Source organism: Taurulus bubalis (assembly GCF_910589615.1).
Source record: "Taurulus bubalis genome assembly, chromosome: 18".
NCBI classification, from domain to species: Eukaryota; Metazoa; Chordata; class Actinopteri; order Perciformes; family Cottidae; genus Taurulus; species Taurulus bubalis.
In genome coordinates, this window is record NC_136606.1 from 19,638,841 (window position 1) to 19,783,019 (window position 144,179).

Sequence of the window (144,179 nt, forward strand, 5' to 3'; positions counted from 1 at the left end):
TAACCAAGAATGGACAGACTCTTCAATTTTCATTCTTCCTATGGACAGTTTAAAATCAGCGTCTCATAATGTTCAGAGACCAAAGAGGTAATGTGATGCACCACGACGAGACAAAGCAGTAATCCCACTCAAATCCCAAATGAAGGCACAGAAAACAAACCTAAAAGCCCAATATGATCAGAATCTTAATACAGTTTTTCTTTTTAGAAGATGAGAAAAATGTAATATCATGGTTTTCTTGGGTAAACTGGATTAAAAGCCGAAAGGCAAGGACGATTCAGTTCAATAATTTGTTCTAATATTAAGAACTTTAATTTAAGATGCACATTTTTCAAAAGTTTTCTGTTATCTCATTTAATCTTAAATCTATCCCTTTATTTTACTTGAAATTACATAACATTTATGTATTTCAAGCGAACACGTTTACAGGTTGTTTATTGAGCAATGGAAAGAGAGGGTCGGGTCGTCGGGCCGGGGTCGAGGGATGAAGAGGTGGTTGTAGGTGCAGAAACGAGACGGGTAGAGTGGGTCGTGAAGAGAGGGTGGAAGGGGTGCGACGAAAGGCTGCTGCCGTCTGGTGGCTAGAGGAAACGGCCGGGGTGGAGTCGTGAGTGGGGGTTCTCTTCTGAAGCTCTGGCTATGCAGAGTCCCCTGTTGGTCCTCTAGTCCTGTGGGAGAGAGGGAGAAGAAGAGAAGAACAGGGTTGGGTGGGCGGGATGTCAGGATCGAGTCGAAGAGGGAGTAGACTGGTTCGATGAGTTTAAGTACGTACGGCTCGGCTGATTGGCCGAGTACGGGGCGTGGTCTTCGCTCCTGAACTACGTTTCATGAAACACCATTATTAGAGTATGTATTATTTATAATTCACCCAGACTAATTTGAAAACTGAAGTTCAATATTGTTTACATATTATTTAATAAAACTTTCTTCAATTGATTTGATAATCAGTAGTTGGCTACGTACAAACGTTAAGACAACTGTTAGGCTACTTCGATACATATGGGACTAAATCAGAGCGCAAATTAGACATTACTGTGACGTTCCGGACCTTTGCATGACCATATCCTCTCTAAATGGACCTCGCTGAACTTTAATTGAATACCCTGCACTCGAAGACGCCCTGTGTTCAGTACCAGACGCAGTGGTGAGAGAATGATCGGTATTTGACGCCTTGGGAATGAGAAGGGACTGAAATAAGACCCACGATTTCTGAAATACCTATTCAACTGGGCTAATTTAACCAATATCTAGGTTTATTATCATACGCATCCTTAACAGACAGATATACTGCATACTCAACAATTACAAGAAATTACAGTTATTTGTGATGTTTAAACACTTTCAATAGCTTTTATAAATGCAGCAGGAGTGTAGTGCAGCAGTGTCTCACCTCTCCAATCTCTTTGTCGTCACAGTGGATACTTCCTTAGAATACAATTTTATATTTAGTCAGAAATGTTTGATGAGAAGAAAAACAAACCAAACAGCACGTATGATTTTAGTTTAGAATATTCTATATCAGGAACAATGCGGTAAACCGTACATCACTGCATATAAAGAACACTTCCCACTGTTGTCCTTTTAAACGATGCTGGAGTTCACTTTAGGTCATCCAAATACTAGTACAGAGAATTGACATTTCCAAGCTATTTAGCATTCACATTCACAGCCACCCACATGAATGCACCCACCCCTAACACACAATCACACCATTATCATTTCTGGTTCTAATCATAATGCGGTGGAACAGAACCGTTGGTTCCCTCATTGGAGGCAGCAGCAGCACTCACCGCGAATTAAAACACACAATTCATCCCTGCTGTTTACTAAGTGCAGAGACTTACAGGAGATAAGAGAAAGCATAGATTGAAGCGTGTGGCGTTGGGACCACACTGCTCTCTACTGGCTGATCAGGGATCGGATCTGTCATACGCAGCATCATCATGTGTAAAAGACCATTCACAATTGCATGAAGTAAGTCCTCACAAATATTTCACTTTTGACAAAATGCAATTCTGTCTTACACATTTTCTTTGTACTTTATTTTCCCGCCTGATGTGCGACACCAACACCGGCAGTATTGCCTCTCCTCCTGAGTCTGTAATGGGTAACAGCCTCTGGTCCGCTGACATCCTGGAGTTATTAACATCTGGTTAGAGGTCTTACCTGGGGGACTCCAATGCTGGTCTGAGGAAAGGGTGAGAGCCTGCACACGAAGACGAAGGAGAAGATATATAAAGATATACGTATACAGTATTTCAAAGTTCACAGTTCAACAGGTGTACATGTGCAGCTGAGCTGTGTACCTACGTTACCTGGTAAACAGTGAGCTGTGTACCTACGTTACCTGGTAAACAGTGAGCTGTGTACCTACGTTACCTGGTAAACAGTGAGCTGTGTACCTACGTTACCTGGTAAACAGTGAGCTGTGTACCTACGTTACCTGGTAAACAGTGTCCGGGTCGTCATCAGTGATGTGAATCCTCTCTGTAAAATAAATGACTACTGGTCACTACTAAGTTCACTGAAAGAAAGTTACGATTGCACACTAAAACCCGTAACAGAGCTCTAGCAGGGACTATGATCAGAGCCTGAGCTAACTGTGCTAACGTAAACAACCTACATGTACCTGCGTTACGCCAGACTGGAGCAGAAAAGGACGAGCTAAATGTGCTCACTCTGCTAGCGTAAATATGCTATTGCAACACAAGGTTTAGTATCTAAATACACTTACCCATCTTCAAGTGGATCCCTTCTGTCTGCATCTTCCTCTTGGTCGCAGGAGTCAAAGCCTTCAGCGTCGTCCTCGTCGGCAAGATCGGTGCCACAGCTTCCTCTGTAGTAAAGTGTGTCCTTTGCCATAATCTTTCTCTTCTTCATGAGTGAACACACCGGCGTGTTTACAGAGCTCAGGTGTGTAGTTACATGCTGGTTCTTTGGGAGTTTCTTGAGTGTTTATTTTAGCCCGCGTCATATGACACGCCGATGCCCCTAACTCTTGCCTGAATGATAGTAAAATGTTGCAGGGCTCAGGCAGCGGAGGCAGGAAGTCTCCTCTTTCAGCCAGACGTCCAACCATATATTTAAAAAAAATAGAGTGTCAACACGCAGCCTCGGGGGAGCCGTTGACATAGAGTTAAAGGCTCTTCATCACTATGAAATCGTTGCTGGACCCTCTGTAATTTGTATACCAGCCTCATGTGGAGGTACCTGGTGTTTCATCACATGGTGGAGGAGTACAGGTACCTGGTGTCTCATCACATGGAGGAGTACAGGTACCTGGTGTCTCATCACATGGAGGAGTACAGGTACCTAGTGTCTCATCACATGGTGGAGGAGTACAGGTACCTAGTGTCTCATCACATGGTGGAGGAGTACAGGTACCTAGTGTTTCATCACATGGTGGAGGAGTACAGGTACCTGGTGTCTCATCACATGGAGGAGTACAGGTACCTGGTGTCTCATCACATGGTGGAGGAGTACAGGTACCTGGTGTCTCATCACATGGTGGAGGAGTACAGGTACCTGGTGTCTCATCACATGGTGGAGGAGTACAGGTACCTGGTGTCTCATCACATGGTGGAGGAGTACAGGTACCTGGCGTCTCATCACATGGAGGAGTACAGGTACCTAGTGTCTCATCACATGGTGGAGGAGTACAGGTACCTGGTGTCTCATCACATGGTGGAGGAGTACAGGTACCTGGTGTCTCATCACATGGAGGAGTACAGGTACCTGGTGTCTCATCACATGGAGGAGTACAGGTACCTGGTGTCTCATCACATGGAGGAGTACAGGTACCTAGTGTCTCATCACATGGTGGAGGAGTACAGGTACCTAGTGTCTCATCACATGGTGGAGGAGTACAGGTACCTAGTGTTTCATCACATGGTGGAGGAGTACAGGTACCTGGTGTCTCATCACATGGAGGAGTACAGGTACCTGGTGTCTCATCACATGGTGGAGGAGTACAGGTACCTGGTGTCTCATCACATGGTGGAGGAGTACAGGTACCTGGTGTCTCATCACATGGTGGAGGAGTACAGGTACCTGGTGTCTCATCACATGGAGGAGTACAGGTACCTAGTGTCTCATCACATGGTGGAGGAGTACAGGTACCTGGTGTTTCCATCACATGGAGGAGGAGTACAGGTACCTGGTGTCTCATAACATGGTGGAGGAGTACAGGTACCTGGTGTCTCATCACATGGAGGAGTACAGGTACCTGGTGTTTCATCACATGGAGGAGAAGGAGTACAGGTACCTGGTATCTCCATCACATGGAGGAGAAGGAGTACAGGTACCTGGTGTCTCATCACATGGAGGAGGAGTACAGGTACCTGGTGTTTCATCACATGGAGGAGAAGGAGTACAGGTACCTGGTATCTCCATCACATGGAGGAGAAGGAGTACAGGTACCTGGTGTCTCATCACATGGAGGAGAAGGAGTACAGGTACCTGGTGTCTCATAACATGGTGGAGGAGTACAGGTACCTGGTGTCTCATCATATGGAGGAGTACAGGTACCTGGTGTCTCATCACATAGTGGAGGAGTACAGGTACCTGGTGTCTCATCACATGGAGGAGGAGTACAGGTACCTGGTGTCTCATCACATGGTGGAGGAGTACAGGTACCTGGTGTCTCATCACGTGGTGGAGGAGTACAGGTACCTGGTGTCTCATCACATGATGGAGGAGTACAGGTACCTGGTGTCTCATCACATGGTGGAGGAGTACAAGTACCTGGTGTTTCTATCGACAGCCGACTGAACTGCAAGGCCAACATCAACTCTGTCTACAAAAGGGGATGAGTCAACTCTTTTTCCTGAGGAAGCTTGGATCCTTCAATGTGTGCAGCAAGATGCTGGAGATGTTCTACCAGTCGGTTGTGGCCAGCGCCCTGTACTTCTCCATTGTCTGCTGGGGAGCAGCATTGGAGCCGGTGACACCAACAGACTAAACAAGCTAGTTAAGAAGGCTCCATCATCGGCTGCAAGCAGGAGTTTCCGGAACAGGTGGTGGAGAGGAGGACGCTGAAGACATTATTGTCCATATTGGACAACCTGGACCACTCTCTCCACCTACTGCAGGGTCATTCATTCATTCATTCATTCATTCATTCATTCATTCATATATATATACACACACACATACACATACATACATGACCACCCTCTCCAGCTACTGCAGGGTCAGAGGAGCACGTTCTCCAAGAGGTTCCTCATGCTCCGTTGCAACAAGGACCGTTACAGGAAAACATTCCTGCCTACGACATTAAGAGTTTACAACAAGTCACCTCTTGCTAGATCCTCTGTGGATTAATTCATCACTGGACATGCGTATGCTATTACACTTCACATACATACTTTGCATTTTGCACTCTATTGTTTACATTTAATTTGCTTAATTAATGAATACACTGCAGTTGTACATATATTTCATTTCAGTTATTTGTATTCTATTTTATTATGTATATTTATATATATATTTTACTTTATTTTAATTTTGTATATATTTCATCCCTGTTGCTCCTTTTATATGTTATCTTGTGTGTTTATTTGTATCTTCAAGTTGTAAGGCGCTACCACGACAACAAACTTCTCCTTGGAGATTAATAAAGTATCTATCCATCCATCCATCCATCCATCCATCCATCCATCCCAGTATCTATCTATCCCAGTTGCAGTGACCTGAAGGGAAACATCTCCTACATATCAGCCACAGGTTGTGAGGCTGAGTGTCTTCTGTGTTCACAGCAGAATAAGTCTGGCTCTTTTGTTTGTCAAACTAAATGTACTTCCAACACACCTGGCAGTTCTGTTGCCCCACAGCTGTGACACCCTAGAAGTGACCTCTGGGCTTGCCTTCACCCTGCTGACTGTCTGTCTGCATCATGAATGCAGAGTGTTGCCTCTCAGGGGGCGGGGCTTCTACTGCCATTGAAGGAAATCAATGTGACTTCTCTTCTCAGAAGTATATTTTCCCTCAGCTTCCTGATTAGTGGCATTAAACCTTCTGAATTCAAGTACTGCATGTCTAAGTCGAGTTTCATTCATTATTTTTACGCTTTTAAGGTTTCTAAACGTAAAACATTGTTGATAAAAGTGACTGCTGCAATTTCCGTTCAACATTAGAATGCCTGCATATCTATAGAACAGGACCAGCTCAACTGTGCTAATCTGTAAAAAAATAAAAACAGCTTGGAAGCAATTAGAGAAACGTCAACATTATTTCGTAGAAGATTTAGATTTAATTATGTAAATGTTAATAATGGAAGCTATTTATTTCACCCAAATGGTTCCAGTAAGACTACATTACATGTTTTTCTTTAATTCAATGTCCTCTTTGTGGCTCTTTGTGACTAAACACATTTAGTTGTACATGTTTTTGAAGAAGACAGTGTGGTATTAAGAAAAACAATATATAAAAAATATTTAATATTTTAGACAACTATAATCTAACTATAATGAATATAAATGTGTGTAACAGAGCTTTTTAGTTAATTTCCCACTACTTGCCGCACAACCCTCTGATTTTGTGAATGAGTATGAATATTAGTTAGACCATCAGTGTATGAATAGGTGAATGATGACATGTAGTGTTAAATCACTTTGAGTGGTCACAATGATGATGTCATACAGTGTATAATACCACTGACACTTTAAGTACATTTTGCTTACAAGCACCAGTACAGAAGTATTAAGTTGATTTCTGAAAGCAGGACCTTCACTTGGAATGGAGTATTCTTTTTGTGTTTTGTTGTATTGGTACTTTAACTAAAGAAAAGGAACTCAGTACTTCCACCCCTGATCCCTTCTAGGAAGGAGAAACAAAATGTCTTGGATTATCAGTGTTCATTCCTTTCTCCTTTACGTGAGTTACTGTGAGACTAATAAGGATTATCTTATTAAAGAAGCAAAGTTCTCCCAATACACTAACAGGAACTCTAAGAGTAGTTGGTTCCCCCAGTGGTAGTAGTGGTGAAACAAAACTATGTTGCAGACTCTCTTAAATGGTAATGGTAAATGGACTGTACTTGTAGAGATCTTTTCTTCCAACAACTCAAATCTATTTCATAATACTTAAATGTCTTGCCCAAGGACACATCAACTAGGGCTAACAGAGCCAGGGATCGAACCGCCGATCCTCTGATTGAAGGATGACCCTGCTCACCACTGAGCAGTTGCCCCCGACACATTTCTTGTGGACCATATACAGAGAATGAAGTGACATGGTGATTTTCTTTTCCTTTGTAATATGAACCACGTTATACATAAAGACAGGCCTGGACTGGGACAAAAATTCAGCCCTGGACTTTTTGGTCCAGACTGACCCACCACAGTCCGCGCGCAGATACTGTGCCAACTCGGTCCGTTGATGTACTGTACATATAATCACACAAGCCCTTAATAACACTACTATACTGAAATGGGTCATTGTCTCCTTGTCTCTTATTTGATGTAATTTAATCTGAAAATTTCCATAAATAAGTGTTCAAAAAACAGGAGGAGGAGGATATGTCACTCTTAACTGTCTTAAAAACTTGAGAGCCCTGTGTTAGCTAGCACACTCACCTGCTATCACCACAACCAATCTCCTCCTCCCCTCTTGTATGTTGTAACTTGTTTTATTATATTATTTACTCTTATTGTGAAGAGCATGGAAACAGGAAGTGCTTTTACTTTGAAGGCAGCAAGTACAATGATACGTGCTTGTTGACGCTAACTAATGTTGATGTTACGCGTGGAAAATATATACATGTCGGGTGCAAGAACGCGTTCTCAATGCTTTAACAGTTGTAATACTGTAGTTCACCAGTAAAGTGAATCCGTTCATACCAGACGTGTCTTGACCTCATTAGAAGCTCCTCTTCATGTCACTGTGCCACCATGGCAGCGGGAGCCTCACTTTCACTGTCCGACGACACCTGAGAGGGACCCGCCGCGACCGGCGCAGCCAAAGCCCCGGAGCCGAAGGCTACGCCACCGCCGCCGGCCCCGCAGCAGCAAACATGTTTATTATATTTCTGCTCTTAGCAGCATCAGTTGCGAGAGCTTTTTTTTTCTTTTCCCTCAGTTTTTCTGCACCGCCTTTTCGTTTTTTCTCCATGTTTGCTTTCTCTTCTCTCTCACAGATTGCTAATGATGTGTCATTAGCTCATCATTAAAGGTAATTGGACGAGGGGGGTCTGGAAAATGCGTGGGCGGGACTACTGGGCCCATCATAGGGCCACTGGGCCTCTTATGCGTCTTTACATACAAAAAAAAAAAAGGTCAGCCACTGCCGGCCCATTACTGACCGGCCCACCGGGAAAACTCCGGTACTCCCTATACCCAATCCACCACTGCATAAAAAAAGAAAGACTTCGTATTAGTTCTAAGGTCCAGTGAATGGCCATAATAGCACTCTGCTGCCATCATGTGGCGAGAGCATCCGTTACATCTCCAACACTCCCTCTATTGTTGGGGTTTCCATGGCGACAGTCTTCTGTTACCTGGTGCAGGTGAGAATCAGCCGAGGCAAACAACAGAGCAGAGGATCTGCTAGGAGGACGACAGAACAAACATGAACAACCTCTTATCCAGGTATGAGTCCCTGCTTTTATGTTTCACATTATCCAAAGAGACGACAGCATTAACACAGTTTCAACAGCTCCTATATACGCCGGGGGGCTTTGGCTAGAACGCTACCAATGTGCTACAAGAAAAGATACAACGATCTCTCTTGATTTGTGCTAGCAGGGATATCCAGGTGAAAAGCATGGAGCAGACAGTGAAGCATGCTGAGCAGTACCTGGGTGGGATCTGCTCCCTGCTGGCCTCCTACACCAGGAAGACAGCCAAGCTCCGAGACAAGGCAGACCTGCTGGTGGCTCAGCTCTTTGACTTCTCCAGCAGAGAGGACCCCGAACTCCAGCTCGGACTGAAAAACATGGCTGAAGACCTGGCCATGGTGCAGGACTACAGGCAGGCTCAGGTAAGGGACACTGTAGTTATGTACATCAATGTTCTCTATTTTCTGCATCAAACAAATGTTGGACACCTTATCATTGCAGGTAGAAAGACTGGAGACGAGAGTTGTTGCTCCACTAAAGGCCTATGGAGACATAGTTAAAAATAAAAGGGTGAGTTTGGTTACACGTTCCCCCGACATTGATATCTGCAAGAAAATAATATCAGCTGATAACCATATTGATGTGAATAGACAAGTCTAATTATAAGATTCGATTCAAAATCACAAAATAACATCAACTGTGGATGTAATCGTATACTATGATAATACAAGCAGTAATGGTACAGGAGTATTGTGATCTCTTTTCTTAGTTTTTGTTAGTACACGAGCTGCAGCATTCTGGATCAACTGGAGAGACCCAAGAGACTTACCAGAGCTAGATTATTTATGGTGGTGCTGGATGCCAGAGCAATGCCATCTAGAGAAACTATATCATTAGATATAGGAGGTGGAGTAGCTGCAATCTTTGACTCAGGCCTATTAAGTCTAGCTACAGCTCTGTCAGTTAGACATCTGGTGTAGAATATTTTACCTAACGGCCTACACTCCGGTAGTATAAACTCAAAAGTTATTAGGCAATGGTCTGATAAAAGAGGGTTCTGAGGAAAGACTATTAAATGATCTATGCCATATTTCAAGAACAAGGTTGATGGTGTGGTTAAAGCTGTGAGTGGGTTTCTGTACTCTCTGACAGTGGCTCACTCTTTTCAACACTTGCTTTTTGGGAAAACATTGTTAAAGTGTCAACCCTTTTAGGCTAGTCTTGATAGGAACGTGTCTTGAACATTCACTAGTCTGACATTATCCTTGAAGCATTTTTTCTCTTAAAAAGTGTAATGGGAAATACTTCAGCAGAGCATACATCCCACATTAACATCCCACATTATCTATCCATCACATGCTCACGCACTTGACTATGGCTCTTGCAAGCAGTCAAAATGATTCTCTGACAGTTGTTTTTTACAGACAGTCTTACTTTTTGAGCTCCTCATCTATGACAGCTGTGTGTGTCTTGACAGCTTGACAGATGATTCAGTCATTGGTCCGTCTCTGCAACTCAAACCCAGAGTGTTGCATTATGGGATGTCAGCCTGTGTTAACTTACAAGAAGTACTGCCGGCTCATATATGGATGTTAGCTACTCCTGGTGGGCAGGTGCAGGTGGCTCCTTAGCGCCTCCCATCAGTGTATAAATGGGATAACAAGTAGTGTGAAAGCGCTTCGAGTGGTCGGAAGACTAGAAAAGCGCTATACAAGTACAGATCCATCATGGTAGGTTATAAGGTCAAGTCATACATTTGATCAAACAACCAGTGCTGTCTTTTGAGAACTGTGTGTTGTATGAGCTGACTGTGTCTACCATTCAGGCAGATCTTAAGAAGTTCAGCACTGATGTCAACAGAGAGCTGAAGGAGTTGCAGAAACTGAAAAAAATCAGACTGAGAAACCCAGCAGATCGCCAGAGCATTGTATCCTTCACATACTGACATTTGACTCTTTTCATCCCCACACATTCAGTGGAAACTTGTTCCTTGACTAATTAAACCTCAACGACCAACCACTGGGTCAGGCAGTACCAACGTATGCGGTGCTGCCAAACGAGGAACATGGCCACCACAAAAGGTTGTGTAAATTCTAGTTTACACAACCTTAAGTTTCCAGAGATAAATTTGACTAAAATGATACTTGAAACATCTTGAATATTTCCATTTAATTGAGCAACAGAAATCCTGCAGTCTTATATATAAATATTTAATTTAATATAAGGGATAAGGGACCTAACATGCAAGGTAGTTTGTTACACAGAACCATCTGAATATATCCCCACAGTGCTGTCATATTCCAAAGACTTCCAAATGTGGGCTCCTTTTCAAAACTCTGGAAAACACAGCAGGTATTTCCTTTGTGGTTTTTAGTGTCTTCATGTTCATCACACACTGGTCCCATATCAAGATTGAAGGGGTGGAAACTATGCTTTAGGCCTTTTCAGACCATATCTTTTGGAGAGGAAGTTCAGATTCAGCACAGAAATATTCACTTATCTTGAGAAAAACACCCCCATAAACCGCATCCTTAAGAGAAGCACATAAAGATAGAATTGCACATTGCTTACATCTGTGAAAGGCCAGTTTACTACATCATCAATCATCACATGTAATGTACATCAGAAGCAAGGAATTCTAAAGCATTTAATGACATTCCCTGCCCTATCTTTTTATCATTATACAGTTGTACAGCTCTCTTTGATTAAATTTTCTTGACAATGCCTTTCAGTCTCAGGTAATGTACATGATTTTATGATTATCTCATGAATGGCATCACATTACTGATCCTTGGAGCAGGTCTGACTGACTGAGATCAAGCTGTGTGTCCTGTATTGTGTGTTAATTGACAGGCAGAAGTAAATGCTCAGAAGGCTTCCAACAACGCCCAGCGCAGTATCAGACAACTAGAGGAGACAATGGAAGACTTCCAGAGACAGAAGCTGGAGGATATCAAAGTCAGTCTCATACTTACTATTCACAAACATCCTCCAGCCGTTAAAGCACTAATGTCCCACTGACAACAACCACTGCTTTGTTTTTTGGCAGAGGATTTTCACAGACTTCATTACAGTGGAAATGCTCTTCCATGCTAAAGCACTGGAGATCTATGCTCACACGTACCACAACCTGGAGGCAATTAACACTCAAAAGGATCTGGAGGTAACGGCACAGCTGATAACACATGAAACAACAATGTGGTACTGATGTAACTATCAAGATAAACCCACTGCTCTCAATCTGTTCAGCACCAAGCAGCAGTCAGAAACATTAGCAACTAGCTGGTGAACATAGAGGAGTGAATATTTGGTGAAGACCAAAACAGTGCTAAAGGAGAATGAATATTTTGACCTACATTAATCAGGCCAGAAACACAACTCTAAATGAATAGCAACATTTCTCTGTGTCTGCTGGATGAGGCCACATACAGCATATCAACTTTATTAGGTAACAATATGTCACATGACGGGTTTGCCCTGAAGGGACCAACACAACTTTAATGCAGCTTTAAAGATACTTCGATATTGATATGAATATAAATTAAACACATATAGGTCTATAGACATGTTGATGAGTAGATGATGGAGTTCTGACTCCAACCTTGTCATGGAGGTTCTTTGCATGTGATAAAGCAGCGGTTGAGTTGCACAGTGGTTCCTGCTTCTTGAGTGCTTGGGAAATCAGTATGACAACACCACGTATAGTAGTACCTTGATCTGTACAAATCACATGACAAATAACAGTTACTGATCCTCCTGGCCAATGAAGAGATCAACCAATGCACAAAATACTTTGCCGAGGTCTCTGCTGGAAAATAAAATGTGCTTGTCACTAAAACCAAGGCTTTACTTATTTTTACAACCAGGCTTTGAATGTTCCAGCAAATATGTCAATAAATACACCAAAACTATTAACTAATGTAACTATTTCAGGCCAATGTATTTGGTCCATTGTTGTGACTATGAAGAATATCGGATCAAATGTAATGACTGAATTATGTAAAAATGTAGGGGCATCGAAGGGGACAAGTGAGGAATGGCTTAAACCTCTTTCTTCTGGATGAAACGGCGTTAACGCCTTTCAGTGGTGAGCAAGCTGTCCTTCAATCAGAGGATCCGCTTGTCCACGTCGATGTGTCCTTGGGCGAGACTAGGCTGTTCCTGTGTTGTATGAAAAGAGCTATACAAATACAGTCCATTTACCATTCACTGTCTTTATGACTCCACAGCTGTTTAATGGACGGATCAAGATGTCTGACTCTCTGGCTGGACTTCTGGACACCCCTCTGACCAGCTACTCTTCTCCCCTCATGAGCCGTTACCCGAGTCCTCCTCTGGCCTCCCCCAAAAGCCAAAACCTCAGGTCAATGTTGGCCTCTACCACAGGCCAAATCCACAGGAAACAACACAGCCAGTACCCAGACACAGTCAGGAGGGTGAGCCTACGTTTGTGTTACCAGAGTGGAAGAATGAGAATGCTTGTTAAGGTAGACGGGTCCAGAACCTCAACTCTGTGAGCATCCTCCTTTGCAGACGTCATGTTGGAGACAGACGGTGAGAGGTTAGGGGTCGAGGACAGAGGCATCCTCACACATATAATGACATCACACGTTACTCTGCACTTATATATTTCCTTTATCTTAAACAGTCAAACCAGCAGTATTATTTGTGCTTTTACTCGTGTAGATAACTATAAGCACATTACAATTTAAAAAAGATAGAAACCAACGATAAAGAGTTGTCTGATTCTCCCTCTGAAAAAAGCTTCCCAAATTAAAGGTTGGAGCCAGTCCTGACTATAAACCTGAACCAGCCCTAACTATAGACCTGAACCAGTCCTAACTATAGACCTGAACAAGTCCTGACTATAAACCTGAACCAGTCCTAAACCTGAACCAGTCCTAACTATAAACCTGAACCAGTCCTAACTATAAACCTGAACTAGTCCTAACTATAGACCTGAACCAGCCCTAACTATAAACCTGAACCAGTCCTAACTATAGACCTGAACCAGTCCTAACTATAGACCTGAACTAGTCCTAACTATAGACCTGAACCAGTCCTAACTATAAACCTGAACCAGCCCTAACTATAAACCTGAACCAGTCCTAACTATAAACCTGAACCAGTCCTAACTATGAACCTGAACCAGCCCTAACTATAAACCTGAACCAGTCCTAACTATAAACCTGAACCAGTCCTAACTATAAACCTGAACCAGTCCTAACTATAGACCTGAACCAGCCCTAACTATAAACCTGAACCAGTCCTAACTATGAACCTGAACCAGCCCTAACTATAAACCTGAACCAGTCCTAACTATAAACCTGAACCAGTCCTAACTATAGACCTGAACCAGCCCTAACTATAAACCTGAACCAGTCCTAACTATGAACCTGAACCAGCCCTAACTATAAACCTGAACCAGTCCTAACTATAAACCTGAACCAGTCCTAACTATAGACCTGAACCAGCCCTAACTATAAACCTGAACCAGTCCTAACTGTAGACCTGAACCAGCCCTACCACTCTGCCTCCTCCAGTCACCTCATATCTCACCTCCACATAAGGTAAATGTGTAAATGATCACATAAAGCCAGTGACAGCTCTCTTATGATCACTCCATATCCTCATTATCAGTCCTAATCGTAATACTATCAGACAACACAAGTAAATCAATTAATTGTCTTCACTTATCAAATTTCCTTTTTGGTAAATGATCGCGATCATGTTGGAAGCGATCAGTCTATTTACTGTGACCATATTACCACACAGTGACACTGTTGTGTTGCATGATGGGTCCTCTGTACTCGTAGGAGTGAACGAGTGGTTTCCTCTCTGTGCTTCACCGTAGAAGAACCCTAAGATCATCTGTGCATCAACATCTATGAGGAGCTTTGCTTTGACATTCATGGCTGAATGTGAGCTGTAGAGGGCGGATGAGATGCTGAATGTGAGCTGTAGAGGGCGGATGAGATGCTGAATGTGAGCTGTAGAGGGCGGATGAGATGCTGAATGTGAGCTTTAGAGGGCGGATGAGATGCTGAATGTGAGCTGTAGAGGGCGGATGAGATGCTGAATGTGAGCTTTAGAGGGCGGATGAGAGGCTGAATGTGAGCTGTAGAGGGCGCATGAGAGGCTGAATGTGAGCTGTAGAGGGCGCATGAGAGGCTGATAATGTGAGCTGTAGAGGGCGCATGAGAGGCTGAATGTGAGCTGTAGAGGGTGCATGAGAGGCTGAATGTGAGCTGTAGAGGGCGCATGAGAGGCTGAACCAGCTGTGCTCACTTACAGGCTGGTTTGGGATTGATAAGGAAATATCTCCCTGGAAGCATACGCAAGGTTTTATTTAAAATACTTTTTGAATGTATGCAAACGGTCCTGTGCACAGTTTCATGAATGAGACGGAAATATTTTCCTACGCATAGTGCATCATACCCAAGCTGTCTCTTCTCTAGTTGATCCATCCCTAACAGCCTCCTCTAGGTAAATCAACCTAGGCTTCTCCATCTGGCTCTGAGCGTAAAGGCTGCTGTTTACAACATGTCCGATCCTTAAATAATGTGTTGCTCTGATGTATTCTTATAGATTTGTGTTGGTCAGTTTGACCTGCGTTGCTTTTAGTCTGTTTATGACTTTAACTTCTACGTGTTTGTCTAATAAGACCTAACCGGCTCGAAAGCTGTTTTGGGGGATTTGGCCCTCTGACAAAATATCCTGAGGGCAATTCTTCTTCTTCTTTTAATAAATGGTCCACAGAGATCAATCATCAAAAGATCTTTGCCAAAGAATGGTGAGCGACGTCAGGTTGTGGACTAAGAATACGACAGGAAGTTCAGTTATGCTCTGAACATGAAGGCATCACTCAGTGAGCCCAAGGGTGCTCACCCTATTTGTTTTGCAGCCTCACAGCACCTTACAACGCCAGAGAGGCATGGAGGAGGAAGAGGAAGAAGAAGAGGAAGAAGAAGAGGAGGAAGGAGAGGAGGAAGGAGAGGAGGAAGGAGAGGAGATTTCTGAATCCGAGGTAGAAGAAGGTCAGCACACCAGCAGGCGATCCTACGCGGCTCAATATGCCCAGAACCGCAAGAAGTAAACACAAAGCTGTACCTGTGTGGTTATGTCATTTTGATATGCTATAACCTGTAGAGTTGACTTCCAATCAGAACATCTTTTCATTATTGTTATCACCAAGGTGCAGTCTTTGTAATTCTGTTAAACACAATGTAGATATGTTAGATATGTAGATATGCTCTGTAGCTTTAGGAGTCCGCGGGGCAGAAGAAGCCTCCCCAAAGGAACCCAGATGATCAACTCACAAGATGCAATATTTCCTTTAAAATAAAACAAATCACTAATGCATATCTTGACTTTATATGGAAAGTCAGCAGTCATTGACTGACAGATCTCATGTAAGTGTTCTCAGGTCGGTCATACATGCACACAGGTATAGTCCATAGAGAAAGGCCTCCATCTTCCATCATCTCTTGCGGGATACGTTTGCATATGAGGCTGATTCTGACAGGAATGCTTTGTTATATTGTCATGTATACTATCAACATTTATATATACCCAAATGCTCAATGTATATTATATAGTTTTTATTGTCTTGTGATGCTTCATATTGTACATTTATTTTTTACACAGAGTTAAAGGATATATTTTGTCTAAACTTTAACTTAACTTAAATATTAAACCTAGAAGAGTTTTCTTAATATGTAGCTGATAATTAAGATTGTACGTCTGTAACATTTCAGAGATTAATTGGCAGAAATGAAATCTAATATTCATAACTATGTTTAAATTAGTCTCGTATAACACTTGACACAAATAATTGTTGTGTTTCTTTATCTTAGAAAAAGGCTTTTATATATACATAGGGAGGCCACCGCCTTGCACCGCCATGTTTAACACAGTCTCTCACATTGTGACGTCATCTGAACCCCGCTTCTAAATTATTAAAGATTGGACTATTGATAAGCAACCTTAGTGGTGTTTTGTATTAGTGCTTTCTAATGTTTTGGTATCATTTATTATCTGCTCTGCTCTCTTTGTCGGGTTGAGCTCCTCCAATTACACACACACACACACACACACACACACACACACACACACACGAAGCAAGAGCAGATTGGCTGCTGTGGTGAAACTACGCTTGTTACTATACATCTGATGTAAATATTCAAAGTTAAAAGCCAATACTTTATCAATACATCTGTTTAGCAAGAAGGAACATGTAAACAAAAGAAAAACCTAAATCGATTGGCTGCTCCTGCAGTCTCTCATGCAGCGCCGCTGTTCATGTTTGATGAACATTGATCTGCTTCCAGTGAGATATACACAGGTGTGTAGTGGCGTTAGAAACATTCTAATCAGCTGATTTATGCTTGCAAGAAGAGAAGAGTTGAAATCACGTGAAGGCTTCTTGCTTCCCCTGAAACGTCTGTTTGTCTTCCTGGTGTCCTTCAGCATGAATGTTACTTATGCTCTTGGTGTTGTGTAAGACCTCAGAAGAGAAGTCACATATAAAGTGCAACAGGAGGGAGGACCTAGAGCCTCTCCTCACGTAACCATGTGATCTGTGAGGTCACATGGTTATGTGAGGAGGACCTAGAGCCTCTGCTCACGTAACCATGTGATCTGTGAGGTCACATGTTTACATGAGGAGGACCTGGAGCCTCTCCTCACATAACCATGTGATCTGTGAGGTCACATGTTTACATGAGGAGGACCTGGAGCCTCTCCTCACGTAACCATGTGACCTGTGAGGTCAGTGCTGTGTGGCAATGCTGTCAAAGTTCAAAGTTAGTTTTATTTGTCACTTATTCCATTAGTGCAAACATACAGAAGACTTGAAATTGTGTTGCTCTTCTGTCTGACAAAGTGAGTAGTGCAAAACGGTTTAAAAAAATAGAACAACGTATAGAACATATAAACAACATATATGGAGCATATAAACCACATATATACAACATATAAACCACATATATACAACATATATGGAACATATATACACAACATATAAACAACATAAATAAACAACATAAATTAGGATTAGCCTCAGAGGACATGAGTCTAGATGTGGGAGTGGTGAGGTAGAGAGTTCAGCTTCCTGGCAGCCTGGTGAATGAAGCTGGTTGACAGCCTGGTGGTGGAGCCTGGAGGCTCCGGTATCTCCTCCCAGAAGGCAGGAGGCTGAGGAGACCGTGTGAGGGGTGGCAGGGGTCGCTCACAGTCATGGTCACTTTGCGAGTGAGGCGGGTGTTGTATATGTCCTGCAGGGAGGGGAGGAGGAGGAGTGAGGCACCAATGATTCTTCCAGCTGTGTTCACTATGTGCTGCAGGACTTTCCTGCTGTAGTCTGAGCAGCTTCCGCCCCACACAGTGATGCAGTTGGTCAGGATGCTCTCGATGGTGCCACGGTAGAAGGTGCACTGAGGAAGTCCAGCAGCGAGGTGTTGAGCCCCAGCTGGTCAAGTTTGCAGGATGTGGGATGATGGTGTTGAATGCTGAACTAAAGTCTAAGAACAGCATTCTCACATATGAGTCTTTTTTGTCCAGGTGGGTGAGGGCTGGGTGGAGAGCAGAGCAGATTGCATCCTCCGTGGACTGTTTGGCACGGTATGCAAACTGCAAAGGGTCCAGGTTGGGGGAGAGAATGGATTTGATATGTGACATGACTAGCCGTTCAAAGCACTTCATTATTATGGGGGTAAGTGTCACTGGACGATAGTCATTAAAGCAGGACGGAGTGGATTTCTTTGGCACAGGTATGATGGTGGTGGCCTTGAAGCATAGCGGAACAACAGCTTGTCTCAGAAGTATTAAAAACATCCGTGAAGATGTCCTTAAGCTCCTCTGGATGTTGTCTGGACCTGTTGCCTTGCGGGTGTTGATAGTGGAGAGAGTCCTCTTCACGCTGGCAGCAGACAGGCACAGAACCTGATCATGGGGAGGAGGCGGAGTCTTGTGTGGACGAGTCATGGCTGTTCTGTGCTTCAAATCGTGCAAAGAAGCTGTTGAGGTCGTTTAGCAGAGAGATGTTGCTGTCGCAGGTCTGTGGCGCGGGTTTGTAGTCTGTGATGGTCTGAATGCCCTGCCACAGGCTCCCTGTGTCTCTGCTGTTTTTAAAGTGACAGGTTATCTTGTTTGTGTAATCCTGTTTTGCTTTCCTGATGCCGTGGGACAGGTCGGCTCTCGCTCTTCTCAGGTCCGTTTCGTCCCCAGCTCTGAAGGCCTTGTTTCTGGCTCTCAGCAGCCGATAGACTTCCCCTGTCAGCCATGGCTTCTGGTTAGCCCGAGTGGTGATGGTCTTTAAGGACAGAGAGGGGCCGCTGCGTCTACACGCGCCACCATCTTGCAGCAGTAGTGGAGTTTGGAGACTTGATCCACTTCCTGAAAGTATATCTACTTTGCTCAGTTTGCTGCAGCAGTTGAGAAATCACTCTTCTTCTTCATCTGCAGCTTGATACTATTCAGCAAATGATGTGTGCTTAATCTGGAAGTATCTTTCAACATAAAATGTTTTGTTTGCTAATTTCTCGCCACATATCAAGTATACAGGTCAGCGGTTGGAGGTGAAATAAAATTAATACGTCCATGCAGAATTAAACTTGTGACTTTTCTTTATTTCTGCATATCACGATGAGCCACATGCAGGGAAAGGTCCTTGACAGCGACATAATAGGATGTGACGCACATTTGAGTTAAAACAATATTTAAACTTTTTATTTGTGAAACTGTTTGTTACAAATAGATCTACATGACGTGAACTCTGATCCAAACTCTTTGTTCTGTGGGTGTTTGATTACGTGAGTGAGTTCCTGTGGCATCTAACCGAGCACTCAGTGTATAGAGCATCAGGTTTTTAAAAGATTAGTCATCATTAATTTAGAAGAAGGAAATCAGCCACAACAAGTCTCAACTGAAGACTCAGGGAGGAGACTCAGAGTGATTTGGAGGGAGTGCTGAAACAAAATGCAATACTTTCAGAAAATCCCTCCCTCTTATACACACTCTCACACACACATCTGAGCAACATCCTTCCCCATCTGGCTGATTTATGGAGTAACTTGAACTCACTAACTCAGACAGCTCTGGCCCTCAGAGTCAAAGAACATGCAGAATCTTGAAGATTCCCTTCAACGTCTGCTTTTATTTACCGTGTTTCTCGCATGTAAAAAAAGCATTATTTTCTAGCTCTGCTCATTTGCATGCCTTCACATGCAGCATGTAATAGCTCTTACACACCTTTTCTAAAGGATTGATCATTTTATCTTTCAAATTCATACTGCATCGCGCTATGAATGTTTGAAACTGTATTTTTGTTTCTGACAGATTTTCCCGGCAACTGATGAGGATGGAACCTACCACATATGATTATGACGACATTAATTACAGCAATGAATCGAAGTCACCAGTCTCACCCGATAGTTCTGATGGAGTGAACTATCTAGGAGCTCAGCTAGGTATCCTCTACTACTTCGTGTGTTTCTTCAGTGTCGTTAGCAACGGGCTGGTCCTGGTCATCATCTATCGGTGAGTGAACACTTAAGAACTTACTGCAGAAGACATTTTTAAATGAATGGCAATTTGGTTTTGCGGTTTAATGAGTAGAGTCTACTGTCTGAGGCTACATGAACACATCTCGAGACTCAAACTTTGGAGTTCAATATAGCTATTTCCTTGAGACCAGTGCAGAGCTGGTACAAATTGAACTTGAAAAAGAATTGTAACAATTCCGCCCTCTGCCTTAAATTGAGGGGGAAAAGCACAACGCTAAATTAAAAAGGTCAGGCGGGTCTGTTGTCAATACACCCAGAAACAAACAGGTGGTTGAGCGACTCAGTGTTATTAACAAACAAAATGCAATGCCACAAGGCAAGACATATGACAAACAATTAACCCCTCCCCCAAAACACAACTTAATCCCCTAGCTCCCAACAGTCCCAAAGTCACCCGGAGTCCCGGAGGAAGCGTCCAGCGGCGAATGAACCCCCCCGCCCCCAAAGTCGGTATGCACCGCTCCGCGTCGGGCGGAGACGTGACGAGCGCGCCTCGCCGCGTCCACCTGCCCCGCGCTACCTTATGCCGCGCGTCCGGCAGCTGGGCTTTGTGCTTTGGCTGTCGGCGCAGTCCTCTGCTGTTACATCCACGCCCGCTGGGTCTGGAAAATCGCGCAGGGCAGGCGCCGTAATCCCATCCAATAGCACCCGAGTAACGTGTGCGCCGAAATCCGCTCGGGAAGACAAAAAAAAAACTTCCCCCCCAGCCCCCTTAAATACCCATGTCACAATAAAAGTAATAACAACAACAAATCATAAACGGTCCCGTTTAACCCCGTGTCCTTATTCAGGCCGCCGATAATATCATCGGTACAGCAATAACGTGTAAAAGAAAAAGAACAACCAAGGTGCTTCTTTTAGCAATGCCGTATCACAGGCGGACCTTTGCGATCTTTACAGAATCAGTAGAAAATTATAGTTTGGTCATTTTTTAAAAGCACTGTGGTTTGCAACAATTAAAACTGTAATGTGTTTCTTGTGGCTGTTTCACAATAAAGCCACCCAATATTTTGCCAATTGAATACGTTTAATGTATGTGAGGCAGCAACAGAACATATTTGCTTCATATTAGCAGTCAACTAATCCAGCTCTCAAACAATTGTGGGACAGTGAACAGTGAGGCTTATATCAAGGAGCTAAAATTACAGACAGTAATATTGGATTTCATGCTGCATCGTTTCCTGTGAATCCAGCAGGAAAATAGTGGATCTAGCAATGGAAACAAGTATAATAAATAAATAAACTGAATGGATGTTTGATATTATACAAATCTGATAAATAGTTTGAATTTAAAAATGTATGTTTTTTTATTGATGAGACCAATATGTTTTCTACATCCTTTTTGATGACTGTATTTTGAATTCAATTTGTATAGCCCAAAATCCCAATTTTGCCTCAGAGGGCTTTACAATCTGTACACACGACGGTGGTCAGTGATGTTGGAGCCCCACAGGGAACTGTTCTGTCTCCCTTCCTGTTCACCCTGTACACCACTGACTTCCAGTACAACACGGAGTCATGCCATCTGCAGAAGTTCTCTGATGACTCTGCAGTGGTCGGGTGTATTAGGGATGGACGGGAGGAGGAGTACAGGGCAGTGGTGAGTGACTTTGTGAAGTGGGCCGGTGAGCATCACCTGCTTCTGAACGTGGCTACAAGCAAAACTACAGAGCAAAATGACACTCTTTCTGATTGAACCAATCTATGAACTGTGGCCCCAAATGGAACCCCAAAAAGATTGCCACACATACCAATTCCCTAGTGGCTAAGCCCCTTTCCTTGAATCCTAGAAACGCCCCTGCGCGCCGTGTAGTGGGCAGCGCCGTATTGAGTGGGCCGGTCTGACCCGCCCCTGATGTAGACTATACGGCACTGAAGGCCAAGGTCGAAAACGCATGGCCCGCCACTGGTTTGATCCTATTCCTAATTCTACTTTGTGACACAGCTCATCTATGTATACAGGTGTGCTCACTCTCTCACCGACATGTAATGTCCATGCATTTTAAAAGAAATGGGAACCGGGGCGACTGTGGCTGAGTGGTCAGCATGCCCGTCTTTCAACCAGATGGTTGGTGGTTCGCAAGCAAGACACCTAATTGCTCCCCGTTGCTGTGTCTACGGTGTATAGAGCAAACATGTAAGTTGCTTTGGATAAAAGCGTCAGCTAAATGTAATGAAACAAATATTACATTTATTTTGGCCATTAGGATTTCTAAAGTATAAAAGAAACCGAGAGGGGTATTCATCTTTTCTTCTCAAGACGATTCAATGCACATCTCATTACATGATCTGCAATATAATACACAACTGTTACAGTTACCACATAACAATTCAATACGGTTTGATATAGCACTCAGATTCAGAGTTTTCTATTAATGTGGCTATATCTTAGACTGTTGTTTACATTTTTTAACACATATCGGTTATCGGTTGATAGCCATAGAAGCTCCCTCAAGTCAGTGTGAAACATCAGTTCCAAAAGTGCCTGTGTGACCATGAGGCATTTCTTCTTTGTCTCCATGTAACTGTTGAAATGACCACCTCCTAGGTTTGAAAAGCTGACCACTGTGACCAACATCCTGCTGCTGAACCTGGTGGTGTCCTCCTTGATCTTCATGAGCAGCCTCCCCTTCATGGGAGTCTACTCGCAGCTCTCCTACTGGATCTTCGGCAGGGCCATGTGCAAGATTGTTGGCACTGTCTACTATCTTGGCTTCTACAGCTCTGTCCTCTTTCTAACCCTTTTGACCTTTGACCGACACCTTGCAGTTGTGTACCCCTTGTGCTCGTTGACATTGAGGAGTCAAAGCTATGCTGCAGTCTCCTGCGCTGTGGTTTGGCTGGTGAGCGGCCTGGCATGCATCAGGATAATGATTCTTTACGACACTTTTACATACATGGTGAACACAACTTACTGTCAGGAGAATCCTGTTTATGAGAACGATGAATTTGATGTGAAGTTGCTGAGAAACTTTGGCTTTTACCTGCAGCTTATCCTTTTCTTGATCTTTCCTCATGTTGTTATCATCTACTGCTATGTTCGTATTGCTATCACTGTTATGTCATCCAAGATGAATGCCAAGTTCAAGACAGTCAGGTTAATATTTGTCATTGTCCTGCTATTTTTTATTTGCTGGACCCCATACCACATTGCAATGCTGATGTATGATAAAGCCACTATCAGTGAGGAAATGGAGAAGACAGGTTATGCTCTTGAAGTCACTCATGTAATTGCCTACCCATTTGTTGGGGAAAAGTTCCAGAACCATTTCAAACAGTTGCTGGTGAAACATTTCCCGGGGTTACAGAAGGACGTTTCTGTCAACAGAGCAGAACCTTGATGTGTACAAACAGTACACAGAATGAGCTCTAGGAATAGGAAGCCCTTTGGTTCTCTAGGCTGCCAGATGTTCAACAAACCATTGGTTCAGAATATATTGGTACACATTCCCCATTCTTAAAGCTCATGCTACCTCTTCATTTGACATCAGGATATATTCTCATACCACCTGTAACAGCCGAAAGACGCAGCAAGTCTTGAACTGATGCGTACAATTTATTTCCCTCCCCATCACTACCAACACCTCAAGCATGGTGATAACTACAGAAAGACATACAAAATTCATACGAAAAATGACATCAATACAAAATATCTTTTCACATTAGGATTAAATTGTGCAAACGTCTAATGGAAAAGTGCAAATTAATGAAGGTACATGCTGCTCCAAGGTATCCTAAAAAATGCCTCTAAAGCAAGCCTCAAGAAATTCAGAAATATATATAATATATAACATAAACATCTCCCACAAGATGACCCATCAACAAAAATAAACAAATTTGTAGAATGAAATAATTAATTGCAGCTCGAATTAGATGGCCGTGGAAACAAATGGAGCGTAGAAATGTTTTCATCATTTCTAATGGACAACTTGTACATATAGTACATAATTAATTCTGCTTACTGTTAGTCAAAGATTTTCACCTTTTCTCTCATTCTCCTCTCTTCAAGATTCAATATTGTCTACTGCAACCCTACTGCTTTTGCCATGGTAATGACACAATGCATTAATAATAAATATAGAGCTGATACAAACGTAATCGCAAAAGTAATTTGGAATCTCTGAAATCACACCAGCATAAGTCAGCGGTTTGTATGATGTCTCACAAAAAGGGTTTTTCCACTTTCTATTCGTCTTCCTTCAAATGTCCATCAACAATAGCAATCAGTATGCCTGTGCATCAGTTAGGTTTTGGAAAATATTGTGGTTTGGGTCAATGTTGTCTTCTAGGTTGCACGCGGGTCTCCTGGGTGAAGGTCAGAATGTAAAAGTAAGGAATGGTTAAGTTTATGTAACATAAAAACTCGGTTAAGGATAGGGAAAGATTGTAGTTACAATTAAATAACAAAACAAAATAATTGGTGTAACACGACGGAGCTTGCACTCCAGTAAGTGATGCTATTTACGCCCATACACCACAAAAGGTCACACCCTCACTCGTTGTATTGGCACTGAATGTGATCACCATTGATGTCGTTATTAGGGTTACTGGCCAAACACCTGTATCACAAGTGAAGGTGGATTTATAGTTCTGCCATAGCTATGTGGCATAGCTACTGTGCGCCGCCTCAAAAATGGAACAATACATTGCAACTACAGAGAAACCATGTGGAGAACTGTAAATGGTTAGCTGGAGCTTATAGTGTTTTCTCCTTCAAGTTTCCATTGCCAGTTGAGAGTTAATGTATTATTTGTATATATCGTCCAGTCATTTCCTACTTAAATAACACACAAATAATTGCTCATGGCTATAATTATTCAGATTTTGTCCACGTTTTAATCAAATATTGTTTCTTGTGTCATTTTTGTTGGTGTGTTGTGTTTATAATCAATCATGTTCTTTGTCAAACTGCTTATAAATGATGATTAAAGACTATGATGTTCTGTGATGATTTTTGTCCATTCAAGTTTTTGCCTATATGAAGTAAATTTGACATGGAAAAGAAAGCTGCATTAAAAAAGGGAGTAGAACCTTTCATGGTTGGTTGGCTTTTCTTTGGGTTTGCTCTTGCTTTTGTTTAAATCTAAGGTGTTTGATTAAACCAAACCTTTGAAACAGTGGACTACATGCTTCTGTTTTTTTGCATCCCTTTAACTTGTTTCTTGCCAACACTAATTTTAAACACCAAGGGCCGGTTTTTCAAAAGTAATCGGATCACGGGTATCGGATTGGATCAAATCTTGAAAATTTGGTTTTTCAAAAGAAAAACAGGATTCAGAAATTGGATTGGATCACGTAATCTAATCTTGTTGTTGATCCAGATCAAACCTTGAGTTTGGGTTTTTCAAAACTTTTTGGTTGGATTGGGATAATTTTGATCCCAAAAATCAGGATTAAACTGATCCCAACAGGAGGGTGGATTCATGGTGGATATTAGTAATAAAACTAAGTCACTAAAATTGGTTAGTTAAAAAATACAACATTTATATCATGTATTTTACAGTATTTATATTTATTCATCAATTTCACTTGAATTGTTCAACAGGAAGTACATAAAGTAGGTAGGCTATGTAGGCTAGCAACCTTTCAGTACAGCAAATTATAAATATTTCGGCCCCATAAATTAATCCCCCAAACTGCCTTTGTTCATTAAACATTAATCACACTGACACAATCATCAGTCATGGACTTATCAAAAATAGTGTCTAACAATTGCATCTCTTACTGGTCGTCCAGTCGGGCCCTCATTCTGACAGAATGCCCGGAGGTTGGTCAGTGTCTCCAATGGGCTCAGGTGCATCAGGGACGTCATCACAGAGAAGGACTTTGCGCCATGTTGTGTAGGACAATGAAAAGCATCCATAATGTATTTGTGAGTAAAGTATGTATTTATTTATTTGGTGTAGGTCTCAGATGAGCGGACTGCCTGTTTCCAAGAAATGGACAATGGAGGGGGATGTTTATATTGTTTGTTTGCTGTTCCGTTCAGTCCTATTTTCTGTTCAAATAAAGCATATTGGAGTGACCCCACACTATTCTACCTGTTGTTCTTTACGTAGCTATTGTGATAGTCCTATTTAGACCACAGGTAATCCAGATTTGGTAATCCTTAATAGTTTGAATCCGGAGCAGAGTAATCCAATCCCACATTGCTTTGAAAAACCGACATAAAAATAAAATGGATTACGTGATCCTGGATAGCAGAAAAAGAGATTTCCGAATCTGGATCAGTTTGATCCAGATTAAAACTTTTGAAAAACCGGCCCCAGGTGACACTCCATTAGTTCTGGATGTTCATGTTTAGAAGAGGAGGTTGCGATACTTTGTGGAATGTTTCCCCCCATTTAACCAAGGATTGGGCTTGAGTCATTGACATATCTTCATTTATTTTCAACAAACAAGCTGCTAACAATGTTTTCAGTTGCAAGTTTAAAGGCTCAGTTCACCCATTTCAAAAATACATGGAGCAGATAGCATCTGTTGTATTTGCCCACACTTTCAGATATTTATCTCTGATATTTTGGCTTCCACCTCATGAAAACATTGTATGTATTAGTTTAAGTAAAAAGCATCAAATTTAAAAGAGATGCTGAAACCGGAAAATTTAAAAAATAATAAGTATTGTAATGTCTTGAGAGTTTGGGACGACAAGCAGTGGGTTTCTTAACTCAAAAGTCTGTATTGAGCGAAAAGGTCAAACTTAAATCCAACCAAAAGGTCTTTGCACAAAACAAAAATACTCCAGTCTACTCCTGGTTCCTTGCTTCTTTAATGTATCTCCAACTCTCCTCCTCTACTCGTGTCCTTGGTTCTCCCTCACACCAGCTCTCTCAGGGTAATCAGCCTCGTCCCTTGCAGCTGGGCAGCAGCCCTGGGCCTGGCTGCACTGCTGACTGGGAATTGTAGTTTATACCTTTGATGTCATGCTGGTTGTAGTCCCTGCTGCAACCACTGGGAGGGGATGTACCTCCCATTAATGACCCTTCCTCTTATGACATCACATTTCCCCTTCACTGGCTTGAGGCTTCCAGAGGGCCAGAAATGGCCCACAGGACATCTCGTCGTGAGAGGGTATCTGCATTCCCATGGTTTCGGCCTGACTGTGAACAACACAGAAGTTAAAAGCTTGAAGGCTGAGAAACCACCTTGTTAACCGACTGTTGGTTTCCTTATTTCTTGCCATCCACTGCAAAGCCATTAGGTCTGTTAGAGGAGCATTATGTTCAGAAAAGTTAGGAACAAAGCGCCTGTAGTAGTTTGCCATCCCTATAAAAGATTTCACTTGTCTCTTTGTTACAGGACGTGGCCAGTCTTGGATGGCCCTCAGTTTGGCCTCTTGTGGTTTGACCAGGCCCCGCCCTATTGTGTATCGCCGACACTACACAAACATGTGCCTGTTACGCCCAGAAGGTCTGGGTAGTTCTGTGTTCTCTGTCTGTTTCTGTTGTGTTGTCTGTCACTCACCTTGTCTCTCGTTCCAGACTCCTCCCTCCTCGCGTACCGCCCTCCTGTGTGATTTCAAGCCCCGCCCTCATTGTTTCCACCTGTGTCTCGTTCCCCTGTGTATTTAGTCTGTGTCAACTCCCTGTCCTGTGCCAGTTTCTCTCTTGATGTCCGTGTGTTTGCCTAGTATACCTTGTTCTTTGAAAGCAGCTACCTCGCCGTGTGTCTAACGATGGCGAGATGAAGCTTCCTGAAGCATTGACGCTTTCCATCCAATTGGTTCTCTCGTGGGCCGAAGCTTCATGGGGCTTCATTTGCTCTACTGTGCCACCAGGTGGACAATAAATGTAAAACAGGCAGAGTGATCATAACGACATCATGGCTTTGGTGTGTGCAGCTTTGAATTGAATGAACGATGTTTGTTACGCCAATACATCAATTAGAAACTTATTAATATATTGTCTGTTTTTATGATATAATGGTGGGGTCAAAAGGGAAAGTGGAAACAAATTGAGAAGAGTATTGTGATGTGACTGTGGCTCAGTGGTTACCATACCTGTCTTTCAATCAGAGGATCGGTGGTTTGAGCCTCAGCTCTGCTAGTCCATGTTGATGTGTCCAATTAATTCATTTTTATAAAAACAAGAACTTTTTCACAGTGCTGGGCTTTTTGAGACCATTTCACCTGCTTTATAAAATACCCTTTCACAGACACAGAGGAAGCTGGGTACAGAGAGGAAGTGTCACAACCGTCACTAGACGGTAGTGCTTTTATTTTTGTTGTCTTGTCACTTCCTGTTTTACTTTGAAATCATCCTCCTGTGTCATGTCTGCTGTCTTTACTTCCTCATATGTGATTACCTCTCCCTGCCCTGATGTGTTTCACCTGTGTCTCGTTAACTCCCCTCCCAGTGTGTATATATACTCTGTGCTTCACTTGTCTCGTTGCCAGTTCGTTTTTCTTTACCTGTGAGTCAATTTACCAGCGTTTTTCCTGCCTTATATCCTGTTCTGATTCCGACGTCCCTTCGTTTCCGAGTAAGCCCGATCCCTGCCTGTACCTCTGCCGAGTTTGACTGCCTTCCTGTGAATGACCCTGGACTGTTTACGTTGGCGATTCTACTCTCCCCTGAGTGAGACAGCTGCTCTCACCACAGCGGGTCAGAGCCTTGCCGACCGGCCTCAGTCCCTCCCCAGTTACATCGGGAGAACCTTCGGCGGTCCTTCTCCAGAGACTCTATCCTGTTGCAATATTACCTTTATCAATAAAGGAATCCTTGTGAACTTTACTCTCTGCCTCAGGTCGTGCATTTGGGTTCTTTCATTAGTGCTACGGCGTGACAGGAAGGGGGAAATCCATTGAGTTTCGCTGCATCGAAGCCTTACAGTTATTGATTTCTTCAATGCATTTAGCCAGCCCTTGTATGGGACAATAGTCCCCTGGTGATATAGTTATGTAGAGTTGTGTGTCATCTGCATAATTATGATAACACACATTGTTGTTTTTCATAATCTGAGCCAGTGGAAGCATGTAGATGTTGAACAGAAGAGGCCCCAGTATTGAACCTTGGGGAACACCACATGTCATCCTAGTCAGCTCTGATGTGTAATTAGCTACTGACACAAAGTATTGTCGGTCCTTCAAGTAGGATTCAAACCAGTTAAGTGCTGCGCCAGAGAGTCCTACCCAGACTTTCAGTCTAGTAGTATGTCATGATCAACCGTGTCGAATGCAGCACTGAGATCCAGTAATACTAAGACTGAGGTTCTGCCACTGTCTGTTTGATGTTGTGGATGTTGTTGAAAACCTTAACAAGAGCAGTTTCAGTACTGTGGTGCTGACGAAAGCCGGACTGGAAGACAGCAAAACAGTTATTTTCAGCCAGGAAGTTGTTCAGCTGTTGAAAACCCACCTTTTCCATTATTTTACTTAAGAATGGGAGGTTTGATATTGGTCTATAGTTTTTCAATATTTCGGGGTCTAAACTAGCCTTCTTTAGAAGTGGTTTAATAACTGCAGTTTTTAGGGCTTGTGGGAAGACACCTGAGAGAAGGGATGTGTTTACAATTTGTAAAAGATCAGCAGTCATGCAGTGTGAAATATTTTTGAAAAAGTGTGTTGGTAGAATATCCAAGCAGCAGGAGGATGTGTTCAGATGTTGTATAATGTCTTCTAGGCTCCTTTGGTTAATTGAGTGAAATTGTGTCATTATATTTGAATGGATGCTATTTAAAGATGGGGACAACACATATCCTGTGGTTGGTGTGGAGCCACCGACTGCTTGTCTAATTCTCTGAATTTTATCAGCAAAATAGGAGGCAAATTGATTGCATGCCCAGGTGGATTGGAGCGTAGCCGTTACCGACACCGGAGGGTTTGTTAGCCTGTCGACGGTAGCAAATATGGCGCGTGTATTGTTTTTGGTTATGATGTCATAGAAGACCTGTCTTGCATTTCTAAGTTCCAAATTATAATTCTGAAGTCTCTCTTTATAGATACCACAGTGAACCTGGAGATTAGTTTTTCGCCACCGCATTCAGCTTTCTCTATTCTGACCAGCGTGGCGTTTCTCCAAGGGGATCTTTTCTTACCCGAGACATCCTTCACCTTAATGGGTGCAATGGCATCAATAACATTTTTAACTTTATAATTGAAGCCATCCACAAGCTCATTGACTGAGATGCAAGAGAGGGCTGGTGTGGAGCAGAACTTCTGAATAAATAGTTCACTGGTGTTTTCAGTGATGTAACGCTTTGTCATAACCTTGGTTTGGACATTTGTGTGCAGGGAGATTGCACTCTCAAAGAAAACACAGGAATGATCAGAGAGTGCAACATCAGTCACAGAAACCTTGGAAATGTCCAGACCTTCGGTGATGATTAGGTCTAGAGCAGGGGTGGGCAAACTTTTTGGCTCAGGGGCCACATTGAATAAAAAAAATTGACAGACGGGCCGGGCCAGTATCAGATGGATGGAGAGTGTTTGTGTGAACCTGCCACGGGAGGACAATGTTGCGGACCCAAATGCAGACCACATGAGAGTATGAGTATCTGGTAAAACAGATTATTGGAGCCAAAGGGAAGGTGGGGAGCCTGTGGTCCGCCACAGGGGGTGCTGGGCGGTGTGAGACCCGTGGCTCTACACTGGACGTTGGCGAGGCCAGCAGGGGGCGGTGTGAGAATATAACGTAAATGACTCAGCTTTTTTGTTCAACTCGCTGGTTAAGTCTTCATCAATTTGTTCTACACGCCGAGTCACTGTTCTGCGTGATAAACTAAATTTTTCAAATTTGTTTTTGCTCTCTGGACATAAGAGATCTGCTGTTTCTACCATACATTCTTTCAAAAACTCTCCTTCAGAGAAAGGCTTGCTGGCTTTTGCTAATTTGAATGCTAGCAAAAAACTTGCCTTGGTGCTTGATTCTTGTATAGCAGTTTGGCGGAGAAAAATATTTTGCTGACCCTTTAAATTGGCTGCCAACCTCTTAGCAGTAGCCGCCCGTTCTGTCGTTGACTGTTAGCTAGCATAGTTAGCATGCTTGGCGGAAAAGTGGCGGCTAATATTGTATTCTTTGAATACTGCAATGGTTTCTTGGCAAATAAGACATACTGCCTCTGATCGTACTTCGGTGAAAAAATACTTAGCAGTCCACTCATTAAAGACTCTGCACTCACTGTGGACTTGTCTTTTCTTGGGTCCACTCATTGTGACAGAAGGGATCAATGCAGGAGGCTGACAGACAGAACCCTATATGTCACGTGACATGAGCGTGCAGGGTGGCGCAGTTCTGTGGGTCAAATGTGGTTAGTTATGTTAGTTATACTGAGGAAAAATACTCTGCATGCAGCTGTCAGATTATTTTACAACTCTAAAACTGTTGTAGTACAAACCCTGTCTCCGGCGACAGAAAGTGATTCATATTACCGTAATTCTTCTAAAGTTAACGCTTTACGACATAATTAAAAAGGATTCTGACCGCTAAGAAGTGGAGCTTTTCAGTGTTTTGCGGTATATTACGGTAATAAAATAAAAAAGTGTCACCCTTGTCTGTGGGATCAGTGGGGGAGGGGTGGAATTGACCAGCGCAGCACAGCAAGTGTTGTGTGTCGCTCTAGTTCAGCAGAACACGGCAGGCAGCGGTCCGCACGGCGGTCTGTTCCCGACTTGATTTTCCCAAAGCACGATGACCACAACAGACCAGCGTTGATGTTTATTGCACAGCGCTCTTTTAGGCTTTTTGTGTGTGTGTTCTTCTGCAGCAGAGCCGTGTGCGCAGCAGAAGGCATTACAGCGGTCTTTCTGCTGCAGCAGAACACACACAGCCTAAAAGAGCGCTGTGCAATAAATAAGCATGAAGAAACATCAACGCTGGTCTGTTGTGGTCATCGTGCTTCGGGAAACTGAACTTGTGAACGGAGAAGCGCTACAGCGGTCTTTACTATAACTTTTTTTTTTTTTTTTTTTCTTTTAATGTTATAATAATTATAATACTCGGCGGGCCGGATTAAAATTTAAAAAAATTGAGCGAGTCAGCAGCACCAAGTTATTGATGTCCACTAGAGGTCATCACTGATGTCCACCCCCAGGAACTTGGTGCTGCTGACTCGCTCAATGTCAGCACCTTTGATAGTCAGTGGTGGGTGTTGGGTGTGGCCTTTCCGGAAGTCAACAAAAATCTCCTTGGTCTTGCTGTTGTTCAGCAGGAGGATGTTGTCTCTGCACCACGTGGTCAGAAGGTTTGGCACGGTATGCAAACTGGAAAGGGTCCAGGTTGGGGGGGAGAATGGATTTGATATGTGACATGACTAGCCGTTCAAAGCACTTCATTATTATGGGGTGCCACTGGACGATAGTCAATAAAGCAGGACGGAGTGGATTTCTTTGGCACAGGTATGATGGTGGTGGCCTTGAAGCATGATGGAACAACAGCTTGTTGCCTCACAGAGGGTTATGGTTCCATCCCGGTTGGGCGGTCCTTCTGTGTACGTTCTCTCCGTGGCAGCGTGGGTTCCCTCCGGGTTCTCCGGGTTCCTCCCACAGATGTAGATGAGTTTGATGTTTTTCTAAGCCAAATACATTTTAATTTGACAATAAATAATATTAGATGTAAATATTCATAAAACAGATCAACATTACACCTAAATATCTAAATGAAGGTAGAACTAGTATAACATTGCTTCTCAAACTCTGAACGGGGCAGACATCTTTTGGACTAAATTTAAAGGAAAAAACATCAACAGACTTAATGATATGAGCCACTGATTATACCTGGTCACATACAAGGCTTTCATTGATGTTTGGTTCATTGTTATGGAATGTTCTTCATCATAGTATTTCATTACTTTCTTTTAGTTTAGTTTATTGTTTATTCATTCGTTTTCTTTTTAGTAGTTTTGTTATGTAGTCAGTCCAATAAATATTCCATTTATAAACAACGTGATCATTGTATGTGTGTGTGTGGAAGAACAGGTCCCTGTACACCTTGAGAAGAACTCTGTAACAACCCTGATATTAAGATTGAATTGATAAATAAAAGTCTTACATTTAATTTATGTTAAATTCTGTTTGTTAAACTAATGGATTCTTATCGCAGAAACTGATTAAAACTGGACATAACTTGTGGGCGACAGAATCCTCCCTTATGGATGTAATTCCTCAGGATCCTGCTGCTACGCTGATGCAGTTTGAGCTCATTTGAACCGCGTGTCTTAGACATTGATGTCAGACAGGCTTTTATGATGAAGAAGGCAAACTGTTCCTTTTCGAACTTCAAGTAAAGCGCTTGCATCAGAGTTATGATTGAGCAGCATCTCCTTCCTTTCCCTGAAGTCTTGCATGTTGAGCATAAGGTTGTTTGGGTATCCTACTTGCTTTCATACTCCAGTACACAAGTTACCAGGAACCAGGAAACCAGGGAACAGTTGTATTACAGTAAATAAGCAGTTTTCTGTTCCTGTGTTACAAATGATCCACCTCATATCAGAGGGTTACCAACTGGCCTACCTCTGAGGTGTGTTTGAAGATCTCATTCTGCTCAACCATCAGCTTGTTCTCCTCCAGCTGACAGAAGCTATAAGGTCGGAGTCTCCAGATAAAAGGCTGATTCATGTCGGTCAGGTAGTCTCTGGAGATTTAGTTTTCATGATGCCTTGTTCAGTGTTTTCTAATTCACATTAAATCAAAGTTGTGTGTGACTGACAGCATAACAGAAAATGATGCTGTTCAATGTTAAATGGACTTGAATAGTGCTTTTACACTCATCCATTCTCACCTATTCCTACGAGAGCAATTCATTTAAGAGTCTTATCCAAGGACACCGCAACATGGACCAGCCTGAGATAAAACCACCAATCCTCTGATTGGAAGACGACCAACTTTACCACTGAGCCCCAGTCCCACTTTACCACTGAGCCCCAGTCCCACTTTACCACTGAGCCCCAGTCCCACTTTACCACTGAGCCCCAGTCCCACTTTACCCCTGAGCCACAGTCCCACTTTACCACTGAGCCCCAGTCACCCAAAAATAAATATTACATTTTAAATGACATATTACCACTAGCCCGTTAAGATGTTGTAATGCTCCACTCAAAGCCCTGACCTCACACTCAAACAGTCCCAGCTTGCGCATATATGTTGTTGCTTGTACACATTTCCTGCGATCCAGCTTCAGCCCTTCTCCTCCCATTCAGGCTGCTTCTGTTTACTTGTGAAACATCTGCTCTTTCTCGTCTGCTCACAGATTAGTTTTGTGCAAAAAACCCAACCCACAAAATTCCCAACCAATAGAATGCCAGAAGTAGTGTTGGCCCTGCTTTGTTGTGGGTGAGTTGGATTTACGAGAGCTTCAAGCCAGCGGTGGGCATTTAGATGTTACCTGTTGTGTCCACTTCCGCCATCCAGAGTTCGATTATATTGCTTTGTTTATCTATACTCGGTTGACTGTTGGTGGTAAAGTGCCGTGCCTTCTGTCTACGTAGGGAATTCACCACCTTTACCATCGTGGCCGTGTACATCCCTTACAGCATTCCCAACAAAGATGCACTGTGTTCTCGACAGCGTCATCAGGGAACTTCAAAGGGTGCATCCTCAATTGTGGCAAGAGATTCAAAGCTGTTTTTTTTCCGAAACGTTATGAGCATGTACACTTTTCAACCACAGAGTGAACACTTTGTTGTCTAACAGCCAATCACAGCGTTGTTGTCTAACTTTTAAATAGTTTCTCCTCTCTGCTTGCTGTCAGTTGCCATTTCAGCTCAAACCGATGCGACCCTCCTCCCCCCGGCTCCTCCATACAGCATTCATCATCGGGTTACAGCAGTGGTTCTCAAATTTTTTTTGTCACGCCCCACTTTGGAGGAAGAAAAAAGTTCATGCCCCACCACAAAAAAGTGCCTATTGTGGCTGCAATTATCCTGTTTTGAACTGAATATCTTTGTAAGATAACAACAATAACGTGCAACCTGTGCCAAACCAAACAGAATGAGTGAGATGTGTGAGCATCAGGTTGTATCAGTATTAGTGGAGCAGTGAGCTGCTTTCCTCTACATATCTTTACAAACGGGGTTGTAGACATGATATGGCTCTCAATTCATGCTCAATGTTGAGCTGAGATCTGTTTTCTGTTTTGAGAGACGCAGGAAAGCCGACCTCATGGAGATCTCATAGAGGCTTTTGGCAAAACACCAAGAATCACCGAGCCGTGCAGCGTAACCTGTTAACGGCGTAACTACGCTTTATGTCCGTGTGCTTTGTACTTTTGTACTATGTGAAGTTCTCATGTAGCTCATGGAGAGAGTTTGTCCTGAAACCACAAGGTAACGGTTCATCCCTGTTCCCCATAGTTTCATGTTGAAGTGTCCTTGAGCAAGACTCTAATGCCCCAGAGCTTCACAGCTCACTGCTCCTTCAATACTAAGGACAGAAACATGCAGAGAGTAATTTCTCCACTGTGGATTTAATAAAGGATTATTAAAAAAAACGTCATCTCCCCCCCCAGCCCCCACCTGTAGTACCTCTGCCCCCCCACTAGAGGGGCGCGCCCCACAGTTTGAGAACCACCGGTCACAGCAACTCCATCCTTCACTACCACCAGTGTCTGGACTCCAGGGGGATTCTGCATCACTACCCCGTGCTTATCCTAATTCAGGATGGAGTCCAATCACCAAAGACTTTGCACTATTCAAATATATGCAAATGATTGTTGAACTCTGAAACAAGTCTTTCCTGATTGAAATCCAGTCACAGACACAAATAAGTGTCCCTCTTCAAATTGGGCTTTCACTTTGATCTGATCGATCTGTAAAATGCCATGACTCTATCTGGCAGGTTGGTACGTTATTGTGGTCACAAAACTAAATCTACACACAAACACACAGACTCACAAGAAAAAAACAATACTAACGGTAATCAAGGTTCTCTTACTCGCCTTTTTAAGAGAGATCAACCATATCCTGCAGTCTTCCTCAGCAGTCTAAATGTGGGCGTCATGTCACTCTACAACAACCGAATGGACTACAGTCCAAACCAAGTCTCACAATTTAACTAGAGTCTAAGTCAAACATTGTTTTAGTTTAAGAGTACATTATATGTAGAATAGTATCAGCGCTATATATTTCCATCACTCAGCCCTTTCCCATCTGAAAGTGAAACATATGGATGTATGTCTTCAAACTCCATCTGCTGAAGGTAATACACTGACAACGGAAAGTACCTCATCAAGGGTTGTATGACTCTCCCTTTAATGCTGGAAACTGCAGTTAGCATCTAATCACAGACTGAAATCACCAACAGCACAATGAGTCCCACGCTGTCACCATGTGCAGATAGTGTACAAAGTCATTAGTTTAAAAAACATTGGACTCGGCTGTAAAAAGAAAGAGCCATAGACGTTAAAGAATGCTTGTATAATCTGAACTGTCAGCAAAAGCAGACTTGGTGTTCAGAGATGAATTATGTTTCAAGAGTCCATTAAAGCACATTAAAAAAATAGTGTTTGGCTGCCTGGAAAGGAAAAATATAAACAAATCTAAACTTCTTTCTTTTGAAAATTGTGAGCAAAAATTCTAAGAATACAAGTTTTGAAGTTTAGGGGCCTGAACTTAAGACCTCATTTGAATATCATGAGAAGCTAAAGACAGGACATCACAACGGGCCTATACAGTAATGTTGGCCGAGCACAACAACACAAATGACATAATAATCACCGCAGCTGACGGTCACATTTGTAAGCTGAGGAATGTTTAATATTCCATGTCGTCAGAAGCTAACACATTTGAACATAAAGGTGAAAAGAGCACATTTCACTGAATGCACTTACAGAGTGATATCACTGACATGAGAGTATACTGCAGACCAGGAGCACAGAGCAGGATACTGGCTATAGGAGATCACAGAGCGTCAGTGTGTGATGCGTCACATGAAACCTCAGCTCCTCAATCTGGTTAAATATAGCAGGGTTCTTCAGAGATAAAAAAATATTCTTCACAGTATTTTTTCATCACATCCATGCATGCCATTGTAAGTCATCTATGGCACACTTCAAATGGCACTTCAAAAAAGAAAAGAAAGAACCAGTTGTTACTGTCATCACGTGTTAGACGAGTCCAGGATCAGACTCCAGGGATGTGGAGCCAGTGTTTGTCTGTTTGTTTGAATAAAAAGCTCAAAATCTGTGATGTGTTGAATTTCCTTCTTGCGTTTGATGACATGTATCAAGTGTTTACACAATACCATAATGAGACATACAGAACTAAATCCTGAAGGATGGACTTCACAAAACAATTCAAATCCCAGCGGAAAGAATCCTGATTATATATTTGCACAGACGACAGAACAGGAAACTACCGCCTCTCAACTGTCCCTTTTTTCATAAACAGACACAAAACAAACAAAACTAAATCGCCTGGCACCATGATCCCTTGGCAGCTGTGAAATCATAAAACATTTCAACAATGTTGTAGACAGCCAACGTCTCCACAGAGGCAGAAATAAGGAGTCCTGCACTCGTCCAGCAGCAGGTTACCAGGAGGAGGAGGAGGAGGAGGAAGCTAAGCAGCAGTCCACTCTCAGGAGACCATTCAAGTCTGATTGTTAACCAACCTATAAAGTGCTTTCACAAAATGATCTCCTCATAATAATCATCCTCTTCTATACAATAAATCAGTCAATGAGGGCAATGTTACAAGTAGGAAAGAAAAGAGGTTATTAAAAAGGGTCTATCAGGCACCACAGAGATCTTCTCTTCCATTTCCTCACGGCGTTGCTTTCCTCGCTGGTTCACTTCTTCACTTCTTGAATGGAGTCAATCTGCCAATGTTATGCCAGAAGGTGGATGTTTTGCGCTTGGGCTCAGCCAGCATGAAGACCTGCTGCTGGGGCAGAGCGCTGGGGAGAGACGGGTGCTTCTGTCGCAGCAGGAAGTCGTAGTAGGGTCTGGTCACCGCTGAGGAGGAGGCCAAGACAACGTAGCATTACAGTTAGCATTCTTTGGGGGAAGCATTAGTAAGCATACATTGGTTATATATTCCAGATATGTATTAAGTGTTTCAGAGTGAAGCATATGGTACATTCTAAAGTAGAAGCAGGTTTACCAGCAATGACAGTATTGCTGTCCGTTGGTATTGAAATTACTTTCTCTCTAGATTGAGACTCTTTTGGAGCTAGGTCTGCAGGCTACTTATTTTATACATTCTTATGTATCTGAATTTACCGTCTGGAGATTAAGGCTTTTCTTATCCTATCTTAACACTTTGGGGGTGGCCCCCGCTTTGAAGTGGGGGCAGATGTTTAAGTTTTTAATAAAATGATATCTTAACAATAATACGTCACAGAGATATGGTTTAAAATCTGGCAGATATGGTTTCCACTTCCGCGTCTGAGCATCTGTACATGGACGTGTCTTACGACGTGTGCAAAGCTTCAGTGTGAGTCAGAAGATGCCAAGCAAAGAGTCCTGAGCAAAGCTATATTGGAGGGGACAGACGGCGCAGCTTCAGTGCCTGAAGGATTCGCTAACAAGGAGCTAGCCGGAGCTAACGGGCCAGATAACTGGCTACAACGTTTCTGTGAGACTGAACGGTGAGTAATCAATTGTTGCCCTTATCACCTTTAACTTTCTTACAGTGAACTTAGTACGACTAGTCGTGTTGGACCTCCATTATGTGTTTGTAAGACCGTAACCAGTGTTGGGGGTAACGAGTTACAAAGTAGCGGATTACAGTAACGTAATTACTTTTATAGGTAACGACGTAAAGTAACGCATTACACTCAAAATATTGGTAACTACACTACTTTACTAGACCTCAGTAACGCGCGTTCCTGCGTTACTCAAGCTATTTGTACCAGTCCGAAAAGTTCTCTTTTAGCGGCGCGCGAGTCACACGACACTTCCTGCATGAACAGTCTATCGCAGAACTCCGATCTGAGTGATTTGAGTGACGTAGCTGCTGGTGCGTAGAAGGAGGGAAGCGGGGAATGGATGAGACCGAGACGGAGACAGAGTGCCCGGATCCAACTGGGAGGTTCTCTCCAGGTTCCCTAGGATTAAGGATATTGCAAAGCAATACAACACTCAATACCATCAAGTGCACCTGTCTGTAATGAAGTGGAGCTTCTAATGAGCACCAAGACACGTCTGGTATGAACGGACTCCCTCTACTGGTGAACTGCAGTATTACAACTGTTAAAGCGATTGAGAACGCGCTCTTGCACCCGACATGTATATATTTTCCACACATAACGTCAACATTAGTTAGCGTCAACAAGCACGTATCATTGTACTTTAAGCCATCAAAGTAAAAGCACTTCCTGTTTACATGCTCTTCACAATAAGAGTAAATCATGTAATAAAACAAGTTACAACACTGTCAAAAGGCTTTTCAGCCTGGGCAGTATTGTTCTGACCCCAAGGAGGAACAGGCTGTCGGATAAAAGATTGCACAGACTTTTACTCATGCGATACAATCGCTATTTTGAAGGGTTAGGGAATAGAGAAAAATGATAAACTTCACAGGATATAGTGCACTTTCTGTTTATTTAGGCAAAGATGAAGTGGATTTTCTGTTTATTTAATTGCATTTTCAGTTTCTATTTTTTGGGTTAAGTGCATTTCTGTTTCTATTTTATGGGGAAAAGTGCCATTCATTTTTCTATTTTTCTTAAACCACTACAATGATTCCTATAACAAGCTGGTTTTGTTCTTAGGAGTCGGCCCCCGTTTGGTTTAGTGGGGTCTCATGTTTCCCAAAGCCTGTTTTAATGTGTTATGCTGTTTGACCTGAATGTCCCCACCATACACAGCCTCTTGTATCCTGTTGTTTGTGGATTTTAAAGTGAGGCATATTTCTTTGGTCAGACAGTGTGAACAGGGTTAATGTTCGTTCAAGTTAATGGCTGAGTTTTATATGCCATTTTGTTTTACATGTTTACAATACACTATGTGGAAAGGCTAAGAGATGCCCTTTATTGAACATTGAAAATAAAGTGATGAAAGGGCCATGATGTTTGTCAATGTATCTTTGCGGTTAATTTGGACATTTGCTTAAAAAAATGGAAAGTAAAATAACTAGTAGTGAAGTTACTTTTCAAATGCAGTAACTAGTAAAGTAATCTAGTTACAATTTTCAGAAGTAACTAGTAACTTGTAACTAGTTACTTTTTCTGAGTAACTACCCCAACACTGACCGTAACTAACGTGTGTTTGTTGACGATAGCTTCGTAGCGTTAGCACGTCACTAGATAGTGCCGTGTTGGATGTCTCTTCTGTGTCTACGACTGAACGGTGCATACTCAACTGTTGTCCCGATCACCGATAACTTTCTTACAGTGAACTTAGTAAGTCTAGTAGTGTTGGATCTCCATTAATCGTTACTACAGTAGTGTTTATGTCACGTTAGCTGCTGCTAACACAGAGATAGCGCTAGCGAGCTAACGGGCGATTGATGGCTACAGCGTCTCTATAAGACTCAACGGTGAGCAATCAACTGTTGTCCCTATCACCGTTAACTTTCTCTCAGTGAACTTAGTAAGCCTGGTAGTGTTGGATCTCCGTTAAACGTTACTACAGTAGTGTTTATGTCACATTAGGTGCTGCTAACACGGCGCGAGCTAACGAGAGCTAACGGAGATAGCTGACTACAGCTATGAACGGTGGGTAATCAACTGTTGTCTCTATCACCGTTAACTTTCTTACAGTGAACTTAGTACGGTTAGTAGTGTTGGATCTCAGTTACGTGTTTGTAAGGCTGTAACTAACGTTGTGTATTTTTAGCTCATGGCCTGAGCATAGCTGGATCTGTTAGCTTTAGCAATGTTAGCGCGTAGCTAGCTCATGCAGAGTCTTGATCATAGTCAGTGTTGGATCTGCCTTACGTGTCGGTGTGTAATCGTAACTTTATTTCAGTGAACTCATACTGACTTGTATTAATGTATTTTACAGTGGATTCAGAGCTGCGAGGGTCCAAAGGACAACATGCAACATGCAACATGCAGCTGCAGCAGCCTCCAGTCCGTCTGCCTGCCAACACATCACCATAGTAGGCCTCAAAGCCAGCCACAGCTCATCATCCCCACCATATAATAATACATTTGGTTTTAGACATTTATCTACATGTGTCTACCATTTTATTCATATATTCCACTGCTTTTGTGAACCTAAGACCTTTGGTAAACCAATTTCCATCACCAAAACCGATATACCACATGAGTAAAGTTATGTTTAATATGAAACATTTCCAAAATCAAGATTACATTTTTCAGCTTTAGAGTCATATTTTCTCTTTACACTTGTGCCTTGGGACAATGGTGCCTCATTATATAGATAGGTGAGATTGTTCTGTAATTTTTGATATACAACACATGTATGTATCATATGCAAGTGACTTTAAAAAAATTACAAAATTATGTAAAATCGAGAAAATGACCCCAGACCTCAGAGAGTTAAAGTATTGCGTCCCGTCTGGTCATATCTTGTTTTGTCTTGTCTACACACGACCTCATCTGTAAGCTCACCCATCAATGGAACTCAATACTTCCTGGAGATGTTTCACATCAAACACATAGAAATAAAGGGGAGAATATTTTAATAGTATTATTAATTAATAAAATATGTTTTATAATTGCTCTTGTATGATTCATGTTTTAATTTGTATTTCTATCATAATCAGGTAATTTTTGTATCTCTAAAGTGCCAAGTTGTATTTGTATCTTATTTTAATGTATTATTGTGTCTTTTCATGTCTAGTTGAATCATATCTTGTCATGTCTTATCTTGTCTTTTGCCTTATTGGGTCCCGTCTATCTTGTCTTGTGCCTTATTGGGTCCCGTCTATCTTGTCTTGTGCCTTATTGGGTCTCATCTATCTTGTCTTGTGCCTTATTGGGTCTCATCTATCTTGTCTTGTGTCTTATTGGGTCCCGTCTATTTTGCCTTGTGTCTTATTGGGTCCCGTCTATCTTGTCTTGTGTCTTATTGGGTCCCGTCTATCTTGTCTTGTGCCTTATTGGGTCCCGTCTATCTTGTCTTGTGCCTTATTGGGTCCCGTCTATCTTGTCTTGTGTCTTATTGGGTCCCGTCTATCTTGTCTTGTGTCTTATTGGATCCCGTCTATCTTGTCTTGTGTCTTATTAGGTCCCGTCTATCTTGTCTAGTGCCTTATTGGGTTCCGTCTATCTTGTCTTGTCGTGTCTTGTTGTGTCTTGATGTGTCTTGATGTGTCTTTGTCGTGTCGTATCTTGTCGTGTCTCATTGTATCTTGTCTTTGTCTTTGTCATGTCCCCATATCCCCCCTTATGAATTAATGTCCCACTAAGGCACACTACCAACTCTGCTTAATTCTGTCTTTGTGCTTTCTCGCCCTACAGTTTTCCACGGGTCTAAATTACACCCGGATCCTGCCCGTCAGCCACCGCTACCTTCATTAGTAGTGGAATCACTATTATACTTTGGTCATTCCTAGACCTAAGGACTTTTATATTTCCTGAACGCTTAGTACATACCTTTGGGTTTCCCAGCTGGATGGCTTTTGCAGGCATTTAGCATCGCCTGTTTCTTTTGGACCTCTGTCAGAGAGAATCCTGAAAGGAGAAAGAGTATCACTATGAAGTCCGGTCTATTTATTTAGCCCAGAATCATCAGTATCTGTATATACTTAACCTATGAAGCTTTCTAAATAAGTTATCCTTTCATTTTGTTTGTTCACAAAAGGTGAGCCCAACAGACTGTCCATCTTCTCGATATAAGCCAAAGAGGACTTCATGGAGTCAACACATTCATTCCTCATAATTCAACAACTCAGGACACGAGCCTGGCTGACATCCTGTTCTATTCTTTGGGTCAGCATCATAAAACCCATCCGACCCTTCCTGAGGCAGCACAGAGTGAGAAGGTACATAGATCACATGTCTGTAACTAGAACAGTGCTTCTCAAATGGAGGTACTCCAGGGGGTACGTGAGATTTTTTTTTAATCTATTTAAAATGAGCATCCATTAAAAAATCCTTTAAAAATATCTATTGAATACATATTCAATAAAATATAAGTGTAAGTTCATGAACTGAATTGTATATATTCTATATTAAATCAGACACTAATGGCACAGCGCATCTTTTTTTCAACTCAAAATGCATTGCACTCGGCTACTCGGCTGAAAGAGTATTTCACTGAAAAAAGGTTGAGAACCACTGAACTGGAATATGACAGTGTGTGTATATATGTAACCCCATGTCTCCTGTGTATATCTGACCTGTCTCCAGGTCATGCTGGACCTGGATCCTCTCGTCAGCGAAGGCTCTCAGCCAGCGTTGCTTCTGCTCTGGCTTCTTGGCACACAGGAGGTGGACTTCCTCACTAGCCAGCGCCCGCAGCTTCAAAGCATTTTTCACGCTGATGTTGAAGTCGTTCTCCTTGCCGTCCTCCACGTCTATCACCTCCATGGAATCCATGTCCATCCGACCCTTGTAGTACAGCATATCCCGCCGCAGGAGGTCCTGCAAGGATAAGGATGGCATATTAAGCCAAGATCCAGTAACCAAGGAATCCACAGAACCAACAAGAGCCCACATGGCTGACTGATTGATGAACGGTGTGTCTCATGCACACGTCTGAGCAAAGACACGGATAATGGGAAGTCCGTATAGCCTAAGATCTTTGGTGAATAAAGCATGGTGCACTGGAGAAGGGTTGGACAACATGTTTTTACTTTAAGGAAATAATCAAGTAATACACGATCATGGTCAACTATCCTCGGCCCCCGAGTCCCTTGTGGGCCAGAAGTTAGTCAAAACCAGTTCTAAGTCCTTACAATGTCACTCCACTTTAGTGGCAAGCTAACGTTTGGAACGTAGTGGGTTGATTTGAAGCTGAGGCACCAGATGGTGTGTTACACAGAACCATCTGAGGAGCTGTTGGAAACAGTTTGGGAAGTGGCAGGCGCTTTAAAAAGTACAGCTGACGGAATGAAGCCTTTAATGGAGTTCTTTGCTCTTCTTTCAAAGAAATATTAGAAGAAATATTCTACAGTTGCTATAGCACTGATGCTATCGTAGCATTTACGCTCTCGGCTTCAGGTGCAGCCATTGTTTTCAGGATGGACCGTCACCTCTCTGTGTCGCGCCACACACACCTAAGCCCCGCCCCTTCACAGGATGTCATTGGATCCATGTGGTTCAGACACAAACACATTACTTGAAGCAGTACAAGATTCATTTGTGTGATCTCGTGATCCTATTATTCTCACGTGATCTTGCGATATTGCAACTCCAACTGCTGTCCAAGGTGCGGTTAACTCAGCCCAGGTCCTCGTGGTTAAAATAAGTATTATATTAAATAGACAAGCTCTGGAGTTTTACACAACATGCCGTTTGAGTTCTGCTCCTTAAACTAAGACATCACACATCACTTTGGGCCTTTGAAACAATCATTATTTTTCTCTTTTAATGTTATCATTTACATACAAATATTCATGTTATCAAACACTTTAATATTTGGATCATGCATCCTCTACTGCATTCGGAATCTGCTAGTATAAACGTTCACTGTTTGTGGATGTGGCTTAATGACTTCATATATTTTAGCTCATTTAACTAAACAACAGCTGTTCAAACCAATGGAAGATGCAAACAGACTATTCTGAGTCTTCAGAATATCTCCCTAGATCTCTATGCCTTAGATCCTGTGAGTCCCGACCACAAGCGGAGAAGCTGAGATGCTGGAGTCATTAAAGAAAGCTTACAGAGATACTACAAGTTCACTTTCTCTAGGAGTGCTCTTTACTCATGAGCATAAGTAGACAGCATGCTGCTGAGGCACCTTTTTGCAGAAGACCATCTGATGATCAAAGAGGAAGAACATTCTCTGTTGACTCTTGTTCTGAGGCTGGGACAGCTTGCTGAGCTCTCCTGAGAAGATCAGGTCAGAGCTCCTGCTGAGGACGTCTTCTCCCTGCATGACACACACACACACACACACACACACACACACACACACACACACACACACACACACACACACACACACAGCTGTTACTTGCTACCCAGTCCTGTTGCGGTTGTATTGAACAGAATGAAGGGAACCAATCAGCTTCTGGCCACACCTCCCAGTCCTCTATGGAGCTCTGCCATTGGGCAATCTTGTCAATGTTCTCAAGGCGCCGTTTCTTCTCATTGATCAGTCTGGCCACGTTCTTCATGGCATTTAAGGCCGCCTCCACGTCCTTGTAGTCCCTAATGCACAGAGGGACGTGCAGTCGGTGTGTGAAGGTGAAGGATTAGTTATATGTATATATATATATATATACATGATATTCAATAATGAGAAGACCAAAACCAACCATGGATGTATCCTATGATATGTATTCTGTGTATCACAGCCTGATATCTCTTCTTTCCTCTGTGCCATAGAGCTTCATTAAAAACATCAATGAGCCGCCATGAACACAAACACACACTATACTTTATTCCATCCCACACTCTTTCCTGCTACCACTAAAACTCACTACAGCACCAAATGTGGATTAATCCGCCACGGAAAATAGTCCCCAACAAATGCACCATTTCTTCCTTTTTGAGTCTACACACTACATGGCAGCTGTCTTAGTACATCACTGAGCCTTGAAACTAAAAGGACACTATTCATTGTTCAAGTCCTCAGGAAGAAGGACGTCTGAAAGTATTCAGGACGTGTGAAAGTATTCAGGACGTGTGAAAGTATTCAGAGACTTTTGCTGTTTTCATGGATGTGTTGCCAGTGCAGCTCCAGGCTTCACTGAGGGAGCCATACTGTGTGGAAACACACACACACACGTACTGCGATGCAACAAGATACAGCTTTAAAACACAAACATAGCTACTCCACAGAGCTGGACTTAAGACTGTGGTGTGAAACTATGGTGTCCAATGTTATCAATGCTATGCATACATCTGTCAGATGCACATGCATCTCTAATATGCATGTGTCCACGTCATGCCCTTCTATATCCGTCCCTGCAGGAACACATTCGGGGTTTGCTGTCACCTGTGCTGTGGGTTGGTGTATTTCAGCAGCTCAGCCAGCTGCAGCGGGTACTTGCAGATCTTCTGAACTGGAGTTAGCAGGAAGCCATCCAAGGAAATGTCAATCATCTTCTGGAGGAGCCGGCAGGCCTCGAAGAAGAACACGTACTTGTTGACCTTTACTAGCTTAGAGAGCTGGACGCAGGCGTTGGGGTGGTTGTTGCAATACTCTGAATAGATCTGGAAATCTGTTTGCTACACATAAAGAGCAGAATGTGTTAGAAGCAGGTCCAATATGTGGGGACACAGTCAAAAGGTTTGCACTCACATTCCTGTAAGAAGAGTGTTCACAAACTATTCAGTTATGAGTTTGATGCTCCTGGAAAACGAAGCAGTGTGAAGCGGAATAACGCAAAAACTAAATCACAATGTTCGGACCCGGCTCTGAACACTGTGGTGACCCGGGCCAGATCTCAGCTGGTGCTGCTGGCTTTGTAGACAAACCACCACCACAGAGTGAGGCACTAACAGACTGCTAGCTTCATGCCTTTGAGGTGAAGCTACAGGTCACACTGAAGTATCATAGGAGCTCTCTGATATTACTCTGAAACAGATACTGTTCATTCATCACATTCTCTTCTTCACCTTTTTCCTCTTCCTCATTTCTTCTTCTTTCTCTTTCCTGGGCTCCAGAGGGCCTGTTAATTAACGGGCTGCGTAGTTATGTTATTGTGGGCTTTTTTGTAATATTTCAAAATAGCATATTAAGTATTAGTAAAAGGTAGTTAGTAAAGGTTATGATGTGGGTGGATGGGCCCTGACAGCTGGACCTAAACCTGCTCTGGCTCAGCTTACGTGTTCCAGGAAGCAGCAGCCGATCTCACTGAGGTGCGGCTGCTCTTTGTTGAATCTCTTCTCCAGGCCTTTCAGTAACTTCCTCTGGAATCGGTAGATCTCTTCAATATTGCCAAAGATGGTACGGAGCTGCTCTTCAGTGAACATATCTGTCCTCTTGCGGCACTGCTTGACGTAACCCTGAAGGAAACAGAGAGATGATCAGACCATGACATCACACACACGATACATACACAATAACCCATAACCATGCTGGTGAGCCCATACCAAGACCTGAGACCTGACATCCAATCAGAAAAGAATGTCTCTGTCATGCTAAAGCGTTTATTGTAGCTAAGGTGTAGCAGTGCAGGAGCTTTACAGCACATGACACATCAACATGATGTCATCCTGACCTCACAGATGTCCTTTAGATGCTTGATGTAGTCTCTCTCTGTGCTCATGATCTCATTGATGACGTTGGTCCTCATCTGTTCCTTGCAGGGTAAGCCAGGTCCCAGCAGCGAGCCCAGCCCGGCCCTGTTCTCCCTTCCAGCCTGGGCCTCCTCCACGTGGGCCATGTACTCGTCCATGGGTTCATCCTGGTTCACACGCAGCTGGGCAGGATAAGGATCTGTTAGAGGCTGCTGGGTTTACAGCCACTTCATCTCTCTTCACAAACATCATATGAATGTGAACTGCAATTCCAATGTTGTGATATATTCTGGTTTTCAGTTGTGTAGTGATGTATTAACCATTTTGATGAACCAAAAATCTGGCAAGACATTTCAAGTTGTTTATTACTTGTAGATGTGTGATAACACAACCTGCTTTTGTTCTGCCGGGTCCTCCTGAGGACCCAGTGCCGTTACTGCTTCATGAACCACACTTCACTTCAGAGTCTTCCTCACCCGGACGAAGCTGGCAGGGAACCAGCCCTCACTGTCCACGATGCGGCCCCACCACCACTCCTTGTTGGTGGCGTCCACTACTTCGATGACATCGCCGGCCTTGAAGCCCAGCTCCTGGTCGTCCATGGTGACGTGGTCCCAGAGGGCCTCGGCGTACACCACGCTGCCATCGCTGATCAGCTGCGGAGGAACATGGGCACTTTAAATATCAAGGGTCAACAAGCAGCCACGGAAATGACAAGGAACATTCAGCAATGTCAGTGCAGCACAGGTCAACTCTGCTACGTGTAACCAGCTATCTTCTTCAGCCAGCGTTTCCCACAGGGTGATAAAGATAAGGTAAGATAAGATAAGATAAGCACAAAGTATTGCTGAGACTGATGGGAAGGTGTGTAGGTAAATAGTGGATAAGCTCAAATGTTGATCTGATGAAAGGTCCGGGTTGTGAGGAATCATCCTGGGGAGTGTGACGGTCTGAACCACATCTCAGGACAACCCTCCAACAGTTGTGACATCACAGCAGAGCCCAGCATGACCTCATGGGCTGGAAGATGAACCATCGTTCTGTGAGGATGATGTCCATGTACTTCAGTCTGGTGATGGAGTGAACCTGAACATGAACACTGATGACATCACACATGTGTCTCCAATGGACACTATTAAAGGGATCCACCAATTCTACTCAGGTCGCAGACTGAGACACAGAAGAGGAAGAGAGAGACAGAGGAAGAGGAAGAGAGAGAGAGACAGAGGAAGAGGAAGAGAGAGACAGAGAAGAGGAAGAGAGACAGAGAAGAAGAAGAGAGACACAGAAGAAGAGAGACACAGAAGAGGAAGAGATACAGAGAAGAGGAAGAGAGACACAGAAGAGGAAGAGAGACAGAGAAGAAGAAGAGAGACAGAGAAGAAGAAGAGATACACACAAGAGGAAGAGAGACAGAGAAGAGGAAGAGAGACAGAGAAGAAGAAGAGAGACAGAGAAGAAGAAGAGATACACACAAGAGGAAGAGAGACAGAGAAGAGGAAGAGAGACACAGAAGAAGAAGAGAGACACAGAAGAAGAAGAGAGAGAGAAGAGGAAGAGAGACAGAGAAGAAGAAGAGAGACACAGAAGAGGAAGAGAGAGAGAGAAGAGGAAGAGAGACAGAGAAGAGGAAGAGAGACAGAGAAGAGGAAGAGAGACACAGAAGAAGAAGAGAGACACAGAAGAGGAAGAGAGAAGAGGAAGAGAGAGAGAGAAGAGGAAGAGAGAGACAGAAGAGGAAGAGAGACAGAAGAAGAAGAGCGAGACACAGACCCAGCTCCCTCCTCTCAGCAGAAGTCTGATCTAGTGTTGTTGAACATATTTCTATGTAGCTTCACTGATCCATCAGGCAGTGAGGAAAACAGACCATGTGGCTGTTGCTAGGCAACAGCTGGCCTTCTGTCTAGCACCCTCTCTGACTCCATGACAACGCTCTGCTCATCACGGTGATGGTAAACGGCTACATACACACACACACACACACACACACACACACACACACACACACACACACACACACACACACACACACACACACACACACACACACACACACACACACACACACACACACACAGCTGTGAGCAGCTGGGTCGGGTCCCGTCTGGCTCGCCTACAGAAACACATCAGACCTGAATGTTATGTTTTATTAATGTAATGTATGCCACACAATACATATTAACTGTATATGTAATACTTCAATTAATACATAAGGTATATTTATAAATTTGAATCAATTTAATGTAATACAATTTCACGAGGATTATTCAATGTATTCAGACATGAACAGGATAGAAAGCATGATGTAGAATGAGAGCTGTATATGAACCTGTATAACAACCTGTATAATAACCTGTATAATAACCTGTATAACAACCTGTATAATAACCTGTATATGAACCTGTATATGAACCTGTATAATAACCTGTATATGAACCTGTATAATAACAGGGTTGAGGATATTCACCTTAGTTTTCTTTAGCATGAAGGAGTTCATGAACATGACTTTACAGATAATGACATCCCTCCTCGTCTTTGTGGAGGTTGCTTTGCTTACAGGATGTCTACGTATCTATGAGTTACACTCCCCAAATGAGTTATAATACTTGTGTTATTTCTTATGAATTCATATGTGGGTGATTGTGGCTCAGTGGTTAGCATGCCCATCTTTCAATCAGACGGTCCGGTGGTTCGAGGCCCTGCCCTGCTAGTCCATGTTGATGCATCCTTGAGACTCTTAACCCCTAACTGCTCCCCGTTGCTATGACTACGCTGTATAGAGCAAACATGTAAGTCTCTTTGGATGAAAGCCTCAGCTAAATGAGATGTAATGAGCTTCTTGGGAATAAAATGTATAAAAAAAAAACACACTTTTATACCATAGATCATAACTATGAACATCCAGCATGAAATGAGTCAGATTCCTCAAAATGTCTAAGTTGTAAGTGATACTCATCAAGCATTTAGTGAAACCTTACGTAAGTACTGAAACTTAACTGTTACTTTAATTATGTTTAAACCATAAGTCTCTTCCCACAAGGGGTACGGTCATTTATACATTTAAATGAATGTAATCAACTCTGTGGTTGCAGAGATAATTAAGAAAACGTTTTTAAAAACTGTTCTTTTGTCCGAGAATAGCTGAAAGGTTTAAAACGTCTGGCGTTAGCTGCATTAGCTGTGTTAGCTGCAATAGCTGTGTTAGCTGCATTAGCTGCGCTAGCTGCATTAGCTGCGTTAGCTGCTCTGCTGAACGTTACAGTGTACAGACTAACATGAACACATTGCAGGCCATCTATTAATACATATTCATTCAATATTCACTTTCCTCCCAACTTAGGCTGTAGTTTCGGCTAAAGGTCCATGTTTTGAATTTACATTATTATTATTATATATTCACTTCAGGTTAAGAACATACACACGGCCTCTTTATTTGACATGTAAAGCTCGTGGTCCTGAGACGGTGGAGCATCACTCACTCACTACTCACTTATTCACTCACTCACTCACTCATCACTCGCTCACTCACTCATCACTCAAGGTTGTATTGTTGTGATTGAAAGGAGAGCAGAGCTGGACTCAGTCACATGACCTCCAGCATCACTATGATGAAGAGTAGAGAGGGAGGAGTCATGCAGTGTGTGATCCACCAGTGTGACCCTGTTGCTATAGTAACTGTGTCCTAACTGATACCTGAGCCACAGGTGTGCAGCTTTAGTAAATGTTACAAGAACAATCCAGAACTCTGAGCATCAGTCTGGATGAAGGATGAGCAGAGCTGAGGAGAGGCAGCACAGTGGAGGCTAGTAACAACACCATGGGTTCCTTACTAAGATCATATTATAATATCTGGCATTACATCAGTGATCAGGTGTGTTGACACCTTCATGGTATCATGGTATCCAGTGTGGGGGTAGTTACTCAGAAAAAGTAACTAGTTACACGTTACTAGTTACTTCTGAAAATTGTAACTAGATTACTTTACTAGTTATTGCATTTGAAAAGTAACTTCACTACTAGTTACTTTACTTTCCATTTTTTGAAGCAAATGTCCAAATTAACTGCAAAGATACATGGACAAACATCATGGCCCTTTCATCACTTTATTTTCAATTTTCAATAATAATTTATTACTATTAATTAATATAATTTCCAATAATAATAATCGCGCGAGTCACACGACACTTCCTGCATGAACAATCTACCGTAAACGTCGGGTTACGAGCCGCTACTACCTTCGGTCAGAGTCCCCGTTAGCTCCCCGCTGTAGCCGGCTGGGGCTCCTGCTAGCGCTCCGTCACTTCCCCGCTAACTTCCGCTAGCTCTCCGTTAACTTCCGCTAGCTCCCCGAAAACCACCGAAGGCAGCGGGACCAGGCTCGACACCCGACTTGGGCAGAGGGGTCGCGGGCAGTAGTAGCAGCAGCAGCGCTAGCTAGCAGCTTGTTGCTATTGTTCAGGCAGGAAGTGTCGTGGGACTCACGCGCCACTAAAAGAGAACTTTTCGGACTGGTAGAAATGTCTTGGGTAACGCAGGAAAGCGCGTTACTGAGGTCTAGTAAAGTTGTGTAGTTACCAATATTTTGAGTGTAACGCGTTACTTTACTTCGTTATCTATAATAGTAATATCGTTACTGTAATCTGTTACTTTGTAACTTGTTACCCCCAACACTGATGGTATCATGGTGTCATGGTGTCATGGTCAGGCTGTGTGTGCTCAACCCCGTCTTCCTGCTGAGGAGATATTCCACCACAAAAGAACTATTAGTTATGAACTACGTCCAGCTGTTGAAGAGCATTGATGAGCTTTGATCTTTATTGAAACTACAGCTGAGAGGTTTAAACACATCTGCAGCCTCAGAGCGTGTTGGTAGTATGTTCTCCATAGAACATGAGTCACATAGAGAATAGAGACTGAACACAGAGAGCGGCCGAATCAAAGCATTCATAGTTATTACTGAGCTGATGAAGTCTCCCTGAACACGCTCCACATGTTTCTGATGACACATGTACACATGTTTACATGTTTCTGATGACACATGTTTACATGTTCACATGTTTCTGATGACACACATGTTCACATCATCCTCTCACAGCGCTTCCTCCTGATGTACCTGAGCTCCGGTCCCGCCATGTTGGACGCCCATCAGCGATGTGCTGCTCCGGTTCATCTGCTCCTCTCCTCCATCCAGTGTGTGTGTGTGTGTGTGTGTGTGTGGGTCTGTGTGTGTTCTACTGGAAGGCCAGCAGGAACATCAGCACCACGTTGATGATGATGAGCAGCATCATGATGAGGAAGACCACCACCTTCTGCGTCTCCGGCGGCAGGTTGCAGCGCAGCACGGTGGTGAAGAAGCCCAGCCGCTGCCGGCTCCACCTGCCGGAGCCGCTGCCGCGGGCCATCAGTGCTTTGTCTTCCTCCTCCTCCTCCTCCTCGGCGGCGCCGCCCCTCCCCCGCCGCCTCTCCCTCAGCGCCGAGCCTCCGCACCACACCGCCTCCCCTCGCCCTCCTCCTGGACTCTCTCCGTCCTCGTCCTCCGGCGCCGCTCTCCTCCTCCGCTCGGCTCCGGCGGTCGCCTCCTCCGCTTCTCCTGCCACCGTGCCGATGGCCAGCGCTGCCGGCCTGCCGGGAGGCTGGGAGCGGAGTGTGTGTGTGTGTGTGTGTGTGTGTGTGTGTGTGTGTGTGTGTGTGTGTGAAGCTGCGCGCCGTGAAGCTACTTGTGTTAGCCTACGTGCAGAGCCCCACACACCTGTCCTCCTTTACTCCCTCTCTCCTCGTTAGGAAAGACTCTCTTCTTCCTCCTCTCCTCCAGCAGCTCACTCTGTTGTTCTTCTCTCTCTCTCTCTCTCTCCCTCTCTCTCTGTCAGGATGTAAGGCGGAGGACAGGATGCTGCATCTCTCTGCTCTTCTCCTCCCTCTTCTTTGTATCCGTCTGTCCCCTTCTTGTTCTTATCTCTCTCTCTCCATTCACTCAGATGTTTCTACCTCTCCATCCAGGTGTCCGTTTCTTCTTCTCTGGTTTCCTTTGTCCTCCTCTCCTCCGTCTCAGCCCACGTTTTCTCTCCGTTCAGATGTCCTGTTAAAATGGAGCTGGTTGCTCTGCCTCTCTGAGCGGTGCGGCCTCAGCATCCATCTAGCAGCCAGGATCGCCTTCTTTTCTTTTTTCCCCTTCCTTCCCTTCCTTCTCCGTGGGCCCGCCCTTGCATAGCTGGCAGCCAATCAGGATGGAGCGTGTGTTACCGTATCCTGGATACCAGAGTGGTTGAGGCAGGGCAACCCTGTGTGGTGGGGGTGAGGAGGGAGGGCCATGCAGAATAATGCATGGTCTCAGGGGAACACTGTGTGTGTGTGTGTGTGTGTGTGTGTGTGTGTGTGTGTGTGTGTGTGTGTGTGTGTGTGTGTGTGTGTGTGTGTGTGTGTGTGTGTGTGCAGTAGTTTAAGGTTGAGGGCTATTTGCTGCATTCATTGATATAAAATGTTATTGTAGACATAAAAAACTAAACTAAATAAATAAATATGAATTACAAAAACAGGCATAGATACTGTTAAAGAGGCTTCATTGTCATCATCTGTGTCCAGTGGGAGAACAATGTGCTGCAGCATATGAGTGGTCCAGTGCCCAGGAGGGTCTGGGGATAGGGCAGAGGACAGAGGACATAAGACATAGGACAGAGGACAGCGGTCCCAGCGGTGGCCAGCCGGCGGAGGGGAGCCCCGCTGTGTCTCCTTGGTGACAGCAGCGCTGCATGGTGAGGTCAGACTTGTCCTCCTCCGTCTCTTTCTCCTCATGGACGTCGTTGTCTTCACACTAGAGAGCCAGCCGTTGCTGATAAGGTCCATTAGTCTTGTTTCATCCATGAGTAATGTTTAATAAATGAAGCAGTCATGCGTCATGGGGGCGTGTCTCTGGTGGGCGTGTCATGCATGGCTTTGATTCGTGCGTAGTGACATAGTTCAGAGCATCCGGTAGGAAGGCATCACGTCAGCCTGTACGGTGATGATGTCATGTGTGATGTCACATGACATGTGTGATGTCACACAGGACCATGAATACGTGACTTTGCCCTTCCCTCAGTAGAACATCCCGCTCTGGTGCTGTTCTGGAGGAGGATGCTGTCGATGCACTAACTCAATTTAAAATCAGATTTATTTTTATTGATTGAGCAAATCCCATGAAAGACCACAGCCAACAGTCCTCTCAATACTTTCTGCCTCTGTGTCTCAGCTCCAGACCCATTCATTCTACTGAGGATAGAACTTCATACACTTTATCAGAATCAGAATCAGAATCAGAAACCATTTATTGCCAGGAATGTTTGCACAGACGAGGAATTTAGTTGGGCGGAAGGTGCGTACATTAGACATTAGACATTAGACGAGACAAACAACAATCAACGACAGCAACAGTGCAAAAAGTCTAAATAAGATAAGTATAAAGTGCTCAGACAACAGATAACATTAATGTAAGTGAATGTTAAAGTGACGTGTGTGTTTAAGTTAAAGTTAAGTGTATGTATTAAGTGTATTAAAGTTAAGTGTATGTGGCAAGTTAAAGTGACATGTGCGTTAAAGTTAAAGTTAAGTGTTTGTATTAAGTGTATTAAAGTTAAGTGTATGTGGCATGTTAAAGTGACGTGTGCGTTTAAGTTAAAGTTAAAGTTAAGTGTATGTATTAAGTGTATTAAAGTTAAGTGTATGTGGCATGTTAAAGTGACGTGTGCGTTTAAGTTAAAGTTAAGTGTATGTGGCATAAGTGTTTAAATATGAATTGTGGAGTGACCGGTAGGAGGAGAGAAAAGAATAAAAATAAAAATAAATGGTCCGAAAGAATGGTCCGTGAATAGTCCTGTGATAGTCAGTCAGTGGGGAACCCGGGCTCTATTGATGAGCCCGACTGCCGACGGGAAGAAACTGTTTGTGTGGTGTGAGGTCTTAGTCCTGATGGACCTCAACCTCCTGCCAGAGGGAAGGGACACGAACAGGTTGTATCCAGGGTGAGAGGGGTCAGCTGCGATCTTTCTTGCCCGCTTCAGTGACCTGGAAGTGGACAGGACCTGGAGGGATGGCAAATTGCAGCCAATCACCCTCTCCGCAGAGCGGATGATGCAATGCAGCCCGGTCTTGTCCTTGGCAGTGGCTGCGGCATGCCAGACAGTGATGGAGGAGCAGAGGATGGACTCAACGATGGCGGTGTAGAACTGCACCATCATTTTCTTTGGCAGGTTGAATTTCCTCAGCTGCCTCAGGAAGAACATCCTCTGCTGGGCCTTCTTAGTGATGGAGCTGATGTTCAGCTCCCACTTAAGGTCCTGGGAAATGATGGAGCCCAGGAAGCGGAAGGACTCCACAGTGTCGACGGGGGAGTCACACAGGATGAGAGGGGCAGGTGGGGCTGCATTCTTTCTGAAGTCCACAACCATCTCCACTGTCTTCAGGGCGTTGAGCTCCAGGTTGTTCTGGCTGCACCAGGTCGCCAGGTGGTCAGTCTCCCACCTGTAGGCAGACTCGTCCCCACCAGCGATGAGTCCGATGAGGGTGGTGTCATCCGCGAACTTCAGGAGCTTGACGGACTGGTGACTGGAGGTGCAGCTGTTGGTGTAAAGGGAGAAGAGCAGCGGGGAAAGAACGCAGCCTTGGGGGGGAACCGGTGCTGATGGTCCGAGAGCCTGAGACGTGTTTCCCCAGTTTCACGTGCTGCTTCCTGTCAGTCAGGAAGTCTGTGATCCACCTGCAGGTGGAGTCGGGCACGTGCAGCTGGGAGAGCTTGTCCTGCAGCAGAGACGGGATGATCGTGTTGAAGGCAGAGCTGAAGTCCACGAACAGGATCCTGGCGTAGGTTCCTGGGGAGTCCAGATGCTGGAGGATGTGGTGGAGGGCCATGTTGACAGCATCGTCTACAGACCTGTTGGCCCTATAGGCGAACTGCAGAGGGTCCAGGAGTGGGTCAGTCAGGTTTTTGAGGTGGGACAGGACCAGGCGCTCTAAGGACTTCATGACCACAGAGGTCAGGGCGACAGGCCTGTAGTCATTGAGTCCTGTGATCCTGGGTTTCTTGGGGACGGGGGTGATGGTGGAGGCCTTGAAGCAGGCTGGAACGTGACATGTCTCCAGGGAGGTGTTGAAGATCTCAGTGAACACCGGAGATAGCTGATCAGCGCAGTGCTTCAGGGTGGAGGGGGAGACAGAGTCCGGGCCCGCTGCTTTGCGGGGGTTTTGTTTTTTAAACAGTCTGTTGACGTCCCTCTCCAGAATAGTGAGGGTCGTCACTGGGGAGGGCGGTGATAGAGAGGCGTGAACCCCTGATGGACTGGGGGAGGGTGGGCTGATGGTTTGTGGCTGGCTGATGGGCCTGTGGGGGATGGCGTCAGGACTGCTCCATTGTCTATCGAAGCGACAGTAGAACTTGTTCAGCTCGTCTGCCAGGCGGAGGTCGTTCATGGCGTGGGGGGTTTTCGGCTTGTAGCTGGTAATCTGCCTGAGCCCTCTTCAGACAGAAGCAGAGTCACTTGCTGATAGCTGTTGTTGCAGTTTCTCAGAGTACTGTCGTTTAGCATCTCTCACCGCCTTGCTAAACCTGTATTTTGACTCTGTATACAAGTCCTTGTCCCCACTCCTGAATGCCTGGTCCTTTTGCAGCCGTAGCTTCCTGAGTTCCGCTGTGAACCAGGGTTTGTCATTGTTATAACTCACCCTGGAGCTAGTTGGAACACAGCTGTCCTCACAGAAGCTGATGTATGAAGTTACAGCCTCTGTGTACTCATCCAGACTGTTAGTGGCAGACCTGAATACATCCCAGTCGGTACAATCCAGGCACGCCCGAAGATCCTCCAGAGCCTCACTGGTCCACTTCTTGAATTTCCTCACCACAGGTTTGCAGAGCTTTAGTTTCTGCCTGCATGAGGGAATCAGGTGAACCATGGCGTGGTCAGAGTTTCCCAGCTCAGCGCGTGGAACGGCGTGATAAGCCCCACTGATTGTGGTGTAGCAGTGGTCCAGAATGCTTTTCTCTCTAGTAGGGCATTTAATAAACTGTCTGTATTTAGGGAGTTCGTGGCTGAGTTTACCTTTGTTAAAGTCCCCAAGGACAATAACTAAGGAGTCAGGGTAGGTCCGCTCCACACACCGTATCTGCTCGGCGAGTGTCCGCTGTGCGTCCTGCGCATTGGCCTGCGGCGGCATGTAAACACCGACCAGGATGAATGAAGCGAACTCACGTGGGGAGTAGAAGGGTTTGCAGTGGATAATGAGGGATTCCAGGTCCGGCGAACAGTACTGTAGAATCACTGTTACGTCGTTACACCAGCCGTTGTTGGAGTAGAAACAGATTCCTCCGCCCTTCGTCTTGCCGGAGAGCTCCGTGTCGCGGTCCGCTCTGAACAGCTGGAAGCCAGCCAGCTGGAGCGCGGAGTCCGGTATCGATCCACTGAGCCAGGTCTCCATGAAGCATAGAACGGAGGAGGAAGAAAAGTCTCTGTCTCTCCCTACAAGAAGCTGGAGTTCGTCCAGTTTGTTGCACAGTGAGCGGACGTTGGAGAGAAATATTCCTGGCAGCGCTGTACGAGCTCCCCCGTTTACGGAGACGCACGAGCGCGCCGGCACGTTTCCCTCTCCTGCGGCGTCTCACTGCGTGCGCCAAAGTGAGTGCACTTTTCAGAAGAATGTCCAGTAGTTCCACAGAAGTTAAAAAAGTTGGAAATAAGTCTGCTGGAGTTGTTCCCCTGATGTTCATGAGCTCATCTCTGGTGAAAGAGCTCCGGGAATCGCAGCAGAAAGCAGCTTTTAACACAAAAACAACAAAAAACAATGAGCACCAACACACCGAGGCAGCCATCTGCGGCGCCATCTTGGTAGCAATATATATATATATATATAATAACTACACACTATTTATATTAGTAAAGCATGAGTAAACACTTAGTTCATCATTAATAAAGCATTGTTCCAGCATGAACATACATTAGTAACTCATTAGTATGCATTTCATAAACATAGTTATAAATGTGTTATTCTTCATTAATGAGCTTGACTATTATGCGTTTCATGATTGGGTTTTCATACTTTATAAATGATGGATTCCACATTAGTAAATGAAGTATTATATATTATAAACCAGTTGAGCTCAAAATTGTTTTCTCAAATTGCGAATGCTTTGCATCCTCATACTAAATACAGAATATCTCCTCAACCACAAGGGCTATTTGAGTCATTTTAATGAAAATAGATATGTCCATAACTTGGGAGCTCTCACGTCACGTTTGAGTCCTCTCAAGTCATATTTATGGTTTATGTTCATATTTATGGTTGAATTGTGTTATAAACATGTAGAATGGACTTATATGGTCTAAGGCGTTAGAGGCTCTGGTGTGATTCATGTACGAGGAGAGTGAGGAAGACCTCCTGATGAAGAGTCCAGGCTGCTGGGGCTCACTTATAGATGATTAATGAGATCATTTATAGTTTTAGTAAATGATTAAAAACACAAAGTGATACTAAAACTCCGCTTTTAACACATCATCAACTTGGGACAAAACCAAACGGCTTCTAGGTGATTCCTCAGCGTGGCACACACCGTAATGACTCCAGACTAAGAGCAAAGGGTGAACGGAGCCGGGCTAAAAGAACGCCGGCCAGGTGATGGAACGAGTGCTTTAGTTTGATGGCACGTACGTATTATTGATTATGAGTATCTAGCCAGCTAGCCAGCTAGCAAGCTCGTCACTAACTAGAGGTCCTAAACCTGCTGCGTCACCTCAGTTGTAAGTAGACCAACCCAGATGATGGCTGGATACTCATAATCAGTAATGTGACGTGCCAGCAGACTAAGATCCATCTTCACCTCTCGTGCCGGGCCTCGCCTCCATCACCTGGCCGCAGTTCCTTCTGGCCCGTATCCGCGGGGCGCACCCGTTCCACTTACCTCAGCGTGAACGCGTCCCGCGGTGATGACGTGTAGAATATTACACTGTACATTGTTTCCATCTTGCAACAAATATGAATGTTCTTTATCTCTTTGTGTCGTGTCTATTTCCCTTTTCTGTTGAGAACAGAACTCAGACTTTTATTATGTTATGTGTTTATGAATTGCATACTAATGAGTTACTAATGTTGTTGTTGTTGGAACAATGCTTTATAAATGATGAATTAAGTGTTTACTCATAATGCTAAATATTGTGTAGTTATTATAAAGTGTTACCATATACTGTTTTATTTATTAAAAAAAGATCCAGTCCTCCAGCACCTGGCCCCTCCCCCTCAGAGTAATGCTCTAATAGGTTAGCGGGAGCATTTCCCAAAAAGTAACTTGCAGAAACTAACGACTAAAGTTTCTAGAGTTTCCTGTTTTCTCTCGGTCACCAAACCTTTGAGTCCATGATCTCCTTCGAGCAGCAAAAGCAGTAATAACCCACATCACCAGCTGTTGTCAGACACACACACTGTAACACACTGGTCTAGATAACAGACACGACTGACCCACAGGATGGCAGCAAAGTGCTGGTCTGTTGATGTGCAGCGGTTGCCTGGATACCCATTTTGATTGGCTGTTGATCTGTCAGCATCAACCAACCCAATAGAGTCGACTAAATGCAGCTGCAACAGAGAGAACAACTACTCATGTCATCCCAGTGACAGACGACTGCGCCCCAGGGCAGACAGAAGAAATGCTTTTGAAATCACAAAATCAGTTATTTTAACTTCTGTCTAATGTGAAGACTGAATTTGAAATGAACACGGATCAGTATGAGCAACATTAGCATTACATAACAAGCAGCTGCCTGCTGTTACTGGTCACTACAAGCAACTCTTTTCAAACTACCTGCAGTGATTGATGATGTAAACGCATGAAAGAGTTTGCTTATCCAACTCAATTAGATTGATGCATTTTCATGGGGACGGGTTGGGTTAGCCTTCCATGTTCAGTCTACACAACAAGAGTTTATCTGAGGACTTTCAGTCAGGATTTAGAAAGCATCATAGCACAGAGACACTAGTGACAATTACTAATGACCTTCTAGTCGCATCAGATAGGGGACTTGTCTCTGTACTGGTCTCGTTAGACCTTAGTGCAGATAAAGGACTTGTCTCTGTTCTGGTCTTGTTAGACCTTAGTGCAGATAAAGGACTTGTCTCTGTTCTGGTCTTGTTAGACCTTAGTGCAGATAAAGGACTTGTCTCTGTACTGGTCTCGTTAGACCTTAGTGCAGATAAAGGACTTGTCTCTGTTCTGGTCTTGTTAGACCTTAGTGCAGATAAAGGACTTGTCTCTGTTCTGGTCTTGTTAGACCTTAGTGCAGATAAAGGACTTGTCTCTGTTCTGGTCTTGTTAGACCTTAGTGCAGATAAAGGACTTGTCTCTGTTCTGGTCTTGTTAGACCTTAAGTGCAGCGTTTGACACCATTGACCATGACATCTTATTACAGAGACTAGACCAGTTGATTGGTATTAAAGGTACAGCACTAAGCTGGTTTAAGTCGTATTTAGCAGATCAATCTCAGTTTGTATTTGTAAACGATGAGGCCTCGATGACCACCGGTGTTCGTCATGGAGTTCCACAAGGTTCTGTACTTGGACCAATTTTATTCACCTTTGCTTCCTTTAGGCAGTATTACCTTCACTGCTATGCCGATGATACTCAACTATATCTATCGTACAGCCAGACGAAACCAACCAACTCGATAAACTCCAAGCATGTCTTGCCAAAGACATTCATTGACCAACCAAGATGTCAACTTGACCTGGACAAGAACAAGGTCGACTTGCTAGAATCTGATTGGTGGAAAGTGGCATATAATTCTGATTCAGGGATTCTGATTCTTTGGAGTTGTTTGAACTTGTTGTAAGATTGTATTCTTGAACAAACCAATAACCGTCTCCCCGCTGGTTGGCCGAATCCAAATCCTTTCTTCCTCTTCATTTGCCACAACACTGTAAGAGTGCATCAGCAGAATCTAGAGCAGGTATCCATGACAACCAAGAAACCCAGCAACCTCAGAGCTTGTTTTTGCCCCCCGACTTGGCAAAGGAAGACATCTCAAGTTAACAATGCGCTAACAATGGCAACAGTGTTGTGGGTTCTACCAAGGGCATAGGTTTGTATAATGAACAAAGGGACATGTGTCTATCGATATATACAAGAACAAACCCGTTTGCATCATCATGAACACACACATACACACACACACACACACACACACACACACACACACACACACACACACACACACACACACACACACCCTACTCAGCCCACTGAAAAGCCCCCTTGGCATCTGAATGACGTGAAGCTGACAGCTCTGTGAGGAGGCTGCAGACGGGTGTGTCCTGTTCACTGCAGAGACTTTACACACAGAACCTTCATGATGATGAACATAGATATGTACGCACAGTATGAGAAGACAGAATAAAACTATTGACACTTGTGTCATTTTTTTATTGTAGTGACTATTTCATGTTGGATTTCAACAACCGATGATGATCTCTTCATCATCGTCAGTATCCGTAGCAGACAGGCCGGCCCTCTCCTCTGAGCTCTGGTTTAAACTGCTGGTTTGATTGTTTATGATCAAGTGGATGTAGCCACCTTATCAGAGGTGTGTGGTTAACATTCATGTGGACAATAAGCAGAAATATTGTTAAAACACTTCTGAGCGATTAACTTCTGGGGGTTTATAAATCAATTCAAATTAATGAATTCATCATTGAGGTAAAAAAGGTGCCACATGCACATTGAAAGAGGTTCAAGACACAAAAGAGGAGGGGAGAGTAAATCAGGACTACATGTGATTGGACTCAGCAGAGATGACATTCATTGAGAAAAGTAGATCTGCAGGAGAAGAAATATCTGAACGCCTGAGAGCCGTACTGCATTATGTTCCATTATATTTGTGATACTTTCAATTGAACCACAATGCAGGAAACGACGTGTTTGACCCTCAAAAGGTCCTGGGCCGTTTACGTGAGTCCACCAATGTTAGAACCAAAGCTACGCTTCCTGGACCATCAGCTGTAACCACCGGCTGTGAGCTAACCAGTGGGGCACGCTCACGTGCACTGACAAGTACTAACATGCACTAAAAGGCACGTGGTCAAAAGCCCACAATGCATTAGAACTCTGAACTATGATAATTCTGCACAAAGTTGCTTTTTAAATCTTCGATCTAAACCAACTTCTTCTGGCCATCTAGTGGAATCTAGGCCACGCCTCCATGCTGCCTACCTCATTGATGGCCAGCTGCTCTCCTCCGCCTCCTCCTGGGTGTCCAAAGCGATGTCCAGAACTGCAAAACTCTTCATACAGCAGATCCTCTTCGCTGATGAGCTCATCTGCAAACCCCGCCTTCTCTGATGCCCCGTCAGGTACAACCAGCGCTGAGGACAGAGACACCAGAGAGGGTTAAACACATGCTGGTTTCAGCTGCTCACGTACATCAGTGCTCTGAAGACATCTCTTTGAGCTCTTTGCCATTCTTTTTGGCATTTAAAATAATTTTATATCAAATAAGTAATAAACAATTAAACAAGACGTGACAAATTGAAAAGATATATCAGTATTGAAATGATTGGTAGCTGCAGAGGGATTTTAAATAGAATAGCATTACTTTATACATGACAGAGACAACAGCCATGTCCTGACTACGCCACCCCGTTCTTATTTAGTTCACAGATGACCGACAGCCAAAACAATGGCTACGTCTCAGTCTGTCACTCTTGGCATTGTAAGAGTGGGCGAGGTTGCTGATCCAGTGAGGTTTTTTTCTGATTGATGACGTTCAATAAAAAGACAATAATTCAGAAAAAAAGCAATTTGTCCACTTTTTCAACTATTTGCTACATGTGAAAGCGCTGTCCTGCAGTGGGGTTGTCAGGTTATGGGAGGATGTGTCTTGGCTCTGGTTATCTGGCAGCACAGTGACATGCAGTGATGTCACACATAGTCCCAACAGCCAGTGAGAGATAGTAGTTTTGGTCTGTGGCTCATCAGAGGTGACCAGGCTGTGACTGGTTGTAACATCCTGTAGCTCTAAGGAGATGGTGATGGTTGTTCACCACTGCAGAGCCTCTGTTACTGTAATGTCACATCATCCTGAAGCAACCATTCCATGCTGTGAGCTTTGAACAAAGGAGGCTTTGTGTTTCCTCTCAAGTGTTAGTGGCTACCTGGCTGATGAGCTAAAAATACACTGGCTGTCACACCTCCTCATAAGCGTCACCATGGAGACGTAACTGTGGTGGCAAATCCCTGTGGAGACAGAGAGAGGAATGAGAACATGGAGCCATTAAAGAAAGCCCAATAAGATGAGTTGGGCAGCAGTAAGGTTACTGTACGTAGGGCACTGTGACATCATCATCACTGTGGAGGGCTGTGCCTCATGGGGGCAGTGCAGGACACCCCACATGCTGTGTGACGCTGTAGGGAGACGGATGCTCCAGCTATTGATTAGCCTATATTCATGCACACAGTCTGTGCTACAGCAGCTGGAGGCTGACCGGAGGGACAGCACATGATCTCCAACAAGCTCTGACTGCCAACAGGAATGGCATCATGGCACAACTCTCTCCTGATATATTGTGATGAACGTTGGCAATACAACCACAACGTGCAGCACTGCTCTACAGTTAACACCAGGGCAATAGTAGCTCAGGCTGTGTGTAGTCAGGCTGTGTCTAGTCGGGCTGTGTCTAGTCAGGCTGTGTCTAGTCAGGCTGTGTCCAGCCAGCTTGGGCCCCAGTTGTAAAGCAGCCTTTGAGCTGTCTGGAGTCTAAAGCCAGGCCAGGCTAACTAGCACCAGGCCTAGCAACTGTAGCTCAGGGGGATGGGTGGTCGTCCCGAAACCGCAAGGTACCTGGCTCGATCCCCAGTCCCCCCATAGCTCACATGTCGAAGTGTCCCTGAGCAAGACACCCAACCCCCAGCTGCTCCCTGGGCAGCCTCAAAGGGCTGCCCACTGCTCCCCAACAAGGGATGGGTCAAATGCAGAGAAGAATTTCCCCAAGGGGACTAATAAAGTGCATGTTTAATGTTTAAAACAGGAGGGCTGTGGAGCAAGGAATCTTCAAATGGTAGTCCTCCCTGGAACTCTCTTGGTTCAAAGAGGAAATCATACTGTGATGATGTGGGAGGACGACTAACAGGCAGATGGAGTTTGCCTGAACAAGTCAGGGGTAAAACTGTTTACCTCTAACTTATTTTTCTTCCTGCGTCACCCGTCTGCCAAGGACAGGAGACTAGAGTCTAAACAAGAGATAACCGGACAGCATCGCCATGGAGACCTCATGGGAAGGATGCCAAAGGAGTCTCCACCCTCATCATCAGGGACTAATCCTCCCCCAAGAGGAGGAGTCTCCATCTTCATCATCAGGGACTGATCCTCCAGGAGTCTCCATCTTCATCATCAGGGACTGATCCTCCAAGAGGAGGAGTCTCCATCCTCATCATCAGGGACTGATCCTCCCCCAAGAGGAGGAGTCTCCACCTATTCTCATCATCAGGGACTGATCCCCCAAGAGGAGGAGTCTTCATCCTCATCATCAGAGACTGATCCTCCAAGAGGAGGAGTCTTCATCTTCATCAGCAGGGACTGATCCTCCAAGAGGAGGAGTCTCCATCTTCATCATCAGGGACTGATCCTCCAAGAGGAGGAGTCTCCATTCTAATCATCAGGGACTGATCCTCCAAGAGGAGGAGTCTCCATCTTCATCATCAGGGACTGATCCTCCCCCCCAGAAGAGGAGTTCCACCCCATACTCCTCGCCCCCTGGAGTTATCTGAGCACATAACAGAGCTAGTCACTGCTGGAACCAAAGTCACTCCCACTTTCCCTCCTAAAATCCATCCTTGACCTCCAGCTGGACCTCCAGCCACTGGCTCTAAGTCCTCAGCCAGTTAGTTAAAGCGCAGTGCCCCTCCCCCACTCCACCACCATCCTGATAAAGCATGGATTGATATCTTTTGGGTCCGGACTACAAGGCTAGTGACACCACTGATTCTCTCCAGGAGCAGTGTGGGCCCTGCAGGAAGCTCTCCTACAGGGCCTTCTCCTTCTATGTTTAACTGAAACTTGGTTAGGCCAAGATAACAGTGCAGCTGTTCTTATTGAATCAACTCCCAACTTCAGTCTTATGAGTGAAACCAGAGCGCATAAGAAAGGAGGTGAAGTTACCAAGGCTGCTGTGACTGATGTTGCTCTCTGATCATGTCTGTGTTTTCTTTGAGAGTGAAGTCTCCCTGCACACACATGTCCAAACCGAGGTTGTGTCAAAGCGTTACCGTACAATTCCGGTTATAAGCCGCTGTCAGCTAAAAACACGACAGCTAGCTCCCCCACCACCACTGAAGCTGTACACTAGGGAAACACGGCTGTACGTACATACATAGATTACAGAGGGCAGCCTAGTGAGAGCCAAGATCAGTTTTACCAGCAAAGTTGCTTTACATTTGTTTGGACAAACAGGGCTGTAAAAAGGACTGGAGAGGATAAGCATTGAGCTTGTTGCTAGGGAGGGCCTGCGGAGAGGGCGCTGACAGGAGGCCCTCCCTCCACATGCTGTGTCTGAAGAGATGGACTCATTCCTGCATGGGGCAGACTGAATGGAAAATGCAAAGAAGCAAAAGAGCAGGTGTCAGTATTTTCTGCCCAATCCAGGTTTCTGATTTCCGATATACTTATAAATAAACATCAAATAGAGGAGAGAAATAATAACAGAATAATAACAGTCCATACGACCAAAGGGTAGATGTTTATCATAACTGCCAACTACTATAAACACACACACACACACACACACACACACACACACACACACACACACACACACACACACACACACAGCGTAAACAGTCTGTAGTTCTTCACTCTGTGGATCCCTGAACACTAAACACACCCCTAGCTGCTCCAGCTTCACCAGTATGAGTCCCAGTGGCTCCATGTCATGTCACTCTCACCTCTATAAATGAATACCACTAAAGACCAGTTCTCTCAGCAATGTAGGCTAATAAAGACCCCAGAAAAAACAGTTGGTGGTAAAGCCATAAAGATAAATACTTGATCATGATATCTTAATGGAGAAGTGAAATCGAACAGTGTAAGAATCCAGTGATTTGTCCGAATGAGACATGAATACCTGTAATAACATAACAGGGAGGGCATCAGATATCAATGTTGTGAATAATGTCAACAATTGAATGTTGTGAGTGACTACATGCAGAATATATTGCAGAGGTCTATTGTCTTAGTTTCTGACCATTACACAATGCATGAATCTTTTGTGTAATGGTCAATACATGTTATAGCTCTCTTTTTTATATATATGTTGATACTTTTGCTTAGAAGCTTGTTTATGTAGCAAGAGGAAATGCTGAACCCTAAAACTCTTAAATCTAGCTCACATGACACGATGCACACGGCTGTTATTCCCACATCTGTAAAAACATCCACTGCACACGCAACAGCTTCAAATCAAGTGTAACTCACACACTCACTCCTTCACACACACTGCGCTCATGCCATCAGCATCATGCTCACTTTCTATGGTACAAAGTGAGTTTTCATCCTTTTTGGAAGAGAAGGTCTGTCATTAACATCATTAACGTCATGCCTGTCCAGGCCAATGCATTATTAATGAGGAGCAATCAGCCGAATAAACACAGGAGGGAGCGTCTCTGTAACTGTTTATATTACTCTACATAACAACCTTCCCTGGAATTCTTTCATTCTCTTATCTATTCTACTTTCACTCTTAACTATGTTGCGCTGTTACGTTGCTTTGCTTTTCTACAGATGTGTACAGATTGTAAATAAAAGATTGTGCTATACAAAATAAACTGAATTGAATTGCAACGTTGCTTTGCTAGTTATGTTGCATTGTTATGTTGCCTTCCTACGTTGTGTTGCTAAGGTAGCTACGTTACTCTGTTGCATTCTGTTGTTGTGTTGCATTGTTATGGTAGTTATGTTATGTTGTTTTGCTACAGTGCGCAGTGTCACATTGTGTTGTTATAGTCGTTAATTTGCGTTGTTGTTTTGCTATATATATTACACATAGATCACAACACATACATCTTAACACATACATCATAACACATAGATCACAACATAGATCACAACACATACATCATAAAACATAGATCACAACACATAGATCACGACACATAGATCACAACACATAGATCACAACACATAGATCACGACACATACATCACAACACATAGATCATAACACATAGATCACAACACACACGCTCCATCAGGACCAAGACCTCACGCTCCATCAGGACCAAGACCTCACGCTCCATCAGGACCAAGACCTCACGCTCCATCAGGACCAAGACCTCACAGTCCATCAGGACCAAGACCTCACGCTCCATCAGGACCAAGACCTCATACTCCATCAGGACCAAGACCTCACGCCACACCAACAGTTTTTTCCCGTCGGCAGTCGGCTCATCAACAGAACCCGGGTCCCCCACTGACTGACTCTGTCACCCCCAGGACTATTTTTCTTTCTTTTCTTTCTCCTTTCTTTTCTTTCTTCTTACCAATCACTCCCCTGCACACTTCATATTTAAACACACTTGTCACTTTAACGTTATTGTGAAACTAAAGGTTTAAGTTACGGAGTAGACTGGACTAAAGGTTTAAGTTAAGGAGTAGACGGGACTAAAGGTTTAAGTTACGGAGTAGACTGGACTAAAGGTTTAAGTTACGGAGTAGACTGGACAATAAGGTTTAAGAAGTTAAGGAGTAGACTGGACAATAAGGTTTAAGTTACGGAGTAGACTGGACAATAAGGTTTAAGAAGTTAAGGAGTAGACTGGACAATAAGGTTTAAGAAGTTAAGGAGTAGACTGGACAATAAGGTTTAAGTTACGGAGTAGACTGGACAATAAGGTTTAAGAAGTTAAGGAGTAGACTGGACAATAAGGTTTAAGTTACGGAGTAGACTGGACAATAAGGTTTAAGAAGTTAAGGAGTAGACTGGACAATAAGGTTTAAGAAGTTAAGGAGTAGACTGGACAATAAGGTTTAAGAAGTTAAGGAGTAGACTGGACAATAAGGTTTAAGTTACGGAGTAGACTGGACTAAAGGTTTAAGTTACGGAGTAGACTGGACAATAAGGCTTAAGTTAAGGAGTAGACTGGACAATAAGGTTTAAGTTACAGAGTAAACTGGACTAAAGGTTTAAGTTACGGAGTAGACTGGACTAAAGGTTTAAGTTAAGGAGTAGACGGGACTAAAGGTTTAAGTTACGGAGTAGACTGGACAATAAGGTTTAAGTTAAGGAGTAGACTGGACAATAAGGTTTAAGAAGTTAAGGAGTAGACTGGACAATAAGGTTTAAGAAGTTAAGGAGTAGACTGGACAATAAGGTTTAAGCTACGGAGTAGACTGGACAATAAGGTTTAAGAAGTTAAGGAGTAGACTGGACAATAAGGTTTAAGAAGTTAAGGAGTAGACTGGACAATAAGGTTTAAGTTACGGAGTAGACTGGACTAAAGGTTTAAGTTACGGAGTAGACTGGACAATAAGGCTTAAGTTAAGGAGTAGACTGGACAATAAGGTTTAAGTTACAGAGTAAACTGGACTAAAGGTTTAAGTTACGGAGTAGACTGGACTAAAGGTTTAAGTTAAGGAGTAGACGGGACTAAAGGTTTAAGTTACGGAGTAGACTGGACAATAAGGTTTAAGTTAAGGAGTAGACTGGACAATAAGGTTTAAGAAGTTAAGGAGTAGACTGGACAATAAGGTTTAAGAAGTTAAGGAGTAGACTGGACAATAAGGTTTAAGCTACGGAGTAGACTGGACAATAAGGTTTAAGTTACGGAGTAGACTGGACAATAAGGTTTAAGAAGTTAAGGAGTAGACTGGACAATAAGGTTTAAGAAGTTAAGGAGTAGACTGGACAATAAGGTTTAAGAAGTTAAGGAGTAGACTGGACAATAAGGTTTAAGTTACGGAGTAGACTGGACTAAAGGTTTAAGTTACGGAGTAGACTGGACTAAAGGTTTAAGTTAAGGAGTAGACGGGACTAAAGGTTTAAGTTAAGGAGTAGACTGGACAATAAGGTTTAAGTTAAGGAGTAGACTGGACAATACGGTTTAAGTTAAGGAGTAGACTGGACAATAAGGTTTAAATTACAGAGTAAACTGGACTAAAGGTTTAAGTTACGGAGTAGACTGGACTAAAGGTTTAAGTTAAGGAGTAGACGGGACTAAAGGTTTAAGTTATGGAGTAGACTGGACAATAAGGTTTAAGTTAAGGAGTAGACTGGACAATAAGGTTTAAGAAGTTAAGGAGTAGACTGGACAATAAGGTTTAAGAAGTTAAGGAGTAGACTGGACAATAAGGTTTAAGCTACGGAGTAGACTGGACAATAAGGTTTAAGTTAAGGAGTAGACTGGACAATAAGGTTTAAGTTACAGAGTAAACTGGACTAAAGGTTTAAGTTAAGGAGTAGACTGGACAATAAGGTTTAAGTTAAGGAGTAGACTGGACAATAAGGTTTAAGTTAAGGAGTAGACTGGACAATAAGGTTTAAGTTACGGAGTAGACTGGACAATAAGGTTTAAGTTACGGAGTAGACTGGACTAAAGGTTTAAGTTACGGAGTAGACTGGACAATAAGGTTTAAATTAAGGAGTAGACTGGACAATAAGGTTTAAGTTACGGAGTAGACTGGACAATAAGGTTTAAATTAAGGAGTAGACTGGACAATAAGGTTTAAGTTACGCAGTAGACTGGACAATAAGGGTTAAGTTACGGAGTATACTGGACAATAAGGTTTAAGTTACGGAGTAGTTGTCGTTGTCTCTGTCACCCTGAGATGGGACCCGGTCCGTGAAAGTATTGTCTTCTTCTAAAGATAGATTTGATTTTGTAGCGAGTAACGAAGGTTACAGGGGATATGTATCAGAGTAAAAGTATCAGTTTTCTTTGCAAAATGTAGTAAAGTAAAAGTCAACAGAAATATAAATAGTAAAGTAAAGTACAGACAGTGGTGTATAGTAACGAAGTAGAAATACTTCGTTACTGTACTTAAGTAGTTTTTTGGATATCTGTATTCTACTTTACTATTTATATTTCTGTTTACTTTTACTTTACTACATTTTGCAAAGAAAACTGATACTTTTACTCCGATACATTTCCGCTGAAACCTTCGTTACTCGCTACAAAATCAAATCTATCTTTAGAAAAAAAAAACACATCCGGGACTGTGGTGGAACACAGACTCCACCAAGCAGGTTTTGCGAATCACAATATTCTGCATTTTCCCTCTACATTCTCTAGCCCAGCGGTCACAAACCTTTATGCGTCACGGACTGGTTACGTGAAGACAATATATTCACGGACCGGGTCCGACCTCGGAGAGACGGGAGACCCGACGTGTGTTCGTTATGTCCAGTCTACTGACTCTACTCCAAACTAAACCTTTAGTCCAGTCTACTGCTTAACTTATAACCCGCTGCACAAAGACAGGATGTTGAAATGGACGCATGTTTTCGTTCTTTTTTGGCGATCTCAGGAGACCCAGCTCAGCACCCTGGTCACCCTGCTGTTGCTGTTACCTGTAAACCATCAATGTGGTAATACGAGGCCGACTGTGGCTCAACGGTGAGCAGGGTCGTCCTTCAATCAGAGGAAGACTAGAAAAGCGCTATACAAGTACGGGTCCATTTACCATATGCAAAGGTGTAAATGATCAAACACGTGATGGAGATGTTGAGACAGACGCTCCTGCACCAAGGCTTGCTTGGTGAGAGTTCTTTGGTTGGGTGGTCGTCCCTGCAGCGTGAGGTTTGAGGACAGGTCCAGTGTTTGGTGACCAGACATCATGAAGCCCCTTGATGAGGGGATTTCCACCACATCCTTCCTGTCCACATTGGTTCTTCAAATCTTTAGTCTTTCTTTTTCCCGCCATGATTTCCCTGTGATGCAGCAGCGGCCTCGAGGAGCAGATGGTTACTGAGAGACAACATATGGAGGGAGGGCCAGGTGCTAAAGACAGAACCACTTTAGATGTTTTCACATATGTTCTTGTCTATGAAAGACACACAAGTAAATTAGATTTTACAGAACTCTATGTAGAATGCAACAATAATAATTATAATAATTAAAACTTATATAGCGCTTTACTAGATACTCAAAGACGCTTTACACTGGGGAATTTGCACAACTAAATAAACAAGTTGGGGTAAATTGTTCACCTTATATTTAATGTCCACCTTATCATTTCCCTCTCAGCTAAACTGTGCTTGGTCTGAAGTGAGCTGTGCATTCTCACGGCTCATTCTTCTCTCATGCACAGCTTTATATGTGTACGCATCATTCATACATCTTGGCATCAGTAGTATGTATTCTCTATGCGAGCAGCATGATGGGAGGGACAAAGTTCATGGAGCCTCCAAGCAAAACACGGCTGTACTTCCTGACCTGTGCAGCTATCAACCACTGTTGGAGCCCTGTTCCCGTGGCAACGATAGTTTGTGAAATCTAAGCAGGGAATTATTGATCAACTCTAAATTGCTCTAAAGTGGCCAGAGAAACCTGTTGTCACAAGGCAATGTTCACACTAGCAACCAGTCAGACTCTCTGGAGGTCCGTGACCCCGGGCTCCAGGGTCAGCACCTTGAGGTGTGATCTGAGTCTGATGGGACCAGGGTCAGCACCTTGAGGTGTGATCTGAGTCTGACGGGACCAGGGTCCTATCTCACATGCCCAGCATTCTCAAAGGCAACCTTTTGTTTTCTCAACCAGGAGTTTAGAGAAGACTCTTTGTGAAGGAGTACCAGAACATGGTAAAACAAATCATAAATATAAAAAACAATGACCACATATAAAGTGATGTCTTTAATTAAGCAGGTCAGCTTCTAAAATGAACTCGACCTCTTGTCCTGATTCTATAAATATCTGAACCAGTCACTCACCTTGGTGATATGCCGGTCAGATAGCAGCACATGTGTCTGATGTCTGAAATCTACAGAGTCAACATTCACGGACACTTTAGCAGTGACTGGTGTGACACAGGATTTTAAATTCTCTCCCAAGCTTGTTCTGTCATCCTCCCCTCGTGGTGAAACACCACAGACTGAAGGTGTGCCACCATCTGTAGGCTCCAACAGAGGCTACTCCACCCACCTTTCTGAACAGGTTCAAACCCGTTGGCCTTTAGATGTGGTCAGAAGGGACTTGGTACAAACTAGTCTGCATCACGCATCCTTTGGCTGTGCATTGACTGGCGACTCTAGGAAGCTTGTGGTCAGAGGTTTGGATGACAGTGGACACCGGATGGTGGTGGGCCCAAGGAGTTACAAAGCTATTTAAGAACAGCCTCAATGAGCTCATGAGTTTGCAGATGATATGTTGAGCACATCACTGAAGTGTGTTAAAGAAGAGAACAGTAGCTGCCCTAGCGGCAGGCTGGAAGTGATAATGACATCACTCTGTACTTCAGTAAGTCGGTAACATCAGCAACAGAAAGACAAGCGACAAGGCGACATCACTTTTTAACCATTTGTATGCAATGTCATGGAATCCATATTTATGCAGCTTTTCCAATAGAATATTATGGTTTACTGTGTCGAAGGCTTTGGAAAGGTCTATGAAAATACTGCAAATAAATTAATTCCTATCAAGTGCAGAGATAACTTTATCAACAAGGTAAAGTGAAGCCATATATGTTGAATAATTTTTGTTTGTAAAGAATTTAATTAGACTCTATAGGAAACAATATCCTTTGTTGTACAATTTGTTTTAGTCTTTTTGAACAACAAGGTAATATAGATATGTCCAGAGGTGTCAAAAGTATTCACATTCATTACTCAAGTAGAAGTATAGATACTAGGGTTTAAAAATACTTCTGTAAAAGTTGAAGTATCAACTCAAGCTTTTTACTTAAGTAAAAGTGTAAAAGTACTGGTTTAAAAACTACTTTAAAGTATAAAAGTAAAAGTAATGGAAGGGGAATGTTTTTTTTCCATTAAGGACAAACTCTTAAGCCGCGTCTCAGGGGCCTATAGTGCACTACCCCACCTCCCCCAAAACAATCATTTTTATAAAGGCCATAATGTTTTAAAATGCTATGTTGAAAAATGTGGGATGCACTAGGCTACCCGTTTCAGCTGCATATATGCCCATTTAAAATGAGCACATTTTATTACAATGCAAATACATTAAAGTACCATATGTGTACTACTGAGCATTAACATGTGTTTCATGGAGCGGAAGACATGATAACTAGTTGCCTATAAGTATTGTAATAGTGCAAAATAGGCGGCGGTGGCGGCGACTCCGACACAAACACTTAAAGCTGTGGTTCTCAAACTTTTTCTGTAAATAACATAATTGTGTGACTCATCTGTACTTTTATAAATAACAGAATAAAGAAAATTGCAATCACTTTCAAGTAAATCAAATTGCCCCATCAGACAATGTTTTGTGTAAGTTCTATCTGTGCAAAAAATTACTCATATTTAGTTACTACTAACAATAAGCTTTTAATTTTTTTTTGCCGAACAAAACAGAATGAGTGCAGATATGTGAGCCATCAGGTTGTATCAGTATTAGTAGAGCAGTGAACTGCTTTCCTCGACACAAATGTTATAAACGGGGTTGTAGATTTGATACGGCCTCTCTCAATTAATGCTCAATATTGAGCTGATTTTTATTTTGAAAAACGCAACAGCAAGAAAAGACGAGCTCACGGAGCTCACGCGTAACCTGTTAACGGCATACCGTAACCATTTACCCGAAAGTACAGGCATTTGTCCATGTATTTATTAATGACTTTGTTTTATATCCGTGTATTTTGTACTTTTGTAATATGTGAAGCCAGCAGCTCATTGTTGGTAGAAGACACGAGCACTTTGGCTCGTTTCACCTGGAGCAGGAGAGCTGCTCTGGGTTCAGAGAGCTGCTCTGGGTTCAGAGAGCTGCTCCGGTGCGAGGAGAACTCCGGTGCGAGGAGAACTCCGGTTGCTCCTCACAGGAGAGCTGCTGTTGCATCTTCACCCTGGGAGCGTTTAAAACGCAAATATAGCGGTCTACTTTTCACGTGACATATTTTTCAACGCTCTCTGTCCGCTGCTGTGTGCGCGCGGACGTATCTGTGGGCAACGGGGCGGAGAGGTTTTTTGTGTGTGTGTTTTTGAACGATGGCAAGCTGGAGTGAAAACAAACCAAAATGAAATAGCAACGAGGCTATTTTTAAAATGTAGGGAGTAGAAAGTACAGATATTTGCGTGAAAATGTAAGGAGTAGAAGTAAAAAGTCGTCTGAAAAATAAATACTCCAGTAAAGTATAGATACCCAAAATTTCTACTTAAGTAAGGTAACAAAGTATTTGTACTTCGTTACTTGACACCTCTGGATATGTCTACAGTTGTTGAAACAACGTGGGTTTTCTGCTTTAAACAAAGGAATAACTTTGGCATTGTTTAATCTTCTGGCACAACCCCTGTGTTCAGAGACCTGGCCCCTATTTCTCGTACCTGGCTTACTGAGTTAGCGGGCTAATTGTCAGGATAAGATGACGTAGGTCAGGCTTTCTCGATTTCTCGAAGCAAGCTTAGATAAATCACCATAGCAACACATCCAAAAATTTAAACCTGCTCCCGGGCAGGCTTACTGAAATTCACTGGATAAGCTGGCCACTCCCACGGACAAAAAAGGCAGCTCACTTCCTCATTGATGAAGGAGCGATATTAGTTATATTAGTTTTATAGGGAGAGTTCTTTCAGATCGCCAGGATCCATCCTTTACATCATCATGACTTCCTGTACGCGGCGATATAGATTTTGCCGGCAAGAAATACTTTATGTACGAGAGCTTCTCGAGCCGCAGACATTGATCACCACAGGCGCAGCTGATCGCCCGTCTCAGACACAGACTATCAGCCGCTGCATGCCGCGCTGTTCTTAAGTTTATTTAGCTCTTAAGAAACTTATGGATGTGTTGAAAGCACTCATAATTATATGACAGTGTTATTAGTAGACCATACATATCATTATTGTAGAACATGATTAAGGTGATCGTGATAAGAATACACAACACACAATTTATTTTCACTGCCTCAATTGATTGAATTTCTGATTATGAATAATACATACATACTGATCCGCCCATACACATATTCAAACTCCTCGTTATATGGTAATCTACACATACATGTATATACATATAGTACATCATACTTGCATACAGTACATATATCCTCATAAGTATATATTTATTCGTAAATATAATCTGATTGATTTGGGTGATGAAGCACTTAAAATTTGCCGATACATTTTCCCAACACTGACGCATTTAACTTGTCTGATATATTTGCGACGCTCATGTCTCGCAGCGGGGGCGATGTTAAAGTTGCGTTCACGGCAAAAATGTTGCAAAAACGTTGGAATATTCGCAATGCGTTTGCTTTGAATGACTACGGTCTTGACTTCCTCATATGCCTTCATGATCATTTCCTGCTTCTCATCAGAAAAATAAAAAGCGGCTCCTCTGAGTTTATTTGCCATTGTACTGTTAGAACATGGTGGTGTCAGTGCTCGATTATTATCCCTTCTGAAGAGGAGTGGGTGTGCACATTTATCCAGAAAACTGACGTCTGGCTAGAATTAACGAGACCGTTTCAGCGCGGATCTACCGTGAAGAAACCCAGATAGCCTGATGTCAATCATCTCGCTAATTTAAGCTGGAGATTAGGACATTTGCTTGACTTTGTTTAGCCAGGTACGAGAAACAGGGCCCAGATGAAGACGTTTCACATGTTGTCATGGCAGCCGGAGATGTTTTGAGATCATCAATTAATAATTAGAGATAATAGGGACATTTGATGGAATAATATGGAAGCCGGAATATTGTTAGCTAATTCCTGACCAATATTTACAAAGAATTCAATACATTTTGTGAACGATATCAAATGGATTCAAGAGAATTGTCACCTTTCAAAAAGACTGAAGGAAAGTCTTCGTAGTCTTTTCTCTTTGCAGCACATGATTTATTACTTTCCACATTTTTATTATATCTTTTGAACACTTCAGAAACTGAAATATTTATGTTTTGCAGATCTAATGGTATGGGTGTAATTGATGATTTATTCATAAGCACCGTGAGAAAGAGGAGAGGGAATTGAAAGTAATTTATTTATCTTTTTCTTCAGTAGCTTCAGTAAACGTATTGTGAACTTTCATGAACCTCTGATTTGCCAAATCAGCGTTATTTTCCACAGTCTTCCCATGAAATACTGGTAAGAAGATCATTACATTTGATTTGAGATATTTGATTTGCTTTGTATGTTTATCTCTTAATCTCGATTAGAGAGTATTGAGAAATGGAAAATGATCAGACGAGTCAGAATACAAGACTCCAGATTTAGTTCCTTCACTCAAAGAATTCAATCCTTCACTGAATGTTCTGTAACTCATGTTGCTTCATGAATAAGAGGGAAACAGTAACGAGTAAAGGATATTAAGAAAACCCCCAGAAGGAGTATGTAGTTGATTCAAATGCTCCTCAGTTCTGGTGGTCTCCAGCTCTGCTCATTCGGCTGAACACCAGTTTAAAGACATAACCGACCTTAAGGCCTTCAGGGGCTCGACTAAAGCGACATTCTGATAAAAGCTGTTGACGCTGTAAAAATGTTTTGAGCAGCACAAACTAAATCCAATTCATCTCTGCTGTATTGGGCTGGAGGCTAACTTCATTAGTTTATATATTTTCTTTTCATAATTTTGGTGAAACATCATTTTTGATAACCAAACTATAACTAAATACTTTCTGTGTGATTTAGAGTTTCTGACTCTAGACAACACAGATATGTCAAATAGCAACATTAATGTTGGATTGTCTAAAGGTGTGTGGTCATACATGGACCAAGAACTTCTTAAACTGCAGCTCTGTGTTGCTAAAGCTCATGAGAAGATGCTACTTGACTCTAGTAGAGATATATCAACACCGTGTTACAGACTATTGCTCATAGTGACTGTTTGAAGATACTGTACTCAAAGCAGGTGTGGCTGCAACAAGACCATGTGACCCAAAGGGATGCGGTGGCAGCTACTCTGAATCCATTAGTCAACTTGTAGTTAATGGCCTCCCTGCCTGCCAATCAGCTGCAGCGTGAGCAGCCGGGCGGCTGCACCGTCACCTCGGGACAAACCGGCTCTCGCTGCCCTGCTCTTCAGCGGAGATGGCAGAGAGCGACGGATGAGACCAAGAGAGGGGCAGAGAGAGAAAGGGCAAGAGCTTCGGCCGCAGTTCTTCTCCGCCTGGGTTGGCATGTCTTCAGATACAATCTATCTAAAGGGGAAAGACATCCCAATGAGACAGGGAGGCCATTGTTTCCTCATCCTCTTTCTCCAACAAAAACTAACCAATTCAGCGTTCTCTGTGGTTCAGGAGGCTCCTGCTTACACATTGATATGCTAGGCAAGACTTTCTGATGCTGCATCACATTATAGATGTTATGCACCTCACAGTGAAGACACTCACGTACACGACGAGAAAGAAAAGTTCAAACTGAACAAAGTGTAAACACGATATGCAAAAGACTTCATCTGCTGTTCATTAATTGCTGTCTAATCTGGTACAAAGGTGTGCACGCACACATGCACTATCAGGCACCAACATATACAGCTGGGTCAACAAAGCAAACTGTATTTCTTAAGAAGGCTGATGAATTTTGGCATTCCACCCAAAATTCTCAGCAACTTCTACAGATGTACGCTGGAGAGCGTCCTTACAGCTCCATCACAGTGTGGTACAACACACCACATCATCAGGGACACAACACACCACATCATCAGGGACAGAACACATCATCAGGGACAGAACACACCACATCATCAGGGACAGAACACACCACATCATCAGGGACACAACACATCATCAGGGACACAACACACCACATCACCAGGGACAGAACACACCACACCATCAGGGACAGAACACACCCCATCATCAGGGACACAACATACCACATCATCAGGGACAGAACACACCACACCATCAGGGACAGAACACAACACATCATCAGGGACACAACACACCACATCATCAGGGACAGAACACATCATCAGGGACAGAACACACCACATCATCAGGGACAGAACACACCACATCATCAGGGACACAACACATCATCAGGGACACAACACACCACATCACCAGGGACAGAACACACCACACCATCAGGGACAGAACACACCCCATCATCAGGGACACAACATACCACATCATCAGGGACAGAACACACCACACCATCAGGGACAGAACACAACACATCATCAGGGACATAACACCCCCCCAGCACAGACTCTTCTCGCTCCGGCCACCAGGCAGATGCCACAGGAGTCACAAATCCAGAACCACAACACTGATGAACAATTTCTACCTGCAGGCCATCAGGCTGGTGAACATTGGACATTGTAGCAATGCATAGTGCACCTAATACACTGAGCAATACTATTATCATATTTGTGTGTAATACTGTTATATCTTTTGTGCCTTATTTTTATGTATTTATTAACTTAAGTTTATTCTTATTGTTATCACATTGTGTTAGGAGGACCCAGCAAAACAAGCTTTTCATTGTATAGAATGTCTGTCTGTTATCTGTGCATATGACAATACAAATATCTTGAACAGCATGTTTTCACATGAGGATCAAATCTGATCTTGTTCATTTTTAAATGACAAATGGACTTGTACTTGCAGAAGGCACTTAACACACTTTATCTCCTTCTGCATGTCTCTTCAATGCACATCACCACCTCTACTTCTTCCCCGGAGTCTTTGTGCTTTCTCCCCTCTCAGGTTTCCATGGATCGTTGTTTCATCAGGACCCTGATCCTGCCCGACATGTACTGCTCTTATCATTGTGCGACTCAGGGAACAGTCCTGACCGCTTTTGAGCCATGCAAAGTCGAAATGTTTTGTCTGTTTTACACATATTTGTGACTTTCATTGGCATGCTATCATACAAAGTGTCTTATTGTTTCCGATGCAAACATGATGGCAGCAGGTGGCCAGGAAAGATCCTTTTCTTTGATCAGACCCTATTAACGCAGACTGTTCAGCTAAGGTGACGGATTAGGTGAGAAGTAGTTCCCAATGAGAGAAAACATAGGAAGTCATTGCAGTAGTAGTGTTCTCTCTCAACTCAGTAACTCAGTAACTTCAGCAGAGGTAGAACACGAAGACGCCTCGGGCTGAATGGCTGTTCCACAGCGACCTATTTCCCAGAGAGCCCTGTGACTCCCATTTTTTTGTGATGGATGCTTTCAGACATCCCTCCCTCCTCCCCCACTCTTTCTTGCCCCACAGATGAGGATATCTGGCTGTGTGTGTGTGTGTGTGTGTGTGTGTGTGTGTGTGTGTGGGATCTGGCAGGAGCATGTTTAGTTTTCAGCAAGTATGAAAACTAAATCATTGGCATTAATATCATTAGTAATAATAACGGGTCAGCACCCTGGGATCAGTGACCAATAACCAAAGTAGAAATTAAGTCTAAAATTTGGTGTTTACTTAAAATGTCAATAGCCAAAGTATGGCTGTGCGGTATACCGTCATACCGGTGATTACACACGGTGCCGTCAGCGACCAGTGCCGTCAACAAGCCGTGCATATCCACAAGAACAGCAGGCGGCAACATTTATTTTTTACAGTTTAATACTGGGAGCGCAGTGGAGCTACTTAACTGTCAGTGTAACTTGGTTCACTCATGGTTCAAAATTACCCAGTTACACTGACAGGTAAGTAGCTCCACTGCGCTCCCAGTATTAAACTGTAAAAGGTCAATGTTGCTGCCTGCTGCTGTTGCAGCTATGGACGGCTCACTGACAGTACTAATGTCTAGTTGACTGGTGCTGTTAATGGAATTAATGTGTTTACTTGTTTAAAAAATATATACCGTGATATACCGTGAAACCGCTAGAATCTTACAAAATACCGTGATATGAATTTTTGCCCATACCGCACAAACCTAAGCCAAAGTACTGTTCCACATTTACATCGAAGGTTTAAATATGAGCACTGACTATAACAACCAGCTGTTATCACAACACACACATACACAAAGTAATCACAGAAAACTGCTCTTAAAAGTACAACCAAGTTCATTTAGTTCTAACAATACTAATGAAAGTCAATAATATTATAAACCAAAAAACAAATACTATACAATTATAGGCATATTACCTACATCAACAAACAATCACATGGTCAGGGTATTTGTGTGTGTGTGTGTGTGTGTGTGTGTGTGTGTGTGTATGTGTGTGTGTAGGTGTGTGTGTGTGTGTATGTGTGTGTGTGTGTGTGTGTGTGTGTGTGTGTGTGTGTGTGTGTGTGTGTGTAGGGGGAGGTGGGGGGGGGGGGATAAAAGAGTGAAAAAGAAAGATGCCGGGCGTAATCTTGTATGTGATTACATCACGCAATACAACACAATGGCAGCGAGGTCGCGGTTATATAAAGGAGCAATGAGACACAGAATAGAGGCCAGGCTTACAGGCCACGTGCGTCTGAAGTGAGCGTAGCAGCACAGCCTATATGTGTGGAGAACCAGGGGAACAGCTGAGCAGACACAGCACAGGGTGGATCCCCACGCTCAGGTTGGGGGGGTGCTAGAGGCAGTCTAGCCAGTGCAGATGCTGCAGCCAATTGACCACACCTGCAGCCCATCAGGTGATTAGAGTGAGCATATGCTCACAGAGCTGCGAAGCAGCAGCGGCAGACAGACTGGGCAGAAGACTGGGCAGACAGACTGGGCAGAAGACTACGGGGATCTCCTGAACCTCTGGAGAGGAGCTGCATCGGATGGGAGGTAATCCAGCGGAATCACTTAGTTTAGAGACACCACCCCACTTCCAGATTCCCCAGGTGGGGCGGCCCAGGCCGCCCCCCAGCACCTTACGATTAGCTTGGCCCATGAGGGCACAAGGGCCCCAACGCTTCCTATCAGAATAGGGGCCCAGGATGCCAAAGCCCTACTGGACTCATGGAGTGCTGTCACTCTCATACGGCCAGGGCCCCTCCTACCCCAGTCTCCTGTGTCCATGGGGTTTCACGGAATTATCCCACCACCCACATTAAGGTGCAGACCACAAGGGGCACTTTCAAAATCATGGCGGGGGTGGTTGAAAATTTGCCGGTACCAGTGCTGATTGGGCGAGACTTCCCCATATTCTGCCGTTGGTGGGCCCACAGGATGGCTGGCAACAGGAGAAGCTGTACGGATGCACGGCCGGATGAGGCTTTGTCAAACTTTGACAAAAAGCAAAAAAGTTTTTTTCTGAGTTCCCCTGGCCGAAGAAGAAAAGAGGGGTGAAGAGAGCGGTCCATGATTACTGCAAAAGCTGCTGGGAGTGCCAGAAGATTGTTCCAAATCTACACTCACAGAATCCCTTGTTCCCGCTACCCTTAATTGACCTCCCCTTCCAGAGAGTGGCCATGGATATAGTAGGGCCCTTGCCAAAGTCCAGTAGGGGGCATCGTTACATCCTGGTCATCATGGATCTTGCCACCCGCTACCCAAAGGTTCACACATTCTTTACTTGTAGACTAGATTACTGTAACTCCTTATTATCAGGCTGCTTTAATAAGTGTCTTGACCCTTCGGAATCTGCGACCGCGGTTCCGCCATATACAATGTCTACGTTTTGAAAATATTAATTAATGATGCGTGCAAAAAGCTTCACTGAGTCAGAGGGAAGAGAGAGCACCTGGCCTGAGCTAAGAGGACGACGCAGCTTCACAGCCTGAATCATACGATTCCTGCGATGAAGAGGACAACGCCAAGCAAAGGGATCCATTTGAAGATGGGTAAGTGTATTTATTGAACTTTGCGATAGCATATTCACGTTAGTAACGGGACCTGTAGCCAGATAGCGCTGCTGCTAACACGGAGCTAGCGGGAGCGAGCTAACATGAGCTAACGGGGAGATAGATGGCTACAGGGAGTCTGGAATACTGAAATAGTGTTTAATCAAATATTGTCATTATCCCCCTTAACTTTCTTTCAGTCAACTTAGTACGACTAGTAGTGTTGGATCTCAGTTACGTGTTTGTAAGACTGTAACTACCGTAGTGTTTACGGTAGCTTAGCAGCGTTAGCACGTAGATAGGTCATGCAGTGTCTTGAGCATAGTCAGTGTTGGATCTTCGTTACGTTATGTATTTTATTATATTTAATGTTTTGTACTATCTGCACCTTGAGTCTGAAATAAAGTTTGATTGATTGATTGATTGTTCACCAACAATTGACGATTGCCATCGAGACGCAATCAAGGTGCTCCAGAGGTTGGCTGAAGGAGGACATAAAGCCTCGCAGAAAAAACTGCCTGCAATATTGTAAACAGGTAGAGTATTCACATGGAACCATCTCAGTGTCACCCTCACAGTTCGAGGGAGTGAGCAAGGCTCCACGGCCTTGAACCGTTGGACAGTTCAGGACCTTTTTAGGCACGACAGTGTTTTGTTCAGAGTAGATGGAAATTTACGGCGAACAAAATGATCCACTTAATCATGGAAACCAGACATTGAAAGCCACATTGCAGGTGAGGTGCAGAGGGCTCCCGCCCTGGTGACACTAGACTATGATATTTAGCCGCTGGGTCGAAGCAACTCCTTTGGGAAATGGTTTTACACTATGTGTTATATTTAGGATTACATTACAGAGATTTTGTTTTTCCAAAAGAGAATTATTCAAACAACGCTTTTGTTGAATGTTTATTTTTCTTAGAATAGGATAGGATTCTTAGAATGGATCAAAGTAGCCTTTAAGGTTTGCATCCTGGTGGCCAGGCTTGATGTTGCTGGTTTGACTCTGCTTTGGAAACTTTATTGCTCATGTAATTCCTCTCTTTTCTTCTCTCTCTCTTTATCTATGTGCTGTTACTTTCAAATAACCTGACAGAAATGCCCCAAATTATGCATTTAATCTCATCAATGACTTTGAAAAACTTCAAATGATACCCAACCCAAGAAGTCCTGTCTCCTGGTTCTTCATGCTGCCGGAGGAAACCCAGCGAGCTCATATCTGTGTGAAAGAGTGGGCTGTAATGCGATGCCGTGTCTCTTTGTGCAAGACTAGAAAGCGAGGCAGCCGGCCCGCCCAAACACATCAACCTGTCCCTGTCAGTGAGTGTCACATACACTCTGAACATCATATCCAACCCTGAATAACACACTGTCACAGCAATATGTGGGTGTGCTGGTGTCCATGTGTGGTCACACACAGCCTAGAGAGCAGAGCCTGTCCATGTGCATGAAAAGGAGACTTTTCAATAACATAGGCCTCAGCAATCCAGTGGTCTGGAGGGAGATCTGCAGAGACATGCATCGTATGTGGAAGGCACTTACCTGTGGTCGAATGCAGACTCTCCAAGCTCCAGTAGCGAGACAGGACCCCCCTCAGAGTTCCACCCAAGCTCCCTCCTCCTCTGCCTCCTGCACCCATACATCCTCCCACCCCGAGGTCTCTGTCCACCGCGCCGTCCACCCTTCCGGCCGTGGGGCTTCCTCCGTCCGAGTCGGACCCCGGCGACAGCCCCGAGCTGCCGCTGCTGCTGCAGCTGCCCCCGGGCACGCAGCCCTGCGAGCCCTGCTGGGTCCGCATGCGGGTGTGGATGCACCACAACAAGAGGGGAATACAAGTGGGGAGTGTGGAAGTAAGTGGAAATGAAGAGGTGAGACGGCTGAGCAGGTGTTATTCCCAGGGCGAGAGCGCAGTGAAGGGAGGAGGAGGAGGAATGGGAGGAAGGCTCCTCGGTGATATCTGCGGCACTATTCGCTGAGGTAAGCTCCAGCTGTCAACTCGCTGCTTCCTTCTTCCATTCACAGCACAGCAGAGCTGAAGCAGCGCTCCTCTCCTCCACCTCGCTGCTGTGGATTGCCTCTCTCTCTCTCTCTCTTTCTCTCTCTCTCTCTCTCCCTCTCTCTCTGTCCCTTTCTCTCTGACATCAGTGGGGGTCCTGCAGGGGGGTTCTCCAGCATGGACGGCTCACTAATGCAGTAGCCGACCCATCCAGAGGACATGAAAACAGCCTCCGCCTCCCCCCTAATACATTATAGGCTGATAGATCATTTCATCACCAACCAATGTGCTTCCCTCACGGAGTCAGTGATTGATTCTTACATTAACGTGTAGCCTACTAACCAGTAGAGACATGTGAATAATAGCAGATAAAGACAGCTTGTATTACCAGTGGAGGGATGATACTACATCACAGGTTTACTGCCCTCTCTGGTTGAGTTGCTGTTCTGACCACAGTGAACAGTGATGTCACCGTACACTGAGAGACCAAGTTCAATATACACCTGATGAATATTTAATTATCAAGTATTTAATGAATGAATGAATGAATGAATATATACTTTATTAATCCCCAAGGGGAAATTTAGTGTCGCGTAGCAGCCATTTACACAGAAAATAAGATAAGATATAAAAAGATATAAAACAACAGGGATGAAAGATATATGCAATAATAATACTGATAGAATAAAGATAAAAATAACAACAACAATAAAATAGCTGTATGAAAGAAAGAATAACAGAGTATTAATTTAGGAATTAAATTAACCTTAAACAGTAGAGGTGCAAGAGTGCAAGTATGTATGTGCATATTAAGGTGTAAATGCAAATATAATAAAAATAAAATAAAAATAACAACAACAACAACAAACAATAGAAGAGTGCAAAAATGCAATAAATGTATATAATTGTGTATTTGTATATAATATGATATGTTAAGTGTAGGTAACTATGAACATGTACAGTGTTTACATTGTTTAATTCACAGAGGGACTAGCAAGCAAGCGGTGACTTGTTGTAAAGCCGTATTGCTGTCGGCAGGAATGTTTTCCTGTAACGGTCCTTCTTGCAGCGGAGCGTGAGGAATCTCTTAGAGAAAGTGCTCCTCTGGCCCTGCAGTAGGTGGTGGAGAGGGTGGTCCAGGTTGTCCAATATGGACAAAAGTTTCTTCAGCGTCCTCCTATCCACCACCTGCCCCAGAAACTCCTGCTTACAGCCGATGATGGAGCCGACCTTCTTAACTAGTTTGTTGAGTCTATTGGTGTCACCGGCTCCAATGCTGCTCCCCCAGCAGACAATAGCAAAGTACAGGGCGCTGGCCACAACCGACTGGTAGAACATCTTCAGCATCTTGCTGCACACATTGAAAGATCGAAGCTTCCTCAGGAAAAAGAGTCGACTCATCCCCTTCTTGTACACAGCGTTGACGTTGGCCTTCCAGTTCAGTCGGCTGTCGATGGAAACACCAGGTACCTGTACTCCTCCACTATGTCCACGTCCTCTCCCAGAACACTCAGAGGACTAGGAGCTGTTGTCTTCCTCCTGAAGTAAGTCGACCACCATCTCTCTGGTCTTGGCCACGTTCAGAAGCAGGTGATTCACGCCGGCCCACTTCACAAAGTCACTCACCACTGCCCTGTACTCCTCCTCCCGTTCATCCCTAATACAACCGACCACTGCAGAGTCATCAGAGAACTTCTGCAGATGGCATGACTCTGTGTTGTACTGGAAGTCAGTGGTGTACAGGGTGAACAGGAAGGGAGACAGAACAGTTCCCTGTCCCAGACAGCACACGGCCCATTCTGACAAACTGTGGTCTGCCTGTGAGGTAGTCAGTGATCCAGGAGATGGTGGAAGAGTCTACCCACACCACCCGTAGCTTCTCACTCAGTAGCAGTGGTTGGATGGTGTTAAATGCACTGGAGAAGTCAAAGAAAGTGACTCTCACAGAGACACCTGTTCCATCCAGGTGCGACTGAGCTCGTTGCAGCAGGTAGATGATGGCGTCGTCCATACCCACATGAGGCTGGTAAGCAAATTGTAGAGGGTCCAGCGACGATTTCACCTGCGGTCGGAGGTGAGCCAAGACCAGCCTCTCCAGCACCTTCATCACATGGTAGGTGAGGGCTACCGGTCGGTAGTCGTTGAGGACGGATGGAATTGACTTCTTCAAGACAGGGACCAGGCACGACGTCTTCCACAGCACCGGGACCTCCTCCTGCCTCAGGCTGAGGTTGTAGAGGTGCTGCAGGACACCAGACAGCTGGGTGGCGCAGATCTTTAGGATTCTGAGGCTGATGCCATCAGGTCCTTCAGCTTTGCTTTGGTGGAGTTTCTCCAGCTGTCTTCTCACCTGGTCAGTCGTCACAGAGAGAGGGGGGAGGGTGGAGGAGCCCATTGTTGTTGAGGGCCCATTTGAAGAGCCACCGGGTGTTGAGGGCTCATTAGAAGAGCCATTGGGTGTTGAGGGCTCAGCGAAAGTGCAGCTCAACAGGGGGGCAGAGGGGAAGGTGTGGAGGTGAGGTGAGAGGAGGAGACGGATGAGGGCTGTGAACTAAACCTATTGAAGAAACAGTTCAGCTCGTTGGCCCTCTCCAGGGAGCCCCCTGGATGTCTCCCTCCCACCTTGAAGCCGGTAATCTGCTTCATCCCGTTCCACACCTCCCTCATGTTGTTCTGCTGGAGTTTGGCCTCCAGCTTCCTCCTGTAGGAGTCCTTGCCCTCTCTGATCTTCACCTTCAGGTCACGCTGGACTCTCCTGAGCTCATCCCTGTCCCCAGACCCGAAAGCAGCTTTCTTCTTATTAAGAAGAGCCTTCAGGTCCCTGGTGATCCAGGGCTTGTTGTTGGGGAAGCAGCGCACAGTCCGGGATGGTATGGTGGTGTGTTCACAGAACTTGATGTATTCAGTGATGCAGTCTGTCATGCTGTTGATGTCCTCCCCATGTGGTCCACACAGCACATCCCAGTCCGTCGACTCAAAGCAGTCCTGCAGGGCGTCGTTAGCCTCCTGAGACCACCTCCTAGAGGTCGCAGGCAGCCTCTGCACCAGAGGAACATACCTGGGTGTCAGCAGGACCAGGTCGAGATCAGACCTGCCAAGGGGGGGGAAGGGCAGTGGCCCTTGTATGCATCCTTAGTATTTGCATACAGGAGGTCCAGAGTTTTATTGTTTCTTGTGGGGCAGTCAACATACTGTATAAAAGTAGGCAGAGCTTTGTCCAGTGTTGTGTGATTGAAGTCACCAGTTATTGTCATAAAAGCACCTGGCTGTTGACTCAGCCGTCCAGATACAGTGGAGTGGATGGTGTCCACTGCTTCCTCAGCGTCAGCTGATGGTGGCACGTAAACGGCGACAACAATGGCAGACGTAAACTCTCTCGGCAAATAATACGGGCGCATCCCCACGGCTAACAGTTCAATGTTCGGGCTGCAGAAACGCTCCTTCACACACACATGGTCGGGATTGCACCACCTCTCGTTAACGTACACTGCAATCCCTCCCCCTCTCTTTTTGCCGCTCAGTGTAGCGTCCCTGTCCGCCCGTACAGTCCTGAAGCCGGGCACCGACGCGCTGTGGTCTGGAAAATCCGCGTGCAGCCATGTCTCCGTGAAACACACGGAAAAGTATTCAGAAAGCCACGAGAAGGTTGAGAAAAAGTTACGGTCCATTGTCCAGGCGTAATTTAAACCAAACGTGAAATAAAAGAAAAAGAAGAAGAGAGGAAAGTGGAAAAAAAAGACTAAAAAAAAAAGAAACATCAGGCAGCTACTGCGACAGGCAGCCGCTGGCACGGCGCCATCTTGCAACTAGGATAATAATCAGCAGACTAACAGACTTCTCTCAAAGAAAACAGTGAAACACCACATTTCCTCAAACTGGTGATCATGAAGGTATAAGTGTTCTATCATGAAGGTATAAGTGTTCTATCATGAAGGTATGAGTGTTTTATCATGAAGGTATAAGTGTTCTATCATGAAGGTATAAGTGTTCTATCATGAAGGTATAAGTGTTTTATCATGAAAGGTATGAGTGTTTTATCATGACGGTATAAGTGTTCTATCATGAAGGTATAAGTGTTTTATCATGAAAGGCATAAGTGTTCTATCATGAAGGTATAAGTGAAGGTATGAGTGTTCTATGATGAAGGTGTAAGTGTTCTATCATGAAGGTATAAGTGTTCTATCATGAAGGTGTAAGTGTTCTATCATGAAAGTATAAGTGTTTTATCATGAAGGTATGAGTGTTTTATCATGAAGTATAAGTGTTCTATCATGAAGGTATAAGTGTTCTATCATGAAGGTATAAGTGAAGGTATGAGTGTTCTATCATGAAGGTATGAGTGTTTTATCATGACGGTATAAGTGTTCTATCATGAAGGTATAAGTGAAGGTATGAGTGTTCTATCATGAAGGTATAAGTGTTCTATCATGAATGTATAAGTGAAGGTATAAGTGTTCTATCATGAAGGTATGAGTGTTTTATCATGACGGTATAAGTGTTCTATCATGAAGGTATAAGTGTTTTATCATGAAAGGTATAAGTGAAGGTATAAGTGTTCTATCATGAATGTACAAGTGAAGGTATAAGTGTTCTATCATGAAGGTATGAGTGTTTTATCATGAAAGGTATAAGTGAAAGTATGAGTGTTCTATCATGAAGGTATAAGTGTTCTATCATGAATGTATAAGTGAAGGTATGAGTGTTTTATCATGAAGGTATGAGTGTTTTATCATGACGGTATAAGTGTTTTATCATGAAGATATAAGTGTTCAATCATGACGGTATAAGTGTTTTATCATGAAGATATAAGTGTTCAATCATGACGGTATAAGTGTTTTATCATGAAGATATAAGTGTTCTATCATGAAGGCTGAGACGATCTGCCAACATTCACACCTGAGAGGCTGGAACCAGTAGAATATTGGCTTTTTTTATGCCAACCACTAACTGTCATGTGTAGAGATTGTAAAGCCCTCCGAGGCAAACTTGTATTTGTGATGTTGGGCTATATAAAATAAACTGAATTGAACTGTCAAAATATATTTTGTTATTTTGTGTTGATCAAACACTGAATCACTGCCGCACCAAAGTCCCCTAAAGTCAGCATAACAAGATGTCCATCTGCTGTAAACCCTTTAAACACCATGGAGCCAGTGCCTCCACCCCAAAACAATGGAGGTTCTCTCTCTCACAGACAGACAGACACACACACACTTAAAATAGGGCTCAGGTACATTCAAAATGTCCTTAACTCCTCACTTAATCAATATTGAGCATTGCATCCATTTAAATGCTTCTATACAACCGCCTGGTACTGGATTCCAGGTGATGAATCCGCCTCAAAGAAGATGACATGAGAAGCAGAGATGTCAGTGTTCAGATTAGCTTTGCTCTGCCGGGGTTCAGAATGATTAGCGCTGTGTAAAAAGATGAACATGTCTTTGTGTGTTGGGCCCAGACAGTGAGGCAGCATGGCCCTGCTCTCATGATCCAGCTGACACTCAATGTAGTTCAATGTAATCATACTGACGGACCAGCATGCATTCTGCTGCCTACAGAGTGAGCTCAGACTGTGTGTATGCAGCCACGCCAATGTGTCCCACACAGGTGATGCATTCAGGAACCATAACCCAGGTGTGTTCTGTCACTAAAAGGATGATGATGATGGTGATGGTTAATGTCACTGCAGTACGGCGAAGTATACATGATAGCTAGTCTGTTAACTACTAGTCTACTTTTGGAGCCCTAAGACTTTCACTCAGTGGCCAGTTTATTAGGTACACTACGTGTAGCCTTCTAATACGTCATCTATCATCACTGATAACAGATGGGATGGACCAAATGATGGGAACACTTCCCAGTACAAGTCAACACCAGTGCAAACTGCATCCTCCAACATGTACACCCATCTCAAACCGAACATAGATGAAGGAATACTGTACTACAGGACTGCTGTAGAATGAAGTAGGGCTGTGCGGTAAGGGCAAAAATTCATATCACGGTACATCACGGTATATATTTTTTAAACAAGTAAACACATTGATTCCATTAACAGCACCAGTCAACTAGACAGCAGTACTGTCAGCAAGCCGTCCGTAGCTGCACCAACAGCAGGCAGCAACATTGACTCCGCTGTCTAGTTGACCGCCGTAGTGTAATCACCAGTATGACGGTATATGAAAAATGCATACCGTATGGAAATCTGAAACTGGAATACCGCACAGCCCTAGAATGAAGCATTCATTTTAGATGATTTAACAGGAAACGGAGTGCTAACACAAGCGTATGACCTAACATGAAACAATATGAAACCAAACTGGACATGAACAAGAACCCAGTAGGTGGCCGTCATTAAAACATTCATTCCATGGATCATGTTTACATTCATATCTTGATATTAGGATTTTAACTTGTTGTACTGCTTGAATAGGAATTTTGATGAAAATAAGAGATTGGCTATTTATTACATTGCTTAGTTATTTAGAAGAACGTTCTTGTTTTTTACTCTGCCGGGGTTGAGAACGATAAGCACTGTGTAAAAAGATTAAAATGTCTTAGTGTGTTGATGAATGTAGAATTCTTCTGTCACAAGGGACGCTAAAACAAAATCAAAAGATATGAATTGGCCCTGATGGCTGAGTATCTGTTTGCACTCGTCGCTCACGCTCAGAGGAACATTCCAGTGAAGCCTTGCTGCAGCCTACAGGTCACATGCAGAACTGCACACAATGATCATAAAACATGATGAAGCTGCAGGTACATCACATATGGACTAATCACTGATGTGGTCTAATGTTGCCAGCAGCAGCAATACAATATGTGCATATTAATATATTGTCACTCAGTTTCAGTTTCACTGCACTAATTCAACATAGATGATCATATATGGGCAATACTGCATGCAGTGCACCTGATCAATGTGTATGTAATAATCTAAGCTTGTGGACAGTAGTTGTAATAGAGTAAAACATACACCTGGTCCTGTGATCACTCGACATGAAAGAGCCTGATCACACATCCTGCTTCCTCTAGTGACTACTGACTAAGAAATATGGATTATTCCCTTCATTCAGTTTATTACTTTCAGTAATTAGTATTCTTTTGCATTGTTTGGAACATATTTGCATCATTACATTGTAATTAGACTTTAAAAACATGTAAATAGTTCAGGAGATGTGCACAGTACTTTAAAGCATGATGGCACATGTTAAATGTCTTTGATAGCTACATGAGTGCAACATGATTAGACTATTAGAGCCAAAAATTACTTTTTCTCACCATGGACGAAATGGCATCCAATGCATATTGAAAGCAAATAAAACAGCTGTAACAGAGTAGACTAAACTGGGACGAGGTACATCTCCAAATTAAGCTATTTAAAAAGTGGAAGAAAATGTGTCTCTGCCGTTAGCCAGGTCCCATTACTATTTCACAAAATAACTCATCCAGTGAATGAGCAGCGCTGCAGCGTAGCCGGCTACGCTTGGCAGTGCTGCGCTCGAACCAGGAACATAGCATCAGTGTTCGTGATGGGACACAACTAGAACTATTATTTTATCCTATTAGACTTTGAAACACACAAGAATGCAACGCACAGACGAACAACCAAAAACCCAACAGCTATTGTGAGTGCAGAGACATATACAACACATGATTTTGAATATCTAGTTCCCAAAATGTCACAGATTGAAATGAGGTTAATCTGAACTATCTAAACATTGTAAAGGATTTGACCAGCGTGGTACTCACAGGAGTAGGACATGCGTCTTCTCCAGCCCAGGCAGTCAAGACCAACGGGGGTGCTCTGAGAGAAGCAGTGGGCTCTGAGGGACTCAAGGGGCCCCAAGAAGACTCCAGCATCCGGCTGTGGGATTGAAGGAGGATTAAGTCAGGAATATGATCACAGTCTGTCTGCTAATGATGAACTCAACATGAACCCGTCAACAATAATCACTCAATCAATATAACTGAGTGAAGAAATGAATATCAGAAGAATGGTGATGAATACATGAAGGTACAGAAGAGTGGAAGTTAGGAGGCCATGCCTGAAACAGAAGGTTTAGTGATGACCAGTCAGAAAGAAGCAGACTGTCCAGGAGGAACGGGAACTCAGAAGCAAGGCAGAGAAGAGAGATGAGTTTCAAAAGACTTGAAGGTTTGGATCTTTGCTCTGCAGCTCGTGACGAGGCCACGTCTTACTCTGTCCATGCCCTCAGATAACTGTGTGTTGAGTTGTCCCAGGCTCCCCCTGATGGCGCTCGCCAGCTTGTGTTTGTTTTTCTTCTGCTCTTCAAACCAGACGTCATCTGAAAAATGGCGTCTTCGCTGCCGGCCAATGCCATCAAAGCAGTCGGTCCTCCGCCCCCCATGAGCCACCGAGGCCGACCCGGCGTCCGTCAGCTCCAACAGCCTCCTGGATCTGGACCGGCTGGCAGGTCCACCACTGCGTTGTGTACCCTTTAGAGTGCACAGTTTACTGGTTAGTGACATCACCTTTATATACCAGCACCACTCCCTGTTAGGCACCAGTACACTGCAGGACTGTGGCTACGTTAGTGTGTGATGTGTCTTTGAATACAGGACAGCAAAGGCAAAGGAGCGTGTGTGTATGATATGCCAAGCATGAGGATCTCATACTTGGCAGTTCACTGAAATAGAGATGGATAGTCAATCCCCACAATCTCACAGTTTCAATGTCCTGGCTATTAGTTTCTCATTGCATTGTATTTCCATGCAGCTCACAGAGCAAGGCTCAGACAAGAGACAGTGTAACCAATGAAATCAAACCAAACTATTTAAAATCTGCTGTTGTGGCTGTGCGTGTCTTTCCCCAAAATCTAAATTAAATTAAATTCAGTTTCATTTGTTTAGCCCAAAATCACAAATTACAAATGTGCCTCAGAGGGCTTTACAATCTGTACACATAACATCCTGTCCCGGGACCTCACATCGGATCAAAGAATCCTTTAAAGAGGATTAAAAGGAAGAAGCCTTCAGAAGAGCAACAGAGGAGGATACCTCTCCCCGGATGGACAGAAGCAATAGATGTCATGTGACCAGAATGAACAGACTAGCAGAGTTACAGCACCATTACATGAATATGACAGACATTATTCATATAATGAGCAGTAGGATGATGAAGAAGTTACAACGACCAAATGTAACAGCAACAGTGGATACAGTAGACTAATCATGATGATAAAAGCAGTAATGGTATTAGAAATACTAATAGCAATGCAACTAGTGGACTGTACCTGCCTAATTTTCATTTAATGCAATATAAATGAATTTGCCAAGATTCCAAAATAGCTGATTCCACTTTCCACAAAATGAGCTGAATTCTGCAAATAAAAATACTTGTCAAGGAATAAAAAGGCAAAAGGGAACAGATACCAGATTAAATGTAATAATAAACACTGAGTGAATGCATGAGGCGAGCACATCCCAGTCTCTGCTGTGTGTGTGTTCTGAAAGTATTCATGTGTCCACAAAGATCCACTGAGCTTCCAAGCGTCATAAGCATTCCAATTGCACTTTTGGAGAGAAGACCAATGAGTTAACAAATAAAAGCAATGTGGTTTTCTTCCTGTATAATCCTCATGCATACGACATGAAAACAGTTTTCATCCAGGAAATGTGTGATATCAGTTAGCCTGGGGAATAGAAGTTGGGCAGCCACTTCAGGTGCTGCTGACAAACAGCTGATTGTTAACACTGAGCCAAACAGCTGTCTGAGTCAGTGGCTGATATTATTGGCCAATCCAGCATATTGCAGTTATCATCGTGTAATACAAGGCAGCAGAGAATAAAGATATGGTTGAAACATTCAGGCCCTTCCTGGCCTTCCTGAAAGAGAGATGATGGCTCTCCAAGAATAAATAAATAAAGGTTTGGAACCACCTGAAGTATACGTTCATTTCATTTTGCCACTACATATATCAACAGTGAAAATGGGACATTTTCCAATGCCAGTTTGTGTAGTCGCACAGGTCTTTTTAAAGTGGTGAAGTAATATCGAGAGGGACAGAGGTGTGCAACAACATAAAGGTTATTTATATGAACTGCTTGATTTGGTCACTACTGAGCTGTTTTTAGCTAGAGGGAATCTACGCCTTCAGGTAGGCACACAAAGCAGTCTCTGCCTTTTGTATGTCTCTATAAAGGTATGTTGAGACATCATTTTGATAAGATGCTTAAGGTCAAAATCATATTATCATTTTTTATCAGACTTCAAGGCAGTGATTTGTATCAGATGGAATACAGAATTCCACAAGGGGGAGCTAGACCTGTTCTGGTTGTGTATTACAAGACCAGTACAGGCACCGCAGTGGGACTATGGTAACCAGCTAACTCAGAGAATGGAAATCTAGCATAGGGCTGGGGGCTGAAAGTGAGAAAGAGTTGACTCTGCTGTTTTTCTCCTCCTCTTCATAGTTTACAGAGAGCCATAAAGAAAGAGGGACTTGTTCTCTGTCCCAATCCAGTTACTGATCTACACTGACAAACACTCTGACACCCATGCACACACACACCGTCTCGTCTGCAGTGCAGGAGATTAACTGGTGTGGCCTTTTTTTACCTTTTCCTTCCAAGCCAGACTAGTGTGTGCGATGTGGAGACAGGGAAGAAACCATTTTCCCAGGGAGCTGGAACCTCATTGGCATCTCACTTGAGGCCTGAACGAGCCTGTTTTATCTATACAACTGTGCAGTGATGTTTAACATACAGAAAGGAAGGGCATTTACAACATTTACACACACTATTGAATACCATCCCATGAAAACATTGTTACTTAATATTCTAATTGACGTATTAGGATGCTACACATTTCTTTTTAAATATTACAAAGAAATCTGCTCTTTGCATGTCTTACCTCTAGTGTGTTGATAGAGCCAATGGCATACAGGCTGATATGTGAATGGCTGTCTATTGTGCCTTTGGTTGCATCCACAGGGCTGAGGCTGAGACCTAGAGGGCTAGCTGGGGGTTTTAGGGTCCTAGGTCTCTCGGGGGGGTCTGTTAATCCCTCCATGCTGACCAACTGGCCCAGAAGAATAGGACAGACTGAACTGGCCCTTGGTGAAAGAGGGTAGCAAAAATGTTTACGCTGAGCCGCTGGCCTAGGACTGTTAGGTTTAGGGCTCATTGGCCGTAGGGGGCTCTTACTCAAGCCCTCCCTGGCCACTGGGTGTGACCTGACCCAGGATGTCGAAAACTGATGAGTAAGGGCGGCCAGTGAGTAGGAGCTTAAAGGTGAAATAGGGCTGGTGTGATTGGGCTGTGGGACTGCAGAGTCATCTAAAAAGGGAGGTATGACAGACACACAGAGTGGGGTAGATAGAGCATTTGGTGAACATTTTCTTTTCTGGCCCTCGGATTTACACCCATGGAGGTTTTCCTTTCTCCTCCCTTGTGGAACTCCCCGCTTGGTGATGGGATCCGTGTGGGGAAGAGCTCTGAGGGAGGACGGTGACCCCGAACTGTCCAGGAGTGGAGAAGATGGTATGTCTCCACTGCCACGCCCAGAAGCTGTGTTGCTATATTCCCAATCTGGCACTGAAAGAGTTCTTTTCAGCAGCTCTGCCTCCTTGGCCTTTTTTGGCTTCCTACAGGATTGTTTGTCTATATCAGAATCCATATCAAAGCCCACAGTGGCCTGCTTCTCATTCTCCTTATCCATTGAACGGGACTCAAACAGGCTGGAAAGGGACTTGTGTGCTTGTGCAAAGCGCATGCGAATGTTTAAACTGTCATTGCTCTTGCTCCTCTTGTAGGTTTGCCCATTAGGTGACTGGACTTGCCTAAAGGTGTGGTCTGGGCATGGTCCTTCGTTACCCTCTCCACTACTCCTTTGGCCGTCTAGCTGACGGACATGGCGAGGGTGGAGAGTAGAGGAGGATAAGTCAAAGTCCTCTTCTTCAATTTTGTAATGCAATGAGGAACATGTTTGGTGGACTGCTTGGTTGAGGATGTCACCTTCGTGAAAAAACTCAACATCTGAGTTGTCCTTCTGTGCCCCTTGCTCAGACAAATGGCACTCACCTCCCCCATCTGATGACTCCTGGAGTAGCTCCTCACTTTTGGCACCCTTTGAGCTCTTTGCTTTCCTAAAAGAAGACACTTTAGCAAAGACAGAACACTTAGAGTCTTTAATTCCTGTCGGGTTGCTTTTTGTTTTGCTTCTCTTGGTCATTTTGTCAAGGTCGACATTTCTGGCTGGAAAATTAAAGTGAGGATTCTCTAACGCATCGCCGTTGTTGCTAGCTGAGGTGTAAGACACAGCACCATAGGCAACAGTCATAGCACTGCAGTACTCTTTGCCACTACCACATAGAACTGCTGTTGCAAGGTTTGCCTCAGGTTTTAACTCAGCAGTGTGCAAAAACACCTCTTCAGGCAGGTGGTGTTGTCTTTTGGGACTGGATATGTCCCTTAAAAGGTAAGCAATATTCCCAACTCCCTGAGCAGGCCTAATGACATCACATTCTTTCTGTGTTTCTATTTTGAAATCATCCTCTGTTGTGCCATCATATTCTGGTGATTGCTCAGCCTCTAAAATTGGCTCTAGACTACTAACAGCAGGCAGGTTGAGGCTGACATCAGGGTGTGAGTACCTTACTACCCTCACCTCTTTAATAAGTCCCTCTTTCGGGGACTTATCTACATCTTCCAAGGGGTCAGTGGTCACATGTGTTGATGGTTCACCCACAGGACAAATGATTCTCTCATTACTTATGTAGTTTCTTTGGGCTCCTTGTGAGAAACAGCCCAGGCCCACACCTCTCCCCACTCCATTTGCACTGGCCTTGGTGTTGTTGTTGGAGTCTGAGAGCAGAGACAAAGAGGTGTTCAGGCCACAGGGAGGTTCAGGGATCTTAAGTACCAGCTGAACTTGCTTACAATGACTAGAAATATTGCTGACCGTAGGTTTTATATTTGTCTGGGAAATGGCCTTTTGAGCTCTGTCTGGGTGTTCTCTGCTACTGTCCTGAATGGACTTATGGTCATGATAAACAAGACGACTCTCCACCTCCTGCTGCTTGTTTTGCCAAAAAAGAGAGCGGGGGGACCCTTCCCTCCTCCTCTTTTCTCCACAGTTCTCTGATAATAGAGTGGATGTATCCTCTGATTCTTGGTTGCTTGAAAAAATCAGCAGATTATTCGAGAATGGGTGATGATGCAGACACTCCTCAGAATCCTGACCAGAGACAGATATGATTTGAGTTGAGTCACTTCCTCGTTCTACAAAACCTGACTGTGTCTTCTCCAAAAGCTTGTCCATAGAATGGGGCTGCAAATGAGCACCCCCCTGGTCCAAGGGATTAGGTATTACATCATGGGTCGGAGCTGGAACTTGCCATGGTTGTAACCTTGCTACCTGAGGTTGTTTTTGTTCTGGTTGCCTGTCAGTGAGCTCCTCCCTGTCTGAGTCTACCAACAGGACAGGTGAGGATAGTGTAGAAACCTTCGGAATCACAGTCAGCTCAGTAAAACAGGTATCCAATGGGAACGAGCCTGTGGTCTTTGTGGAAAATGTAATGGAGGAACATATTTCATTTACTGTCCCAGGTGGTGTTGTCCCCTCTGTTGTAGTACAATCACACCCACACTGCTCCTCCTGGAAGCAGACACCCGACACCCTGGCCTTACCCTGGGGCTTTGTATCTAGATTACAACCCTGAGGGTGGATCTCTGACCGTCCTCTGCTGGAGCTCTCTTGACACAGAGTTCGTAAACAGCACATATCCAACTTGTGTGACGATATACTGACTGTATCGTGTGGGTCTCTGAGCTTTGCTGACTTCGTGTTATGTGACACACTGTTTGTATTTGCGTTGTGTGCTTCTGTGATGTTTGGACTTCCTACAACAATATCTGTCATTACCTGAGGGTCTGTGCATTTTGTCTCAGATTTCAAGTGTGCTCTCGTACAAATACCGTCTGGTATTTGTACATGTAATAGGTTGGTGAAATGTGCATCAGCTATGCATGTGTTGTCTTTCCAGTTACTCACTACTTTGGGATGATTTTCATTACAATGTGTCCCCACACTTGAGCACAAGTCCCTTTTGTCCTTGTCCACTTTTACAGCCTGTATGTCTTTGTCTTCATTGTGTTCTAAATGGTCTCTCTGTCTGTGATGTCGATCATCACAGCCGCTATTGCATCTATGCAAGCTTGTATTTTTATTTACAGAGTAGCTTCTGAGTAAGTCAAGATTCTCTAGATCCTGAACTTTAGATATTTCTATGTCTGTCTTCTCTATGTTTCCTGTCTGTATGCGTGTGCTCTGGTTGTGTCTGATTTGCTGCTGTGTCTCCACAATCCTGACCTCTGTGGTATGTTGATGCGTTTCTGAGTCTGTTGATTCATTCATTCTGATGGGATAGCTTTCTTCAGGTTGTGCATGCAATTTTACTTCCTGAGTGTCTGGTGGATTATTACATTTATTGTCAAAGGTGTCTCTGTTGTGTTGGCTTTGTACATGTAAACTGTTTGGATCCGTGTAAACCTTGACTTGACTTTCTTTGCCAACAGCCTGTAAACTGGACAGCTCATGGGGCAAGTCTCGTTTGAGTTCCTTTGTACTTGGACAGGGTTGAATCTGAGCAGAGCACAGGCCTCTAGTGCTGAGCTTGGCGGGGATATTAGGGTCTACATGGTTCTCTGGGCTTTTTCTCCTGCTACATCTAAATCGTCCAACATGTGTCTCTGTGGGATCTCTGCGGTTGTCCTTGGCTGTCACTGACTCTGTCCATCTGTTTTTTCTCTGCCCAGTGCGGAAAGTGCTGCCTGTCGCTGGCCGAGCAAGGCAGGTCCCCTCAAGACCTAGCAAGGCCTCCAGAGAGTCCTCCCCGTCCAGACTCAAATCTGACAGAGTGTCGCTGTGCCAAGAGTTGGAGTCAAAATATTTAGCGCATGTGTCACCCTCTCCTTTTCCTCTCTCACGCCATTCCGGGGGGTCAGCTCCCAGATCCCCGTCCTCTAGGCCTAATCCTTCAGGGAGGTGGGGAGAGTGTTCAAGGGCTTCCTGGGGCTGTGGACACAGGGAAGAAGAAGAGTGTGAGATTGAACACAAGAATCTCAAAGCTGATCCTCTAAAAGCTACCGAGGAGCATCAGCATCATTTAGAAGGCAATATGTAAAGTATTGACTTTAACCCTCAGTTAGTCAACCAAATCAACAAGTTCATAGATATAAAATATTTAAAAGTACTAATCCATCTGAAGTAACTTAGTGTACAATTGAGTGTTCAAACTTTCCTCCATTAAAGTTAGTAAACATGTTTTTGAGAAAAATGAAAGATTAAACTTTTAGTCCATTGTATTAAGTTAAACAAAAAAGTTTTGTAAGGAAATATCAATTATAAATTATACTATAGCTCAGAGGTGGGCAAACTACGGCCCGCGGGGCATTTTAATCCGGCCCGCCGAGTATTATAATTATTATAACACAAAAAATAAATAAAAAGTTACAGTAAAGACCGCTGTAGCGCTTCTCCGTTCCCAAGTTCAGTTTCCTGAAGCACGATGACCACAACAGACCAACGTTGATGTTTCTTCATGCTTATTTATTGCACAGCGCTCTTTTAGGCTGTGTGTGTTCTGCTGCAGCAGAAAGACCGCTGTAATGCCTTCTGCTGCGCACACGGCTCTGCTGCAGAAGAACACACACACGAAAAGCCTAAAAGAGCGCTGTGCAATAAACATCAACGCTGGTCTGTTGTGGTCATCGTGCTTTGGGAAAATCAAGTCGGGAGCAGAGAGGCGTTACAGCAGTTTGTACGCGCCGTGCGGACCGCTGCCTGCCGTGTTCTGCTGAACTAGAGCGACACACAACACTTGCTGTGCTGCGCTGGTCAATTCCACCTCCTCCCCCACTGATCCCACAGACAAGGGCGACACTTTTTTATTTTTTTATTACCGTAATATACCGCAAAACACTGAAAAGCTCCACTTCTTAGCGGTCAGAATCCTTTTTAATTATGTCGTAAAGCGTTAACTTTAGAAGAATTACGGTAATATGAATCACTTTCTGTCGCCGGAGACAGGGTTTGTACTACAACAGTTTTAGAGTTGTAAAATAATCTGACAGCTGCATGCAGAGTATTTTTCCTCAGTATAACTAACATAACTAACCACATTTGACCCACAGAACTGCGCCACCCTGCGCGCTCATGTCATGTGACATAGAGGGTTCTGTCTGTCAGCTTCCTGCCATCCTCCTGCATTGATCCCTTCTGTCACAATGAGTGGACCCAAGAAAAGACAAGTCCACAGTGAGTGCAGAGTCTTTAATGAGTGGACTGCTAAGTATTTTTTCACCGAAGTACGATCAGAGACAGTATGTCTTATTTGCCAAGAAACCATTGCAGTATTAAAAGAATACAATATTAGCCGCCACTTTTCCGCCAAGCATGCTAACTAGGCTAGCCAACAGTCAACGACAGAACGGGCGGCTACTGCTAAGAGGTTGGCAGCCAATTTAAAGAGTCAGCAAAATATTTTTCTCCGCCAAACTGCTATACAAGAATCAAGCACCAAGGCAAGTTTTTTGCTAGCATTCAAATTAGCAAAAGCCAGCAAGCCTTTCTCTGAAGGAGAGTTTTTAAAATAATGTATGGTAGAAACAGCAGGTCTCTTATGTCCAGAGAGCAAAAACAAATTTGAAAAATGTAGTTTATCAGGCAGAACAGTGACTCGGCGTGTAGAACAAATGGATGAAGATTTAACCAGCGAGTTGAACAAAAAAGCTGAGTCATTTACGTTATATTCTCACACCGCCCCCTGCCGGCCTCGCCGTCGTCCAGTGTAGAGCCACGGGTCTCACACCGCCCAGCACCCCCTGTGGCGGACCACAGGCTCCCCACCTTCCCTTTGGCTCCAATAATCTGTTTTACCAGATACTCATACTCTCATGTGGTCTGCATTTGGGTCCGCAACATTGTCCTCCCGTGACAGGTTCACACAAACACTCTCCATCCATCTGATACTGGCCCGGCCCATCTGTCAATTTTTTTTATTCAATGTGGCCCCTGAGCCAAAAAGTTTGCCCACCCCTGCTCTAGCTGCTTGTGAATATTCTCTTTTGAATTTTTTGAAAATGAATAGAATTATTTTTGTTGTCAAGTGATGTGCTAACTGCAGAATTCTGACCTGTATAGGCAATGAAGGTTAGCTTCCACGACTACCATTAGCAGAATTACTTTAATTTAAGTTTGTACTCAGAAAGTGGAAGCTATTTAACCTAGCTTGCGAACTAGCCTGCTAACTAGCCTGATCTTTCAACACTTGTGCTGTACGTACTGGAGCTTGGTTTGTTTACCTGTCATTACAACCAACACGCATGGAGTCATGGAGTACAGCAGTGGGGTTTACAGAAGAGGAGCAGCATAACATTAATCATTATACTGCCCACCCACACAGGTATGGCACTCGTCAAATTATAGTAATAACAAAGTCAGTTGTGACCACACAATCATTGCAACAGGTGACACTGTTTCTGAAACAATCACAACTGTTCACCATATGAATGTTGCTTTGAGCAAAAGTATCTCAAGTAACAAGTTGTTCTCTCTCTCTTTTACTTACTTTCCAGCGCTTCAAAGCATCCGCTGTCTCCAACAGTAAAGCACACAGGCGAGCAGCACACCAGCTCAGCACCGCTCCCATGGCGTCCCACACACATGACCCACAGGCCCTTGTTTCCTGATACTACATGCCTGAAGCTTCCTCTTTTGTCTTTGTGTTAATCTTCTGTGATCATCAATCGCGGCTGAGCCAAGTCTTCCATTACCTTTCTCTATCTAGCTGCAGGGACTGGCGCTAGCGTTAGCTTGTGCCAGAACACTGTACACACAGGCAGAAGCAGATCGCCCCTCGTCCCTGCATGTCTAAGATATGGTCCTTCTGCAGCAGAAAGGATTAATCCAACCTCAAAACAGCAGGTACTCATTGGCCGCTGTGTCTGAATAACCAGCAAAGACATTAAGAAGCCCTGCTATAAATACAGGGCTGCAACGTGTGACAACTCCACTCAGGGACAAGTAGCCTTAATGCAAGCTAACTCAAATCACATTAGGAGAGAAAGCACCAAAAGGGTTGTATATGTAAACAGTAGCATGGTCTGCACAAGACCATATCAAACTAAGTTGTCTATTAAACGGCCATATTTCATCATAGAGTGTTTTGGATAGTATTCACTAGCCCTCCAATATATTTTATCTCACTGGTCTAAATTAATTATCATTATGTCTAAACTGTAAACTAAATACTAAATATGAGCCATAATAACTATTTACAATCAAGATTCAGATTTATCAAGATATACAGTTCTTTAATTATATAATTCCTTTGGAATAACAAACAAATCATGACATTACCAGAACAAGAAAAGTAGTGACATAGGAATCATTACCGTAAAATAGGGTTATAAGCCGCTTCTTTTTTCCTCAACTTTGACCCATGTGGCTTAAATGTCGGTGCGGTTAATTTGTGGATTTTTCCGATTCTAAATTTAGCAGCAGTTGCAGAGACATACAGTACAACATTCACGTGAAATATTCCCAAAGCCTCCCACCCCGCTTGGCTCTCCGCCGGCACCCACCAACGATGCCACCACGCTCACCCGAGGAGGCGATGGAAAGCAGGTCTGACGGCGAGGGAACCGGCCTCTTCCACCACCTCCACTGGTGCAAGCTGCTACTAACTAGCGCCAGCTGTTTGAGCTCAAGTAAACAACACTGAGAATTCAGCACAAAAATAAAAAGTGTTGTCAGCGCTAGCTGCAGCAGCTAGTGTAGTATTTGTTATAAATGTATGTTGGTACATGGATGTTCACGTATGTTTAATGGATGTTCATAACAGATAGTACATGTAGGGCCTTAGGACCCAGGGGGCTCCATCTGGAGGTCAGAGCATGGCGGCCCGAGGAATAACGGAGTTACAGCTAAGAGCAGCTTGTTCTCACGTCTCTTATTTAAAAACACGACTGCTCCCCGACAACCAACATTGACACTGAAGTTGTCAAGTGCGGTTGGTCAAGGTCAAGAATAAATTGTAAAACTAAAAAAATACTTGTTTTCTTTTTTTACAGTTTGGGGTTATTGCCTCACCTTTCAGACGTGGATGAGTTGGATGTTTTTTGACCCCATATATTTACTGTGGGACCATGTGAAACGATTCTCACAGGCAGATTGACAGAAAAGCAACACTGCTGGCTTTTGGGCTATTGTAGTGTCTATTTAGGGAATTCCTATAAACGACCGGACAATAAGGATTGAACATGTATCCAGTATCTGAAACTGATGCATCCATCCTGACTGGGCTATTATTATGTTTCACTCTCTGACCTTTTCCTAAGATAACAGAGGCATTTAACAACTATTTTCACTATAACAGATCTGTTTGCTTAAAGAAGAATATTTTGTTTATTGGTTCATTCAATCAATATTTTACAATCCATAGCAGAGGACTCTCCGTATGTTGCATGTCATGCTGGTCTTAGTTAGCGGCAGTGTTCCTTAAGGTGTACACATGAGTAGGGATCCACATGAGTAGGGATCCACTCTGATGAGAGATGCAGCAGTTACAGTGATGCATCAATGGCTCCCCAACCCTGACCCCCTTAGCCTGAAGGGCGGGACTAAACCAGTAGAACTCCAATCAATAGTTGATCCAAATATGCTCCAATCAGAGAGTAGCCGTTGCTATTTTCTGCTAATTAATTAGAGTTGAGTGTCTTAAAGAAGCTTAAAGGCTAAGCGGAGCTCCCTCTCTAGCAGACAGTGGAGTGGCTGATTGAGGTACAACACGATGACTCTTCAGCACAGTCATCCAGGGATGCGTGGTCCATGGTATCATCAGTCTGCTAATATCTGTGCATTTCTAAATAGTGAGTAAAGACAGTATTAGAGAAGATGTCTTACCTGTGCTACCTCAACCGTGTGCCAACTCATTTACATACCTAGCTGTATATGCTCTATCTTTAACAATTAATGCAACAGTAGACACACGTAAACATATCATTTAGATTTTTCTTGAGGTCATCAGAAGAAGATTCAGTAACTACTGTGATATGCTATCCTGGTTGGCAGGACAACCAGGTGTGTGCAACAAATGAAATGAATAGTAACAAATGCAACCTTATCAGATCCTGTCAGCTGCTCTAGACATCCACATGACCTTTTGACTTCATCTTGACTCCACTATCTCTTGACGAACCAGTTTATCCATCCACCAACACTTCTGTGCTGTTGTTATTATAGCACCATTCTACCATATCTGGCAATTTCACTGTGCTGATGAGACTTAAAAAGCATGTAAATGAGTGAGTTATGGCCAAACATTTTGTGAGGATGCAGTGACCTATGACGACCACATTCTCATCAGTTCATCCTTGAGTCCAGGTAGACGTTTGTGCCAAATTTGAAGAAATTTAAAAATAATGTTTGTTCACAGCAGACAGTAGATCCAGCCCCTCACAGCCACACTGCATGTGGTGATACAAAGTGGGGAGGGAGAGCTTCCTGACTTGCACAACACATACAGATTGAGTTTACTCCGATCAGAAACAACACTTTCTATAAATAACACAAACACACGATACCTGTCTTTAGATGAGTCTTTGATCTAGGTTTCATCTTCCTGTCCCTCGGCTCTCTCATTGCAGCCACGGCGTCCTGTGGCTGCACAGAGCCAGTGTTTCCTCCTGACGACCCTCCCACAGCCAGCATGGAGGGAATGTGGACGTGGGTGCTGCAGTCACACTGGTGTGTTGGGGCCCTAAGGACAGCTGGCTATTGTGCCACTGAAGCTCCACTGAGTTCACACATACACACAGTTTGGATGCACACATGCACACCACCAAGGCAAATCGTTTTCTCCTGAGACACAATGTTCCTCGTTATGTGGTTGGGCCTTTACCCCACCCTAACCTGACTTCTACTCCACCCTTTCACAAATAAAACTCCTCAAATTCAACTGATTTTCTTTGTATAACCGACAGAATAGAAAGTGCCTGACATCTGGGCAGCATCAATTATTCATGCTGATACTCAGCAGAAGGGGGGCTGAGATGATCAATGTTTGCACTGCCGTAGAGTTCAGTTCTGACAACGTGAAACAATAGAACAGGTATCAAAGTGTACTAGTGGATGTTAGTCATATATTCATTCTTCATCAGCTAAATGAGTTCAGCAAGGGAACAGATGGCACAGCGTCGTAACACTGCTGTCCCCACTCACCATTTTGAATGGGATATCTTTATCCCTTCATCTTTAATTTTCCAAGTAAAGAGTTTGGATTGAAAACACAGACCAAACATGAAATTGTCTCAGCTCCCTGAAATGAGTGTTGGATGACAGCTTTGTAAAGGTTTAGAGAAGGCCATGGAAACTGTCATGTTAACAATTGAATGAAATGATAAGAAATGAGGGCAAGACTTTCTATAATGCATATAGTCTTTCTCATGTATATATGCATTATTAACAAATTATTAGCATACGTATTATGCCTTATAATCTGCTTATAGCACTATATAATTAGCTTTTCAGAACGACTTATAATGGTGCGTTCACACAAAAAAAACATGAAAAATTAGCCTCATTCATGCAAGTTTACATTTTTCAACTCGGACTAAAAATGTGCATGACGCTGTGTCGTGAAAGCCTCCCAGCGTTGAGAGGCTCCGCCTGACATCACTGACGTCCTGTGTTATGATGTTGGTTTGTTTGGTGTCCTGTCTTATTGTAACGTCCTTGTCTTGTGCGTCCTCTGTGTTTCTGCACTTCCTGTCACCGTGATCGTCCGTGATTGTCTGTCTGCCCTGTTCCCTGATTGTGTATTCCTTTCACCTGTGCTGCCCTCCGGACTACTGCTGCGCGCCTGGTGGCTGCCCTCCGGCCGCCCTCCAGCCGCCCTCCGGCCGACCTCTGGCCGCAACTCTGGCCATGCCCCCGGACTGTTTCAGCCCGCCTGGTGCCCGTCCTCCGGCACGCCCCCAAGACTACTTTTTCCCGCTTGGTGTCCTGTCTTATTGTGAAGTCCTTGTCTTGTTTGTCCTCTATGTTTCTGCACTTCCTGTCCCCGTTCCCTGATTGTGTATTCCCTTCACATGTGCTGCCCTCAGTGTTTCCACCTGTTCCTCGTTACCCTCCTCTTGTATTTAAACCCTGTTTGTCTTCTGTCCCCTTGTTGGATTGTACTGGTTTTTCCCCGGTCTGTTACCTGTCGTCTGAGTAGTCGTGTGAGTAGTTCTGTGTCGTCCCTGTTTTTGAGACTCTATCATACCAGAACCTGACATCCTGCCGTTTACTGAATCAGAAACTATGGAGGATACGCTGATAGTCATGGAGGGTACGCTGATAGTCATGGAGGATACACTGATAGTCATGGAGGATACGCTGATAGTCATGGAGGATACACTGATAGTCATGGAGGATACGCTGATAGTCATGGAGGATACACTGATAGTCATGGAGGATACGCTGATAGTCATGGAGGATACGCTGATAGTCATGGAGGATACGCTGATAGTCATGGAGGATACGCTGATAGTCATGGAGGATACGCTGATAGTCGCTGTTGGTGGGCCCCCGAGCTCTACAATACGTGGTTCTACGAATATAGAAATAGGATCAAGAAAGAAGCTTGGAGAGCAGTGAGTGAGGACGTTGGACGACCTGGTAAGTTTGATGTTCCGACGTTTGTGAGATCTCCACAACATGTGCAAAGCAGAAATAGTGGTTATTTCTTCCATGGTGGATGGCAGAAATAACTCTTTCCATGGAGATATGAAGCAAATTACGTGAATAACCACAAATAGTCCGGCGAGTAAACTTACGTAAATAACGCAATGTGAAAATGTGCTTGGCTTTAGGTGTGAACGCAGCATAAGGTCAAGTATCATAACACTTCATGACTACCTATCACACAATTTCAAAAAGTGGAATTATCTACATCGTTATAATCACTATTATAATGCATTCATGTGAGTATAAGTTACTCTCATCGATCAGTAAGAAATTAGATTTACAATCAACAATTGTGTTAAATGGACTGTACTTGTATAGATCTTTTCTAGTCTTCCAACCACTCAAAGCTCTTTAACACGACATGTCCCCACACACACACTCCTTTCAATTACCCCAGCCTGTGGTCCCTCCGGAGGAAACCATGGAAACATGGCCCAGAGGGAGGGCCAGTGGAAACTGGTCTCAGAGACCGAGGTTAGAATACCAATAGCCCCGTGTGGGAAAGAAGTAGCCAATCATTGTAAACACACACTGTAAAATAAGTAAATAAAGATTCTACAACAATTCCATGAAGTTGTGGTTATCTGTTATAGACATCAAGTTATATTTCATGTAGTGTAGACATTTTATAGAAGTACAGCCATTGTTGCCATATGAAATAACCGAGTCCTCTTGAAATGGACCATGACCGCCTCAACCCAGCAGCTCTAGACTTCCAACGCTCTCGTAAGGAGAGAAAGGCCCCGCGAGGGCCAGGAGAGACTCAGATCTCTACGAGCAACGCCAACAACTGCCAAACTTGGCTTTGGGTCGATGGCCCTGTCACACACTGTTTCAAAGAACTTAGCACAAGACTGCCTTACATTTGGGCCTTTATGGAAACGGTTGTCCATAGTTAGGAGGAGTCTGAGAAGGAATGAAGTGAAGTACTTTTTAACAAAGCCGATGAGTTGGAGGTAACTGAAAAAGTGAGATTGCGGAAGTCTGTCCCCTTGCTCAGATCATTTCTGGGCCACTGCTGGAATGATGAGTCATCATTTAGGTCTATAAAAGTAGGATATTGATAAATGGGATACAAGAGAATGCTTGTCTTTTCTAAAAGTTGCTCGTACACTGGGCCCAGCAGCCCAAACAGAGTTTCCAGTATCCCTCAAACTGATAGAAAGTGGAGGAGAAACTACGGATCTTTAGTTTGCAGGGGCTCTTTCAATGTGTGGACCTGTTCTCCTCTTGAAATGCCGTTCATATGCTCAGTGTTTCATATCTCGGCTGCTAAGGGCCCGATAGCAATATGAAACATGGGGTAGGGAGAGAGGCCCCCTGGTGAAGCACAAGTATGAAGATGGTGCAAACAGCTGCTCAGGAAGATGTATTTAATAATCGGATTGATGAATAGAAGGAAGCACCGAACCCAAATTTAAACCAAAGCTGTATGCCTAACTCTTATTCTATGAATCTTGCACTTTTAACTGCAATAACCTGATCACAGTTCAATGTAAATCGGAATGCCCACCTATAATATGACTGGTTAAATGAAATGGACAGTTGTGTGTGTGTGTGTGTGTGTGTGTGTGTGTGTGTGTGTGTGTGTGTGTGTGTGTGTGTGTGTGTGTGTTATATCATGTTACCCAACAGAGTTATATCATGTTACAGTAGCAAAGGCTTCAACAGCCGAAGTGTTCACAATGCTGTTAAACTTCCATCCCCCGTGTCCGAGTCCTCTGCCTCCAGAATCGTGAACAGCCTCCGGGTCACCACGCTATCACTGAACCGTGCAAAGTGATGACCCTGACATAACGTCATGATGAACTACAGAAAATGAGGTGATGAACATCCGCTCGTCAACCATATAAAGAGCTGCATCTTTCTATTCTGCAGACTTAAAATGAGAAAGCTTACCTGAAAGACAGCCTGGAGGAAATACATAATGCTGAGCATGTTTGAAGAATGCAGTCCCCTCCCCAATAGTACGCTGCTGCTCCGCTCTGAACCAGTTGTCTGTAGAAGATCCAGCTTCACAACCTGTTGCTATTTTAATCCGACTTAACCCAGAGAGGAAGAGGGAGGCAGAGGGGGAGGAGAAGGTCCTGCCACTGATGTTACGTAACAAGGAGGGCTTAGCAGAGCAGGTGGACTCACTGGACTTCACTGAGCCGGCAGGAGGCCACATTCTGAACTAAATACACAGAGAACAGATATGAATGCATATACAGTAGAGAAGATATCTCAAAGTTTTCAGGAATAATTTTGAAGACTTCCCAACAGAAGTAGAAGGGTTACATGGGATGAATCCGATCATTCAGTATTAGGTGTCGCATGCCGATCACAAGGTCTCTATCACGGTGGATCTGGTCACATTTTAATGACTTGGTGGCAGAATGAAGTGAAACCGATCAAATCATGATCTTTTATTTCCTGTACTCTCCTGTTACTCAGCGACTCAGAGAGTGACACAGAGGTTGGACAGTTGCCCAACAAAAACTCATTGTGGTGGTGGCTGATGGGTGACTGGCAGACGTATGAGACGTAAACTACGAGCCGAAGCTACAAGAGTATCGTTATCCTGACTGAACCTGCGCTGGAGCTTCATTTAATGTAATGTCCTTCTATTTTAACATGGTAAATGGCCTGTACTTGCAAATCTCTGTTCTAGTCTTCTGACCACTCAATGCGCTTTAACGCTACATGTCATCATTCTGCTGGTAGCAATCATGCAAAGTTCCAATAATCATTCACACACCGATGGCACAGCCTTCAGGAGCAATTTGGGGTTAAGGACACATGGACAGCCAGGGATTGAACCCCCGATCTTCTTAGTGAAGGCCGTCCCGCTCTAGCTGTGGGCCACAGCCACCACAATAGATAACACGGTTGTAACTCCAGCTATCAATATCAAATGCAGCTGCAACATCTGAGCATCACCTTCACAGGATGGAGACATACTGTACTTTGGCTTTTGTACTGAGCACTCTTAGTTAGGGAATATTTTGTAGAAAGTATTTAAAATCCCTATAAAATGTGTATACAGTAAAATGTTGTAGTTCTGTTTGTGTATTGCTGAATAGAACTGTGAAGGATATTGTAAACAATAACCATCAGTACCATTCATTTACACATGTTCTCATCTACATCACTGTTGATGTCTTCCTCTGCGATGCACCACAGTCATCTGCACATCTGCCAAGCGTCCAGCATCCATTTCATCTACCAATAACCCCTGGTCATGCAGCCTGCTATCCTCAACGTTACAGCACCAGCAGGAGAAAAACTCCTCGTTGGATTCATCATTGGAGAGCAAGCTGGAGGAAGCAGCATTAGCATAGTGGGTGGGCAGTGAACCAGACAGTCATGGTTGTGAATGGACGAAGGCCACATTGTCCCAAATGAGTTCCGTGCAGCTCCAGCCAAGGGTGACTGTAATGTTGGTACCCTTCTGTCCTGTCAGGCGTACTGTCTGAGACCAACCTCACCGTGGCCACATCATTCACTTAGATGACCATGTGATGCCACACACAGGGGCTGTGTTCACCTACTAGCCAGACAAATCCTTTGCAGTGAGAGATCTGGATCTGTTCATACGGCACCTAGCTGCATTCACCTGTCATTGCTCCTCTGTAGTGGTACCTTGAAGCTGCTTCACTGCCACCAGGTGGTGTTTGAGGATGTTGCAACACTTAGGTTGTATACATTGACAAATGCTCCCTGGTCGGCCATGGCCGCTGCCTTGGTCTCCTGCAATCTAATGGCATTGATAGCAGCCTCCTGTTCCGCAGTGAACAAACCCGCTGGCTTCCAGAGGCCAACCTCTCTCATGGAGGGGCCATGATCGACTATATGATCAGTGATTGCTCTAATTTCAATAGAGCTTAGACTATCTCTCACTCTGTACCTCATCCACCTCTTTGTTAGGACCATCTCTCACTCCAGGCCTGGGGTGGGTAATCGGGAGAATCGGGAGTTTTCCCGGTGGGCCGCTTCACTTCTGGGCCGGTCGAGAATTTTATTTGTTGACATTTGTCACGTTAGTCCATCTTCTCTTAAAGTGGGCTACACACGTTCCGCATTCTGACACCGCAGCCTCTGCATGGGTTGTACCATGCGAGGAAGTTCACCCCTTCCAAATAGTGTTTGTTCGGTCCCTAGCCCGTCTTTTCCAAAAAGTTTTCTCAGATAGGCTACCGATAGCTTGGCCGGCCCGACCGCAACGATACGCGTCAGGGAGGATGGACGGGAGGAAGAGGGCAGGAGGGGCTGAAAAAGCCAGGTTTAGAAAAAGAAAGGCGTTGGAGTTGCTGCCAAATGTGCCAAGCTTACCGATTTATTTTCAAGAGGACAAACACAAGTGGCAACTGGTAAAGAGAGACAAAGACCTAATGATTAGCAACGTAACTATTCGGCTAACGTTGTAGCCTTGATAAATATCGTTGTAGTGTTGTCAACCTATTCCCAAGCAAAATATTAAATTTAATTAAAATATTAGCCTTTTTATACCACCCAAAATATGGCGATCCATAGACTTTGCAAATATTATGCAAATATTGATATATAATATTGATATTGATGTATGCAGTATTATGACTCTTAATTTTTCTTTGTAGCTTCGGAGCAGCAGATAAGACAGTCTCCTGCTGAAAATGATGAGCCCGACATTTGCAATGAGGAGGCCATGACTACAGGGACAGGTAGAGAGGATAACAGGGGAAACAATATGAATTAAAGTTATATATTGTAAGAAAGAGCAGTATATGACAGTACTTGATGAACCAATATGCATAGTTTGCTCAGAAGTGTGTGTAATAAAGGAGTAAATCACCACTATATAATACTCATGCAGAAAAATGATAATGACCATGACAATGACGGCCCCCATGAGGTCTCACAAATCTGGCCTACTGCCTAATTCATGTTAATGTGCACAGAGAAGGAAATCCTCATGTCTATAAGCAACGACACAGTTATAGATCCAGTGGCTGAAACCAGTGCACTGCATAGGCGGTTACTGATGCTGTAGATGCTGTTGGTGCTATTCACAATGTATGTGTATACTGTACTGTGAGTTGAACTGTCAACATTAGTTCAATATGCCTCTTTGTTAAAGAGTGGGATACGTTTTATTTATTTATTTCTGCTTTTGTTAATTTATCAACCTTTCCTTATATATAACTTCTCATCTTAAGTGGATCATTATTATTGTATTTAACCTTTACATTATTTGTTGGACCATGGTATTAATTAAAAAAAACTACAGGATAGTAAGAGTTGAACTGTTGCGTCATTTATCCAATTTCCACTACGATGGAAAAAGTGGGCCGGTCTTGAGCCTGAAATTCCCGGGCTGAAAAGTGGCCCCACTCCGGCCCTGTCTCATTCTGTACCTCATCCACCTCTCTGTTAAGACTAGGGTTGGGTACCGAGAACTGGTGTCAGTATGGCACCGGTTCCAACGCGTCCGGTACCTACCGGACCGAAAAGCAACGCAGATTTCGGTGCTTCCTTCCGGTGACTGAGCCGATTTAAATACTTTTTTTTTTACACTACTCTGTAAAGTTGCACGGTATATAGATACTAAAAAGGTAGCAAGGTGCCCGCACGCTAAAAACGATTATTAAAATAGCGCGGATCAGAGCACACTCGCTGCTCTGCTCTCTGTCTGCCTGCATGCAGAGCGGGGCTCGAGGGGGCGGGGCTCGAGGGGGCGGGGCTCGAGGGGGCGGGCTCGAGGGGGCGGGGCTTCCAGCGCTCACACACACACACACACACAGTGCTCGCACACAGAGATCGCTGGAGACACGAGCACGAGCTTTTGAACGTCCGTCCTCGGCTTGATGGAACAAATCTCTCCAGTTGATATTAATGATGACGTGTAGTCCAGTAAAGCAGCAGTTTTAGGATCCAACAGAGTCTGAGTTCTGTTGCACACGGTCCCATCAGGCCAACTGATTGGACTGGTGTCTGTTCTTTTTTTAAATATATATTTTTATAGTTTGAAGTTAAAAGGTTTGAAGCTGTAGTTTGAAGTGTGTTTTGTATGTACTTATTTATTTATATCTATAGTATATTTTAAACAGTTAATAATATTGTTCAATTTGAAGAAAAAAAATTGCCTTGGCAATAAAAAAAGTATCGGTTTAGGCACAGTTTAGGCACCGGTATCGTTTTAAAAGTATCGGTTTAGCACCGGTATCGGAAAAAACCCAAACGATACCCATCCCTAGCTAAGACTATCTCTCACTCTGTACCTCATCCACCTCTCTGTTAGGACTATCTCTCACTCTGTACCTCATCCACCTCTCTGTTAGGACTATCTCTCACTCTGTACCTCATCCACCTCTCTGTTAGGACTATCTCTCACTCTGTACCTCATCCACCTCTCTGTTAGGACTATCTAACACTCTGTACCTCATCCACCTCTCTGTTAGGACAATCTAACACTCTGTACCTCATCCACCTCTCTGTTAGGACTATCTAACACTCTGTACCTCATCCACTGCTCTGTTAGGACTATCTAACACTCTGTACCTCATCCACTGCTCTGTTAGGACTATCTAACACTCTGTACCTCATCCACTGCTCTGGCCGTAATGTTCTGGGTAGCTGCATTACATTCATATGTTAAACCTTTGTTGTCAGATGCCGAGGAGCGCAAACCAAGTCCTCAGTGCACGGCCTGCCATGATGTACTAGTACAGGTAATGTATGAGGGACGGTACTAGTACAGGTTACTGTATGAAGGACAGTACTAGTACAGGTTACTACTGTATGAAGGACAGTACTAGTACAGGTTACTACTGTATGAAGGACAGTACTAGTACAGGTTACTACTGTATGAAGGACAGTACTAGTACAGGTTACTACTGTATGAAGGACAGTACTAGTACAGGTTACTACTGTATGAAGGACTGTACTAGTACAGGTTACTACTGTATGAAGGACAGTACTAGTACAGGTTACTACTGTATGAAGGACTGTACTAGTACAGGTCAGGTACTGAATGTCGGGTATGTCTAGAGGTTATTATGGACATTTTGCCCAATGACGCATAATATCTGGCCTCCCCCAGCTATGAGGAGAGAAAACAAGGACTCCATTGTTCTGCAACCAAGAGCTTAGAGTGGAAACAAAAGGCCAGTGGGGCCCTCGCTGCTCCATCACACCGATATGCAACCAACCCATGTGCTTCATTGCAGACCAATCCTGTCAAAGGTTCCTCTTGTTTAATAATTTGTATGTGTTAGGAATGAGGAGGAGCCCTTTACTTTGTCTCATCTCTGCTGACTAAAGTAGGCTGATTTAAAGGCCCTCCTGCCAGTATAGCCTCCGCACAAGTGCTGAATATAGGAGGACATGGGAAACCTCCCCACACAGGAGTCTCATTAGTTTCAAATGCAACTGGTTTGAGCTTCAGCAGCATTAACCAGTAGGCCAACTCATCCCAACATCCAACACATAAATAAGTGATCTGTTTGCAGAAACAGTGTGAGAAAAGGTCAGGCAGAGCTAGAGTCAGATGATGTCTGCTGTTTGAACACAGGACACCTGGACAGTAAAGAGAATGCAATCTGCTGCAGTACTCACAGGGCAGAACGTGGACAAATCAAACAACACAAATCCTGCCCCCCTCTGTGTCAACTATAGAACTACAACTTATTTTTCTTCATCTGTCCAGAGAAACCATTTCACCGTTCCAGGTTCACACCAAGTGCCCAATACATCCAGTGGTTCTGGTCTCATCCCGATATTCTCAGTTGCTGTGGTTTTGGTGCACTTCTTGAACCTTCTCTAAACTTCATACAAGTCTTACACAGTGAGAATTTAGACCAATACATGAAATGTACTACTCTCATTTTAAATGGACTGTACTCAGCAACTTTCTAGTCTTTCAACCACTCAAAGCTCTTCAACACTACATGTCATCATTCATCTATTCACACACTGATGGGAGGAGCTACCATGAAGGTACCACCTGTCCATCAGGACTAACTAACATTCACACTGATGGGAGGAGCTACCATGAAGGTACAACCTGTCCATCAGGACTAACAAACATTCACACTGATGGGAGGAGCTACCATGAAGGTACCACCTGACCCGGACTCTAACTCACACACATTCACACACCGCAGGCTCAACAATTTGGGGTTAAGTATCTTGCACACATCAACATGGAGTGGAGACAAAGACGAAGTAGAAAAACATGTCAAATATGCCCTCAGATACAAAATACACATAAACACATTAGTAAGCTGCTGTTCCAAGACGCCTGTGTTCATGTGTTCACAGTATGAAGGAAATCCACTCACACAGGCCACTAACCAACAACCAATGGTGGGGAGCACTGCATCTATCAGTGACTTGGTACAAGGAGTGGATGATACGAGTCCTCCCCGGACGTAAGACCAGGAGAGATAACTTAGCAGGGACCACCAAAAGCTTCCCAGTAACCTTCCATGGTCACATTACATCACATTACATTTTGCTGACGCTTTTATCCAAAGCAACTGACAATAAGTGCATTCAATCAAACTCAGAACAACAAGAATCCAGAAAGTACAATTCCTCAAGAATGCCAAACTACAAAGTGCTATAAGTAAGTGCCATTTAAGTGCTACATTTATTTATTTTTATTCAAGGTATAGTGGGAAAAGATGTGTTTTTAGTTTGCGGCGGAAGATGTAGAGACTTTCTGCTGTCCTGATGTCAATGGGGAGCTCATTCCACCATTGAGGAGCCAGGACACAAACAGTCTGACTTTGTTGAGTGTTTAGCTTGCAGTGACAGAGCTACAAGCCGATTGGCAGAAGCCGAGTGAACGAGCTGCGGTGTCAGGTTTTACCATGCCCTGGATGTAGACTGGACCTGAGTTACAGTAGTCAAGGCGCGAGATGATCAGAGCCTGGACCAGAACCTGTGCCGCCTTCTGAGTGAGAAGAGGACGTATTCTCCTTATGTAGAGCAGCATGGATGAACTGTCAACACGTCTAACATGAGTCTTAAAGTCACAATTAGTCAGCACTTAACACAAACCACTGAACCATAAGATGTGTGCCACACCCTAAAGACTAGATCCTGAAGGCCTCAGAGAAAGAAAACATAGACTTTTTGTCACATAAACAACAAGTTGAAGAGCTGCAGCATGGCCCAGGCTATTCTCTGACAGCCCCGCCTCTCTCTTCCCACAAGGCTTAAAACAAAAGGCTGTGTGCTGGCCAAGCTGGCGGCTGCCTGTCAGGATTTCAGACCACTGATGTGGTTCAAGAGCCACGGATGTCCCATTTAGATAATTGGCACATCAGAAATGACAAACAAAACCTACTAGTATTGGACAGATCAGACATACTGACTCCAGCTGAAAGACCCAACATGGGGAAGCGTCTTTTGAAAGTGGAATGAACGATTTGCATAATGTCCCAGATATTGTACATGAGACAACAACAACAATCCCACTGCACCTTTACTAAGCTCCCCAATGCAGAAGTGACCGCGCTGTTGTTGAAGTGGGTCTGCTGTGGGGAAACTACGCGCTTGGTCACACTGTTATGCCGACATCAGACTACACAGTGTGTGTGGCCCATGCGATGGCCACCCTGGCAGATGAGCATAGTCATACGTTCTGGCTCTGACTTGCTGAGAGACATGGCAGAGTTGGACTTTGACCTAATCATAGCTCTCCATCTTCACAGCCTGCAGTGTCCCGTTAGCTGCTCATGTATCTGTCTGATGAAGCTGAAATGAGTCCAGTGTAGACAGGGCGTTAGTCTTTTTCACTTAAAGTATAATTCTGACAAGTCTACAGTATGTAGTATTTTCTGAGCAACGTTCTTACACTCTCGTGCATTTGAGAGGTTGTGTTTTTAAAAAGTGTTGTGGAAAGAAGCACCGTTTTAATATCAGACACGGCAGCCCTACACAGCTGTCTCTGTAATAACTTGTTTAGAATGTACTGAACTCATTGCAAATTTTAAATATATACAACATTCGTTTGTTACAGGAGCCTAAATGCCCAATGTCTGAAACAGCAAATTGTCAATAGAAAGCTGGGAAGAGATTCAGGGCATTTTATGGTCAGGAAAAACATCAGCAAGTAAATGTTTTATGTAACTGACTGCAAAGAAAAATAAAGTTGCTTCCAAAACTGTTATGTTACATTGAAAACATACATCCGAGATAATGTCACTTGGCTTTTGACAACAAACCATTAATGCTTTTTTCTCAATAAGGTTGACATGTTTGTTATTCATTATGTCATGGACATTATATTGGATATTCCAAATCGTTATTACTAGAGAAATGTCCTCACAAGAGAAAACAGCAGCCTGGTCTCTCTCCCTGGGCCACAGGCAGCGTAACACAGGACTTTCACCCGGGGGACCAGCATTCATGTCCATGTGGAAGCACAAATAGTTGTTTTTACTAACGACGTTATGTCAAGCGACGTTATGTCCATCACTTATGTTATGTAACAGACATAAGTAAGCATACCCATGAGGTTTTTCTAACCCTTTTTAAGGTTTCATTATAGTGACGCCAGGGGCTTCTGCTCAATAGGCTAAACATGGCGAAGTGGAATGAGATCACGCTGCAAACGGGGACGTCTGGCTGTGTTCACCATGGGGAGCCAAGCGCTTCTCTTCATGAGCAACGAACAGGCTGACAAATAACAACACAGGCTCAAAGCTGTGCTCGTGTTCAGACCTCTAATCTGTCAGCCACAGCGTCTCAGCCTCCACTGGAATGTGTCCAATAGAAACACACAACAACACACACAGGAAGGCCTTAAAGCCCATTCAGGTGGAAAAGGCTGCTCCTCAACTTGATAAGCAACTAGAATGTAGAGGCTGAAGGTTCAAGACATGGTAGTTGTCTTGGATATTTATTTAACTTTCGTCAGAGATTGACTTCCATGTAAAAGGATTCACTTTAACCATTCGTGTTGTTGACTAATACCTGTCTTGACAATGCTGCTCTGTGATGAAATAGAGACCAAGAGAGTTCCACATACAGCTAGTTAAGGAGGCCTCATATTAACTTGGTAAATGTGCAGTTTTATTATTATCATTGGGAAATGAACACGATAAAGACTTTTGTATTAGACTGAACTAACACTGTCATGCTCCATCCTTTTCCTTTGGTTATCAACAGTTCATTATTGTCTCTTGTTTCAGATACTTCACTTCCTGCCTCTTTGTTATTTCCTGTGTGATTATCTGTGATTATGTGCCTAACTACCTTCACCTCCCCTGTGTATGTTGTTTCCAGTTTTTGCTCCACAGGTAAAGTGCTAAATCGTACTGCAGTTAAATAATCCACACGAGTCATCAGTTGAAACGCTAACACAAGTCCAATATCAGCTCCTTTGTAGCTAGCCAGCAACACACGCACCCCATTAACATGAACCAATGGGATGCTTCTGGAATCCAGGTCCTCAGGCCCACTCACGATCTGGAAGTTCACATTGACGTGCTCAAACATCCACATATGGTTTGTTAGTCCAGAGCTACGAGTGCAGTAGGGCGAGCACAACAGGCACCAGGCGCAAAGACAAAAGTTAGAAACACTACGAAGCAATATGTTTCTAGAAAAGATTTCATTCAGAATAGGACGCAAAACGTTACAAAGTAGACAAAGTTGACTTTGTCATTATTGCGTCTGACATAGCGTCAAGCTATCCAGCGGTCTTTCTCGTGTTGGTGTTCCTGATGTCTGATCCGTTCCTGTTCTCATGGGGAGGTTGCTCTCCCCAAGGGTTCTTCTCTTTTTCTCCCTGTTGAACATTTTTTGGAGGGGGAGTTTTTCCTGATCTGATGTGAGGTCCCGGGACAGAGGATGTCTTATGTGGACATGCTAATTTGGGATTTTGGGCTAAATAAAAATAAATGTAATTCAATTTAATTCTAGACATGGTTGTCCTCATTCTTGCTGCTTCGTTGTCCTGGTTACCTGACAGATCTCCTGTGTGTCCAGCCTGTTTGAGAAGTAAAGGCTGTTGCACTGCAGCAGACCTCCTGCTCAGTGTGCATCAGCAGCCTTCCTCTTAAACCACTGAAAGAGCTGACGTCTGCTCCCCAGCAAGGTGTCATCTCAAATGTCACAGGTCACCACTGTCCACAGACCAGAAGACTGTGGGTTCCGCTTCACTGCAGTGATGCTGCTGCAGGCCTGCCAGCTGTAAAGCCCCCTAACCTATACACTCGGTTTCCATGGCAATGGAACTATACGAAGGGATCAGAATCAGAAGGGGACCAGGTGCTTGTTCTTGAATGTTTCTCATTGATGGACAAGATAGTGGCCTCTGCATATACATAAGAATGGGTGTGCCGCTGTACCATGCTAAGAGGTAGAGGAGAGCGTATGCAGCACTGGGAGCTGTCAGTGCTGCAGGCTGCTGTCTGTGAGCAGCAAGACCTTAATGGACTGGAGAGCACGGGAAAAGACTGTCTTCTTTGCTCCTTGTCACAAAGCAGAGCCCATGGACTCTTCCATGCAGGCCTTGTATGAGGGAGGAGGGTTACCAGTTGGTTTATGCTAGACTGATCGAGGCAAGAGTGAAAGATGCTGCCTTCATGCCAGAGAGGAGCCCATCAGCAGTACAGACATCCAGCCCTGCTGAATGCACCATGACTCACTGGCCCACTGAGGTCAAGGTGATGAGCACACTGAATAACAAGGAAGTCAATTACAGCATACGAAAAAAAACATAGCATGATGGGAAATGCAGCACTAACACAGATGTATGAAAAAATATAACCTCATTTGCCAGTTTATTAGGTACACCTAGCTACAACTAATGCCGTATAATATAGCAGTCCAGAAGTGAATCCGGCTTCATAAAGGTTCTAATGCTCACTTTCTGTTTGGACTGCTTTCCAGATGTTGATGTAAGTTGTTGACAGACGGTTGTCATGCTGCGTCCAACAGAAACAACGCTCTGCATAGTGCAGCAGTTCACCAGCAGCACAGATGAGCCCTCTGTCACGGTTTCCACAGAACGATAGAACCTTCATGAGGTAGGACTGTTGTATTAAGTGTACCTAATGAAGTGAGACCTGAGTGTACACGATGTTATATTTAAATGTATGTGAAGCTGATCTACCAGACCAGCACAGGCAATACGATGACAACAGCTAACTGACCACCGGCAGAGATGCAGGTCCTGGAGAAGTCTGGTCCTGGAGAAATGCGATCCACATTTTTCAACTAATTCAGCAGTTCAAATAGTTGTGATGTTGAGCTCATTGACAGCTGTTTCCCTGGCTGAAGAAACAGTCGAGCAATTAAAGCTTAAAGGATTAAGAGGATAAAATATGCAACATTCAGACAGGAAGTGATGCAGACACACAGAGACTGTGGCCGTTTCTCAATAACAAGTACGCCAAGTACAGACTTGTGTACTTTGGAGTGTGGAGTCCAGACTCTCCAGGACGCAGGACGCCTTTCTGCAGCTGAACAGCAGCTGACTTGATGACATCACCAGCTCAGCTGTTGTTGTCATGAGTTACTCTGATTCTTCACTGAAAAGTATTTTTACAGTCAAACTAAATATGACAACCCTGCTTCTTTCACACTGGTTTCACAAACATACACACACATATTTATATATACACATACACATATAATTGTATATATATATTGCGTGTAGAAATATTTATTTATTTATTTTTATATACACATATTGCTGTTATTTCGGTCAGTTCGGTCAAAAGTAAAAAGTCACCCCTGTAGTTCAACGTTAAAGTTCAATTTAAATATTAAGTTATACATCTTACCCTCATCAGACTGATTTAACATTACTGTGAACAAATAATAAACTCTGAGACCAAAGATTGCTTGTTAGATCTTCCAAAACTGATTATTAAAATAGCGCGGATCAGAGCACACTGCTGCTCTGCTCTCTGTCTGCCTGCATGCAGAGCGGGGCTCGAGGGGGCGGGGCGCGCACACAGAGATCGCTGCAGACACGAGCTTTTGAACGTCCGTCCTCGGCTTGCTGGAACAAATCTCTCCAGTTGATATTAATGATGACGTGTAGTCCAGTAAAGCAGCAGTTTTAGGATCCAACAGAGTCTGAGTTCTGTTGCACACGGTCCCATCAGGCCACCTGATTGGACTGGTGTCTGTTCTTTTTTTAAATATATATTTTTATAGTTTGAAGTTAAAAGGTTTGAAGCTGTAGTTTGAAGTGTGTTTTGTATGTACTTATTTATTTATATCTATAGTATACTTTAAACAGTTTATAATATTGTTCAATTTGAAGAAAAAAAATTGCCTTGGCAATAAAAAAGTATCGGTTCAGGCACCGTTTAGGCACCAGTATCGTTTTAAAAGTATCGGTTTAGCACCGGTATCGGAAAAAACCCAAACGATACCCATCCCTAATCTTCACTGGACATACATATCATCTGTTCTCTAGCTTTATCTTACGGACTGGTCTGATCTAAAGCAGAAACATTGTATTATGGTATCAGATATATTGTTTTAAAATCATCATCAAAACTTTTCAAATGATATGTATGTGTACTGTATATAATCATATGATGACCATTTCCCAGACCTGAGTCCATCCAGAGGGAGTCTTTAGAAGGTGTCTGCTCTACAGTGGGCTCTGCATGTTTTATGAGTAACCAACAGTTACAGCAGGAAGTCCTCATGCATCCACGCCTTCATTTGCATAACAAGCACTGCAGAGGCCCAGTGCTTTTGCAAAGAGCCCCTCTGCTTCCGTTCTCCTCAAGTGGCAACTGAACACTGCCCTTTGCTTCCTTAAACTAAGTAATTGATGAGAGGTACATACAAATGAGCTGTCCAATGTTGAGAAAGTGGAGAAGGTACCACCTTCTTTTGGGCCTGAGCAGAACTGCTTCTGTGTTTATCAAGCGTCTCTCAGTAGGAAATCAGTCCTGGCCACAAACTGTCAGAGTGATGCATATCCACCTTTAACATTTCATCCACTGTCGGCTGCAACGCAGTGTTACTGACGCCCCCCTAACCCGTCGATCTGACCGCAGACACAGAGACCTGATGGCAGACGTGTGGACGATGCTTGAAAACAATGAGGCCTTGTGTGACGGGTTGGGTCTGTCACAACCAACAGATAAAAAGAAATGTCTCTGGACCTTACAGAAGCTAAAGCACCATTCAGTGTGCAACGCTCTATTATAGTCCATGTGCTGACTTACAGTAAGAAAGTGTATTGAGGACACGAGTGGCTTGCCAATGTCTACTACCACTACCATGCAAGTGGCAGAGATAGTTAAGCTATTTGGGATTGGTGATGTTTAGCCTTTATTCATTTTTTTTATATTTTAATAGGTTCAAATTGGATTTAAATTCTTACTACTCTAACACAACTTGGGGAGCTAAGAGCTGGACGAGTCAAACAATAATCCATTTATGTTTTTGTGTGGTTGCTGACTAGTTCTTAAAGCAGCTAGAGTTCAACAGACTGAGGTCGTGTTTGACCCATTCTTGTGATCATTATACTAAGCTCAGTCTCACACCTTTTGTGAACCCATATGGTAACTTTCCTTATGGATATATTTGATATGAATAATTCAATATTATTTTTTAATATTAATTTCATCAAATGATTTTCTAGGAAGCCCCTGGTAACTGCATACATAGCTGCTGTACCAGACTGCTGCCCTACGTTCATTCCTGATACAAAGGTGATCATAAGAACTTCTCCACACAACAGGTCCTCACCGTTTACAGGTCCTCACCGTTTACAGGTCCTCTCAGTTTACAGGTCCTCTCAGTTTACAGGTCCTCATTGTATACAGGTCCTCTCCGTTTACAGGTCCTCTCCGTTTACAGGTCCTCACCGTTTACAGGTCCTCTCCGTTTACCGGTCCTCACTGTTTACCGGTCCTCACTGTTTACAGGTTCTCACCGTTTACAGGTCCTCTCCGTTTACAGGTCCTCTCAGTTTACAGGTCCTCTCAGTTTACAGGTCCTCTCCGTTTACAGGTCCTCTCCGTTTACCGTTCCTCACCATTTACAGTTCCTCACCGATTACAGGTCCTCTGTGTTTAAAGGTCCTCACCGTTTACAGGTCCTCTCCGTTTACAGGTCCTCTCTGTTTACAGGTCCTCACCGTTTACAGGTCCTCACCGTTTACAGGTCCTCTCAGTTTACAGGTCCTCTCCGTTTACAGGTCCTCTCCGTTTACAGGTCCTCACCGTTTACAGGTCCTCTCCGTTTACAGGTCCTCTCCGTTTACAGGTAGTCAGCGTTTACAGGTCCTCTCAGTTTACATGTCCTCACCGTTTACAGGTCCTCTCCGTTTACAGGTCCTCTCACTTTACAGGTCCTCTCACTTTACAGGTCCTCTCCGTTTACCGGTCCTCACTGTTTACCGGTCCTCACTGTTTACCGGTCCTCACTGTTTACAGGTTCTCACCGTTTACAGGTCCTCTCCGTTTGCAGGTCCTCTCAGTGTACAGGTAGTCAGCGTTTACAGGTCCTCTCAGTGTACAGGTAGTCAGCATTTACAGGTCCTCTCCGTTTACAGGTCCTCTCACTTTGCAGGTCCTCTCCGTTTACAGGTCCTCTCTGTTTACAGGTCCTCTCCGTTTACAGGTCCTCTCCGTTTACCGTTCCTCACCGTTTACCGTTCCTCACCGTTTACAGGTCCTCACCGTTTACAGGTCCTCTCTGTTTACAGGTCCTCACCGTTTACAGGTCCTCACCGTTTACAGGTCCTCTCAGTTTACAGGTCCTCTCCGTTTACAGGTCCTCTCCGTTTACAGGTCCTCACCGTTTACAGGTCCTCTCCGTTTACAGGTCCTCTCAGTGTACAGGTAGTCAGCGTTTACAGGTCCTCTCAGTGTACAGGTAGCTAGCGTTTACAGGTCCTCTCCGTTTACAGGTCCTCTCACTTTGCAGGTCCTCTCCGTTTACAGGTCCTCTCCGTTTACCGGTCCTCACTGTTTACCGGTCCTCACTGTTTGCCGGTCCTCACCGTTTACAGGTCCTCACCGTTTACAGGTTCTCACCGTTTACAGGTCCTCTCCGTTTACAGGTTCTCACCGTTTACAGGTTCTCACCGTTTACAGGTCCTCTCCGTTTACAGGTCCTCTCAGTTTACAGGTCCTCTCCGTTTACAGGTTCCCTCCGTTTACCGTTCCTCACCGTTTACCGTTCCTCACCGTTTACCGTTCCTCACCGTTTACCGGTCCTCACCGTTTACAGGTCCTCTCTGTTTACAGGTCCTCACCGTTTACAGGTCCTCTCAGTTTACAGGTCCTCTCCGTTTACAGGTCCTCTCCGTTTACAGGTCCTCACCGTTTACAGGTCCTCACCGTTTACAGGTCCTCTCCGTTTACAGGTCCTCACCGTTTACAGGTCCTCTCCGTTTACAGGTAGTCAGCGTTTACAGGTCCTCTCAGTTTACAGGTCCTCTCAGTTTACAGGTCCTCACCGTTTACAGGTCCTCTCCGTTTACAAGTCCTCTCACTTTACAGGTCCTCTCCGTTTACCGGTCCTCACTGTTTACCGGTCCTCACTGTTTACCGGTCCTCATCGTTTACAGGTCCTCTCCCTTTACAGGTCCTCTCACTTTACAGGTCCTCTCCGTTTACAGGTCCTCTCAGCTGCTACTGTAAACTGTGACTCCACAACAGTACTATTCAGAAAATGTCAGCTTTCAGTTGTCTGTCTTCTCATCCGCCATTGTTCCCCGTTGCTGGTGTTGAAATGCATTCTGGGATATTGGCTGTCCCAAGTACGCACAAGTCTCCTCCGATACAGTTCAGCTCTGTGTGGCTTTATGGTTAAGAGTTCAAAAACAAAGTCAATGTTGACAAAGCAACAGTACACAATAATATGAATACGACTACATTACAGTATTACAATCACACCATCACAACACACAACAAACGTGTGTGTGTGTGTGTGTGTGTGTGTGGCGTGTTGAGCTGCCTTGTCTCCCTCTCCGAGCAGTATTCTTAATGTTGAGGGCTAATTAAACTCCTCCCAATCTGATATTTAGATGTAAATGTTTTACATTTTAGGAGGAAGTACATCTCTGTCTCAGACTCCTCTGTCCATCAGTGATACATTTATTTTGGTTGCCATGGTTTTAGGCTTCCTGTTTGGATTGTACTGACTGTACGCCGTTAACCAAAAGTTACACCAAATGTCTAGCTGACAGTGCTGTAGTTAAGCAATAAGGTACGAGAGGCAGTACTGTGTCGTGCAATAATGTACTGTTCAAGGGAGTTGTTAGCAAACCCTTGAACTGTACATTATTGTATTGTTTGGTAACTGTCAAGCTTGAAATGACAACTAACGGTCGCGCAATTTAAATCTACCTGTTATTTTAAGTGCGCACTGATATGGAACGCTCTAAATGTAAACAGGCTGTACAGTACTTTATGGCTGAATAAACTACACCTCGTGACTCACTCTCAACCAATCAGAATGCTTGATTTGATCTACCCGTATTATAACTAGATTTAAAGAAGTGATTCCTTCTGCATGGTGCACGCTGGCTGCTGCTCCTCTTGACACTTTTTTATTGCTTGTATGATTTATGTGACTTTTTATAGCTATTTTATTCAACCGCCTCTCGTATTGGAAGACACTAGGAATACGGCGGACTTTTGATTGATCAGTGAAACTGAGAGCCTACCTGCTCTACTGGAGTCCCTGTTCTGTGATGATTATTGGTGTGCTTTTTGAACTGTTGGCATCTGGGAGGGGTGGTGTTGCCCCAGCTGGAGCTGGGGTTGGCCGGCATGTGGTCGTTGCCAGACGGCGCGTTTTGTTTTGTGCTTCGTTTTTCGACATCGGTGCTGACGATGATTTCCTACACCGCCCCGCAGCTACGCCGTTTTCGCAGCTTCATGGTTCCATCCGACAAGTGGTTTATAGCCCGCTGTCAAGAGTGTGGGGTTCTGAAGAACAGACCTCGCTACATCATAGAGGTTCACGCCGCGGTTTCAACGTGGAATCAGGAAGCAAAACCAACCTAGGAGTCATCGTCGTAAACATCGCGAGACTACCCAATACTAGGCATAATGGAAAACACGGAGCGGGTCGCAGTGTATTACGGAGCTTGCAGAGACTTCCACCCCCTGCTCTGTTTGACTTCATGTTCCTAACAGAGACCTGGAATAAACCAGGGGACTACTCCGTGCTTAATGAAGCATGTCCCCCTGGCTATAGCTACATGGAGAAAGCCCGCAGCTCTGGTCGTGGTGGTGGACTAGCCATCATGCACCGGGCTGAACTAAAACTGTCTCCTCTGCCAATGCCTGATCTTTCTTCTATGGAATGCATTGCCTTCAAATGCAAATCTCCTTACTCCATGACAGTGCTTCTCATATACCGTCCTCCAAAACCAAACCCATCTTTTCTACCTGAGATAAGTGATCTCCTCACCTCACTCTGCACTATGTCAACTAGTATTGTCATTGTTGGTGATTTAAATATCCATGTTGACAACCCCTCCTGTCAGTTTGCAGCAGATTTCCTGGGTGTGCTTGAGGGTCTTGGCCTGCAGCAGCATGTTGAGGTTCCTACGCACACCAAGGGGCAAACTCTGGATCTGGTTATCACTGACTCTGCTTCCATCAGTAACCTACAGGTTTATGATCTAGGTGTGTCCAACCACAAGGTTGTCTCAGTGGCCTTGACTTTCATGCTACCTACCATTAGTCCTAAGCGTCAAATGTCTTTTCGGAACTGGAAAAACATTGACCCAGACACTATGACCATGGATCTCCAGCTCATCACCTGCCCAGCCTCTGCATCAATGGATGAATTAGTGGAGCACTATTATACATCCTTGAGCAGTGTTTTTGATTTCCATGCCCCTGTCAAGTCACATGAGGTCAACTTCACACGCTCCGCTCCCTGGTTCACACATGAGCTGCGGAAAATAAAAACAGCTGGGCGTGCCATAGAACGACGCTGCAGACACTCTGGGCTCACTGTCCATAAACTGGCCTTCCGTGAGCATCAAAGGGCATCAAAGGGCCTACTCCAACTCCCTTAAGGATGCTCGCTCACGGTTCTATTCCAGCGTAATCAATAAAAATCATGGCAACTCTAAACAGCTTTTTTCTACAATAAATCATCTCCTGAAGCCACGACCATCCTCTTCAACTGAGGCTACAGAGGAGCAATGCAACAGCTTCATTGACTTTTTCAGATCAAAGGTCAACAACATCCGCTCTATGATGTCCAGCTCTCCATCTCTGCTTCCCTCCGACACCAACATCTTATCTGCGAGTGTGCTGTCTCCTCTAGATCTCGCTGAGGTTTAGGAAAGCCATGTTGAGAAAATCCTCAGAAAAATGAAATCCTGTACCTGTACCCTCCAGGTACAAAGCAGTGGGAATGGGGTCCACCCCATTCCCACTGCTCTGCTCAAGTCACATATCCCCACTCTCAGTCCTTTCATCACCAAAGTTGTTAACCTTTCCCTTCGCTCTGGCTGTGTCCCACCTGCTCTCAAGGTTGCTGTCATCCGTCCCCTTCTGAAGAAGCCCATCCTGGACCCGGAGGTTCTAGCCAACTACAGGCCTATCTCCAACCTTGCCTTCCTGTCCAAGGTGTTGGAGAAGGTAGTTGCTTCTCAACTTCAAGACCATCTCAAAAACAACAACTTATTTGAAAAAATTCCAGTCAGGATTTCGTTCAGCCCACAGCATTGAAACAGCAATTCAATTTTCTTCAATTCTTCAATTTGAAGAAAAAAAATTGCCTTGGCAATAAAAATGTATCGGTTCAGGCACCGTTTAGGCACCGGTATCGTTTTAAAAGTATCGGTTTAGCACCGGTATTGGAAAAAACCCAAACGATACCCATCCCTACATATCACCCATTCTCCACTCACTGCACTGGCTCCGTTTCATTCCGGATTAACTACAAAGTCCTAGTACTCACCTATAAATGCATCAATGGACATGCACCCGCCTACCTACAAGAACTTATCACTCCCCTAACCTCCACCCACACTCTCAGATCCACAAGCCGCTCGCTCCTTCGGGTCCCCAACACCAAGCTCCGCACCATGGGCGACCGGGCCTTTTGCTCGGCAGCGCCACGCTTGTGGAACGGTCTCCTGACCACTTGAGGGCAACTCAGACACTGAACTCTGTTAAGACTGGCCTAAAAACCTTTTTATTCAGGAAGGCATTTTTTACCTTGAGTTAATTTATTGTCAGCTATTACATTCTTTTTTTTATTTTTATGGGTTGCTTTGTTTGTTTGTAAAACTATGTTTTAGTCGGTTTTATTTGTTTTTACTATATGTGTGGCACTCAAAATTCTTTTGAAGGAAGAGTGCGATAAAAATGAAATGCATTATTATTATTATTATAACAGAGGACTCCTGTGCTAACTTTAGTCCCTCCCAGATTGATCAGTTTGCTGATGGTGCTACTGGCTCACTGAGAGTGACTCTGGACTCGATAGGCCCTCTAAAAAAGAGGATTAAAGACATCAAAACCTGGATGACCTGCAACTTCCTGACATTGAACTCGGACAAGACTGAAGTTATTTTACTCGGCCCAGAACACCTCAGAAATCAATTATCCGATGATATGGTTTCTCTGGATGGCATCGTTCTGGCATCTACCACCACCGTAAGGAATCTCTGAGTTATTTTTGACCAGGAGCTGTCCTTTGGCTCCCACGTGAAACAGATCTCAAGGACCGCCTCTTTTCACCCACGGAACATTTCAAAGATCCGGCACATCCTGTCTCAACGCGATGCAGAAACATTGATTCACGCATTTGTTACCTCAAGACCGGATTACTGTAACTCCGTATTATCAGGCTGCTCTGGTAAATCCCTTGGGTCTCTCCAGTTGATCCAGAATGCTGCAGCTCGTGTACTAACGAGGACGCGGAAGAGAGATCACATTAATCATGTACTAGCTGCACTCCACTGGCTTCCTGTAAGATCATAATCATATTATGAATAATTTCTGTCACATTCATTGAATGTGCTGTAACTCCGTTACGTTATTCATTCTGGCCACATGACATCTATTGCTTCTGTCCATCCGGGGAGAGGGATCCTCCTCTGTTGCTCTCCCTCAGGTTTCTTCCCCTTTTTTTCACTGTGAAAGGGTTTTTACTATCTTTATTGGGGGAGTTTTTCCTGATCCGATGTGAGGTCCCGGGACAGGGATGTCATGTGTACAGATTGTAAAGCCCTCCGAGGCAAACTTGTATTTGTGATGTTGGGCTATATAAAATAAACTGAATTGAATTGAATATTTAAAATCCTTCTCCTTACCTACAAAGCCTTAACTGGTGCTGCACCATCAGGTGGGTCCAGCAGGTGAGTCAGGTGAGTAAGAGTGTTCTTACAGAAAATTAAGTCTGTTTGGCTATATGTGAGCAGTAAAGGCAGAGGAGGCTTGACTAACCAGGAAGTGTCCAGATTAAAGAAAATAGTTCATAAAATCAGTAAAGAGCTAAACAATGTTAATAATGATGAATAATAAGGTGTCACAGAATAAGGTCAGGGATGCTGTTATGTCTGTTGCTTTTATTGTGGTGAAGAGATCTCTGCTGTACCACAAGCTCTCTGTGTCTCTCGCCCCCCTCTCTCTCTCCCTCCCTTTGCTTGGAGGGCCAGAGAAACCACAGGGCCAGAAAAAGAGTAGTCCGTCATTACTCTCCCTCTGGCTCATTCCCTGAGTGAGGAATGCTTTCTTCTTCTCTCCTTTCCATTCTGCTTGCCTACCGGACGGCTGACCCTCTCTTCCTCTCTATTTTCAGCATATTGAAGAATTTGGGTTCGAGGTGGATCAAAGTAGACCAGTCCTCCTCTAAAGCCCTGGCTCACACCCACAAACAAGTGATGTCATGGACTTGCTGGATGAGCATCCAAACATGATGGACTATGCTTTCACAGAGTGACCCCTGTACATCTATGAGATCCTGTGAAGAGTTTCAGAAGGGTTTTGTTAAAGGGTGGGGTATAATATCGCAATATTTTGGATGGCAATAATGAATAAATTAGGGATGTCGGGAATAATGATTTGGCCATAACTGCAGTTATTTATATAAGTTAAGGTTTCGTAACAATACGAATAGAAGAAGCTACGCTATATGGTGTCCTGATACCTGCACTGTGTGTGCTGGGAAATCTCAAATGCCAGTTTGAGAGAGTCGTGCCACTCCCCTGAAGCGTTGCCCTAAACCAGGGGTGCCCAATACGTCGATCGCGATCTACCAGTCGATCGCGGAGGTAGTGCGGGTAGATCGCATGCCATTTAAAAAACAATAATAATTAAAAAAAATTAAAAAACTTTAGCGACAAAACCCAGCTCCCAGTGTGCAAATTAATGTCAATCACTACGGACGCTGCGCCCGCAATGGTTGGCCGCTTGAATGGATGTATTGCCAAGTACAGGGAGATGTTTTCCCCAACTTCCTTAATTACCACTGCATAACACACCAACAAGCATTATGCGCTACAACGCTAAACATGAAAGAGATCACGGATGTGGCAACAAAGATCGTCTAATCGAGCGAGAGCTCTTCAAAGACGGATGTTCTGTGCGCATCTGGAGAAGGACTGCAGCCACTCTGACCTCCTGCTGCACACTGATGTGAGACGGCTTATAGAGCTCTGTCCGGAGATACAGGAGTTTCTCCATGTTGTTAAACATGCAGAATACAACCAACTAAGAGTATGTCAATATGCTCACGTTTCTGAATTACAATTTAAAACGTGTGTAAATTGTGTGTTCCCCTGAAGGAGGGAGCAGCAAGACGTGGGACTGTAATGAGTCATTTTGATTTACTTTTAAACCCTTGCGCTTTAATTATCGGGTAGGATGGACAATTTTTTTAAACTTTTGGACTGTGAATGGCACTTGCAGCCCAGTTATTCTTTAGTTATTTTGCACTTTCAGAGGCTTGATTGCTATGTTGAGTTACCTTTAAAGCTTTATTTGTACTTTTTCTTTACTTTTAAAGCATATTTGCACTTTAATTTGTATTACTATTTAATTTATTTGTTATGATGATGTTCTGATGTTCAGATCTTGTTACTCAAATACATTTGAAGTTCAAATTCCAACATTTTGAGTTACTATTCTTAATTTGCTATGGGAAATAGTCATTAGATTAGTCGATTAATCGAAAAAATAGTCGATAGATTAGTCGTTTATGAAAATAATCGTTAGTTGCAGCCCTAGAGTCAGCCTTTTCCCACATGAAAAAGATTTAGTCCACCATGACTGATGACCATTTGGTCTGCCTGACGCTGACTACCAGCAGCTACTGTCCGGACTATGCAACCCTGCTGGTTCCATGCAGTGAAGTCATCAGAGTAAAATGTAATGACCAAAAATGTACAAAATTGTATTGTGTCATAAGGGTTCATGCAGTTATGCAAGGTACACCAATATTATAAATATAAAGTATACTTTGTATATTTATACATTAATAATGCTTTATATATATAAGCATTATTAATGTAGGTAGATCTTTTTGACTTGGTCATTTTAAAAGTAGCTCGTGAGCCAAAAAAGTATGGGCACCCCTGCCCTAAACCGTTCAGAGGGAACCAACACTCCAGCCTGAGAGCGGAGAAGAGATACCTGACTCCATGGATCCCGTTCAGGAACTGGGCTTTGTTCCTGACCTACTTTGGGTCTCTGGAACGTTACTAAGTGGGTTGGACTGTCAACTTGTGGACCTTTACACAGCTAAAAGGAAAGCTGTCTACACACTGTGCGTGAAAGTGATAAACAAGACCAGACTGAACGGGAGAGCGGACAGTGTGGAGACAGAAGCTGGACGTGAAACCAGGATGGAGGGTTTAATATAAACCTCACATTAGAAAGAACTGGAGATCTGCAGTGGAGGATTTTACACGTTGCTGTCAATGCTTTTATTTCTGTTCTGAACCCCACTATTTCTAGTCTATGTCCATTCTGTGAGGCAGCGGAGAGCGTTTTTCACTATTCTTATGATTGTAAAAGACTCTGTAGCCTTTTTAATGCTCTGCACATTGTTTTTAGACGGTTTGGTGAAACCTGGTCTCAGACCACCTTTATTTTAGGAGTTCGCTATAGAAAGGTTAACGCCTCAAAGTGGCAGCTACTCAACCTGGTGGTGGGAGAGGCCAAGCTGGTGATATACAGCAGCAGGAAGGACAGGACGCACTTCCTGTATTCAGGTCATTAGTCAAAGCCAGTCTGGATTGATTTTAGAAGTATGAACAACATGGAGGATTTTATTAAAAAATGGTGCTACAAGAATGCAATATGTGTCTGGAGACAACTTAATATTTAACGCTCCTTTTTAGTCAACGATGAAGAGTCACTGTGTTGATTTGTTGTCATGAGAACAACTCTTTGTTCTGTCATGCTGATTGTAAAATAAAGGTTTTAAAATCAAAATCTGTCATCGAACATTACTCAACATTACGTTGGCGCTCTAGTGAGTATCAGTGGTGGCAGAACGGTGTATGTGGGGTTGAGTCCAAATGAGACTTCAAGACATGACAGATACATTCATTGTTGGTGTGACAATAACAAAGATATGGATTATTGACAGATTTATCCAATCCTTATTCCAAAAATGAATGACGTCAAGTATTTTTTAAATGCGTGAATTGCTTAAATGTTCAGTTTTTTCTCGGGAGGGAGGCTCGAGTTCCCAGAGACCTACTGTTACAGCTACAGTCATTCTGAACTCTGGACCCATCAGCACATGGCCGTACGCATCAGCACAGCGTTCAGTAAGAGTGCACTGAGCAGTGAGGAGAAAGGTGGAGCTCGTTCACTGTGGGTGTGAAAGTAAAGAACAGGTAGGCCGTCTGTCACAGGCAGGCTGAGAAAAAGAGAGTAGGCCAGCTACAGAAACCCTGTGCATCACATTTCAACAGTGAGGACTTATCTGGTGAACAGCTCAAAGACTACAACTTCAAATACTGCTTCTCTTCTAATAAGAATCCACCATACAGTCTCCAGTAGATTATGGGTAAATCCTGTATGCTCATGCTGCTGCGACCTCTACGTACAGGTGAGGCAATGACTGACAAGCAGGCATTAGCATGGTTACAAGTCACTAGCATAGATGCCACTGAACTAGGACTCAGAGACAGTGGACTCACTCCGCTCCCAGTCTGGCTTCACCTTAACATGTGTCCTTTCTAACTGGAAACACTGGTTTTACTGGGCTCTGGGAGGAGGCCAGGACCCAAGTGCTGCTAAACTGGGACCACACACGCACACACACACACACACACACACACGCACGCACACGCACACACGCGCACATGCGCACACACACACGCCCACGCACACGACCACACGCACACGCACACACGCACACGCACACGACCACACGCACACGCACACGCACACACGCACACGCGCACACGAGCGTAATTAAATCCTAAGGACATAAGTACATTCTGGGAAGCCTAAAATATCAAAAGTATATCTAAATAATATGCAAAATGATTTGGGGATTCTGTTAAATAGCATTCACAATATATTCAGTACACATTCAATACTGCTGATGGCCCCTGCCACCACTTTCAGATCATACACATCATGGAGTTCATCCGGAGCTAGAGGCCTCCAGAAGAGCTCAACAACAACAACACAAGGGATCCGGTCCATCACAGACTAAAAACCAGCGACGCCCCCTTCCCAGATGAGCTGAACGATGTTCATGCACGCTGACGGGGGAAAACCGGGATGCAGTCATCGCTGTGGCGCTCCCTGCAGACCTTTAACCGACGTGTGAGCTGCACTGAGCAGGATGAATGCCCACGAGGCTGTGAGCCTGTGGGCCCGGGTGCTGGTCAACCCGTCTGCTAGCGGTGGGGAGTGATGCTAGCTAGCTAATCCATTGTGATGCTAGCTAACTAATCCATTGTGATGCTAGCTAACTAATCCATTGTGATGCTAGCTAGCTAATCCATTGTGATGCTAGCTAGCTAATCCATGTCTCATATGTGGCCTGATTGACAGTACATTTATCGAATGCTCCATATCACTATTTTCTAAGCAACAACTAGCGCTACATAAGGACCTATTGAAATATATATATAATACTATAAACTTTTAAGATATCATGATACAGAGCTGATATCATGATGCTGCCATTATGTCTATATTCATTTGATAAAGGAATTTACCCTTGCAATGATCACGTATTCAGTTATAATAAACCATCCTTTATCTAAGTCCTCCAATAGTTAAGTCAAACGAGAAGGAGACTCCAGCCAACGAGGGAGCATGGGAAACGGGACAGCGGAGTGTTTCATGTGTTCCCCTCAGCTGGCTGCATGTGAAATGAGACAAATTCCTGAGCCTCTCTCTTGTGTCAACTTTGCAACAGCCTGTTGAAGGCTGGCCAGACGCCCACCAACCAACCCACTCCAACCCGACCCCTCTGGGAGGAATGTGGCGGCTTTGCCTCGAGACCCTGATTCACTGACGAGTGTGAGTGTGTGTGTGCAGAATTATTACACAAACATGGAGGGCTACATGGAGTAGGAGTCACAGCCACTGCTCACATTGTGAAGGAGAACGAGGCAGAAGAAAGAAAGAGGCAGGACAATAAAGGCCACAGCTCTGAGAAGCGCTGTTTTCAACCCACAGCCCTTCCTGTGTGGCACATGTCTTACCACCAGACCAGTGTTACCATTAGAGGGCTCAGAAGAGAGTCGTCCCTCAATCAGAAGACCGGCTCCTCTAGTCAATGTTGGTGTGAGACACTCGTCCTCACCTCCCGAAGGTGTGGATGAGTGTTTAGTCCCGATGGGCAGGTAGATGGGCAGGTAGCAACTTGCATGTGTGAATTTTGACATTCTAGTTTCAAGTCTTCTTCAATACTGCGTGATGTTCATTTTGTCAATGATCCATTTAGAGTTGTGTTAAAGTGCTTTGAATGGTCAGCAGACTAGAGAAGCACGATACTATACAAGTACAGTCCATTTAACATTAGCTTGTTTGGCATGGCACTGGTCCCTTCATGGTTGGTTTGATCAAAAGTCCATGCATATGCACATGAACGAAAGCAGTCAACTATGAATGACCTTAAATTAGCTTTTTGGTCAAAACTAAACATTCGATCACCAAGAGTACAATGTGGAGGGTATAAATAACACTTTTTAGAAACCTTATGAAACAATCAGCAACTTAAACCACTTTCACTTTCAGATGCTGTTTCAATTATGGATGAATTCAAGATCTGGTTTGCTGAATACTGGAAGCTTTTCCACACGAAAGGAAACATATTCTCATCACTAGCTTCTTTTCCAGTCTTTGTGCTTTCTCTCCTCACAGGTTTACATTGATCGTGGTTCTATCTGGTCCTACTGACACCCACTGATATTATCATTATTATTATAAGTTGCATTGCTATTACTGCTTTTATTATCATTGTTATTCTACTACAGGGGCGCCCCCCTATTTTTTCTATACGGCCAGATACCAGAAGTTATGTAAGATTTTCTTTCCTATAGAACAGGTCTACACCTTGTTCTGTTATCAAACAAACTAAACGGCCGTATGTTATTGATCGTATCTACACGACAGCTTGTCATTTATGTCTCTACATGATCGCGTCTACTTCTCTGCTCTGTGTCACGCACGGCCCGATGCGCTGCACACAGGTGAGAGACAGCGAACAGAGAGAGAGAGAGAGAGAGAGAGAGAGAGAGAGAGACAGAGAGACAGAGAGAGAGAGAGAGAGAGCGGCGAACAAGATGTCGCGTGCTTTTCACAATGGGATTTGCTGCTGTAAGCTGTCACTAGTTTAAGCTATCAGCACTTTTAAAAGTGCAGCCGCTTCAAAAACGCCTTGGCAAAAACGCACCGGGTAAAACAGCCCGGTGCTCCTGTGGAGCGGCTGCGTGCGCAACCGCAGTGACACGGCTCGTTCGTTATGCCGTGTTCACACCGGACGCGACGCGAATTTGCGGCGCGACCAGTTTACATGTTAAGTCAATCCACAGACGCGCTGCGGCGCGAATTTGCGAATTGGCGAATTTGCGGCGAGATAGACGCGTTGGAGGCGGCGCGAACAGAACGTTTGACCTGGGGCGAACAAAGCGAAGGACGCGGCGCGAATTCGTGTGAGTTGAATTCTCCCAACTCTGGCGGAGAAATCGCGTGATGCAAAGTTGCGGCAGCCAATCAGCGTTGAGAATCAGCGTTGAGAAGCTCCGCCCCATCACCACCGCCGTCTCCCCGTTTCTGAATGAAACTGCTGCTGCTCCGCCTGAACCAGCGCTGACAGCGACTTCATTGAGACGCTGTTGTGGGACTACGGATAATAGTATGAACCCAGACACCATGGAGTTTGATGTTCCGACATATGTGGAGTTTACACAACAAGTATAAAGCAGAACTGGTGGTTATTTCCATGGTGGATGGCATAATCGGTATCGTTTTACGGAGATACGCGAGACGCAGTTCCTGGAGGAGTCGGTGAAATTCACCGAGCTGTGTGCGGCTACGGATGATGTTATGAACCTAAATACGAGGGCGTTTCATGTTCCGACATGTTTGGGACTTCCACAACAGGTATAAAGCAGAACTAGTGGTTATTTATTCCATGGTCGATAGCGGAAATGAAAGCTTCGTCGCTTGTCTCTCACAGAGGCAAGCAACAGAGCTAAGCCACGCCCCTTTGGTCGCGCCGCAAATTCGCGTTTGGTGTGAACACCCTCTTTCTACTCGCGCGAGTAAACTTCCGCGGTGGACGCGCGCCGCAAATTCGCGTCGCGTCCGGTGTGAACACGGCATTAGAGCTGCGCCTGGAATCCAGGCGAGAGCAGCGGCCGCAGCAGGAGGCGTTGTCAATAAACTGCGGTCAAGTCGGACAGTTTTAGGCTGCCTTTAAAGTAAACACAGGAAGTCACAGAAAAAATAACTTCCTGTTAGTTCCGAACTTTTGTCTACTTGTAGTTTACAGATCACGTTTGGATTTATTCATATGTTTGTAAATATATATTCATGTAGAAATGTGTGTGTAGCTGCATCCTTTGTTCTTTTAATGTCTGCCTGTGAAATACATTACTACTGGTTTAGATGTGTGTTATATAAATACGATTTTGTATTAACAACCACACAAGATATGTTTTAAGATTAAACATGAGACGAATAGTGAACAATCCAGCGTTAAGTATTACAACTACACATACAATAATAATGTTCTCCAACACGTGGTGTTTGCTGTCAGATCTAAGAGCCAATCAGCTCTCTGATGTGGAGACAGCCAGGCGTTTCCCATCATGCACTGGCCCAGGCAGTCGGGGGAGAGCTACTGCTGCGCCTGGCTCTAAAATCAACGGCCGCCTTGATCTCGTGAGAGCATTGTTGACCATGTGTGCATGACGTCAGAGCAAGTCGGGACCAAGTCGGACACAAATCTAACCAGCATGCATTGCGCGCCGATCGATTCTGCGCATAACTGGCTCATCTCGAACGAGCCTATTGATGAGCTGTGTGACTCCGCGCCTTGTGCTTAAAAGTTAGAAAATAGCTAATTGTTTTCCACAATAAGATATTTACTCGAACTCAATATTAGTTGACAGTGATAGCACTTTTCTTTTTTTTTGTCTGATGGAGCGATCTGGTTTACTTGAAAGGGATTACAATGCTCTTTATTCTATTGTTTATAAAAGCACAGATGGAGTCACTAGTACTGTGAGGTATTACTTTGTAGTACTGTGAGGTACCACTATGTAGTATGTCCGTCTGTCTGTCCGTGTCCCTGTGTCCCTGTGTCCGTGTCGCCCCTCCCCCCTGAAGCTGTAAACCTGGGCATCTTCTTTATTTTTATTTATTTATTTATTTTTACAGTGACAATACACACTAATCAACAGTTAGCCAGAGAGGCTAATTTTCATCTGACAAATAGTAATGTATAGACACAACTGATTCACATCAAAGAAAAGTGTATCCACAATAGATGCATATATAAAACACTGGAGGCACATAGAAAAACATTAACACAAGACAGATGCACACATACACCAAATAAGCAGGCAGGACTGACAGTACAGGACAACATTAATGATTGCACACCTGATGGCAACAAGCCATTTCTTAAGGCTATGTTTGAATGTCTTGTACGTTTTTTGTGTGCATATATGTGATGGAAGAGCATTCCATGAGTTTGCTGAATTCACCGAAAATGCAGATTTGCTAAAAGAGCTTGACCTCTGTGAAATGACACAATCGCCTCTTGAAGCAGATCTAGTGTGTCTCCACTTTGAGTGTGTTGTTTAATAAAATCACTGAGCGGAGACGGAGCCATACCATGTAAAACTATAAAAACCAGACACACATCAGTGAATTTAATGAGGTTCTCCCAACTCAAGATATGGTGTTTGATGAGAATAATGCAGTGATGGTGACTTTTAGTTTTTTTATCCAGTGTCTTTAGAGTTTGTTTATGGAGAATATGGATATGTTTCAATGTCGTGCTGCTGGCTTGTGCCCAGCTGGTTTAGCAGAAGGTGAGATGGGGGATAATCATTGCATTAAAATATAGTTTTGCAGCCTGCATGGGTAGACAGTTTCTTATATATCTAAAATTCATGAGGTTACATTTTTAAACCTTTGTCACATGTTTTACCTGCTTTTTAAAAGAGAGATTAGAATCAATACAAATTCCTAAATATTTAAAATCTGATACGACCTGTAGCCTTTGACCAACAACATAAACATCTGGCTCTGGTGACACTTTGAAGCCCTCTTTGTGAAGAACATACAAACAGTCTTTAACATTCAGGTGAAGGCAGGAATCTGAAAGCCATTTAGTTGCATGTGTCATTGTTGACGTGAGCTTAAGTGCAGCTTGCTCTTTGTTCTTTGCGTGCACATAAATCACTGTGTCATCAGCGTACATTTGAATATCACACCCATTGCACACACCCGACAAATCATTAATGTATAAACTGAATAATTAAGGCCCTAAAATAGAACCCTGGGGTACTCCCACATTAGATCTCAGAGTAGAGGATGAAACACCACTCTGACACACTGGGTTCTTCCCTCAAGGTAGGACCTCAGCAAGGCAAGAGACTCTCGCGAAAAATTTAAATTTGACAGCTTATTAATCAGGACATTGTGATTAACCATGTCAAACGCCTTCTTAAGGTCAAGAAAAACCGCTACTACTACACCCCCTTTATCCATTTTAAGCTTCAAGTTCTTGAGGAGAAAGCAATTGGCTGTTTCAGTTGAATGATTCGCCCTGTAACCAAACTGCATAGGATGTAACTGATATGGAGAGGTGTTGAGATGTTTAATAAGTTGCTCTGATCTTAAAAAAACTAAAAAAATCTTGACATATTTTCATAGCCTTATTGCAACCAGTCTACATAGTCACTTCATGTACCAGTAGCAGCTCAAAAACAGATAATTTACATTTTTTTTATAAAGTAATACAATTAATATTGAACAGAATTAAGTTCAGCCTATTGGTTCAGCCCATTGGGAACATGAACCACCCCTGATAGAGGATCCTCCTCTGTTGCTCTCTGAAGGTGTCTTACCTTTTTCTCCCCTTAAAGGTTTTTCTTATGGAGTTTTTCCTGATCCGATGTGAGGACAGGACAGAGGATGTGTACAGATTGTAAAGCCCTCTGAGGATAATTTGTAATATTAATAATAATATTTTTTAGTAATGATAATATAATATAATAGTATTTACTGAAGCACACCTTGATTTTGGGGGGAATCCATCACCTTCCTTGTGGGAAGTATTTGCAGACAAACGCTTCAAAAGCACTTGCTTTTCAGTCGCAACTAGTGCTTATAAATTATCTTTCTTCATACAGAAACAAAGCATTCTTAAGTCTCTACAGCTCTGTTTGGCACTACTGAAAGAACTCTTCTCCATGTGGAGCTAGAGGGGGCTGTTTAGAGCCACCCAACCTGGCAACATGAAGAAAAAAACTATTTAAATAATCCAAAACAATAGTTATTACATAAAGAAAATGTATTAAAAGAAGCCTTTCAAATGGGAATGTACCGGGTTAAAAAATATTCCGCTACCAGCAGGTGTTCCCCCTTTACAAAGCTGTTGAGGCAGGATGCCAACCCTAACCGAGGGAGGATACAATGGGTCGAAGTGAAGAATAGGCTTTGGCCTGATCTCAGAAACTGCCAAGCAACCCAAAGAAGAGAGGCTGAAGTTCAGAGCCGTACTGCTATTCCCATACTGACAAGAAGATGTGTTGATGCATCAGAGATATAGCCGGTTAAATTACGGTGGAACAAAGACAACACAAATCAAACAAGTGGAAGTAATGAGGGAGGTTGTTACGTAACAAACTCCTGCTGTTGCCACATGCAGAGACTCCGTGGACCGGAACTCTTCCTGCTTCCTCACACTTCCTCACGTTCACATTGAGAGAAACAATCTCACCTGTGCCATTGCAGCGCTGAAGAAACATCTTGTGGCGAGACGCAGGAAAACCAGAACTGTCTAGCTCTCCACAGCGGCCTGGATTTATGCAGCCGACCACACAAAAGAGTAGAGAGAGAGGAGGAGGCTGTGCAGCAATCCTTTTTATTCTGGCTGGCACTTTACTCGAGGCAGATTAGAATCCCACTTTTCTCACACTGGGATAACAGAAGCACATTTTGTTTTGACCAAACCTTCTATTTCACACGCAAAATAGAAATATGATGGTATACCTTATGAAATGTGTTTTTTTTAATTTACTACACTAGCCATCTTGAATTCTTACTAGGGGTGAGGAAAAAATCGATACAGCGTAGTATTGCAATTTTTACCCAAATAATATAATATAAATATAATATTATGAACCCAGACATAATATGAACCCCCCCACTCCCCCCATATTATTATTATTAGCTTAATTTTCATTGGTTGCTGGACTACATTTCACCCAGATACAACAGATATGTTTTTCTGATTGGCTATTCGTGTAGCCCATTTCTTTTTTTTGATTGGCTGATGAGTTCAGGGGATTCGGGGGAGACGTGCTTGATTCCTCCATGGTGAGGGCAGCGCGACCAGGTCATGTTTGCGCGCTGCGGCACATTAAATAGCCTAGAGTTTTTTTTCAGCGTGAGAAATACGATGTGTGGCGGGAGGGTGTGACTTAAGACCGAAATGCGTGACAGTCACGCTTAATGCGTGACACTTGAGAGCCCTGAAAGGATTGCAGTGAGATGAACAGACTAAAATGTTATCTTATTAGATCAAATATGTTGACAAAGTTTTCCTTTGGGGACAATTTGCGGTTGAAAATAACAGTAATTCCTACTGTTAGTGCTGGATCACAGTCTACAATGGGGGCACTGGAGGAATCCCGTGAGCAGCAGGTCCAGACAGCCCCACAGGTGTTACATTCATTGGAAAAGCTTCTTTGCTCTTGTCTGTTGCTAACGACAAAGGAGAGAACTAAATGACACCTGTGTATTCTGATGTAGAGGTGATCAATTAGTACTATTATTAGACTATTCCACTGCCCAACTTTTCCAGAAGCTTTCCCAGACTTTTTGTGAAACTAAGGAGCGATACCTGTCTTTTAGGATGAAGAGACGGTCTAAATGTACTTCTTCACCCATAGTTCTTCAGGAAGGGAAGTCCTGCTTTTGAAAGGATTGAATTCTAAATCTGGGAACACAACAGAAGCTGAATGAGCAGCAGCAGGTCCAGTCAACTCCTACAGATCTGTTACTGCTGTTTGCTAAGGTTTCTGAGCTCCACAGTGAACCAGACTTAACTCATACAGTTGTACATCATCCAGGTCTCCTCATTGCCCACGCCGCTTCCTCATGATGTGGAATGTAGTTTGGTTTTGACACAATACGCTCCACTCTCAAGGGAACCCAGCACTAATGGTCGTACTGCATGAGCTGGGATATAAAGGCTTAAGTGGAGGCCACAGTACTGGAAGGGCTTTCTCTGCCTGGCACTGCAGTGTAGAGGAGCCCAAACAACACAAAGGTTTTAAAGGCTTACGCAGTGCAGTGCAGTCCCACTTGACTCTATTCTTTCAATACATATTGTTCTAGGTTCTTCTTGAACAACAATGATGTCCTCTTCTGACACAAGGTACCATGACTAAGAACCGAAGAGTTACAAAACACCTCAACATCAGAAGTCTTTGGTGCCAAATGGTTTCAACCACTCAGTGAGAAGAAGACGTTATGTAAGTCTTTTAAGATTCAAATAAAAAGTGCATTAGCAGCAATCCAAAAACATGAAACCAGGTAAAAGGTGATCAGACGGTCCTGTCACGGATTCCCCGTCATATTAAGTGTTTTCATCCTGTCTGTCAGTTCTAATCACTCTCCTGTCATTCCAGATCCTGCTACTCACACCTCATCACCGTCACCTGGCCCTCACGCCCAGCTCACCTGCAGCCCGTTCCCTCATTAGCTCACTATTTAGGTCCCCTCACTTGCACGTGTCCTCTGCCAGATTGTCTTGTCCATTGTGCCAAACTCTCCAGCATATCTTTGTAATTTTTGCCTACCTGTTCTGACCCTGTTTTTGCCTGTCTTGCCGACCTTGGATTTTGCCTGCCCCTTATCGGATTTGTCGCCTGTTTGTTTGATCTCCTAGTTTTGACCCCTGCCTGAATACACGACTAAAGAACTTTGCCTGCCACCTGCCTCTGAGTTGTGCTTGTGAACTCTATTACCCACTGTGCCTCACAGGTCCAACAAAGCATCTTAGGTGAATAAATGTGCTCACAAGGTGTAATGGTTAGTTTCCGCATCTGCTGTTAATGTGTGTAATTGACCTTCTCTAAGCGATGAAAACCAGCACAGAGACTACACTGTCACTCACTGAACCCTGAAGAAACATTATTCAACACTTCAGATTTCAGAGAGGAGCCGACAGAAGGATCTACAATATGCGTCTGAAGGATGTATCCTGGATGAAAACTTTGTTTAAATAAAAGATAGAACACACACATCACAGTGTAAAAGTGAACCACCACAACACCTGGTGATTGAGACAGAAGACAACCAAAAAGGAAAAGCTGAAACTACTACTAATAATAATATGAACAAAGACCTTTGGCATTGGTCCAGTAGCACCTTTGAGTTGTAGTCGGTCAACAATAGTGCCTGTTTGCCTCTGACAGGCACAGACTGGAGGTGTCTGTCACATTATGCAAAGGAGCCTACAGAGACAGATCTTTTCTTTTCAAATAGGAATGTCCTTTTTGTTTCACCAAACAAAATGTTTTACTCTTTAACAAAGATGTCTCTCTGTACAGATCCTTTTATTCACTGTTAAAGATAGTTGACATTGTAGTTACAGTCAGTATAAACTGTACAAGTATCACTGGTCCATTATCCATCATACAATTCTTTTAACTATCTTTAAGGCTCTACTTTATAGTGCATGACGTGAATGCAGGCACTTGATAACCAAGATGTTCAGACTGGAAACAGAACTGGGTTTAAAAAGAAACAGCAGAGGTTTGCTGTTGGAAAGTGTTGAGGTAAAACATTTTCACATACTGTCAAAAGGTCTGCTGAAAAATGAATCGCATATCTGCACAACTTATGTGTGATTAAGTAAGCTCACTTGAGAAGTCTCAAGGTAAACAGGATAGTATAATCTCGTGCCAATAATCAAGCCATGCATTAGTAAGATACTGGTAATCTTCACAGTAACAGACCATCAGTGGTTCATAAGTGGAGGAAATAGTCGGTTAGGCAACGTTACACAGACAGTAAAGCTCCAAAAGTGATCAGTAAACGGTGAGTCTGATGGATGAAGGTACAAATACACAGAAGAGGGAACATTAAAGTCCAAACCAGAGTGAACGTTACAGTTACAGACGTACTGAGAGGTGAACACAGATGTCTGGAACAGAGCTTTCTGTCTCGTCACAACAAAGCTTGAGTCCCTGCTTTGGCTTAAGAGAAGAGAGCTTCTCAGTCCAATCAGCATGAGCCAGAGCCATTACCCCCTGCTGAGTGGCTGCATGGTAAACATGTGATCAGACCCCTGCTTGCCACATGCACTATTGAGGCTGGAAGGGCCCTCGGCTGATCAGGGTCCCATGGAAGCTACCCTATCATTTACCCTCCTAAGCCTGCCTCCACTGTCCAAGCATCCCATGTTGGAATAAGAGACTTGACGTGGGCTGGTGCGATCATTAGTGCTGTGTCAGATCCCTACTGCAGGAGACAGAGCCCTGCTGCTCCGGACACAACAACTACACAACTCGTCAAAAAGAAGTTCAAAAGAAGAAGGGTCTTACTTGCAGTGGAGCAAACTGGCATCTGAGTTTCTGAGGAGAGAAAAGGACACAGGAATGAATACAACATTTGTATACGACATTTATATGATTCATCTTT

General features: G+C 43.8%; 3 protein-coding genes across 3 annotated transcripts; 2 read left to right on the forward strand and 1 right to left on the reverse strand.

Moving 5' to 3' along the window:
• Positions 1-8,565: 8,565 nt before the first annotated feature.
• Positions 8,566-15,650, forward strand: LOC306750975 (CBY1-interacting BAR domain-containing protein 2-like; the record flags this gene model as incomplete). The annotated part of the gene is made up of 9 exons (XM_079234471.1): positions 8,566-8,585; positions 8,742-8,976; positions 9,056-9,124; positions 10,380-10,481; positions 11,287-11,292; positions 11,408-11,512; positions 11,604-11,717; positions 12,784-12,990; positions 15,459-15,650. 9 exons carry the CDS (start codon positions 8,566-8,568, stop codon positions 15,648-15,650), a joined length of 1,050 nt encoding a protein of 349 aa, XP_079090597.1.
• A 4,263-nt stretch (positions 15,651-19,913) lies between these two features.
• Positions 19,914-23,459, forward strand: LOC306750976 (C-C chemokine receptor type 3-like; the record flags this gene model as incomplete). The annotated part of the gene is made up of 2 exons (XM_079234472.1): positions 19,914-20,092; positions 22,667-23,459. The coding sequence occupies 2 exons, from the start codon at positions 19,914-19,916 to the stop codon at positions 23,457-23,459; spliced, it is 972 nt and encodes a 323-aa protein (XP_079090598.1).
• A 13,460-nt stretch (positions 23,460-36,919) lies between these two features.
• Positions 36,920-83,921, reverse strand: arhgef4 (Rho guanine nucleotide exchange factor (GEF) 4; the record flags this gene model as incomplete). Its single annotated transcript, XM_079234640.1, has 11 exons — positions 36,920-38,003; positions 42,557-42,634; positions 43,303-43,546; positions 44,868-44,999; positions 45,151-45,280; positions 46,071-46,303; positions 46,904-47,083; positions 47,299-47,499; positions 47,794-47,973; positions 62,532-62,683; positions 83,666-83,921. 11 exons carry the CDS (start codon positions 83,919-83,921, stop codon positions 37,846-37,848), a joined length of 1,944 nt encoding a protein of 647 aa, XP_079090766.1. The 3' UTR covers positions 36,920-37,845.
• Positions 83,922-144,179: the final 60,258 nt, after the last annotated feature.